General features: G+C 41.0%; 1 protein-coding gene across 3 annotated transcripts; it reads right to left on the bottom strand.

Moving 5' to 3' along the window:
* Window positions 1-47,554: 47,554 nt before the first annotated feature.
* LOC147304766 (chemokine-like protein TAFA-2) lies at window positions 47,555-143,510 on the bottom strand. 3 transcript variants are annotated; one of them, XM_086278053.1, is made up of 5 exons: window positions 143,011-143,510; window positions 95,457-95,557; window positions 61,543-61,692; window positions 53,082-53,206; window positions 47,555-48,459 (listed from the first exon to the last, which is right to left on the bottom strand). In XM_086278053.1, exons 2-5 carry the CDS (start codon window positions 95,554-95,556, stop codon window positions 48,448-48,450), a joined length of 387 nt encoding a protein of 128 aa, XP_086134179.1. In that variant the 5' UTR covers window position 95,557; window positions 143,011-143,510; the 3' UTR covers window positions 47,555-48,447. The 3 variants fall into 3 exon arrangements, with proteins under 3 accessions (XP_086134179.1, XP_086134178.1, XP_086134180.1); XM_086278052.1 differs by lacking the exon at window positions 143,011-143,510 and adding an exon at window positions 128,064-128,102; XM_086278054.1 differs by lacking the exons at window positions 95,457-95,557; window positions 143,011-143,510 and adding an exon at window positions 87,720-87,975.
* Window positions 143,511-144,179: the final 669 nt, after the last annotated feature.

Genomic DNA, 144,179 nt, shown 5'->3' with positions numbered 1-144,179 from the left:
GACCTATTGACGGCTGATGAAGGGCCAATGAAAGCATTGATGATCTTAAAAATTTTGTGAATCATACGCTATGGCCTCTATGGCCACTGGATCTCGTCCCACTTGAACACTTATCATCAAAACACCTCTTCTTCTTCTTCTTCTTCTTGTAGCTGTTCCCTTTAGGAGTAGCCACAATAGATCATCAACCTTCATCTCATCCTATCTCCAGCATCCTCCTCTGTCACACCAACCCTCTGCATGTCCACTTTCACAACATTCAGGAAACTTCCCTGTGGTCTTCTTCTTTTCCTCCTTTTCGTCTCCATATTCAGCATCCTCTGTCCGGTATATCCACTATCCCTCCTCAGCACATATTCCAACCATGTCAGCCTTGTCTCTATAACTTTGTCACAAATCACCTCAGACACCCTCACTATGCCCAAACTTGAATCTTTACTGTTAGACCTGTCTTTTTCTCATTCATTCATGCACACCAAATGAGGAAAAAACTTTTGTTTCATCCCTCTGGGAACCTTCAAGCTGTCTTCTCGCACACTCAATGACTACTAGTCAGGTGGCAGTACAGTAAAACTTGAAAAACAGAAAACATAACAATTTTTGCCTTCGAACAAAGGTTGGGCCTTATTGCTGAAGCTATTATATTTCAAAAGGCGCAGCTGGTTTTGGTTTCCAGTTTGTGTTGCAGTTCTTGCCTTTGCAGACTAGTCGGTGCTATCCACGAAGGATGAGCCCAGCAATCTAATGGCAACCACAAGAATTGAGGTTTGCAATGCAACACGCTCCTTGCAATCAATTTTACACAATATCCTTCAGCAACCTCCAGGAACCATTTGTTAACCTGTTAAGGAAAACTAATTTTTACCAGTTTGTAGCTGCTAGAGAGTTAGTGACAAGTCTCTAAGGCTGTGTGAATGGAGCTTTAGCAATCAGTTTCAGATCAACCGCCTCAAGCAACCAGTTGCCAACTGGTCTGGGAATACACATTTTCTCCTCACAATTGATGGTTGTCAGATGGTTGCTAACCGGTCTCTAATCTTGCTTGACTGTGGCCTTGATTTATCATCTTTCTGGATTCATTATAGTTAACTTTTTTAGATTATTTGTCTGTGGTTGCTTTATTATTCAAATGCATACCTGTTCTTTCTTTCTTTCTTTCTTTCTTTTTTTAGTTCAAAATACAAATTTAGTCATTCATCACAGTATAAGTTTTTACTGGCCTTACAGAAAACTAGCTTGTCATTTTTAACACAAATACTATCCTTACAGTGCTCAGCATAAATGAGTACACCCCACTACATGTCAGAAAACCTTTAGTTTCCTTTCAGAATCAACATTTTCTATGAGATACTTTACTACAAAATACTCCCACAAATGTGGGCCATTGATTGCAAACAAGATTTGTTAATTTGCAGAAAAAAAGTGATTTTCCTAACAAATTCATTCAAGCCCATGTCGCAAAAATGAGTACACCCTAATTATGGTCTTAGGAGAAAAGCCATACTTAAGACTACAAAATTCGAATTAACAGGCATTCAACCAGAGGTGAGTCTAATGATTCATTTAAGAGGTGGCCAGCAGGCTTAACAAAGAAAAGCCCTTCCCATTTCATGCTGCCAGCAAGGGCTCCATGTGGAAGAGAAATGTGACAAAATCTGAGAAAGGACACCATTTTGTTACACAAAAAAGGTGAGGATTACAAGAAGCTTAGCAAAGCTTTACATATCAGTCAAAATACTGTAAAATGTAAGTGCAACCATCTTACAGAGACGTCCAGGCTGTGAAGTTAAGATCTCGACAGGAGCGTCTTCTGATGAGAAGGGTTGAAGAAAATTGCCATGCAAGTTCACTGCAGTTAGCTAAAGCAGTAGAAAGCCAAACTGGAGTGACCGTTTCCCGTGACACCATATGGCGCACACTGCAGAGGAATGGCATGCGTGGGTATCGTCCACGAAGGAAGCCGTTCCTAAAGCCCGTGCACAAAAAAGCACATCTAGAATTTGCTAGGGCCCATGCTGAAAAAGATGAAGACTACTGGGACTCTATACTCTGGAGTGATGAGACGAAGATCACTGTTTTTGGAATTAATGGTTTCAAAACTGTATGGCGTTGTAAAGGTGAGGATTTCAACGAGAAACGCATGGTGCCTACAGTGAAACGTGGTGGTGGCAGTTAGTGATGTGCGATACCACTGATTTCCTTTCGGATCCGATACCAAGTAAAATTCAGGGTGGTATCGATCTGATACTGATACTCTGTACAAAAACTTCATGTTTCATTGTATTTCATAATACAATATATAATTGTATTATGTAATTGTAATGATAATATAATAATATAGCTTCATAATGATTACAGGACATCAGACTACTTGTTCTTATTGCTTAATAATGCAGAGTTCATCATATAGAAATAAAAAACCTGAAGTTGTGCGCTATGTGAACACGTTGCCTGCCTGCAGCACTAAAGGACTCCATTAGAGACGTCTGTCTCGCCCTAGCAGCGCCTGTCCCTCTCCTCCTCTTCAGTTTGCCTCAACATAAGCTCATCATATTCTGTGATATGATTTACTCTGAGGTGTTTGATGAGGTTAGTGCTGTTGCCACAACACCTCACTGTCTTGACACATGTATCGCAAACCGCGTCTTGGCTGTTTGTTGGAGGTAAAATGCGTCCACACATTTGCGCTCAGCCATTGTTGTGAGTGCGTACACCAGGGGCTGCCGCACTTTTATACAGCCATATATCGCATATAACTATGAAAGGCGTAAGAGGAAGTAGTTCCTTCCAATTTAGACGATCCGAATGATGTAGTTTCTATCCACTGTTTTCCTGTTAATGAAAAACTACAAATTTACCCCAAAGTACTAAAATATTGATATTTTAATATGAGAATCAATTCTAGAACATAAATTACTGGTATCGGAAGAATCGATATTTCAATTTCGATCCGCACACCAATAGTGGCAGTGTCCATATGTGGGGCTGCAAGAGTGCTGCTGGTGTTGGGGAGCTGCATTTCATTGATGGTATCATGAACTCAACAATGTACTGCTCTATACTGAAGGAGAAGATGCTGCCATCACTCCGTGCACTTGGTCGGCGTGCAATTTTTCCAATACGACAATGATCCAAAACACACATCTAAAGCTACTGCTGCATTCCTGAAGAAGAACAGGGTGAAGGGGATTGAACGGCCAAGTATGTCTCTTGATATGAACCCAATCGAACACCTGTGGGCAATTCTGAAGCGACGAGTTGAGCATCACTCTGCATCCAGCATCCAGGCTCTAAAAGAGGTTGTTCTTGAAGAATGGAAAACGATAGATGTTGCAATATGTTGCCAACGTGTGCATTCCATGCCTAGAAGACTTGGTGCTGTCCTTGAAAATCATGGTGGTGATACAAAATACTAGATGCAGTAGTTTTTGTTGCAGGGTGTATTCATTTTTGCTTCAATCATTTTGAGTAAAACTGAAATTTTGTGATCCAAGTTATATTATTAACTTTATTTTCATGTTATGCAGTTAAACAAGTGTTCGATAAAACTTAGCCTGGTGACAATTTTGGAAATTGTTGTTTTGTTCGTTGAGCTACTGATTAAATTCATACTTTTTAAAGGGGGTGTACTCATTTATGCTGAGCACTGTATTTCTCTCCTGTGCTTAGTTCAGATTAATATATGGGTAGGTGAAGATCTTCTCACACAGAGTGGAGAACATGTTGAGGAACATGTACACATGGTAATCAACTAGATAAGCCAGTACAATTGTAAAAGGACAACCAACCTCCTTAGAATTTATCACATTACATGTAAAATCAATGGGTCTTCATTACTTACAGTGGGGCAAAAAAGTATTTAGTCAGCCACCGATTGTGCAAGTTCCCTCACCTAAAATGATGACAGAGGTCAGTAATTTGCACCAGAGGTACACTTCAACTGTGAGAGACAGAATGTGAAAAAAAAATCCATGAATCCACATGGTAGGATTTGTAAAGAATTTATTCGTAAATCAGGGTGGAAAATAAGTATTTGGTCACCTCAAACAAGGAAAATCTCTGGCTCTCACAGACCTGTAACGTCTTCTGTAAGAAGCTTTTCTGTCCCCCACTCGTTACCTGTATGAATGGCACCTGTTTGAACTCATCGTCTGTATAAAAGACACCTGTCCACAGCCTCAAACAGTCAGACTCCAAACTCCGCCATGGCCAAGACCAAAGAGCTTTCGAAGGACACCAGGAAAAGTATTGTAGACCTGCACCAGACTGGGAAGAGTGAATCTACAATAGGCAAGCAGCTTGGTGTGAAAAAAATCAACTGTGGGAGCAATCATCAGAAAATGGAAGACATACAAGACCACTGATAATCTCCCTGGATCTGGGGCTCCACGCAAGATCTCATCCCGTGGGGTCAAAATGATCATGAGAACGGTGAGCAAAGATCCCAGAACCACACGGGGGGACCTGGTGAATGACCTGCAGAGAGCTGGGACCAAAGTAACAAAGGTCACCATCAGTAACACACTACAACGGCAGGGAATCAAATCCCGCAGTGCCAGACGTGTTCCGCTGCTGAAGCCAGTGCATGTCCAGGCCCGTCTGAAGTTTGCCAGAGAGCACATGGATGATACAGCAGAGGATTGGGAGAATGTCATGTGGTCAGATGAAACCAAAGTAGAACTTTTTGGTATAAACTCAACTCGTCGTGTTTGGAGGAAGAAGAATACTGAGTTGCATACCAAGAACACCATACCTACTGTGAAGCATGGGGGTGGAAACATCATGCTATGGGGCTGTTTTTCTGCCAAGGGGACAGGACGACTGATCCGTGTTAAGGACAGAATGAATGGGGCCATGTATCGTGAGATTTTGAGCCAAAACCTCCTTCCATCAGTGAGAACTTTGAAGATGAGTTAAATAACACAAATATGGAGTATTACCTACCACAAAACACCCTCCCCCTTCTGTCAATTGCTAGTTAAATCCCATGCTAATATATGCTTATACACACCCCCTTTAAACCAGTGTGCTCAGGTAGAACAAAAACAAAACAAAACTGGAGGTAACTTTACTCTCATCACTCCCTGACAAAATCTTTTCAGAGAAGATGATGTGCAGAGACACACAGCCAGCCTTCAAAACAGATCCCGCTGTGCACACTTGATTTTTCCTGCATAACCACTAAATGTATAAAAGTAAGAAAATCCTCAGTGAGATTTCAAAGCAGGCAAAAAGTGAGTAAAATCCACTTTCATATCTGTGCGCATTATGATGGCGCTTGAGCTAACGAGACAATCTTCATTCTTTCTCAGTTGAAAAACACCCAGAAAAGGTCTTTTTCCAAAGCACTTGCAATTCTTGATACTCACCAAAGCATTTGTTCTTGCACCACTATTCTTTTCTTTTACCCCTTTGTGTGAGTGGAAAGCTGAGTGTGAAAAGCCTGGTTAACCTTACTCTGGGCCTTCGGGGATACTAGAGTGTTGTGTGCTACATGTCAGAGGCTTAATGATGGCTCACAGTCAACCCAGCTTTCACTTTGCGGATGTGCGTGGACTGTCTGTGCACCTGTGTGGGTGTGTGGGTGATTATACATCTGAATGTGGCTCTGTGTTTCTTAGATCAAGGGTTAACTACACAGGGCATGATGTCAAAGGCAGGTCTTTGGTCGGTGAAAACACTGTCGAATTCACTCAGCAGTTACCATGGAGACAGCGCTGCTAATTCTTGACAGCTCTGCCTCTGTTATCAGTGTTATCTACATTGATTTGGTCCCTGCTGCAAATTACCATTCAAGTGAAAGGCATTTTAAATTTAAAGACTATTATTCAACAAGTCAATTTTAAAGTCAGTTTTAAGCTATAAATAAAATTGATTCAAAAATATCTGAGGAGGCTATTTCAGAGAAAGGGTTGCAGTAGGAAAACTGTGGGGATAGACAGGACCCACAGAGTGTGAGATGGAAATCAAGGTTTGAGATTTGAAATCAGACTGGTGTGAACAGGAATGCTCATGTAGAAATTTGTATGTCATTACAGGCATGTGATGTGGCTAAGGAGCCGATGAAGAGAGGTTGAAACTTATGTAATCTCGTTAAAATTGTCTAGTCTTGGGTATTTTTACTAGTTTTAGCTGCAGGATTCACAAGATAGCCCATTTCAGGCCTTACACTAAAGTGTTGCTGCGCAAAAATCAAAAATCTTTCTTGTTGACAACTAACTTTTAATGTTATACAGGGAATCCGATAATCCAACATATTTCAGAGTTTGGGCTATTAGCCTTTAAAATAAAATGTTTCTAAAAAATCCTAAAATTAAGTACAGGGTGGGCCATTTATGTGGATACACCGTAATAACATGGGAATGATTGGGGATGTTAAAGTCCTGTTTGTGGCACATTAGTATATGTGAGGGGGCAAACTCCTCAAGATGGGCGGTGACCATGGTGGCCATTTAGAAGTCGGCCATCTTGGATGCTACTTTTGTTTTTTCAATAGGAAGAGGGCCATGTGACACATCAAACTTATTGGTAATGTCACAAGAAAAACAATGGTGTGCTTGGTTCCAACGTAACTTTATTCTTTCACCCTGTACTCCTAGGGCAGTTGGATTGTTGTAGTTGGCATTACTATGCATCTTTTTATTTATGATTGATTTGAATGGTTTACTCACAGAAAGTCTGGTGTTTATGCTCTGACTGTGTTTCAGAGAATGTGAATTTTAACATTTTGGTGCAAGGATGAAGTCAGACAAAGCCACAGGGACATGTCCACAGGAGCTGAAAATATCTTATCACTGAGCATGATGAATCTGCTTCATAAACGTACAGAAAGGAGGGAAAGTGGAGAGCTAAGCTGAGCACAAACACACTTCTGCCCATAAAGCTTCAGTCTGTAACTAACTAGCTGTGCTTCTCCGAGAGTTTATATCCATGTTTTCTTGGTAAATTTCTGTGCTGTACTTACTGTTAAGGTTGTCACATGTTCTGTCTGACATGTTGTAAAACATAAGTGTAAGTATACAATTTATTTCGCTAGTGGAAAAAAAAGTTTTTAGATTGTCTCAGCTAGTGCTAAACATTCAGTGACTGTGTTTTTGTTGCAGATCAAATCAACCTGGCAATGTGAGCTCGTTGCTCAAAGACATTTCTCAGCTTCAGTCTTTGACTTTAAGAACAACAGTTTTTACAGATTGGCAGGACTGATAATGTTTGCCGCATAGCTCCAACATTAATGTCATGGTTTATCATTAGCCGCAGCTGCTAGCAGCTACCCTAATGATAACTTCACAGATGGCTAATGTGGCTGGTGGATAATTGCTAATACTTAAACGGCTAACGTTAATGTATGCACCAGCCAAGGTAAGATTCATGGTAATTCGATTAGCGCCAAATCACAACACTGGTTGCCTCGAGATGCTTTATATTGTAAGGTGAAAATGTTACAAAAATACAAAGAAAATTGAGAAAAATTCCAACAATGACCCCCTATAAGCAAGTGCTTGGCGAAAGTGGGAAGGAAAAACTCCCTTTTAACAGGAGGAAACCTCCAGCACAACTGCCATGACTGATTGGGGTGAGGGGAGGAAGACAAATGTTTAATACTTACTAGTAAAATAGGAGTTTTTCTGACTTCTTGAAATTCCTCGTAAAGTTTTGTTTATTGTTGTGAACTCACCTCTTCAGTCTGCAACGGTGCTCTGTGAAATTATGGGTCAACTGGAGGAGTGTTAGCATCAGGGCTGCACCTGATTGTTTAACGGACACCAGAGGTTTTAAGTTTTAATTGGTACTTTTTTTACTACCTTATGTCTTTACCATTGCGCACCACAAAGTAAGGGTGAAATATGGTCACCAGATGGCAGTGAGAGGGGAGTCTTTCCAGACATTAGCAAGAACCATGACTGACAGAGGGCTGTAGTGGCTGCAAATGGCAGGTGTGTCTGTTCCTTCCTTTGAGGTAAATCATTGTCTAGGCTTTTTAGTCACTTTATTTATTTTTTGTTTACAAGTAAAATTGATGTGAGGGTTAGAGAGCTGAATGTTGAGCCCATTCCACTTTTAGTGACAGTGCACACTTGTAATTTTAAACACAGTTTAAATCATATTTTGCAGTAATCTAGTAATTAGGCTATTTAGACTTATGATTTATAGGTAGATCAACATTTAAAATAACCATCGATGGAAATAATGGCGTTAACGGTATTACTTTTTTCAGTAATCTAACGAATTGCTATTTCTATCATTACAATGCCATTACCATTACTAACAAGAAAATGCTATAGTTACTTTTCCTAGTAATTAGTTACTTTACAATATTGTAACTCAGTTACTAATTTGCTTTTTTGAAGAAGTAACTAGTAACTGTAACTCATTACTAATTGTAACTTTTTAACTGTTTTACTAGTTACTTGCCCAACACTGCAAATAACAGAAACATAAGCAGCAGACGATGATTTGCACGGTACCACATACAGAATGGATCTACTGCCATTCTGACTTTTCCTATAAGTTACAGGTTCCTATTGCATTTCTAATAGTTCGACCTTTGTAGTAATTTAAAATGTTATTAAAACTGTTCATAATCCAAACCCTACACAGAGAGTCATCAATTAAACATACATGTCTGAGCAAGAGTGAAGCGAACAAGCAGAGCAGGCTAGTAAGAGTGGCATTAGTAAGAATAATACATTAAACTGATTAGTATTTATGGCATTGACTGGCAAGGGCAGCAATGTTTAGATGTCTAGCCACACATCCCTAGGCAATAGTGTTGTAAATGAGTATCCGATCATATATTTTATTATCGATTAGTATTTGAGCATATATTTTCTTGCCATCTCGACTTCCTGTGAAATCTTAAGCTTGTTGTTTTAGGAAGAATATACTTTTTTTTCCTTTGAGGGAGATAAACACTGATTTGACAGTTACAGTGTGTTTTGGCAGGTACAAAAAGTGAATTTTAGCCTTGGCTTATTGGTGCATAAGCCCTGGCATGTGTGCAGAATGTTTAGTGGAGGCTAAACCACTTTCAACCGCATCAGTCTGTATATATAATTGTTCTGCCACTGAAAGTTGTTTTGTTTTACCTGATTGCACAATAAGTCCATACATTTATAAACCTGGTTTTCTTATTTCTTTTGGGTACTGTACATTTTGTGCAACTATTTTTAAGAGTGTTTTTTCCATCCCCATTTTTCACTGTTATTTTAGGCACTCATAGCACTTGAGCACTTGAGTCATGCAGTTTAACAGTTGCTTCAACTAAAGACATCAAAGGCAATCTGCTGTCTTCGACCTTTATTAGTAGTGCGTTCACTGCACAGCAGCATTCTTACATGCCCTGACACATGACATGAGGGATCCAATAGCATTATGAAAAAGTTTTACAGATAAACTATTCATGCACATTTGATAGTTTAAAAAGAAAGGATAGGGCCAACAGCTCACATTTTTGATTCTCTTTCTCTGTTACCAGAAGTACTGAGATTCCTACAGTTATTAGACAAGAAACTCATTAAAAGTGGACGGTGAAAGTAGCAGTCTTTTAAATTGAAGGGAATGAAAAATCTCTCAAACCCACCAAAATATTTTCTTATCTAAATTCAAGTACTCAAAGCTCAGCAAGACTGAACTGTGAAATGACAAACTCGGGACCTTTCATCTGATATTTAATTTGATTTGTTAGCTGTTTTTCACTCAGATCTTTCATTCCTATCAAAGAACTGAATGAAAGTGATAATTCTGATGCTTTGAGGACATGAGATCGCTTCTGTAGAGAAAATAAGATCTTTGGAGTGTTCTGCGGGCTTTGTGCTCTTTGTAAAATTGCCTTGTCAGATCACATTGAATTGCAAATCCAGTTTGGGGTTTTTTTGGTAGCAAGTTGCTAAATTATAAGTGGATGGTAATCCGATTGGAGTATCCAACATTTTGTGATGTACATCTTACAGTAAGCTTGTATGCATTGTAAATGCTTCTGTTATGTACACGTTGTGTGCTATGGGTCAAAATAAGTAAGTTAGTATTCTACTACTAACTACAAAACAAAAGTACTGTTCAAAACTCATGAGCCACCCCTCATTTCTTTATATTTTATTTTCAAGGTGACATACTTTCTTGTATTTTTTAAAAGTATTCTTGAATAATAGTTTTCCATGATTTCTGGAGGTTTCTCAAAGTTTTTCTTAACACATTTTCTATAATTTCATTCTTTTTCAGTCCAGTCCTTGTACCTGAGCATTTTTAGAGGAATTATTTTTTGTCTGTTAAACCTCTCAATGCTGAACAATGAATCAATCAAGCATGAAAAAGCACCTTATTCATGGGACTGAATAACCAAAGAACCAGGTTTAAAGTGCATCTTTGGCCACTTTGTTTCTAGCAGTCACATTATTTGTTCACATTTCCTTAGCTGACTGTATGAAAAAAATGACACAGTTTGACAGGATTAAAATAATATTTTTGCACCAACAAGGTGATTCCCAAAGAGCTGTTAGCCAAAAACTCAGCATATCTCAGCATGGTGTGCAGTGTGTCCTTGAAAAACTTTACAAGTGGAGGAAAAAGCAGATGTGGCAGGTCTCAAACACAACAGACAAACCCTAACTGACCCCAAGAAATCAAGCAAGGAATGAAATTATAAGAAATCTTGTCAAATAAAGGCTGTGCTAAAGAATAAAGGTGTTCATATGTCTGTGAAGGTTCTCAGTCATCCAGGTCATCGTAGTCAAAGGAGCTTGCAAAGAAAAGTGTCTGGACTTCTTTAAGTTGAAGACGTTTCACCTCTCATCCGAGAAGCTTCTTCAGTTCTAAGGTCAAATGGTGGAGAGTCCCAGATTTAAACCTAGTGGGAGTGACCCCCCAAAGAGGGACAAAGGACCCCCTGATGATCCTCTAATCGCCTGAGCCAAGGTGTGAAACTGGGTGTGGGTCCTGATCAGCCAGAGTTTCGGGTGAGCTCATTGTGAAACCTGGCATTAAGGCGTCTGGTGTTCGTACCAAATATTGTCTTCCAAGCTTGTTTTTGCCTTATGTACTGTATTTCCATGTATGTTTGCACATGTTTAAATAAATTGCAGAATCTATTTTCCACTTTCCTAGAAAATATAAAGAAATTAGGTATGGTTTAAAACTTTTGCACAGTAGTGTGGTTAAAGCTATCAGAAATGCCATTAGCTTTGTAATGATTTGGTGAAAAACCCAAAGTGCTACACAAAATTGAAATAGCTTTTTAATTGTAGGTAAAAAAAAAAAAAAAAAAATAGAGAACTGCCAAAGTCAGTAGACATCATCCACCTGGGACCATAAATGCTTTTGCAGAATTTTTGGGCAGTTCATCTGTTGAGATATTTTAGCTTGGATCAAAGTTGTAAACTAACCACTCTGCAGGCTGAGGCTGACTCCTTACAGCCATTAATGAAAGATACCGTCTGCATAAATCCAAAGAATGAATCCTCTAAGTGTTTTACAACCAATAAAGTGTACCATTGCCCCATAATGAACACAAAGAATTATTTGTGTGTTTTAATTTAAGTATACACCAATCGTCCAGCCAACTTCTGGTGTGAGAATCTCCAGGGCAAAATATCTGTAAAACCCTCTGGAGCCCCACCATTTCATCCACAAACACACCTACACGTTCACCCAAGCATCACAACAGCCAACAAACGATTCTATTTTCTTTCCCCCAGACGCAGCCTCCTTCGTTGCAGCATTAAAGGATGAGAGATTATTCCCTCTATTTCCAGGGAAATGAATTTTATATCAGTTGTGTGTTTGTGAATCAGACCTCCATTTCCAAGAAAGTAGGAGGTATTACTCTTATCTCCTTGACTGTATTTGTAAAAGCACGACTATATAGATTACAGCTGCTCAGATTTCCTACCTGGCTGCCTTGGGAACATACGTTTCCTGTTAGACCTGGTATATCTCCAGTGGAATAAATCAATTAGAGTGCAAAGAAACTGAAAAAAGAAACATGAACATGTCCTGCTTCCTGACACTGATGAAAATAAAAATGTTGTCAGCCTTGTTCACAGATCTGTCCTGATTAGTTATCAGTCTCTTTGAACCCGCCACCCAGCACTAAATTAAAGCAATATATAATCTGCATTCAGTCAGATAAATTTCTGCGGGAAATACAGATCAGCCCATTGGCTCAATTTTACATGCCTTCATTTGTCACAGAAAGTTTTGCACAGTGGATCTCTGCTGGCTGATAGTATGGAAGCTGTGGGGTGAAATGTCCCAAACCGCTCAGACAGTACTTGGCAGTCCTGCAGCAACACACCCACTATACTACGTAAAGTTTCCCCGACAAGAGATGAGAGGTAAAGGCAGAGAGAGAGCAATCAGAAATAGAAATCAATGATGATGATGATGATGATGATGAAGAGTAGTGGTAGTCTGATTGAAATCTGCAGGGCTTAAGTCATTTATGAGATCTGCACAACCAAATGTGATTACTCGTACCTCCCTGGACCTCCCTTCCCATCCCCCCTACTTCGTCTCTCTTTTCATTCTTCACTGGATCTGTCACTCAGCCCTGAAATATTCATGCCGGCTCTGAAAAATGAATGCATCTGCCGAAAGGAGCAGAAGTTGAAAAGAGAGAAGTTAGTCGTTTTGATACATATTCTCTCATGATGAAAGTGACAGAGGGCTTTGAGTCAAGCCTTGCTCGGGGAAACGTGGATGACGTGACGGCTTGCCGTGGCAGAGGTGTCACATTACGTGTGGCATGTGTACAGCAAACATATACATGGGATGCTTATACGTGTCATTTTTTTCATCATGATGTATGCCATTTAAGTGAAGCAGGCTCCAAGAACATTAAACTTGATGCAGTTCGTCAGTCGCTTGCTGAGTGAATGTGCAAGTGTATTAAAACTACATAAATAATTGAGAGACGTGTTCTGCAATATTTGACCTCGGATTTCTACAGGTTGATGCTCCTGACAGGTTCAGTACACGCAGCACACACAAACAGCAGTAACAGGATGACAGTGGGCGTGCTTGAATCAATGCACTGTACATAGTGAAAATAATGGACCTTCATCAGAGGGTCTCTACTATTACACACTCTCTCTCAATCTCTCTCTCTCACTCTCTCTGTCTGATCTTTGTATTTAATTGGTTGCAGAGTTTCTCGGCTCTCAGTCTCCACAAAGTACATTTTGTATTGATCCTCTTTCCTTGGCTTCACAGACTCTGCTTCCCATAGTTATCCCATCTACTGCTTGTGTCTCTATCATTTGCCATCACACGCACCCCTATGCGTGCTCGCACACACACACACATGCACCCTGGAGAACACAAACGCTTAAAGAGTGCCTCTTTATGAAGTCTTATGCAAAGCCATGGGAAATTAAATTGGACAGAATTTGTCACAGACAATTCTGTAGGTCTGTTTATCTTAGTCTTTAGTTTTTCCTAATCACTCTGCTTTGCAATTAGCTTTGGTGTGACTTTACTGTGAAAAAAAATCACACTCATTACTTTATGAGAATCGCAAAGAAAATCCTTTATATTTTATAAAACCTCCATAAATGTAATTCCACAGTATAATTTTGACAGCAGGCAATGATGTCAAATCTAAAAGTCACTATTCCAATATTTAGGATAAAACATGAGTATGACTAATGCATGTTATAGGAAAAAAAACTACAAGCTGTTCTTTCATGAAGTGACGACTCGGGAATAATGAAATCATATTAAATACAAAAAACAAACTGGCACTTTTAAACAAACATTTGAAATAAAATTACAGTTTGGAAAATGTAATGTAAAAAATATTGTTTCCTTATCAAAGCTCAACCTCTCAGCAGGTAAGGTAAAGTAATAAACTCACCAGCCACTTTGTAATATACACCTGTTCAACTACTTGTTAATACAAAAAATCTAATCAGCCAATCACATGGCTTTGCACTCAGTACATTTAGGTATATAGCACAACCTGCTGAAGTTCAAACTGCACGGAAGAAAGTCAAAGAAAGGTGACTTAAGTGTCACTGAACACGGCATTGTTGTTATTACCTGATGGGCTGATCTCAGTATTTCACAAACTGGTGATCTGTTGGGATTTTCCCACACGGCCGTCTCTAGGGTTTACAGATAATGGTCCGAACAGATCCAGCAAGTTCTCTGTTTATGCCAGAGATCAGAGATCAGAAGAGAATGGCTAGACTGCTCTGAGCTGATAGGAAGACAATGGTAACTTTTTACCGCCAAGGTATGCAAAAAAGCATCTGTGAATGCACAGCACTATAAACTTTCAAGCAGGTGGGTGACAGCAGCAACAGATCACTATGACAACAGGATGTTGCTTGGTCTGATACGTCCCGATTCCTGCTGAAACATTCAGCTGACAGGGTCAGAATTGGGTGTAAACAAAAGCATGGATGCATACTGCCTTGTATCAACTGTTCCAGCTGATGGTGGTGATTTGATGGTGTGGGGGATATTTTTTGGAATACTTTGGGCCTCTTAGTACCTGCTGAGCATCATTTAAATGCCAGAGCCTGCCTGAATATTGTTACTGGCCATGTCTAGCCTCCCCCGTTTTTTCTTGCAGAGATATAGAAAAGATATGCTAACCTAAGAACCTGACAACTATTCTCTGAAAGACTGTGTTCACATCCCTAAAAAGAATTGAGTGGAGCTTCTGTCTTATATATTCCAAATCACTTAACCCCTACTACCCACTGAGGCCACCAGTGGAAACCTTTGATGCCATTTTCTAAGAGGTTTGTCGGGTCTGTCAGAGTCACATATCTGAACGGACTTACTCATGAATAATACACACATGCACGTCTGTACACAACACACTGTGGTATCGACACATAGTTTACTGATGTACCAACAGACATACAACATCAGTGCGTCTGGAAGAAGATTTGGGGCTCGATATTCATGGTGCATCGCACACGTGCACTGAAACACACATCCAGCTGTACAACGTGTCCCACAGGTAGATAATGCAGAATAACATTGTTTCCAACATGCTGGCCTATTAATCATGGATGAACTCCTGCATCACTGACAAATTAGCCTAATCTCACAGGGAAGGGCGTGAGTGGATTCACACAAGCACATTCACCCACACCACTACACACACACACACACACACATGGAGAGACACATAGGTGTGCACAAAGCAAGAAGAGTGTGAGCGTGCGGACATGCGCAAGCTTATACACACACACATGCATTGTATCAGTCTAATCTCATAGGAAAGAGCATGCTCTGACTGGCAAACAGAGAATTAATGCAGAGCAGGGGACTCTCCTCCCCTCTCCCTCCTCCTGTCTCAATCTTTACTTATCTGTCTCTCTCATGTCCTTCTCCTCTCCTCTCATCTCCTCTCTGTCCTTTTCTCCCTTGTTTCTTCTTCTGTGGGCAACAACAAAACAACACAAGCACAAGGTCTACAAGCAAGCTGGTGAATCACGGCCGACAGACTGGCTCAGTGACAATCCTTTGATTTCTGCTGAACTTTTATCAATTAGCACAGCTTTTCTATATCTACACAAGCAACTGCGAGGACACGGGGGCTCCTTTATTCAGAACTTTCGTTAATATGCACACTGTACACAGATTTATTGACTGTATAAGCAGACTAAAGTCCCGATGAACATGCTGGAGGAAAGACTGCACTGCAGCAGTAGTGTTAGGCTTTAGGTGTGTGTGTGTATTTATGAACCTAAGGTGTGCACAGTAATAAATAAAATGCTGCTGGCTGAAATCTGTTCAGAATGAAGAGGGATTAATTTGGAGTTTGGGTTCAGCAGAGGGGGTTGATGCAAAGCACGATTATAACCTTATTTGCATCGATTGTTGCATGTGTGGCTGTGCGCTGTGCCACAATATGTGCACATATTCTAAAATACTACGGCATGCATTCCTGAATCAGAAGCAGCTATTTGACTTCCAAAGCTGCATTCGGCAGTGTCGTGCGTTTCTCCAAAACCTGTTGAAACAAACAATGACATCTTGTCCCCTTAACGCCCACCTCTGTTCAAGTGCCTTTTCCCTCAGCCCTGTGACTGCCTGCTTTGTACCCTGACAAATATACAGCTCCTGGCTGCCCTGCAGGGCTCTGGGGAAATGAGATACAAATGCCTGAGTATCTGTGGTATCACTGCCCAAAACCATTGCCATAGCCCGTGGCAATAAAACAGCTGCTAGGACACAAACGCTACAACTGTCGAGATAAAACAAGACAATACATTGAAAAAAAAGATTCTCGACATGCTGCAGAACTAGGAGTCAGACATGACCGCCTTGATTGTAATTCTCTCATTTAGCCTGGTACAACGTGCTTAACTTCCCCTGCCCTCAAGGCTAATCTTTGAGTTTATGTTGTATTACTTTGGTGCAATTAAGGGGTTAAGCTTCAAAGAAAAGCAGAAATTGTTCTGAATGCAGAGCATGTCTCCTTTTCACTGCTCGTCATATAACCTAAATAGGCTTTTAATCTCTGATCCAAACATGGAAGATACACAAATGCTCTTACATCACTGTATATCTAACACAGTGTCCCATAATTTGCCTGGCTAATGCAGCACTCTAGCACAGTGATAAGAGAGTGTAATCTTCTTAGGTGTGGCGAAAGCTTAATCAATATTAACATATTCCTCAGCTCCCTCTCCATTGAATAATTGATATCCCCACACAGTCTTGCTGAGAATGAAATAAGATGTAGGAGTATTAAAATAACTTCCCCGAGATAAAAGAAAATTGATTAAAAAAAGATGGCTGAAAATTAAAGAGAAGGAAAGGGAGCCTAAGGGATTGGACTTTGCATACAAATGAAGAAAAGGGGATGGGGGGAGGGTGGAGAAAAAGGGAACTTTAGGGAAGTTATGAGCCCATTTATCCAACTCTAGTCATTGCACACTCGGCCGGCTGGGTTTTTACCGAACCAATCAAAGCGGTTAATCTGAGAGATCCACTGTAGCTTCACCAATCCCTGACCTCCTTGTAAAACATGTAGTTATTAATCAATGATTGCTCATCTGTAATTTCCGCATGATTACCTCTTCATTAAAACTTGCAGCGGCGACATCTCAGAGTTCACCTGACAGGCTACCTCTCTGTTCCCAACTCTAACATCCAAAGCATTTTTCAGACCTAACAGACCGTGCCTGCAGGCTCTGGCCGACCTGGGCAATAATTTCTCAGCTAGAATAATAATTAGAATTAATTGAAGTTTTTAAAACTTATTTCAGCAAGGTCCTGTAGTTCAGTCTGTAGTTGAAGTTTTAAGTATGCATGTTAGCTGTGAATTACAAATTAAGCACACACACGCATACACAACATGTTTAAGTCCCTGGCCTGGAGACTTGTAATGAGTTCATCTTCCATAGCTGCAGGGACAACACAAGGAAGCATTTTCAAGGTGGATGCAGTGAGAGGATCAGGGTTAAGAGGAATCATGCATTTGGACCACCTCAGCGCTATCAGATCACTGCTGACACCTCACCTACCACCCCCAGGGCTTTAGCAGGCAGACAAATGCTTGTGAGTTTAAGTGTGCGTGTGTGTGTTTGTGTGTTTTGACAGTTTATATGTGAATGTCAGTGTGAGAGGACGTCAGTAGGAAAAAAAATCCAGCTCGCCTCAAATGTCGAGGTTGCTGCAGTCACACGGAGAACACGTGAAGGACAAATTTTTGTGAGGTGTTGGGAGGCATGTCAGGCCGTCAGACAGCTACGTTCAATCAGTGAGGGACAAACTGATGGGTGAAAATGAGATGTCAACAAGATAAGAATGAGGCCAGCGTGGAACAAAGATATAGGCAGCAACACACATGCAGTACCGCGTGAATTTAAATATGCTGGAGGTAAACAGCGGCGCTCTCTGTGTCCTCTGCAGGAGACATTTACAAATGAGTGAGGCTGATTTTAAAGGGACAGGTGTGTTACAGCGTGAGTGACGTACTCATGTTCATGACTGTTTGTGTTCCTGCAAATGATCGTGTGTGTGTGTGTGTATACTTTGTCTGTGTTAGACTCTCATTCATTCAGCACTGTATCAGCTACCCTCCATCTCTGTTTGACAGGCAGCCGACGTGGAGCGAGGCCAGATAGCAGCTCCGATCAATGCCTTCGATCTGCACACACTGACAGTTACTAACACACTCGCGGACGCATCTGTCACGACTGATGTTTTTTTAACATGAAAAAAGTGTGACTCTAACTCACATTGTCTCTGTCTTAAAGGACCGTCTGTCACGATAAATGATCGGAGGATTCAATCTAAAAGCCCTTCTAATTCTCCAAAAGCTATGGTAGGTAATGATAAATGACAACGCAATTAAGAAGGCCCACAATCTTTTTTTCATAGTCTGTTTTAGTATTATTCTTTTATTAGCAGACATTAAGATGTAGATTTCACAAGGAGAATTGGAAAATTACAGCCATTTGTGCCTCCATCTTACACCTCTGCCTAATCAAACTGCAGCCTGTTAACTGCCTGTTCTAATTACACTGCATCAATACACAGACTGACTTTACTATCTGCCAGTCTGAGGGGCTCCCTGTGCTCAGTTTGGAGAAAACAGCAGTTCTTCACTGCTGGTGCACACTGTTATTTATTTTTAAGGTGCCAGCTGATGAAATTTGATTTCTAATTTTTCGGTCAGCCTCCCGTTGCACGAATTACCGACAAATGTGTGAATTTTGTGTCTGACGTTAGCGAACTCATCTCTCTCTCTCTCTCTGTCCTCTCACTTTCTGTTCTATTTCCTTTATTTTTTTTCTCCGTGTCTCTGCTGCCCTGAGCTCCTGTCAGCTGAAACAAATAGCCTTGTCTCAAACAACTAGAGCACAGGGCCGGTGTCACTCAGTCTTCGGAGCGCAAAAATTGATCATGCTCGGGCACAAAGTTAATACAAATCAAAATAATACACTCTTTATTTTTCTTCTTCTTTTTTTAACATGCATGCAGTGTTCATGCAGTAAATTGACTGAACAATCTTTTATTCCTTGGTTTATTCATCCAGTATGAATTCAGTTATTCGGGGTTCTGTATATCTCTCAACCCTTCACCCTGTCCACTGAATATGGAATTACTTTTGCTGTATTTGTGCAGTTTATTCTTTGTGATGGTTTAGCAGTGAAGATTTTTAATGAAGGTTTTGCTAGCTGTGGGTTACTAAAAGGAAGAACATCGCTGGCCTCTCTATATATTTAACGGTACTAAGCGATAAAGCAAATTATTTATCTGAGGTAGTGGAAAGGAAAAGCAAGGAAGTATAAATCATTATTTGTATTAGTCATTTAATGAAATATCCTGCAGGAATAAATGTACAGATACCTTTAAATGAGATAAAGCTGTATATTATGACTATGCAGATAACTACTTGTTGGATTAGATAGTCCACTCGCTCACTTGCAAACTTCAGAAAACTTCTACTTGTGAGGTTCCTATAGCTACAGCTGATCAGACAAGAATGGTGTCGGTGAACGTTGTTCCTGTCAATGCGTGAATCGGACCCCGTTTACAGCCAAGCCCCGTCTGACTTGCTCTGCCTTCTGGCCTAATAACTAGAGCAGCATTCAGTCAGCCATCTTGGCTTCACAGTTTCAGTTCTCAGCACCTCATAGTCCCCTTTCACTGAAGAATACAGCACTGAAAAGGAGATATTTTGTCTTCCTTCAACCTAGGGCTTTGACTTGTGATCGTTTTAATTAGTTTTTAACTTGTAGATAAGTTATCAGTATTATTTTAATCTATTTTCGCCATGTGAAAGAGCATTTTTGCAGAATAAGAAATAAAACAGTTTGCACAGCCTGCAGAAAAAAACATTGACTGGGGGATGACGCTCCCAGGCTTACACATACACTTGTTTGATAAATTACCTAAATGGTGATGAAATATGTACCACTGAAGTAACACACTTTATTTTTCACAAGCTACAGGTTTGTGGGTCTTAAAGCTGTTGCATTTATAAACTTAGAAACAAAAAAATCTAAACTGAGACATTTGACTTGAATTTATCCAAGAAACTGGGAGTCCTGAAAGTGATGTGAAACAATGAATCACAGAGAGAAAATACAGTTCTGCAAATGAATGCTTCTTTTGCCTCGTAAACAATCTTTGGCAGAGTACAGAGAGCACAAAGCTCCCATTTTCGGATGCCAAAATCTGGGGGGGTTGGACTTTTTGGGGGGAGTTTTATTTTTGGATGTCTTTAAGTTACTCATGGGAATACTGTTAATTAGCATTAGCTAAAATGATCTACTAGATGAGACATTTGTCATCTCTGGCTAAAAACAGAAGCTGCTTCCTGATTTTATTTATTTATTTATTTATAGTTTTTATATTTTTGGTGGAAGACAAAAGAAAAGTTCTGCTACAAAAAAATCATAGCTTTTGGTTCCCTTCAAGGGATGCAGCGAATGAACACCAGCTGGTTAAGAGGTCGTCGGCACACAGGATACAGTAAATAACATATCATAAAAAAAGAAAAGCAAAGAAGGCCCAGATCAATACTAAAGATTGCTCTGGGACATGTCTTTGATATACATTAAAATAATAAAAAAGGCCCATGTTTAACATTAATGCATGACAGTGACTTAAAAAGGGGGATTTTAAAGTTCCAATCAAACTTCTTTTCTATTTGTCGTCATCATTTCTTTCTTAAATTCAATAGTTTTAATATTGAATCAATTTTAAGGCCAAAAGTAATAGTATTTGTAACGCCCTCTAAATGGTGTTTGGTTCAGGAAACCTGTGTCCGTACAGGAAGTGACAGTATGTCAATGACTTAACTAAAGGCTGGAAGGTAAAACTCTACGCTAGCAAAGTTGGAAAACAATAGCAGCTAAAGTGCTGGAGCCAGAGAGGCTATAGAAAAGGACTTTAGTCTGGCCCTAGAGCCTGAAGGAAGTTCAGCTGAACCATCTGACAAATCCAAAAGGGATGGAAGGTCTTGGCCCAGGCTGTGTTCAGCAGTAAGAAAGTACTACTAACATCATCCGGCGGTGAATGATGCAAACCAATCTGTGTTGTTTAGAAGAAAAACTCTGAAGACTCAGGGGAAGCCTTGCTCGGTGGACCAGCACTTTGGCCTAGCAAAGTTACTGGAGGGAACGTGCAAGTTTGACCAGTCTGCATCAATCAGTAATCTCTAGAGCAAACAGTTGCTTTAGTGGCTACTTGAGGCTGGCTCCAAAAGCACTTCACTCCCCACAGACTTCCATATTAAAATCATCAACAGCATTAAAAAAAAAAACCCAACATTTAAATCCTGGTACAAAACAAAATGGTTTTATTCCTCTGTGAATAACTTTGCCCTTCATAACAACTGAAATGAGGATGTTTTAGATTCACCAGTATCCCAACACAGGGAGCTGGAGCCAATTCTCTGCTAGGCCTCACCTCCACTAATTAGACTCATAGAACGACACTTATCTGCTATGTCTGCTATGCTTGTGTTGTTGGTGCCTTTTAGAGTTATCTGGCAAATGATATAGCCTTCTGTATTGTACAACACTTTGTGCTTCAGGTTTGCTGACTGAAATTCAACTGTTTTATTTAGCGCTAGTTATCAGGTGTGTGTGTTCATTTGCTGCGGTTAATGAATATAACACATCACCAGAGCTGGCTAGCAATAGCTGCTAACTTAGCAGACCACCCTGTCATCCACGTTTGGTGAAAATAAACACAATGGCAGCAAAAATAGTAATATGAAATCTTCAGAATATGAAGTTGAAACCACTGGGTGAAATCATGGTGCCTTTATTAAAATCAGTCTACATGTGTTTTTCAAATGTAAAAAGGTCCCTCAGGAAGATGACGCAGGACGAGAAAATATTAAGGTCGTTTGTGCCATCTGGTCCTACAAGCAGATTGAGAGCTGGGTCTGTATTCTCAACATTAACCGCCTGGTTGCCTTGACTCAGTTTGTAGTTTTATTGCACAGAATTTCAAGGCACGACAGGGGGGCTCATGAACGTGTCTTATTTTGGAACCTCAAAATTGCCTCATTTCTCTACAGACGATGGGCTTCTGTGGCTTCATCAGAGAATGACCTTCAGTGTGCACTGGGGCCGTTTGCAGCTGAGAGTGAAGCTCAAGTTTGAGGTTTTTCTGGCATGTCCAACTGGGATGAGAACCTGCTGTATATGAAGAACATGCTGAAGAGATTACATATGTCATCTGGCCCGAGAGGACCTCAGGATATCACATTAGGTGCAGGAAATGTTACTGGGGAGAGGGACAGCTGGACAGCCTGGTGACACTGTAACCCAGAAAGGAATATGTTTGTGCTTTTTAAGCAAGAGTTTATAAAGCTTTGGATTAGATCCATATCACAATCCTGATGCATCTGATGAGTCATGAATTTAGTTTGAAACAAAAAATAGTTTTTAGCCACAAAATAGATGGTACGGCCTTCGCAGAGACCCAGTCTCAAGATTGACTGAAGGGAAAGGAGACACCTAGAGGAATGAAGAATAAATATGGAAAATACCCCAAGATCCTTTTACCTACCTGCCGACCAAGTACCTAAAAAATGGGCACAAGTGTCTGTAGATAAATTGGTGTTGTTTCAAAGACAAACGGTGGTCACATCAAATATTGATTTGCTCTTTGTATGAGGTTGATTGTATATACAGAGATGAAGCATCTTTGAGTACCTAGAAAAGTACTCTATGAATAAAATATATATAAACATTACTCACCCAAGGTATGAATTCTTTAGGCACAAACATTTCACTCCTCCGGATTCATACAGACAAAGACAGACACGATGGAAGACTTGTTTTGTTTTTGTCATTTAGTTCAGGATGTCATGTAGAAAAACATGGTATGAAAAGTAAAGCAAAGTAGATTTCTAGTTGAGTTTACATATGTGACAAAGAGGGGGAAGAAGTGCTACTTATTTAATCCCACCACTTCTCCAAAACTCATCATTGATTATTTGTCCAACTTCCTTATTATGAAGAGATATCTAATCACATCAGTACATACATGATGTAAAATACAAAATATTATCATATTATCTTTTTTATGACTCCATAATGTCACATTCATTTTGCCAACAACCTCCACATTCAAATTCTGAATATGCACGAATTAACAATTAAATAAGCATTTGTTTCTTTTTTTGCTTTCAGACTCCCAAGAGAAGCTTAACACAGTAACAAACTAAACACTTCAAAAAACTTTAATTAATTTAATGAGCTCCCCAACTTATCTCACCAATTATCTTGTACACTAATTCGTCTCTGACACACAAAATATGAATAAATAAATGCGCTTGCCATGAGCGACAACATAAAAAACACACACGAACACACACAACAATACTCTGTCTTCCAGGTTGTTTCTCATATTACAGATGTCCGACCCACATTCCCACTGTTTGTGAGTGCCTTTTTTCTGCTCTCTTTAGTTGACATGCATTGGAGCTGACTTCTTCCATTTACATTCAGGACAACATGGAAAGAGAACCTCATCTAGTCCATCAGAGGGAGAGAGAGCGAGGGAGACGGACAGGAAGACAGGCGGAGCAGGAAATGTTTGAAAGCACAGGAAACGCCTAAAAACTATTTCCATCGTTGGAACTCACACCAACCATCTCCAACATCACTCACTGCCCACCCCACGCACACACTAAAACATTTATACAGCCGTGCCCATCTGCTGATGGTTCTGCCTGTGAATTATTTACCAATGGAAATGCAGGAACAATCTAATTGAAAAGAAGGGAGCTGCATTGGAGATAAAACTCCCTCCAACCCCACCCTCCACCCCCCGCCTTGTATGATAAATGCTTTCCCGTCGATGTAGTCAGATTCTTCTGCTGTTGTCTGTTGTTTTGTATTCTCAAAGCTCCCCTTCTGCAGCTGTCTGCAATTACCACAACGTTAATGACTCTGTACCTCTGTGAGTTAAATATGGGAGTGCTGTCCTTAAATTTGTAGTTTCAGTAAGTATGTGGCTGCTGCACAGGCTGTTTGCATCACCAGTGGAGACTGAAGCAGCACAAGGCAAATGTTGCCTAACTTAACTTCTGGCCAATTAACACTAGTGTACTTTAAAAGATAAAATTGGAGATGTACTGAATGCAGTTTTCACACCTCTGTAGAAAACTTCTTGTTATCTAAAGTTAGACAGGCAGAGCCAGCGGTAACTTTTCACATTGGCCTTCATGAAAAAAATAGTACATTTCAACCACAGGTTTTTATCATGAGAGAACATAAATTAAAATGAAAGAAACATTTCAAAGTCTAATGTTTACAAATTGGGCAGGCTGGATAAAAATGATTGAATCAGCAAATCTCCATTGTGCATGGCTTCAAAGCTGAAGGAAGGCTGCTTGCAGTCATTTCACACTCCGGCTGCCGAAGTATTACAACCAGGTGATATGTGTTAATAAGTTTGGAGTCAGCTGAGACTAGGGATGGGTATTGATAAGATTTTCACGATTCCGATTCCATTTTCGATTCTGTTTAATGATTCGATTCTTTATCGATTCTTTGTAAAAAGGAGAACACTAAGGTCGATTAGCTTAGAACTGTGTTTTATATCTTCTCTTTGAACAAGATAGAAATTTAGGAGTAACATGGCCTTACAAACCCAACAGTGAGAGCTTCAGAGATCCAGCCTACGGCTCTTCAATGGGGCGTCACAGGGTCCCCAGGAAAAAAACATTGTAAATGTAAAATAATAAAATAAATATTCTTCTGTAGCAATAACAAAGTATAACATAAATTATTCTGTAGCAATTACACAAGAATATCCAGTAATGTCCCTGCCTACAATTAAACACATTCACTTACTGAAAATCATCTGCTGTGGCAAACGGGTGCAAACCTTTGACCACAAACATTCGTCTATCCTGGCCTGAAAGGAGACGCTACCGGTAGACTGCAGCGAGAACTGCCAGCATCTGAGCCAGACTCTGTCTCATCACGGTCACTAAATGCACAGTAATGGCAGGTTTGTAATAAGGCAGATCGCGCTAACATAATATGCACTGTTAGTTGATTATTTACCTGCCGCATTAACGGGAGAGGACGTGCAAACGTTACCGCTGCTGCTGGGTTGAGATTCACGAGTCCGGAGCAAATTAAAAACACGACATTCATTTAAGGTCATCGCGTGTTTTGTGAGCAAATGCTTTTGCATATTCGTAGTGTTTCCTCCCTTAAATGAAACATCTACTTTGCAAGTGTTGCAAGTTGCCCTGTTGTCATCCGTTCTCGTAAAGTACAACCAAACTTTTGAGCGTTTGAGCCGCCATGTTTCCTATCAAGTAAATGACGCTCTGCAACGTGGTGACGTCATTCGGGGCGACTGGAATCGATAAGGGAATCGTTTGCAAAAATGGCAAATTGAAACAGTGGGAACCGGTTCTCAACAAGAACCGGTTTTCGATACCCATCCCTAGCTGAGACTGAAGAAGTCACTTGAATGAATGACGAAACGTTTCTCGCTGGTAATACTACCTCTAGGTGAACAGAATCTACTTCCTGCGATTTGCTTCCCTGAATGAAGCACATGAAGTTTATCTTTGTTTGGGGTTTTTTACCTGTAGTTACTTGAAGTCACAGACTGTCAGTCACTTTCTAAGGTCTGTAGCCGCCACACTTGCTTCCAATGTGAATGCAGCTTTAAAATAAGATACAAATATTATTTATGTATTCATTATTGTTGCACTCGCTCAAGTTGGAGAACTTTTTTTTTTCGTTTGTTGCTCCACCATACTGTTGCCAGATTGCATTTCTGCTCCATTAGAAAGTCAAAACAATGGAAATAAAACAGAAAAAAAGATATATAGTCAAAAGTATTTTTGACAAAATATATATGGAGGAAAAAAACAATGTCACACTGGGGATATGCAAAGTACAGGCAATTTGGTCATGCTGCCATTGAGTATTGTGGATGCATTCTTTTGGATATGTGATGTCATTTGTTTAAAGATAGCAAAGATGGTGGTTTGCTAGCTTTGCTTCTTGGTTGCTCAATAGATGATGTTAATTCCTTTCTGTGTCCAGTTGAGTTGCTAACTGTCCCATTTTAGCTGGGACATCCCGTATAATAAGCAAAATCAGTTCGTCCTATATTCTACCTTAGATGTCCTGCATATTGACTTTTACCTGCAATATCACATACAGCGCATATTTACACAATACCCAGCTGGTTGTGCATTGTGCTTCTGGTACACCAGAGTGTCCCTTATTTGATAGTTAGAAATGTTGTAACCCTGATGTCCAGTCTGCCAAAGTCTAGTCTCCGTGTTTTGCCTTTAGCATCTCCTGTGGAAGTCAGTCTTGTCTCCATGTTTGTTTACCTTTCTGTCTGCTTAGTTCTCTTAGTTCATATGTCCTAGTCCATGTCAACAGTGTTTGTTACTTCCTGTTTTGTTCTGATAGCCCTGTGTCTTGCACGTGTTGTGTTCAGTTTGCGTTCCCACGTCTCATCAGTTAGATTCTGTTCCGCCGTGTCGCCAGGAGTCTCCAATGTGAGAAATCGTGCTTCTTAGCCAAAACTCGAGTCACTTACAGCATGTGCCAGATCAAGGAAAAAATGCAAAAACACAGCTTGCACACAGTACCCCATAAATATTGTCTGGGGACATCAGTGTTGTGTGTCTGCGGATGACTTTTGCTGTACATAGCAAAAAATAAATAGATGTCTCTCACTTACACTGTATTGCGCATGTACTCGTGCCCAGAGTACTGCACACACTCGTGCAGCGCTGCTTCTTTTGAAATGCTGCATCACTTGGCTGTAATGGAATTCTATAGCTGACTGCTGACTGGAGGCTTTGGAGGGGGGTGGATGGAGAAATAGGTGGATGCAGAGAGAAATGACTGGAGCTGTAGGTGGAAAGGTGGGAAAACTGATTGAAAGAAACAGCTGGACTGTTTTTGTGTTGATGTGAAGAATTGTGCCATTTGTTTTCAGGGGTTTTGCATATTTGGATGTGCGTCTGCGTAATTGTGTGTTTGAAAAGTCAATGTGTGAGACACTGATATTATATGTGTGACCTGCAGAGAGATAAGGGTCTTTTTTGTTTTTCTAATGGCTGTTAAAAACAAACAAACAAACAAAGAAACAAAAACCTCAACCTTGCTCACAACTTCAAAAAGGCTCTCTGGAGTAAGGATGTAAGTGCATGCATCACCCTTCATCCTCTTTCCTTCCTTCTTTTCGGCCTACATTTTAGCAGGGGACAAGAGGGTACTGTAAAATTACCTTTTGATTCATCCCCTTTCATTATGCAAATAGACTTCATTATCTGCGCTGACTCTAAAGTGTTGTTATAATGTATTCATTAGTCTACATGTAGAGAGAGTGTTCACTGAAGGGTACTCAAGTGTGTACAATTTTGCACGCTCCCTATTTTTTTATAGGCACTTGTATACACTATATTCAATAAAGTGTGCGTGTGTGTGTGTGTGTGTGTGTGTGTGTGTGTGTGTGTGTGTGTGTGTGCACCTGTCTGAACATTGCATTCCTGTTCATAGCTAATGCTTAAAATTACAGTAAAAACTGAGGTTGAAGCTTCTTCAATACAGAGACAAATTTACAAGTGAAATAGATTATGTGGGTGTAACGTAATTAAAAACACAATTAAATCAAAATACAAGCAGTGGGGAGAAATGCACTTGTAGAGCATCATTGGCCTACACCTGTTGTTAGATTATAAAAGGGAGGAGAGGAGGGACAAGTTAATATACTAGACTTCAGTTAGATTTTTCATATATTTTGCAGCTACTGTTCTCAGAAAAGATGTCTCCCTGAACGTTAACATCATATTTCTATAAAATACTTGTTATGGGTGTTATCTTGAGGGTAACTATAGAACATAATACTAGTCTGTAATGATGTAGTTGTAAGCTGAGTCTCAAAAGAAGTTATAATAATGGACCTTTTTCAGTGTAGTTGTCAAGGATAAAAAAGGTAATTTTCTAGATTTTTTTTGTCTTTGTTGTCAATAAATTTACTAAAAAAAAAAGACCAAAACAATTGATCTCAATAACAAGTACATTGTGTTTTCCCAACCCTGACGTATCTTCCCTCTGTACTGTAAAGCCCTATTGTTCTCCAAACATTCATTTAAAGTTTTTAGTAATATTAACTGTGTGAATAAGGTTGTGAGATAAAGGCCACTCAGAAGCTCAGGTGCTTTGTCTTTTCTGCTCATAAACAATTGCATCAGAAAATAAAGAGCTCTGAATGTATAGAGTATAAAGTTTGTATTTAACTCACTGGCCTCTTGGTACAGTGTGACTGTTCAACTGCTCATTAAAACAATGGTCTACTCAGCTAAACACAGGCAGCAACTCGGTGCATTTAGACATCTAGAATTGGTCATTGGAAAAATGTTGCCTGAAATGATGAGTCTGGATTTGTGCTGCAACATTCAGATGATAGAGTAAGAATTTGTCATAAATAACGTAAAAGCTTGGGTCCGTGCTGCCTTGAACTGAGATTGCTGTAGACAGTGAAATGTTGCAGGTGATATATTTTGGCACATTTTGGGCCTTTTAGCATCAGTTGCCCAACTGAGCTTTTTTAAATGCCACAGCATACTTGGAGTAGCCTACCTGAATAGTGTTGCTGACCTTGTCCATCCCACACTGTACCTGTCTTCTGATGGCTGCTTCCTGCAGAATAATATGCCATGCCACCAAGCTCTAACCATTTCAAAGTGGTTTCTTTGACATAATAATAACTGAATTAAAACAGACTCCACGGACACCAGATGTGATTCTAATAAAGCACCTTTGGGATGTGGTGGAATGGGAGATTTGTATCATGGATTTTGAGATAACTGTATGATCCAGACATTCCAATATAGACCCCAAAAAGTCTCCAAGGAACATTTCCAGCACATTGTTCAAGAATTAAGGAATTATTAAAGTGTCCGGCCAGTGTGTATGACTTCTTTTCATTCACAGAGTTTGAGTCCAGTTTGAGCCAGTGCACTTTTTGGTCACCTCCATACTCTAATGCACAGGTCATCCAAATTATTCTGGCTATGGATAATAAATGGGACACCCTCAGCACCACTTACTGCTCAGTGGAACAGTTTCTCTAAAGTCGCTTTCCTCTTTGCTTCTGAGGACAGAGAAAATATTTTCTGCCTCAATCATTTTTTTTAACTTTGTGCTTTGTGATATTGTATTTATCATCAACGTGGTAGTTTAAAAATAATGTTTTCAGTTGCTATAACAAAGATAAATAAAATATGTCTTATTAACCTTGACTAGGTTTTTTGTAGTTTTTTGTTCTCACTCACCCAGCTACACCCACACAAGGCCCAGGAGAAAACTTGGGGTTAGTATCCAAGGATGCTTCAGCAAGTGGGGTTCAAACGGGTAACCCTGAGATTACTCCAGCAACTTGTTTATTTTCCCATCTCAGTCATCAGCTCCTGCAGTGCAGGCAGCATAATGCCTTATTCGCCTTTTCACTTCATTATGAGTCTTCTGTACTTCTGTTTTAGTGAATAAGTGTCATGCGCCGTGGTGCGCGGGCACGAAAGGATCCAGGCGCAGACTCCGAGCTAACAAAAAGACACTTTAATAAAACAACGAAAGGCGACCCGGGGAAAGTAGAGAGCAAAACAGAAACTAAAAATCCGGGGAAACAATGACACGAGGAAGCTGGGATCGGGACGGCGGGGGGCTGCAATAGAAAGGGGAGATGATTACTAGAGAGCCAGGAAGCGGGGAGAACATATCAGGACTGAGTTAGAGTAGGGGCTTACGATAGAACGGAACCGTGGGAGCTCGGGAGGGAAGTGTGGCAGTCCGTGGGGGCAGGAAGTCCGTGGAATGGCGAGTGGGCCAGGTGAGCACCGCGAGATCCAGTTGAGCCGGAGGACAGGCAGGTAGCAGACGCCGAGTAGAAACCTGGACAGAAGTAGGCAGGTTAAACAAAGTTCCAAGCAGAAGAGAATGCACACTTTTCGTGGAAGTCTGGTTACCACTGTGGGGATGACTACGGACTGGCGTGGAGCATCCGTCAGCGCCGGATTAAGTGGATCTCCGTGTAATCACCGGGATGGAGAGCAGGTGTGCTGGTGATGGCCCAGCCCGGGGGTGTGGCTACCCGAGCATCACGCATTCCACAGACACAGGACCACGGACCATGACAATAAGTGTCTCACTATCAGCTGATGGGGTGATGTTAGCGTCTTCTGTTGCCCCCCACTCCCCCTCCAGACCGTCTTTGTTGCACTTTGTCTATTTCCCACAACAAAAGGAGCCAGCTGAGGTGGTTCAGGCATCTAACTCTGATGCCTCCTGGTTATCTGAGGTGTTTCACGCATGTCCTACCAGGATTAGGCAAACCCAAGACAGACTGGAAAAATTGCATCTCTCTGCTGGAGGAGCTGGAGTAGGTAGGTGGAGAGAGAAAGTTTCTCTGCTTAGACTGCTACCCAAACCTGACAGAGAATGGATGAATAGAAATATTCTTTAATATTGTTTTTCAGATGAATTCATGGTTGGTTTTATTCAACAAGACTTATGTAATCACCAGAATAATATCTTTTAGCATTAAATTGTTTTCATCAGCATGTTAGGATATTAGTTTTGTCTCCAGCATAGTTACAGTAATAACCTTCTGACACACACATATAAATTCAGCTTGTTAGTGACAGAAACAGACATCTTTTTTGGTTAAGCCTGTGTTTGGAACTGAAACTCTCCTGAGTTTCCAGCACACACTGTCTGTGACTGTAATTATGCAAAATAGGTCATTAACTTAATAAACAGCATCTGTAAACAACAGCACAACAACACAGTGCTTTCTTTCTTTTCCCTCTTTCTCTGTGTCAGTTCACTCCCTCCATCTCTCCATCTATTAATTCTTCCCCTTCATCCCTCTCCAAGTTTAACACTGTGGTCTTTCAGCGTTGGCGTCTGAAGTTGAGAGAAGAAAACATCCGTGCTATCTCTCAATAGCTAAATAAACAGCTGATGGCGCAGCGAGGGAGCTGAATGGGTTTAATGAGTAGACTGTGGTAGTGTGGCCCAGATCTAGTTTCTAGACTGTCACTAAGCTGCTCGCAAAAACCAAACTGACAATAACAATCATCAACAACAAGTCTCATTAATTACAGCAGCGACACTCGTGGTCTCCATCTTCCAGCAGACCCAGACAAACTCCCAGTGTGTGCTGAGTGAGTGTGTGAGAGGTATCTTTTTCAATCGTTGTCCCCTTCTCCCCCTAATCCTCCTCTACTTCTCCTCATCCCCATATCTCTTCCATGTTCTGTAATGCTCTTACTCGAACTTGGCATCATCCCACCCTCACATCCTCAGTGCTCCACACTAAATGTCAACAACTGAATATTCATCACAGCACTGACACCCCTCCCCACCGTCTCTCTAAATCTCATCCCAGACAGGGGATGCTTTGTGTGTGTGTGTGTCTCCCTTCACAGACTGATTAGCAGCAGATTTGAATATTACCAATTACCAATATTAGAATTGTAATTTCCACAATATTCTGCTTCTCCACCCTCAAGGAGAGCAGAGCTTTCCCCCCGTTTAGTAGCTGCAAAGGCATGCAACTATATTCTATAGTAATATTTTACTATATTCAAAGAAGATGAGCTGGGGAAAGGGAGTGGTGAGTGAATGGTGAAGATAAATGATGATTTATATCCTAAAGTACTTCTTGTTTGTTTTTTCTTTCCCCGTGTATTATAATTTTTTTCTTCAACATAGCAGATCTGACAAGTTGAAAAGCTCAGAGTCCTAAAAGGCATCTAAAGGATGCTAAAGTGAATTCTCCAGCCGAAAACAACCAAACCGTCTAAAACGTTTCTTTTGTAGTCTAAGGTTTTATCAATGACTTTTCCACAGTGCTGTATTTTTTTGTATATTTGTTACAGTTACATCATCCAAATGTATTATTACACATAGATAACCCAATTAAAAACATTTTTCTTTTAAAAATTATGATTTTTTTTTAAGAGAAAAAAACATATGCAAACATATCTGCTCCTATGTGGATATAGTAATTATCCCTTAAACATAATCTGATCATTGCCCCACTGTAGAACTCAAGTAAGCTCCAGGGTTTGAACTGAGAGAGCAGAATTCATAGCTCAATTATGGAAAGTTGTTTAGGTCTTCAAGCAGCAAAGAAGCAGCAGCCAAAGACTGTTGGTGTGATGTTTTTTTCATGAAATGCTCTGATCTTTGTTCCAGATGTGCTGGGATGCAAGTCTTCCAGAAAGTTCAACTTTTGTCTTGCCAGTCCAACGAACATTTGGCTTTGTGTTCTTTTTGGTCAGTGGTGGTTTTCACACGAATACTAACTTTAACGGATGCAAGTGAGGCCTGCAGCTCTTTAAATGTTGTTTTGGGTTCTTTCGTGACCTCCTGATTGAGTCATCAATGTGCTACAAAGCTACAAACCTTAGAAATGGCTTTGTAATCCTCACCAGACAGATGTTACTAGCTTTGCTTCTCAGCTCTTTTTTTAGATCTTGGCATGATCTTCACATGAAAAGCTTTTCCAAATGCACCGTACATCACTGTGTGACACAATTGTATGATACCTTTTTTTTTTTTTTTTTTTTTTTTTTTTTTCCTGCCTGTCCCGTTTGGCTCTTTTGCATCAGAATTGTTGTCTAAAGGCAAAGAAAGATGCCCAACGGATTTACTTTACCAAACTGACCATCCCAGCCTTGCCATAATGGTCCATTTGATTCACCTTTTATTGTTTATTTTATTTTCACTTACTGAATACGGGACAGACTTGACTGGGGGAAAGAAGGGGAGAAAGAAAGAGGGAAAGAGAAACAGCTGAGAAGAGGGACGGGGGAGAAGGGCAAAAGACAAAAACCAACAGAACGGGCAGAGAAAAAAAATGCATATATCAATCACCTGGATCACCTGCTGAGAAAGAAAAAAGAAAGCAAGCAGAAGAGAACAAGAGTAATAGAATAAACAACATCACAATGATATATGGGAATATGACAGTAAATACTAAATGTTAAACATTATTGTGCAGCACATAAGATCAACAGAACACAGTGTGCTTTGAGGTAGGAGCCAAAAAGGGTGTAGTTTGTGGGTGTGATCACCCGTGTGTACACCTGTGAGCATGGACGCGCTTGTTTTTTGTTTTTTTTAAAAGGTTCCTTCATGTAATGATCTGCTAGAGGGTGTGGGGGGGCCACAGCCCCGTCCTCCAGGGCGTGAAGCAGGTGTGGAGGAGATCAAAACTCCAGACATCCAGAGGCCCCCAGAACACAAGAGACCATGGAAGACCAACAGAGGGGCAGCCGCGCCACTGTCCCGGAAAGAGCTGAGGAGAGTCCCAGATGAGGGCTCACTCAGCAGCCGCGGAGCAGAAGCCAGGGGGAGTTGCAGTGACGCGCCCGTGAGCTCCGCCGGCAGCCAGCTGCGCCTGAGTGACCGAGCCCCAGGCCGAGAGGCCGGGGGCACCCCACCTCCGAAGTGGCCCGAGCGAGCCCCAGGCTCCAGGCCCCGATAAGCGGCCGCCAAGGAGTGAGCCGGTGTGTACCTGGACGCCCATCCCCGGACACAAAGAACCACCAACGCACCGATGTCTGAGGGAGTCCGCCACTGGCAGGGGAAGTGGTGGTAGGGGGAGATAGGCCTCCAAACCTTGGAGGGCCTGAGATGTCCCCAGAGAGGTGGCGCCTGACACCCAACCTGACATATAGACACAGACATACAGGCACACACAGATACAAACATCCATTCCCACCCTCATGCTCTCATATGCACTTACTCCACACTCAACCAACGTGGAGACAGACATAAAGAGACGCTGTACACACGATCACACTCCCCAAGCGTACTCTACAAACCGGGTCTAGGTGCCCCCGCCCCTGGAGGGGGGAACTGCACCCAGACCCAGGTGGTGTTTCCCTTTTCCCTGCGGTGGGGGGAGGCAGACCGCCCCGACTCCGCAGCAGCAGGAAGGCTCCACACTCCAGACCGCAGTCGGACGGCCAACTCCTCCTCCTAGCCCCCCCGCTCCAGCAGGTCGCAGAGAACGGGGGTGAGAGAAGACTCCGAACCTCCCTCCACCCGCTCATTGTAATGTTGATGCATGTGTGTTCTAAGGTGCATTTAAAACCCAGGAGGGCATGGAGCTACCTGCCAGAGAGCAGCAGGTAAGCGCATGGTCCCTCCTGCTAGCCCTCAATGTCTACGTGTATTTAAAATTGAGAGGTGGGCAACGATGCCAGGGGTGGGGTGTACACCCTGATGGTACTTTGGACTCCGTGTATCGTGCCCACCCCCAAGATCCTATATGTATGTGTAATGAGAGTGTGAGTAATGTGAATGTCTAAGTTGTGGGATAAAATTGAGGCAGAGGCAGCCAGAAGGGGACAGAGGGGGGGGTAGCCTCCTCTGCACCCTGGTGACATACCCCTACTCCAAGGCCCTGCATGTGTGGGTGGTTGTGGTGGAGCGGGAAGAGGGAGGCAGCTGGAGATGGGGAGGGAAGGAAGGGAGGGGCAAGTGACCCCTCCCTGGGGCCAGCTCCCCCGCTGACCCCAGTAGGCACCCCCATACTCCGCGACCCGCCAGGGAAAGGGGGCCCAGGCCCATCCAGACCGGGCCCAGTGCAGCAGCGCCGCCCGGCCCCACAGAGCCCGGGACAGTCCACCCAACCCCACCACAGAGAAAACTGCACCCACCCCACCATCCACTCATCTTCCAGACTACACAAGACAATAAACACCCAGGCTGAGATCTTCCTCCACCTCTCCTGTATCTCCCCCTCCTGCAGAGGGAGCTCCTGAGGAGAGGAAAGCTCCTGCAAGATGTGACAATTGTATGATACCTACACAGCAGCTAGTTTTGCGTGGCCTCAAACTAAGAATTTGCAGCCAGCTCCCTTGTAGTATGTTATTTTATTTACTTGCTATTACTTCTTCTCACCCTAAAGTGTTTCAGGCACAATCAAAGCATGCCAGGTGTTCTGCTGTTGGCTGCAAACACAAGCGTCTTCTTCCACTCCAGACATCTGCAGAACTGAAGATTCAGTCTATTACCTTTTCAGAGCTATGTTCCCACAACAACAGGGCAGTCACCAGTGTTACCATGCTGCATGAATAATTTGGCTCCGGTGCCAGTCGGACAGTCCTAGAGATCGGTAGGTAAGTGCCTGGTATCTATCAGTAAAAGGAAAAAGTGTGCTGTTTCTGACTGATTGTGAGTGGTTGCTGGAGGTTGCTGGCTGTCAGTGGCATGGAACTGATTGTAAAGACGTAAACTGTACTGCACTGAAAACCTATTTGTAACTGGTTTGGTCACTAGCGGGTTTCTCCGGGTTACATGGAAGATATTGACCTATCTGCAAACTCTTGCAAACTACCCACCACCAGAGATGGGCAGTAATGCGTTACTTCAAGTAACGAGTAAAGTAAGGGATTACTATTGCAAAAACGGTAATTAGATTACCGTTACTTTCCCGTAGGAACGCTGCGTTACTGCGTTACTAAAACCGTGATTTTTTTGCGAGAATGTCTCATGACAGTGACGTAAGCGAGTGCACCGTTAGTGACAACAGCTGTGTGCAGATCAACAGTGGTATGAGCGTGCAGTGTTTAAAGCGTGGAAGTACTGACCTTACTTTGAGTTTGATTCCATAAAAAGTGACAAAAACATTAGTGTCCGCTGTGCGTGGGAAGAAAACTTCTTTTTACAGCGAAAAAACCCCTAAACTTCCAACAAGCACCGAGTAGCTACAACGTAATGGGAAACTCACAGAGAAACTCGCGGATTCTTCCACTGACCGCGGCACACCTGCACCAGGGTAAACCTCCGCCTACCCCCAGTCCTGCTTTACAGGTGAAAATAGAGCAACAGGACCGCTGAGTCTTTGACTTTATTTATTTTCTGCTGTGTTTTACTTGCATCTATTTGAAAGACTGAGTGTAAACACAAAAAATATTTTACTAACTAATTTCTTCCAGTCAGAGAATGTTGTATATAATTAAATTTTTGCTTGATGCTTAAAGTTAAAAGATTAAAACTAATAAAACAAGTTAAAAAAAAAGAGACTTTTCCATTTGATTACATTTTGTATGATGGATTATGTAGAAAATGTAGAATTGGGCTGAAAGATCTATCGCTTTATCACCTCTTCAGGTTGTAAATCGTGTTTTTAAAAAGTAACTAAGTAACTAAGTAACTAAGTAATTAATTACATTTGAAAATAAGTAATCAGTAAAGTAACGGGATTACTTTTTTGGGGAAGTAATCAGTAATTAGTTACTGATTACTTTTTTCAAGTAACTTAACCAACACCACCCACCACACAGCTATGAAAAGTGTGACACAAAACAGAAACTGATGAAATTCATGATAACAGTAAAAGGTGCACTTATGTGTTGGTTTCAGCTTAAGGTACAGCTGTCACTTGGGTGAATGGCCTCAGTTTCTGGTCTGTGTTTTCAAGTTTTATGGGTGTAAATGAAAATGAAATAAAAGAGTTTGTGGCCCAACGCTCACCAACCAGTTGGGGAATAAACGTTTTCCCATTGCAGAGGTTGCCTGTGTGACCAAGGCCATCATCTGTGCCTTTCTTTGCACATGTCACAATTCGTAGACATTTTAAAACCCACCTGACCAGTAGACAGTGCCTTTTGTGCCATTCAGCAGTCTTTATTGTCACTGATGGAGCGCATATGGAAAAACTAGAAAGTGACTCAGCCTAGAGGACCCCACCAAGTACCACCAAGCAATTTCCCTATTTCTCAAGAAAATGTAACATAATTCTGCCTGTTCATGATCTGGCTCACAGGCAACCAGTGCCTCCCAGCATCTGAGCCTTTACCTTCACTCTAGTTTGACTCTTGACATGTTATTTAAACAAACAAACAAACAAACAGTGCATGACAGCAGCAGAACAACCTCTACAGAAGTCTCTTCTTCTTTTAAGGATTATGGTTCAAATGTGCACAGTGGGACTCAGCTCTTAGGGGGCTGAGATTATGTAACTCACAGAGTTGCAGCACACAGCCAGCATCTCATTTCTGCCTGGCCAGCTGATCAATCAGAAGCAAAGGAGGCTTTTCTGAGGGGAAGCTGTGCAGCAACAGGGCTGAATACAGAGTGCTACAGAGAGATTCTGCAGCAGTGTACAGTATGAAAAAGATAATGTGCTCTTAACCATTAAAGCATGTAGCCCCATTTTATTAGACCCCTAAAATAAAATTATGAACCTGTAAATGAGCACATTATGGGCATTTTCAAGGTGATAAATTACTGAACAGGGAAAAGGTATTATGAAAGAATACATAAATCTTCTTTTCCCACTTAGGGTTTACAGCATGGCCAGTGACCCTTCTCTGCTAAGCCTATCATAGTGGGCATATCCTAATTTAATGCATAAGCTTATAGAGCAAAGCAATACCCAGAGCGAGTTTAGTACTGTACTCACAAACTCTTCTGAGGTAGATTGTCTGAGTGATTCAATCTAAGAAAGCAACTTTAGAAATATGTTTGAAGGAGGCCACCTGTGACCCAGCATCCTTATTGAAACATTTGCGTTATGGCTCATGGCAATGTATTTTTTCCCCCAGTAACCTGTTTTGTGTTTTATTTTATGTAGTCGTAAGCCCACATGTGGGTCTAACTCTTCTTTTTCTGGGTACTAAAGACACCCTATCATCCTCAAAGAAAAGACATGGATGTGGCAAGACAATAAAAATGGTCTGCTTTATTCTTTTCGAGAGTCGGTCTTTGTGCAGAACAAATGTAAATTCTGAAGGCATTTTGAAAGCAGTCACAAATGCGAGGCAGAAGAAATCACACAGTTTTCAGTTATCTGTTGAACATGTGAGTTTCAAATATGAACTACACGGCTTAAACCTGACATCCATTTCCAAACAGTGAGTGCTATTAATCACCGGGTGTCAAGTACGCATTGCTCACTCACTGAAAAAAAAGCAGGAGGATGATATTTCCTATCTGGTTCCAAGGCATGAAAGGTTTAGATATTTCTATCTTCAATAATAGATGATTATTAACAAGGCTTTGCGGAGATGAGAGATAAATGGAGGTTGTATAGAGCCATTAGTTTCACAGCCTATTATGATAAAAAGATATTAATCTGGGACGGTGTGACTGTGAATTACTGAACTCTGCAGGAGGAAGCATACTAACCTGGTCGCCATGCAACAAAGTCAAACATGTGAATTTTCCCTGAATGAGTTGCTGGTTTATCATCTCGGGGGATAATCTACTGGAAACTTTAGCAACAATCGCCAGGCTGACTAATGGCATGCAGTGAGAGGTGCTTTCTGCAGGTGTAGGTGGTGTTTGGTCATGTGTTGCACAGTACAGGTGCCAATTGCCTGTCTCTCAGAAAAGCCTCTTGAGGTCGAGCACAATGAATAAAATTTGTGAGTTGGCTCTGCGAGGGATGTTTTTCTGTCTGCGGACCAAATGCGTCAGTGGACTACCAATTAGCCTAGATGTCATGGAAATGAATTCCACAAGACCACACATACAGATAAGTAGACGCGCGCATTTAAGCGGGTCATCTTATCAGCGCGAATCATCAGTGCAACGTTAATCACTGTGACTCATATTCAATGCTCATTCGGGAACAAATCATAGAAGACGGGAGGCATGCAGCTCCTTTCAAACTTTCCACGGCAAGATTGCCACGGTTGGGGTTATCTCCCTCTGTATGTATGTGTGTGTGAGAGAGAGGATATCACGAAGTGTGTTTGAGGAAAGTGGCAGGTTGAGACTGCCATGTAAAGAACCCCTTAGGCTTTTACCTCTTATCAGTCCCACACACACCCTTTCTTTTCGTGATATCCACCATGCACACATAAAAGACACACGTACACACAGCAGAATTATATGTCACAGTGACCTATTGGGTTCATCTGTAACCTGCTCAGATCTGCCCTGCTCTCCAAGTCTCATAACAGAAGCCGTATTATTTTTAGGTTATCGCTTCACCCTAGCGTCACAGGACTCACCCGCCATATTGCTATCTCCAACTTCCCTGCCTCTTTCCTCCGCACCTTCTCGTGCCTTTGTCTCGGTGTCACAGCACAATCAAACTGCACAGACAACTAAACACAACTGAGCAGTGAAGATTTGTTTTTTCAGGACATATGTTTGCGGGACACCCTTTAACGTCATTACTCAGACTGGTCTAAGAAATCTTTTTTTTCCCAGTAGTTCTTTTGTGAATCATCCGTGGTGTCCTACAAATAAAAAAAGAGACGTGTGCACTCTCGGCGAGTTATTGCCATTTTTGTCTTTGACAAGCAAAGCAGAGAGATTTGTTGTGACGAATAACACCTACAGATCTGGTCTTTAAAAACACATGCTCCCTGGAAACATTTCATGTATTATTAGACATTGCTTTTTAATTGCTTTGGTTTGCCACTTCTTTGACAGCTGTAACTATTAATTAGTCTCCCCGGCACACATTTTCACAATTTATTAAATGGAAATCAACAAACTCCAAGAGACAACAACACTTCTTATTCTTTCTCATAAAAACAAGACATCAAAATACATCCACCCTTAATTTTATAAGTGGTAAATAACATTTAACATTTTGATCATTTGCCTTTACTATTGCCTTGCCACTTTTACACATGATTGATGTATCAGTTACCATAAGTCTACAGGGTCTCGTTTGTGCTAGTTCATGTAAAGACTAAATTAGATGACTGGGTAGATTCTCGATATGTAAACCAAACTAATGCTCTGACTATTTCTGCTCCATGTCTCCTTATCACCAGTGTGCGGCCAAGGTCACCTATAGCTGTGTTCGTACTTCTGCTCAGTTGAATCGGTCTGTTGTGGCGAAGCTGTCAATATGAAAAAGTATTTACCTCCTTCCTGATTTTTTTGGTTTTTTTATTTTCGCTTGTTCGTCATGCGTAAATGTTTCGGATCATTAAACACATTTTACTATTAGGGAAAGATAATCTGAGTAAATACATGGTGCAGTTTTTTAATGATGGCTCCATTTATTAAGGGAAAAAAAGCTATTCAAACCTAGCTGTGCATATGTGAACGAGTAAACATAATAACTGGTTGTGCCACAGAACTGTAGTCAAGCGTTTGTGATAACTGGCAATGAGTCTTTCATATCACTTTGGAGGAATTTTGCACCATTTTTCTTTGCAGAATTGTTTTCATTCGGCCACACAGGAGAGTTTTTGAGCAAGAACAGCCTGTCTGTGGTTATGCCAAAGCATCTCCATCTGATTTAAGGCCTGACTTTGACCAGCTGACTCCAAAGCCATTGTCATGTTTTTTGGAGCCTTGCTGGTATGTTTTGAATCATTGTCCTGCACCGATGGACATTCACCCACGTGAGAGCAGAATTCATGGTTCCATCAATTATGGAAAGTTGTCCGGGTCCTAAAGCAGGAAAGGAGCCCCACACCGTTACACTACCACCACCATATTTGACCTTTGGTTTAATGTTATTTTTATGAAATGCTGTGTTAGTTTTACTAAACTCTTGTTTCATCTGTCCTCACAATATTTCATTTAAAAACTATTTTTGTCAAATGTGAGATGAACCTTTGTGTTCTACTTGGTTTGCAGTGGTTTTTAACTTGGATGCCATTTTTGCCCAGTCTATTTCTTATTGGTGAATCATGAACACTAACTTTAACTGTGGTGACTGAGGCCTGGAGTTCTTTAGGTGTATTTCTGGGTTCTTTTGTGGCCTACATGTGATGTGGATGAGCTCTTGAAGAAACTTTGATAGACCAGTCACTACTAGGAAGGTTCACCACTGTTCCATTTTTTTTAAATTCCTGGATAACAGCTCTCACAGTGAATCACTGGAGTACCAACATTTTAGAAATGGCTTTGTAACAGCTCCAGCAGTAATCAAACTGTTTGTTTGATGATCTGAAACATGCAAGTATGACAAATATGCAAAAACATAAGAGATCAGGAAAAGGATCATTTTTCAGAGCACTGTATGTTCATGCCATCACCTTTGGTGATCTGTGGATAGTGACAGAAATGATAAGATCACAGATACAAACACCAGAAATGAGCTTCCTTTGAAGGCTGGCTGGGCTCTGTCATTTGGGAGGGGCTCGGAAAAGAGCCGCCACTCAGCATCTACAGGAGCCAGTTGAGGTGGTTTGGGCAGGATGTTTCTTCTTAGCTGTGGTGTTCTGGGCATGTCCCTGGGGCAGACCTACATGTATGACAAGTTGGATTGAACACCTTGGTGTCCTCCTGGAAGAGGTGGAGGAGGTGGTTGGTAAGAGGGTGGTCCTGGAGTCTCTGCTCTTACTGTTGCTCCATGACCCAGATCCAGATATCCGGCACAGGATGGATGAATGAATGGATCAAAATTATTGGAGAAGAAGAAGGAAGAAGCCTTACTATTTACAAAAAAAAAAAAAAAAAAAAAGCAAGCACAGAGGTACAGCAGTGAATCTTTTCATCTGTCTTCTGGTGCTGTGCAGTATGGTGCATAGCAACGTGGTTTGCACACTGTTGACACATTAAACTTAAAATGAATCACATCCTACACTTATCAACCAAGTCACGCTATAGACATATTTTCATTCACTAAATGACGTGCCTGTCCTCCTAATTGTCTTAAAATGGTGATCATTTTTAATTATTTAAATTGGCCTAATTATAATAATTATATATTGAAACATTCCATAATTGTTGGTAATTATAACACAGTTTGTCAAGAAAAATGAAATTTTTCTCTCTTATAAGTCACAGCATCCCAAGATAACCTTAAAACAAACGAAAAACATTGATATTTGACCGGCATAAAACTGAGGTAATACTTTTATTAGATAAGCAAGATGAATAAATAAGAATGTTTAATTCATTGATGACGACGCCAGAGGCCAATGCCAAGATTACCCAGCAAACACTGACACTAACCGTAAGAAGTGATGTTTTTTTCTGATAACTTTTTGTGTTAATTTGCCGGCTCTGGGTCATATTGAATACAATATTAAAATCCATTTTGTTCATTCTAAGAATTACACAGTAGTACTATCCAATAAATGCTCATTGACAATCACAATACGTGAGCCACAGTCTCAAGTCATCACATCCAGTTTCAAAACAAGATGGCGACGGTCATGACGCAATGGACAGGGTGTAATCGTTGCTGTTTTGCCAGAGCTGCTGATGTCGTAGATAAGAACAAGATGTCCTTTGGATTCAGTGCCATGATGACACATCTGTGTTGGTGACACACTGGTTCATTCCCAACTCCTCACACACGGACAGGACCCCTTGGCATTGGGAAACCGGACTTGAACCGAATTCTCCAGGATGACGACACCTTACGCCACCGCCACCTGCCTACTTATTCACATGCTCTTTAGAACAGGTATTATCAGCATTTATCATAACTCCCAATAATGTTTATAGATCCACTACTCAACACCAGTGTTGGGTAAGTTACTTTAAAATAGTAACTTAGTTACATTACTAGTTACTTCTCTCAAAAGTAACTCAGTTACTTCAAGTTACTCGTTACTTTCAAAGTAACTAGTTACTAGGGAAAGTAACTTTGGTTTTACTCAGAATTCTCTTGTTAATGTGTTTCTTCCATAACTTTGCCAGTCTTCTAGCTTGCTTACTTGCCACAAGTGCACTGTGCCACCTACCAATAGAAAGAAAAAGATAATGTGCATATTTCCACGAGAGAAATCCCACGCCTGGACCGTCATTGACTGCTGCCATGATTCTAGCCTACGTCACAGTGTCATCTGCGCCTTTTACATCCAACACAAAAACTGCAGTCGTGGTGCTTTCGATTGTACTCAGAACTCGGAAATTCTGCCTTCCGAATAGGAAGATGTAGGCAACACCAGACTGCAGATGAGCTGCTTACAGGGCTGGACTGGGACAAAAAAATCATCCCGGGCATTTTGACTAGAGACTGGCCCACCATTATAGGAAAAATCATAAAGCCTTTGAATGAAAATAAACACTGTTGTGACAGTGATGTACACTGTCTGATGGTATATATGCATCAATCTATCAATCGTTTGTTGTAAGACTCAGATAATTATTTTTTAAAAGCTAGACATTTTAAATGAGAATAAGAAAGAAAAGTATTTCTTTTGCCCACCTTTCCCTGTTAATGCCCTACCTGCCCCCCTGGCAACACTTTGCTAGACCCGCCCCTGCACAGTTACCAGCTGTCAGCTACTTAGAAAAGGATCCTGGGGTTATTTGTCTCTCAGAAACAGTTCATAACTTCCCTTCAACTCATTCATGTCACCTAAAAGGTAAACCTGTTTCTCCATCACCTGTTCAGCTCTGATGATCCAGTAAGGACATCTCCTGGTTTCATCTTCATGTTTCCCTCTCACCACATAACCAAACCATATCATGACCAGCAGCTTTTTTGCAGCTGTGGCTCCAGCAAACATCAGCTGATACTAGAAATTAATATTAAATAAATTCTAACAACAGCTGATCAAGCTTAAACGTGCTGCTGTTGTTTAGCGCGACATCCGCTGGTTTCCTCTTTCGGCGCAAAGTGGGCGATAAACACACAAGAGAGAAAAGACGATCAGCTGATCACTGATCAGTTTTCATGATTGAAGTAGAAACGGGAGAGGGAGGGGGGAGAATGAAAGAAGAGGCAGCTGTGCAGCAAAGACACAGAATAACTCCAGCTTTGTGCCTTTTTCATTGTAGCTGAATTACGGGACAAACTGTTCCTTTTCACCTCAATAAGAAACGCGTAATATTTTCTCTGAATACCAGACGGGACGGTTGGCAACTCTAATAACTTATGAACAAAATAAAGTTAAACATCATTAACTTCATAGCACCCACCCAGCTGTATAGAAACTCCGTCATGCTAGCTAGCACGCAGTACGGAAAAAGTCAGAATAACGAAAATAAACTCCACCTAAACTTGGTTTATATCTGACCCAGAGAGACTGCAGGTCATAACTTCTTACCTGAAGTTCAGTTCACACTTGGACCGGCGGCCGCCTCGGGTCTCTTTTCCTTCTGCGTCCCTTTTCCTTCATCCACCTGCGGGCCTCCACCACTTGCTAATGTTACTGAATCTGTGGAAGCTCCGCGATAGCCACCACACGAAGTAACGAGTAACGACCCTATCTAAATCCCAGTAACGAGTAACGCGTTCCTGATTTTGGCATAATAACTAGTTACCGTGCTCGTTACCACAATAATAACGTAGTTACTGTAACGCGTTACTTAATAACGCGTTAGTCCCAACACTGCTCAACACTTATTGACCAAATACAAAGTTATAAACATAAGCTGATGGTTATTATAAAGTATTACAGAAAACTCTTATATGGGGAATTGTGCAAATATTCTCCAGCCACCAAAATCTTGTAGTGCTGAGACCTAAAAGCTGAAGTACAGAGATACAAACAGTAATTTGACGTGTCAAAAAAAGCTGGGAGGACTGTCCTGTGTGCTGCCTGTGTCTTTCTGTCCTTTCTAGGTTTGGCCTCCATGATTTTCAAATAGCCTTTGTTTTAACCACTCAGTCTGCTACAAAAACAAGCTGGTCGTTATGACACTTACACAACATACAGACACAGTTCAGCATGTTTATGATTGTCATTCAATCTCTGATGCATCACCTTTCCAATCGCCATCCGTGCAGTGATGTATCAGCATAGGGTAGCTTATCTCATCGCTCGTCTGGCTGGAGCATCTGCTCCGGCATCTGTTGTTAGTGGCGGACATTTCACCGCCACCACTTACCATAAAGCACTCCGACTAATCTCAGTAATGTCTGGATATTCAGAGGATAGTCAGATGACGAGATTAATGAATTGCAGCCGTGCTGATGATCAGAACTGTCAGACAGCTATAAAGAGACTGTTAGAGCTGCACCTGATACCTCCCGTCAGCAGCAGTGTTAGTGAGAGTGGGCTGATATTAGAGGTGTAGTGGAAGACTTTCAACAAGCCTCATGCGGTTGACTCATGATTGGATTCACGTGCCATTTGAAAAACACCTCGTGAGCAGTTAGCAAGAATACAGGAAAACTGAGGCTGTCATATTCCAATGTCAAAATCTTTTTATACATTTTTCTCTCTGTAATTATAAAAGTCTGTTCCGTGCTCACTTCAGCTCTCACTTCCTGTGTGTATGTGTGAGAATCTTGTGGATTTATTCTCTATAATCTTTTAATGACATGCACTAACGACGCGTTGAGGCTCAGAGAAAGCCCAGTCCATGGAACACACACACACACACACACACACACACACACACACACACACTGTGACTAAGGCTCGGTGGAAGGCCGTGGCCCCTGAGAGGATCCACTGGGAGATTAGCCAAATCAGGAAAGAGTTTTAGAGAACGGCTGCTTTAATGCAGCACAGCACAGATTGTGTGTATATATATATATATATATATATATATATATATATATATATATGAGTGTTTGTGTGTGTGTTTGTCACAAAAGGAAAACACACAGTACATATCCTCAACCTCCAAAAATATTTCTTTGCAACTTTCCTGGACTGAGCTTCTTTGTTTCACTGCAGTCATCAGGTTTGGAACAGACGCTCAGCCCTGTTTAACATCAGCATCGACTTGCATGCTTGCAGGACACACACTTCTATCCTCTCACAGCGTACTCTACTTTTTTAAAATTGTTCTACAAACTTATATGACCATCATCTTAATATAATACTTTAAAAAGTTGTGACAGTAGAATTTCTTATTTTCCTATGAGTAAATTTTGTTATAAGATAATACAACAGTAAAATAATGACAGAAAATACACCCACACATATACAGCACACAGTGAATTTGACCAAGTATGTACACTTGTTACTGTAATCATCTGGTCGGCAATCCATTGTGATTGGAAAGTGTTGATATGTCCTAATAGTTGCATCGGTTCTCTGTGCACTGATATCAGGAAATATGTCCTGATATATTTATTTATTGAGCTGTGACCAACTTGGAGAAGTCAGGAGGATGTGCAAATCCAGGTCTTGAACATATAGGAGACTTTTATGAATGGTTCTGTGCTGTCATACAACCTGATATCTTGGCAAAAGGTGTAATAGACATGCCAGCCCACCCTTCTTTGGCTTTCCGAAACGTAAAATGGACGTGCATGCAGAAATTACATTACCAGCAGGGGGATGAAGTACACTCCAGGGTCCTTAATCAATGAAGCTATGTCGCGAATATGTATTTACATGTAATTGTGTTAATAATGTGATTATTTTCATGTTGACTTTTCATGTTTCCATGCTGACTTGAAATAAAATATCTCCCTGCTGTTATTCTGCATGGATGGTGGATTGGCATGACTATTACACGTTTCGGTGCGATAGTTGTGTCAAACTGTGTCATGTTTGATGTTTTTCATTGATTCAACCACAGAAATATGAGCTAATTATGTATTTTTGCAACAAGGTGTCCAAAGATTGTGGAAAACTACTGCTCAAGAATGTCATGCTCAAGCTCCTGTTGACATTGAATGGTGGCCTAAGAGATTTGCACAGTACCTCATATATAATCAGTAAACACGAGGCAATAATTTTAAGTAAAATGTTACTGAAGCTTATAAAATCAGTTTATTTATTCAAAAATCGTAATCATTAAGGAAACGTGGTGTGTAAAAACTGAATGGATGTGATTCAAGTAAATATTATTTAACCAGATTCCAATAAATTTAATGTTGTACTTGCATAAATCCAAGTCTCTGTTTCGGGCATTAACATTTCTTTTTTAATTGCATAATGTCTCGTGCTTCTGATGTATCAGAATGGTAGGTTTGTAGATAGAAGAGAAATTATACGATCATGAACTGGGTATTTGGGCTAGGATGTGCTTTCACTGCCAAAATGGAAAATACAGCAGAACAGCCAAGTTATGCTATTGTTTGAGTTGCACTCAGCTGTATCAAGATAATGTTCATAGAATAATATCACTGCCAATACTCACCTGTTGATTGAATTTCACAAAATGCCAAATAACAGAGCCACAAAATCTCAGCACTGAATTTTGTTTATGAGCACAGTTTGTTTTTTGCAGTCCGGGCTCATACGCGCTGCATACAAATATCCTTTTTCATTCCTCGCCTGCCTAAAATTTCTGCTAAACACAGCTAAATACAGAGATTTTGTGTAGACCTGATGAATAAGTTGTCAGTTACAGATCACAGATGACGCCTGCGGAGAGGAGCAGTTCTGTATTTGTTGCTCCTCTTTTCTTTTTTAGCTTTGACAAAACAATTGTTAATATAAGAAGCTGTTTGTTTGCTCCAGGAAATAAACACGATGAAAATTAATGCATTATGTGAACAGCAAAGTAATTACCAGTTATTGATGATATCTCTTCAAGCCAACTCAATTAACACCAGCAGTTACAAAGCCACGGTTTTGCGTTTCCTGTTATTTCAGGGTTTCAGGGGGAGCTAACTTCATGCTGATGTTATCAGCACTGCTAGCAGGTCCGTGCAGCCATTGAGAAACAATTCAGAGCTTTGGTATTGTGAGCTGTATTGTGAGGGTCCTGACAAGAAGCACTTGAATAATCTTCCCCCTGAGGGCTGAAGCAAACGACTGAGATTTCTCTTTTCTTTTGAAAGGTTTTATTCATTTAATATAATACTGACACATGTACTCAATAGCGGTTAACAGGCGTTTAAAAACACAGATATTAAAACCATTAGAGCATCGATTTATTTTTAGCCCCTTTGATTCCATGGACTGCTTTTTTTTTTCTTTTGTTTAAACACGTTTACATTTTTCAATATACCGTAACATCTACTTGGTATTAGTCTAACCTCACCCCTGAAAGGATTTTGTCCTCTGTCAAAAAACAAAAGCAAAGAGAAGACTGACAAACTGTCTCTGCATTTTAAAAAATGGCATGTGTGGTAAGCAACAAACTATTTAAGGTAAAATATTCGTATGGAGGTGAAATCTGAATAAAGAAGAGGTTCAGTTTCAGAAACATTTTGACAGCATCAAATGTGTCATGTGTGGCACAGTTAAATTTAAATGTGTCATCCAGACTACATGAGGCAAGCATTCTGGATCCACTCCCTCTTTTTAGCTAGTTTTGTAATACAGAATAGCTGTCTAGAGTCAAGTTTCTGCAATTCCCAGTATGCATATGGAACACAACTTAGCCATAGAAGAGAGATAAAGAATATAGTTTGTTGTAAAGATGTTTTTTTCATCATCTAATCAAGTGCCATTTAGGTTGGAGTTCACTTTGTTTTCAGAAGCAGTAAAGAATTGTGGGTGACTGAGTCTTTCGCAGTGAAGGCCCGAGGACACTCAGCTCTGCTTAAGATGGCGAGCAGTCATCGTTTTTTGAATATCCACAGGAAAAATCACTGGTTCCTCACTGATGTCCATCAGAGTCCATTTCCTTACGATTTTATAAGTCCGTTGTGCTGTGTAAGTACTTCCACCGCCGTTCTCTAACGCTCCTCTAGACATGGGCGGGACTATCGGGTCACCTGTAAAAGAAAGGGAAGAAGTGAGTCAAAGGTCACCATTTTAACAGAACCCAAAAAGTTTGAAAACAGCGTGAAACAGCAAAGAGAACAGAGAACAGAGCCAGCGCTGGTTTTACATGTCAGTGAAAGGCTTTAAATAATGCAGTGCTGGCTTCTATGTGGAAAAATACAGGAAGAGTCTCTTATTGGTGGAAAACATGACCAACACGGTTTCTGTCTCTTCTGGAACGTAAACAAGACAAGCTTGAATCGTGGCAGGCAGCCCTCAGCACTTGGCCCTCTGCCATGTCATTTCGTCTATTTGTCGAGACGGCTGCACTAATCACATGGCCTCCTTATCTCGGCGATCCATCTTCGCTTTTTCTTTGCTCATACGCTCACTTCTGGTTTATTTCAAGCTATTAGAAGACATTTTCTACCAGCCAGTGATCAAACAGGCACAAACTGCTGTATAACTGCCAGTGCCGGGCATATAATAGACCAGCTTCTCCAAGACGGTTCTTCTGTTTTCCTGCATGCCTTTCCCTCCTATTGAGTTTCCCAGTGGTTTCCCCTCTTAGCCCCAACACATGCTGTCTCTCTGTTATTTCCTCATGGGGCAGACACTCTTTTGTCTGACCTGGGTCCCAGCTAACAAAGTGTAAATACCAGCCATCACTAAGAGAGCTCAGAGCAGTGTTTCTTCCAAGCTGGCAATTGAAACTACTGCATCTACTCTTGATGGCTCCAGGCCACCCTTCCTGGGTTTGCTCCCATTGCCTTCAGGCGTCTACTCCTGTGCCGGATCAAAGAGTCTGCAGGCGTTTGTTGTCACGCCAGTTCACTATGCACGCACACCGCGGCATCTCTCTGCCTGCTATACTTGAAGGTGCAAAGTCAAAGTCCCTTTAGGTGTTCATCCAGTTGCCTGTTCAAATATGCCTGTAGGTTGCAGTTTCTGTGCCCAATTAAAGGGCGGATTTAGATAGTTAGATCTCAATTTAGAAAGCACACAAGAAGTGCTAGGGTGTCATTTCTACAAGCCTTTTTAGACCCACGAGTGCCTTTTTTGTACTTAGTCCAAAGATTTAGCTGCCTACCGTAGTCGCATGGCCACAAGGCAGATGTCTCCTTCAGCGGTACATTTATTTACATTTGACACAAGTCACAGAAGCTGTGTAACATGTGATTTAGTTTGTGTGCGAATTGAACAAAATCAACTTCAAATCAAACTGAAACAAATTTAATTAAAATATTCTGGTTTTTCTTTCATTAATGTCTCCTTGTACATAACAAAACCAACAGTCGGGTGTTACAAGGCAGTGTCACCCACACTTGGGACAGACAGAAAAGCAAAAGCTTACATTTTCTGAATTATATTACAAGGTAAAAGTCTTCTTTCGTTTCTAAGGTTATTATTTTTAAACACAAATAACCATTGTTAAGGTTACTTCCGTCAAGGAGGTTATATTTGTGTGTTTGTGTGTGTACTGTGTGGGTGCCATTCTGTCTGCAAACACAATTGTCTGAAAAGTTTTGAATGAAATCTAATAAAAATTTGTAGGGGAGTAGAGTGGGGTCATGTTAACAATCAATTTAAATTCGGCTTACATCGACCAAGGTCTTCAAGGTCAGCTCAATGATTTATAGGTCAAAAACTGACGAAAGCCGTATAACCTAGAAGCTATTATATAAATATTTAAACTATTACTTTTCTACAACTTTCTTTTATGGTAAATATCTTGTTCGTAATATTGTTATACAGAGCTACTAAAAAATATGCTTGTTTGCACTGACAACATATGCAGGAAATGAAATACGGGGTTTATAAATATCACATTACTCTGCCTCTAACTCAAGGTCGCATAAGGTCAAACTTTCATAAAATATATTTTATTTTTAAAACTGTGATTAAAATTCTTCTGCCTTTGTTCATTGTATTACATTACAGATGCATCCAAATATAATTTTACATTTCAAATCTGCCTTTCTTCCAAGTTGACCCCCAAGATGTGTTATATCTTTAAATAAAGTATTGTCAAGATAATGAGCTGCCTAGTGAGTCAGATTTATCCTGCACAATATTCTTTTATATAATAAGTTCAAGTTATCCATGTCCAATTATTTACAAATCAATACCTATTATCAATTACCTACTCCCACATAATGTTCGTGTATTCAGAGTAAACATCTGATTTTTGCTTCACTGCAAACTTCCTGAAGAACTTTTTAAAAATAACAAAGAAAAGAAAACAAATATATACAAAATACAAAGTAAATACTGCCCTTGCTTAAATATAAGTTAGCATGCAAGCTTTAGTTAGCTTGCAGACAGTTAACGTACCATTACTAATATTTATGTTTCAGTTTTGTTTTGTGACATCTTGACTGCCACACTTCAGGGATTTACAGTTTTTTTTCCATTCTGGTCACTTATCAAAGTTTAAAGTGACTGAATGTCTTTTTTAAAGAACACCACATCTACTCGGTATGATGTACACTCACTGCAGTATATAGGTAGGTAAACCCTATACTCCTTGCTAAATTGTTGTCCTTGTTTGTTCACGATTGCACGAGCAGTTACACAAAGACGAACACACCTTCCTTGCTTTCTATGGCAGCTCTGCAGCTTGGAGACTGAGCCATGCGCATGTATTCATACATATGATATTATTTGGCATTGATCTAGCTGTCTTCTCACCCCTCCTCCTCTCCTCCCTCTTCCCTCCTTCGCTCCTCCTTCCCCCTGTCTCCAGGTAGGAGGAATGACAGAGAGTGCCAAATCCTGTTGTGTGTTCTTACCTTCTGCTGTCTGCTGACCGTTATGCTTGTTTTTTTCCCCAAGTGTTTTCGTTATTCGTTTATCTACCCATCACCTCTGCCTTTCTTTTCACTCTCCACTGATTTTTTTCTCTTTCATCCATCTCCTCCTGCCTCTTTTTTCCTTTCTCCATATCCCCCTGCCTCTCTCTCTCTCTCCCTCTCATACACACTCTATCGTCAATTTCAATTTACGAGCAGGTCTTAATGGGACCATAAGAGAACGTTCGATGCTATTGATCTGGATGCCTGCGAATCTTGACCTCAGCGTACGACACGAGAGGAGAAAAAAAAAATCACTCTTCATCATCAAGCGAACACATCAGCTAACGCTCTCAAATAGTGCAGATGCGCACACACACACACACACACACACACACACACACACACACACACACACACACACACACACAGAGAGATCATTGATCATTGATCAAAGACCTGAATGCAAGAGACAGCAAATATTTGTGCTCCTTAAAACTACAACAGAGTCACTGATGAAGCAGTGCCTGCCTGAAACTGGTTTACTTTAATTATAAATGTCCACTTTGGAGCTGGATTGGTCAGCAACATTCACACATTCACACATCTAACTGTCTTCAAATAGCATCAAACCTCATGTGCTGCTTTATCCAATCAAACCAGACGACTCTTCTTTCTATTTGTATCATTGTCTGACATAACTGAGCGAGGAAACATCAGTTACACTTATAAGAGCAGTACAACACAAATCTGTGCTTAAGATAAGAACTGAAAATGATATCAGGGAAAAAAGGTAAAAGTAAGGAGGGGCTGTTAAGGGGAAAAAAGGTCTTCAGGGGGCACGAGCCACTTAGCTAGGTGAGAGGTGAGCAGAGGAAGCAGTGCCAAAAGAATTCTTAACCATCACTGTTCACTTTCTGGGAAGGCGTGAGAAGAACATGTGTGCCTTAAGCGCTTCTCACCACTCACTTTTTTCCCCCCAACCACGGAGATGCACGCATCTCTCCTCTCTGACCACGCCTTCAATCAATTATTTAGGCAGAAAACAAAGGTCTGCACCGAGCCATGAATAATGGAAGGTGAGAAGGCAGAGAGAAGGATGGAGGTTAGAAACAGAGGCGTACAGTGACAAGAGGTGAGTCTCGCACAAATTTTTCTCCTCTGACAGACAGCTAAGAGCCTGCTCAGGTCAAGCCACTGAAGAGAAGCCAACAGGTGCAGACGTAGGCTGAGCAGGAAGATATATAGCGTGCATTCACACCTTTTCACACGCACACAAAGACACAGACAGACTGCCAGTACATGAAACTTAACAGGGGGGAAGAATGTGCACATGCACACACTGCACAAACCGTGCTGTGGAAGAATGAGAGCATAAAAATTTTTTCCAGGGCATTTACCACTCCAGTGTATCAAATGTGGCGAGTTCTTTTTGCATCGAGTCAGATGGCATGCCAGTCAGACGCAGGGAAGCAGGGCAAGTGAGAGTGAAGGGAATTGTGATATTCATATTCAGGGTGCGTGTGTGTTTTATTTGCCTTGTTCTTGTTGGCCTTATTTTTCTTCAGAGAATGTTTGATGTTGGAGCCAAGATGAGTCCAGAGGAAAAGTAAAGAGAGAGAAACTGGGTAAAAAAAAAAGTGATATTGGGTGAAAGGAGAAAGAAGACGGGACGGAGACAAATAAGAGAGAAAAGCAGGGAGAAGAGAAGGATATAGTCTAACGTGATAGAGGTGAAAATGGATCACTCTGTGGTTGGTCTGGCTAGGTGTGTGCATGCATGTATGTGTTGAATGGATGGCACGGCAGGGAGAGAGGACGCGTAAAGTGTGCACACAAACCTTTGTGGTCTTGACTTTGTTGCCTGTGCTGCAGCTCCATCCTGTCAGATCTGGGAGCACCTTGCACTCCTCACCTTCCATGCATGGCTGCATCTGACACCACCACTTCTGAGCTACAATGGAGGCTACAAGAAGAAGAGACAGAGTTAATTTTAACTTTGATGAAGATGCAAGTGCAATCATGTCCTTTCATGTGTTTCCAAGACTTGTGTGCGTGTGTGAATTTTGACACCAAAATTTCACATGAACAAAGAGCCTCCAGAAAATAAATGTGGGTTTCTATCCGGTACAGTTATAATAACACGACTTTGGTGCTTTGAGATAAACAGTTGAAAGCACTAATTCTCAAATCAGCGCCCATTGAAGCACCATACAGAACAAGCCACAGCGAGATTATGCAATCAAAAGAGCGCCAGTCAAACCTCAACAAACAAAAACCAATGTGGAAAACATGATATGGAAAATATAAAATTATATTTCAGCTTGTTTCATTTATTAATTCTGCAAAGGCCTCTCATCGCTCGACTCAGATCTAGATGCTTTTTGCGACCACATCGTCCCAGTTCACTGAAAAACTGGTGTGGATGTTTAAATTACTCAATTCATGTAAGTCATTATCAGTGATGGGAAGTAAGTAACGCCGTTAGTAACGGCGAGTAATCTAACTAATTACTATTCCTATCGTTACAACGCCATTACAGTTACTAACAGTTACTAACAAGGAAACGCGGTCCGTTACTATTTTTCAACAAACAGATGGTTGAAGCTGTGTTCAGCTCACAGCACCTTATATCAGCTGCACGGAAGTAGCTGTAAGTAATCTGGACGCTACAGCTTTAAGCAGCTGCGCGCTCCCGCGGACGGTGATCACCATCACTGTCTAGCACAACACCTGGAGCTCAGGGGGCAAACGTTTCAAGTGGGTGGGGGGGTCAGCTTCACTCTGCTCAATCACATGAGTGCTGCTGTTTGACTGAGGAAGAATAAAGTATATTTATTATTATATTTATTAAGTATGTTTATATTTAGATGTTTTATATCGGGATATGAGATTTTGGTCATATCGCACAGCCCTAACGGAAGGAGCTGTAAGTAATCTGGGCGCTACAGCGTTTAGCAGCTGCGCTCCCCCAGGCAGCAATCACTTTTTGGCACAACACCTGGAGCTAAGGGGGCAAAACAATGATATGAGTGCTGCTGGTTGACTGAGGAAGAATAAAGTAGTCGTGGTAAGCCAATCACATGACCACTTAAAGACAAAGCAACAAGGTGACATATACCAGTTTATAAATTGTGTTGATGGGCCAGTAAAACCAGTCATGATAAACAAGATATATGCTGTTTATTCCTCAATAGTTTCCTCACTTTTACTGTCTAAGGACAGCGCAGCGAGACCTCTCTGCTTATGAGCAAAAAACAAAACAAAAAACAGAGGACGTTTTAGGAGTGATGGCGAGAGAGAGAGAGAGCGAGCGAGAGACAGCAGAAAAAGAGAGAGCGAGTTTTGAGACGTGAGAGATTTGTGACGTTTAGCGTGTTTGCAGTGTGTAGTTAATGTGTTGTCTTGTGTAGTTAGTGTGTAGTGTTGTGGATAGTTTTGTGTTGAGGCGACTGCTGTATCCAGGTAGAAACAGCAGTGATACACCTGCTGCTGTCAGAGCTGCAGGTATCAGGCTGTGATGTTTCCTTTATAGTGGACAGAAATGATGTTTTTGCAGTGGCACAAATAATTTGTGGCATCTTATTGAAGAACAGCTGATTGTTCTGTAAATAGTTTGAAATGGTTATTTAAAAAAATCAAGGTAAAAGGTAAATGGATGCAAATAACTTTGTTGTTTGCAAAACTTGTGCATATGATTTTAAAATTGACAATTTATATTTGCATTTAACATTATGAAATATGATTCATTAAACATGTTTGTGGTTGTTACAGTAAAAAATATAACCTTTTCTCCTCGGATTTAGTTTTTTTTGTCTGATTTTAGATCAATTGTGTTAATACAGTCTGTAAAAAATGAAAACATGACTGTAGATTCAGACACGTGAGGTTGTGCTGAAAAGGATGAGACCAAACAAGTAAACAGTTTTTAAAGGTGAGATGTGGAGGAAACATCAAAAGTAGTTAAAAATGGACAATTATACCCTGGACCCCAGAGGGTTAAACATCTTTTTTAAAGTAACGCAATAGTTACTTTTCAAGTAATTAATTACTTTTAGAATATTGTAACTCAGTTACTTTTTTTGAAGAAGTAACTAGTAACTATAATTAACTTCTTTTTCAAAGTAAATTGCCCAACACTGGTCATTATTAATTAATTTGAAAAGTCTGCCTCTATTGCACTTTGCTGCATTTTGCCTCAACACACCAACAATAAATGATTCATGAATCTGAAAACAAAGCAAGCTGCAGACCATTGTGAGCCTCAGAGCATCGCTGTTAAAACATCTCTTATGTAGTAGAACATTCTTTGTTCACTCAACCAGAATCAGGCGGCATCAAAGGCTGTTTTCTGTTTTTTTAAAGTTAATCTGTCATGTGGTTGACCACACAGATCCTCACATCTACTAGATATACAAATGAGGACAGATCTATTAGCCACCCTAGAAAATTAAAGTTGTTTTTTTTCCAAGAGCAAGGGATTTTCACTATATAATTTCTAAACATTATAGCATTTAGAATAAATAACCATTAAAAAAAACCTCTAAAAATAGCAACTTTAGAATTTACAGGGTTTGCAAAGGTGTGCAAGGTTGCTCTGAAGTATTGCAGAAAAAGCAAAAAAGACCATGGTCAATATTATTACCACCCTGACACAATATTATTACCACCCACCACAGCACAAACCCCTGCTGTACAATGATGTGCTTTAACTTTGTGATGCTCAAAGCTTGTAAAATCAAGTTAAAATTGAAGATTATGTTCTATTTAAGAACTTCAGCCAGAGCTGTCACTTGATAAGGCATCATGGCAATAACTAAATAAATCAGTTTAGACTTAGAAAAATAATTGTTGGTGTTCACAAAGCAGGACATGGATATATAAATCTATTACAGTGTTTCCAAGTGTCAAAAACTGGATTCGGAAGTATCATCAAGAAATTCAAAGAGAGGCACACAGCACAGAACAAGCCTGGCAGAGGTAAGAAGTGAAAGATTTCACACAATCTGGAAAGAAAACTAGTGAGAGACATCGGAAGGCACCAGAAAAACTGCCAAGACACTCGTGAATGACTTAATTAGGAATATGAGTCTCAAAGAAGAAATATGGTATCTAAGCAGATTCTTACTCTGGATGGCATTACCTTGGCCTCCAGTAACACTGTGAGGAACCTTGGAGTCATTTTTGACCAGGACATGTCCTTCAACGCACATATTAAACAAATATGTCAGACTGCGTTCTTCCATTTGCGCAACATCTCTAAAATTAGAAATATCCTGTCTCAGAGTGACGCTGAAAAACTAGTTCATGCATTTATTACTTCCAGGCTGGACGACTGTAATTCATTATTATCAGGAAGTCCTAAAAACTCCCTGAAAAGCCTTCAGCTGATCCAAAATGCTGCAGCAAGAGTCCTGACAGGGACTAGAAAGAGAGAGCAGATTTCTCCTGTTTTGGCTTCCTGTTAAATCCAGAATTCATACAAGGTCTTAAATAATCAGGCCCCATCTTATCTTAATGACCTTGTAGTACCATATCACCCTATTAGAGCACTTCGCTCTCGCTCTGCAGGCCTACTTGTTGTTCCTAGAGTATTTAAAAGTAGAATGGGAGGCAGAGCCTTCAGTTTTCAGGCCCCTCTTCTGTGGAACCAGCTTCCAGTTTGGATTCAGGAGACAGACACTATCTCTACTTTCAAGATTAGGCTTCAAACTTTCCTTTTTGCTAAAGCATATAGTTAGGGCTGGACCAGGTGACCCTGAATCCTCCCTTAGTTATGCTGCAATAGACGTAGGCTGCCGGGGGATTCCCATGATGCATTGAGTTTTTCCTTTCCAGTCACCTTTCTCACTCACTATGTGTTCACAGACCTCTCTGCATTGATTCATATCTGTTATTAACCTCTGTCTCTCTTCCACAGCATGTCTTTTATCCTGTCTTCCTTCTCTCACCCCAACCGGTCGCAGCAGATGGCCCCGCCCCTCCCTGAGCCTGGTTCTGCTGGAGGTTTCTTCCTGTTAAAAGGGAGTTTTTCCTTCCCACTGTTGCCAAAGTGCTGCTCATAGGGGGTCATATGATGGTTGGGTTTTTCTCTGTATCCATGAAGCTCCTTGAGGCGACTTTTGTTGTGATTTGGCGCTATATAAATAAAATTGAATTGAATTGAATTGAATCACTAGAACTCTGCACAGGAATGGAGTGTGAGGCTGCAAAAAATCACTTCTGTAGAAGAGACACCTTCACGCCACACTGAAGTATACTAAGGACAACTTGGAGAAAGATTATGCATACTCAAGTGTCCTTTGATTAGATGACATGAAACTAGAGCTCTCTGACTACAGTGAAACACGGTGGTGGGAGTATTATGGTGGATGGAATCAGGAAGAAAAAAAGAGATGTGAATATATTGAAAGAAAACTTCAAACAATCGCTCTTTCTTCCAATATGACATTGACCCAAAACACAAGTCGCTTCTGGTAAAAAACTACCTGCACAAAGCTCTGACTGATCCCACTGAAAATCTGTGCGGTGAACTGAACATCAGGGTCCATGCCAGACCACCAAAGATCAAATCTGGAGGAGCTTGAGAGATTTGCAGAGAAGAATTGGCTGGGATTGCTCAGGAGATGTATGTAAGACTTTCTGAAAACTGCAACAGCAAGCGACAGCAGGCTGTTCTCTATAAAAAAGGATACATAAATGATGTGCTAATAATTCTGACCCTGGTAGTTTTTGGCTTTTGGAAAATAAATTTGTTTCTGTGTGCAAAGTGAAATAACGCCTGGATCCAAAATACAAACTAAGATGTTTGGAAAAGCTGTGTTAAAAATGTCTTCCTCTGTTTAACAGTAATTAGGAAATAATTCATTTTCCTGGAGGGGCTAATGATTTGGTGATGTTATGCAAGACAACATCACCATCGTTCTTTAAAACCGATTTTGCAAGTGCAGCATTTTTTTCAACATTTTACACAGTTTTGAACAAATAAAAACTCACGAGATAATTAGTGAGATACTGTTAACGACAACTGATCCCATTAACCTTCAGGCTAATGTGAAATAAAACTTTTAGCAATAGAAAAAAGATTTTTAAAATGCTGATAGTTACCCGAGGCATGGGTTTCATGGGCAAAGGAATCATGTGAATTTAATTAGCCACAACCAGCTGAGATTGTTGAGATTCTTCAGGTTAAAAACAAATAATGAAACACCATCAGAAAATATAACACATATCAGAAACAAAACATGATTAAATGTCAAAGGAAAAAACAGCTGACTGACTGGATGTGTGAATACATAAAAGCTGTTGTCATGAATCCTTTTTCTTTAACTGTCACTCTAAAGACTCTAAAGACTGTCATCATTGTTAAAGAACTCTGAGAGCTAATATGAGTATTTTGTTTAGCAGGACAAAAATAACTCAATTAAATACAAAATCCAGTTTTTCATGATTGAATTTATTGGCCAAACCTACCTGTTGTTAAATCATGAATTAACTGTTTTTTGCCGTAGACCAGGCCAGGCCTTTTGAAAGAATAGAACCAGTTTGACACAGTGAAACAGAAGAGCTCTAAAAGAAACACAATGTGCCACACACTAATGAAACAGCTGACACACATGTATCAGTCTAAAAAGAGTTACAAAACCATTTTTAAGGCTTTGTGACTCCAGCAAACGAGACTCATTATCCACAAATGGAGAAAACTTGAAACAGTAGTGAATCTTCTCAGGAGGGTCTAGCCTACCAAAAAAAAATCCAAGAGCCTGCTGGGAACTGATCTAGGAGGTCACAAAAGAAATCAGAACAGAATCTAAAGAACTGCAGGGCTCATTTACCGCAGTTCAGGTCAGTGTCCATGACTCAACAATAGGAAAGAGACTGGGAGAAACTGGTAACCATGGAAGCAAAAATCTGCTGATCCAGAAGAACACAAAAGCTTATCTCACATTTGCTACAAAACATTCTGACCATTAAAAATGAAAAGAAACCCAGCATTTCATAAAAAGAACATCATACCAACAGTCAAACACGGTGGTGGTAGTGTGATGGTCTAAGGCTGTTTGGCTGATTCAGGACCTGGGTGTACGTACAGTGGAGTTCTGCTCTCTACCAAAAATCCTGCCCATCCATCATTTCATGCCCTGAAGCTCAAACTCACTTGGTTTATGGAGCAAGACAACGATCTGAAACACACAGAAAGTCTACCTTTGAACAATTCAGTAATAAAAACAAAATGAAGGTTTTTCTGCAAAAATTCTGCTAAGAAGAGTGGGCCACAGTTCCTTATTGCTGTTTATCCCAAACAGGTTTCAGTTCTTTCTGCCAAGTGAAGCACAACTAGTTGTCAGGTTTAGGGTGTAATGACTTTTTCCCTTAAACTCAAAGATTAAAAACGGTGCTTTGTATTTACTCAGGTTCAGGTTTAATATTCAAATTTGTTTGATGATCTGAAACAATTAAGTGTGATAAATATGCAAAAAAATAAATAAAATAAAATAAGAAAGGATAGGGGTAAATAGTTTTTTCACGGTACTGTATATCTGTGGTGCCATAAGTAAGTAAGATGTACTCCACCATTCCAGCCCTTCATCTTACTGTGCCATGTTGTATTGTAAGTGAATCTTTCATCATGTTTGAGCGCTCACCCGAAACCCAGAAACAACTGAGAAATGGAGACTGGGTCAGTTATTTCATCAAGTGCCACCCTGCGAGGCTGGAGGGCCTGCTGGATACTGATGTTGTAAACACAGAGGCATTAGTGGATGACGGGTTTCCAGGCATACGGGAATATTTTATAGCTTCGAATGTTCATCACTAAACACTAATCTCATTTATGGGTAAAATGCCCAAATACATTTGTGTCTAAAAAATCAACTTCTCATTTGCAGTGAACAAAAGAGCTTCGTAAAGATAATACTTCCTGCAGATTAATATCTTTTGCTATCAAGATTCTTGTTGGGAGTCCTCTGATGTTTACATAACGCTGACTACTGATAAATTCGGTGTAATAACAAAAACACAAGATTTCCTCTTCATGGTGCATTTTTCCTGAGCTGCTTCATTATAATCCATTTTAGAATTTGTCCAACCCCATCTCCTACAAATTAAGTTTCTTCACAGTTAAATTGTTAAATTTAGCTGCAAGATAATCACTTGCTGGATTACCTTTGGAAATTAAGCAGCACATTTATGAAATATATCGGAGTCAGCAGGAGGTGGTTGGGTTTGATTGTGGATGTGCCGAATATGTATGCTCACATCTCACACCAAGACTGGGGTTTGTGCAGCAGGAGCACCTAAAGTTAGGGAGCAGCGTGGACTTCTTTCTGTGATAAAACCCTAATATTTGTCCAAACTTTAGTTGATTGGTGTGAGTGCATACATAAATAATGCAAATAATGCATGCATAAATAGGTTGAATGAAAGCAGTTTAACATATGTCTGGTACATTCAGTATCAACATTACATTAATAGACAATAATTCAGGACCATGGCGCTGTAGTATAGTTGTGGAACAACACAAGATTCCATTTTTTATCTACTGCGATGAAGACGTTCCCTTTTCTGTCTGGAATAGTTCAGATTTTTGTTTCTTGCACCTTTAAGGTTTACCTGAGAAGCAAACATTTAATTACTTTTGAATTGATTGTGTTCAGAATATAACCCCACGCAATCCATCATATTCAGAATGTTTCTGAATTCATCACAAAAATATAACAGACAGAGGCAGTGTATGTAATAAATTAGTCTGCTGAAACAGCACAGAAAACGGGCAGTGGGAGAAAGGCTTCACTTTGCTTCCATGCATTTCTAGTCAGTATTCTGGCTACCAGTACACAGAAACGCTGCCAAGAGAATACTGATGGCTTCTATGCCTTGGCCCGTAAATCAGGGTTTACCTGGTCGTGTATCAATTCTTAGATTTTTCAGTTTACTGCAGCACACAGGGGGCTTGGTCATATGTAGCACCTGCATTGAACAAAGTCTCTTTCAAATAACCTCTTGCTAACTCTAGCATCTCTTCTCCTGATACTGACTGCTCCTCCGTGTGGCCTGACTGTCAGCACTCATCTTCATAAATGTGCTCATCTGCTAATGCAGTGTTCACTTTTTTCTTTCAGAGTCGATTAAAGCAATCTGAACTTTAGTGCTCTGCCTGAGATGCATGACAAAGAAAACATATGATGAGTTCAAATCCATACTAAGGCATTTTAGCCAACATTCAAAACAGGTGCACATCAGGCAGCGGCACTACGCAAGCGCACGCAAAAGATACCCGAACACCAATAAAGTGACACCTACCGTCGACGCAGGACGGCATGGCCCGAGTAGTGCCGGCGACCTGTCCAGGGAAGCAGGAACATTTGACAGTCTGAGATCTCTCCTCGATCTTGTTCTTGTTGCAGCAGCGATGGGCAGCAATCACCTCACACGTCCCCGCCTTCACATGCACTGAGAATGAAAAACAAAGATTTTGCTTTATGTTTGCTAACTTTAACGCATAAGCAACCATAGAAAAAGACAAGGAAATACAACTGGCCATCACAATTGGTCTGCCCTTCCCCTTAATGACCTCTTTGTAAACTATGTTGGGGAACAAGGACATCATTCTCTGACCCAGACAAACACAGACCATTACAAGATATTAAAAAAATATCAGCACTGAGAATACCTTCTTGGATCTCTGACCTTGTAGGACAAGTTAAGTATTTGATCCGTCCATCCATTTAAAAATTAAGCAAAACATATTTAAAGATGAGCCATAAAATATGCAGTTTATGCTTAGATTTATGACCATCTCTCTATCCATCTATCTATCTATTAAAATAGTAACTTAGGAAGGAATAATAATGAGTGTTTCTCCATATACTGTTTGGTTGCACTTCCAGTTTGCTGCAGTACTAATGAAGGGTACATTTGGAAAGTCCCTTCACATCTCCTGTAACTACCACTTTGTGTGCAAATTTCTATACACACATTTGAATCAGTCAGCCATGTGGTTAATTAACAAGTCAACCCCGAGCACAGAAGTCCCTTGAGTCAGCTAAGAGAGAGGGAACAAAGAAATCACTCCACATTTGAAGATTTGTGATGCCAACACATGGCCCTTTCATACCAGCCTTTCATCAAATACATGAAAATGTCAAGGACAAACAATAAGCCTTGTCAGGAGCACTGTGTGCAACTATGCAGTGCGACTGTTTGTGTGCAAGTTTGACAGCTTACACGCAATATGTAATTACAGTGAATCTGCTCATGTGTTCAGATGCGTTCGACTTTGTTTTTCACGTGTGCGTGATGTGCAGCAAATGCACATACATGTTCAGTCTTTCAGCTGTGAACTTTGGTGTGTGTGTGTGTGTTTTGGCTTTTCAAACAGTTGTTGCAAGTTGCAGTTATTTCCATTACAAAGAGTCAGCCCAGGGTGCAACAAAGGGTGCGCACTGCATGGCAATGAAAACTAAAGCAGAAAACAATGACTTTGTTTAAAGAGCATTTAAAAATGAGGCAAGTTGCAGTGAACGACCCAGTGAATATGTTAAGCAGGCTAACAAATATTTGAAAAGTTCTTAATTTGCTCTGTTGATGAGAAAAAGACAAAGCAGCAGTCCTGCAAAGCCCAGTCCAATTAATATCTCTGTGAAAAGCACTCTGTCTCTCTCCCATCTCTCTCTCATCTTTCTTTCAGATTTCTCTTTTTGTAGCACTAGGAGTTAGGCCAAAGGGTAAAGATAATTGTTGACTGATCTGTCCATCTGGCTGTCCATCAGTCCAACACTTTGATGTGCAAAACCAGCCACCGAACAGATTGCACTGATATTTCGATTCCTATAGAAGAAATATCTGCATGCATTTGGAGATTTTTCAAAAAAAAAAATTCTTCTGTAGAAATTAATTATAATTCAGTCTCAAGTCAAATATTAAACTACTGTAGTTACTGGTTGGAATGCTGAGTAACAGATGGACATTCAGGCACCTCGAAGGACAATTCGCTTGACCTTCCCTCTGTTGACTCACACAGTGTGCGCATAAGCCCACTGGGTCTTGGTGTATTTTGGGTATAACATGACCCCTCATCAGCAACCGACTTTGGATTGTGTTAGACTGCATGTAAGACAATTAATGGTGTGTTTGCTTTAAACCTTTTCTTCACAGTCTTGAGCAGTAACATTTTAGAGATTCTTTTTATTTAGTTTAAAATGCTGTATTTCCATTTACGCTTGCACATTTCACTAAATCGCTTCGACTGTTTCCCATTTTCCTTGCAAAATATAAAGAAATGAGGGTTGACAAAAGACATTTGCACAATGCAGTCAAGTTCTCCAGAACACAAATTATATGGACTTTCATGATGATGTGCATTCTCCTCATCAAATATGAACTATTTTATAATTATACATCCTAAAATGTTACATTATATATCCTATAACAACTGCATAATGTTCATAATCATTTCATCATCTTTCCTCACAGTTCCTTCCCCTAACTCAGAATACATGGAGTGTGTATAGATTGCACGTGGGCTTTAGAGCTTTCTTTGAATAACTCTTATTTTCCATTTTCCCTTCTCCTTCTTGTAGAACTAATTGTTTTTTCTTCTTCTTAGAAGCTTGACAGATACAAAGCCAAGGAAAATGAACACATACAGAGTAAACACCTTAACTGAACCCCCCACAGGCGCACACAACCCTTGGCCCATTTTTAGGCTCGGCACCTGCAGTAGTAATTGACTCAGCAATAGTAAGAGCAGCCGCACACAGAGCTCAGCAGGAGGGGAGTAAAAGGTGGTCGGGATGTGGATTCTACCGAAGGAATGTAAAGGTTCACTGGGTCTTGAACACACATATTAATGTTAATTAATTCAATTAATTTGGTTATTATTATAATTTGAGACACATGGTAAAATAAAGATTGACGTAAAACCTACGACAGAAGTGATTTTTTCTTTTTCTGGCAGGCCATTTCTTTATTTTCTTCATTCTTTGCCTTGTAGCTAAACTGCTGTGTTTTATGTGTTACTTTATTTGAGTCATGTTTTCATTAATGTTTTTATAGTTTTAAAATTACTGATTATTTATTGAACACACAGAAAGCGTCAAAGGTGAAAACATATGAAGTGACTCTCCCTGATCGAATAGTTTGGTTATTAGAACTGTTTTGATTGAAGTTATTTGTGGTTTAAACAGAAACGGTGGTAGTAACACTGCTGAAAAAAAGTTAAAGATCTTCTGGGAATAACTTGTTTATTTGACATAATTTTGAGGATGCTTTATTGTAAGTCCTGATTTCATATTTAATAACATGGGCAGCATTCGTCTTTATTTATCTCGCACTGTGAAATCCTAAAATAGGATTTTGATCCCAGTCACACAGGGCTTGAGACTGATTGGTGACCATCTGCCAACCGCCATTTAGAGGAGCAGCTGGTGAGTGATTGCTAGAGGTTGCTGGCAGTTGCTGTGAGATCAATTGCTAAACCACAGAAAAGCCACAAGGAAAAAGCAGTAATCCTGGAAGGTACTGACTCGTCTGCAAACAGTCGCTTACTAACCACCAAGTTCGGGAGGTAGAGTGGGTCGTCCAATCATTCTCAACTCCAGTCTGCATGGTGAAGTAGCCTGTTGCATGAATATGTGAGTAAACGAGGATTGTAATAAAAAGCACTTTGAGTGCTCAGTTGGAGTAGAAGAATAATATACGAGTACCAGTCTATTTAGCATAACTGAAACTTGGAGAAAGAATGATAATGTTGCCCTTCCAAGTAAAAGATTAAACTAATATTTTAAAAAGGCACCACATCTACTTTAAAAGCAAACAGTCACCGTGTTAGGTTTGTGTTGTACTTTTCATAGTTCCACTGCTGCTCAGAGAGTTCTGGGCAAGTGTTTGGAGACGGGTTTTTGTCTTTCCTGCAGCCTTCGGGCAACTGTGGCATTCTTCAAGTGACTAGTTGCAAGGAGGATCAATCACTTGCCAACTGCTTGGAGAATGTGCATTTTCCCTAGCCAAGGTGGGGCCTTACCTTATACTAAAACTTTTTGTTTCAATTCAGTTCAATTTAAATTCAAATTTATGTTAATAGCGACAAATCACCTCAAGACCCTTTATATTGTAAGGTAAAGACTCTGCAATATTACAGAGAAACCCCAAACAATCATACAAACACCCAATGAGCAAGCACTTGGCGACAGTGGGAAGGAAAAACTCCTTCTTTACAGGAATAAACCTCCAGCAGAACCAGGCTAAGGGAGGGGCAGCAAAAAGACTTTTATGCTTCAGGAAAAAGGAACGTTTTAAGCCTAATCATAAAAGTAGAGCACTTCATTTTTTCTCTGTATGTATTATTGTAGGGTCTAAAGCACCTTGATGCAACTGTTGTTGCGATTTGGTGCTGTATAAATAAAACTGAATTGGATTGAATTGAATGGAGCCTGATTATTTAAAAAATTATTTAAAACCTTGCATGCAAGAAGAAGGACTTTAAATTAAATTCTGGATTTAACAGTGACTATCAACATATGCTGCTGAATACTTTTAAGGATTGTTTTAGGTAGTTGAATGTATTTGTTTCATAGCAGTCTGCTTTGCAGTAGAGAAAGAATGTGCATTTAATTAGCCGTTGTGGTTTGGTAATTCCCTTCAGTAGCCTGAGATATTGAACTTGGTGGGGTGTTTGGTTTGGGTGTTGAAAAGTAAAGTGGACAAAGACAGGAAGCATGCACTCCGTGTTTGCTTGGGACTCTTCTGTGGGGGACCACACACACAAATTTCTTTCAGTGCACACAGCTGCTGTTGATGGTGGATATGTTGTTGGCAGAACTGCTCTTTTTGGTTAGCTTGCTGCACTTGCAGGCTTTACAGTGTTGAGAACTTTTTTTCTCAAATAAAAAGAGGGCACACTTCATAGAACTGGATTTCATAGGGATTTAGTACTCGCATGTGGAAACAGCTCTGGAAAACCATATGTGGGTGGGGGTGGGGTGGGGGTCCTTAGCTCAGTAATACAACTGAAGGTGTCAACAGTTTGAGGCTGTGTTATGCCAAGATTTTAATAATTACCAGTTTGGCAGATATTGAGTCAGGCAGGGGGCCACAGCCTCCAATAAACTCTGATAAACATTCATCTAAATGACTCAGAACACGACACACTGCAGTGTATGTGTTTAAATATACACACACAAAATACATATCCACGTAGAAGCTGTGCTCAGTTGTGCATTTAGTGCTAAAATAAAAACATGTAAATGGAAATGTTGCCGTCTTTAGTGTATATGTGTGTGCACCATAATGTGTGTGTATTTACTAGAACTGAAAATTCCCATTCTATTTCAAAAATGGCACCTACTTTCATCACGATCTCTTTCTCACACACCCCTCCGCCTTTTACTCCTTCTTCTCCTCCTCCTCATTTGTTTCATCTGCTTTACCTCGCCCTACTGCTATTTCACAAATGACCCCTCCTTTTCTCAGCCTCTCTTAGCCACTTCAGCGTCCCATTTTTCCTCTGCTCCCTCTTGCTCGTAGCTCACCACAGCAAACTCAGCAGGGTAGGAAACTATTATCCTCAATCACAGGCTCTAAATCAGAGAATTTTTTACACTTTCTACAATGCGTCCTCTCTCTCTCCTGCTTTTTCATCTTCGTGGCCATTTCACTCCCTCTCTAACCCCCCCCCCCCCCCAACCCCCACCCGTATTTTTCTCCTTGGCATGAGGACTTGTTATCCCTGCCTCTCTTAATACAGCAGTGGCTGTTAACCCCATTTACTAAGGATGACGTGCAACTGACAGACTAACAGATGGACAGATTGCCCCGACTCAGAACAACCAGGCACTGTGTGTGGGTGTCTGTGTGTGTCTGTGTAAGTACTGAGATAGCTGTCTTGGTCCCAGTGGGGTGCCTCTTTCAAATGTCATTCCTGCCACTGGGGACCTCTCCCGCTTTCTCTCTCACAGACACTCACACACAAACAGAGTTAAATACACAAGCACAGACACAAATGTACGTGCACATCTAGTATGAGGAACCTGTCAAAATGGAAACACAAATCTTTCTAGTTAGCGCTGTAAATATTTAAACAGTTCAAGCCCTTGTGTTTCAGGATCTGTCAAATGTTAACACAATACTTGTAAAGAAGTAGAAAGAAAAAGTCACTGGTTACCCTTTTATATGACACTGTATGATTTAGGTGACTGAATCTGCTACTTTTAAGGTCCCAGCTGGCACTGGGCAACATTTTGTGAATGCTGGAGCTGTAACTAGAGAGCCACAGGAAAACGAGCAGTGTAGTGAAAAAGTATTTGCACCCTTCCTGATTTTATATAAATTATTATTTCATTTATTAAGGGAAGAAAAACCTACCTGAACCTGTGTGCAAAAGTAAATTACATAATAAGTGAGTCATTCGGGTCCTGAAGCATCAAAGGAACTTCAGAGCATCACATTACCACCACCATGTTTGACCTTTTTTAGGATGTCAGACTAAAGAGACAAAAGGTAAACACAACACGTCCGAGACAGAGGACTATGAAAATAAAACAGGAAGTGACACACACAGACTCAGACTAAGACACATGAACTTGGGGATAAACATACATAGAAACATGACAGACCGGAGACAAGACCTGGGAGAATGGACACAGAAATGAACTAATATCATGAGGAACCAATGGCTATAAGAAAAGATAAATTCAGTAGCCCAAAGTAGTAATATTATACTTTTATATTATATTATATATATACTGAAAACACTATCTAGGCTACTTACATTTGATTTATGCTGTGTCACTGCTACAGTGCTGCTCCTAGCACCTCATGGCAATGGATTCATCCTTTGAATGAGGCAACCTCTAATCAATGCCATAGGCTCATCGGAAAAGGAGGATGGAAAATACCCTTGATGTACTTACACTTAGAAATGCTGCTGGCTGCAAGCTGTAACCGCTATTTGTCTTTTTTTTCCCATCATCAGAGCACTATTGCAAGGCTCACCCCTTGTAAACCCAACTGCCCAGAGCCAGTTGGGATTGGCTGCTACCCCCAGGAGACCCTAGTTCAGTAAGAGGTTAACAACATGTGTGCACTGATAGACCTGTTAATGGATAGACTAAAGTAAATAACAACCAACCAAACCAAAGAATTGGGGAAAAGTCCAAAACTCAGCAAACATGCAAGATTTCATCATAGGTCTTATGTTTCTATAGCAACACTTTATGCAATTAATTCATGTTTTGATGTCTTCGGGCTGTACTCTCCAACCCCAGCAGTAACCTTCATCTCTACAACCTACAAGTAGTCATAAGTCATCAAGCTTCCTCTGAATCCTCGGTTCTCAGCTGCATCTCAGTCTCCTCCCTGTTATTCTTTGTTTGTGTTTTCACAGCAGGAGACGGCTTTGACTCTGATACAGTGAGGCATACCGAAACTGACACCTGCTGTATGTCAAGCCCTCAGCAACCGTGCAGGGCTGCAAACATGATGACGGTGGTAAAGTGGTAACAGTCAAATTTACAGCGCTGGTAACATCACGAGTAAAGAAAATAGCTGCAAAACTAATCAATTAACAATTTAAAGAGCTATATTAAGAAACTGCTTCCATGTGAGAGCCAGAGTCAGGCTAATGTGACTGTCAGTATGTGTTGTGTGCATAGCCTCTCTTGGAATGAACGGGATATCTGGACTCATCAACATCTGGTGCCTCATGTTAAACACTGAGATGGTTTGCTGGCAAAACAGCAACAGGAGTTGACAGTCCCTCATCAGGTATAGTTAATGTACTGGCGTGATGAACAGAAATACCAGCGAGGTAAACGTCCCCTCTGGTTTTGTTTGCTTTTAGGTGCGGGCTTCACGATATTCTAATTGCATCCAGAGCTTTTCATGCTGTTAAAGTTTGACCAGCACAAAAACAATTTAGTAAATCAGATGTTTGTTATCATTATTATTTTGTTCTTCAGGTGTTTTCATTTTCCCTCTGCTCTGACCCTTCTGGCACAGCTCCAGCCAAGAAATTAGCATGAAACTACTTTCAGCATCCATAGCACACTCTAGATGTTCTCTATACATCACATATTAAGTATGTATAAATATTTAAGGTTTTCCTTTAGGCTCGTATTATTCTATTCACAAAGAGCATATTTTGAAATGGAAAATTAGTCCTGAAAGCTTGCCAAGTTAATTAGACATACAAAATACATTTCTTAGTGCATGTGTGTGCCCATCAGCGCATGTACGTCCATGCATTTGTATTAATAATTAGATTATATTGGCCTCTGAGATGGCAGCGTTTGTTCTGAATCATAAACACAGAGCAAATTAAAATTCTGTTTAAGAGCCTGCCAAGAAAATTAGCATGGAGAGAAAGGAGGCACGCACACTCGACCACTAGTGTCTTCTCCCCTCAACCCTGTTTTCTATTCACTTCTGTGTCGACGACTCCAGCACACGTCTCTCCTCATCTTCTGCCACAGCATCTCTGTGCGATGGTAATTCATAGAAGTTGTAAGTGCTGGAGGGAAGTGGCTTTTTTTCCTGACAGGAGACGGTGCCCCAGTGTAGATACACAAGAACTATATCAGCACTGCACTTTCTGCGCTGTGCTCATATTGTGTTTGCTGATCACAAATAGACTGATCAATGGCAGCCCCCTAAAGAGCCTGACTCCTCCCATGCACTAATGTCCCTCTCTGTTATGATAAACACTGAGTCCTGTGGGGGGGAAACCTGAGAGGAGGAAAGAAGAGAAGCTGTCAATAGAGGACATGCTTGATCTTAAGCACTTATTTAGAATTCTAAATATGTTTGCATATTTATGGATAAGAAACATTCCTGGAAATAACATTTTGTGAAGGAAAGATTTTTATTTGATCCTTTTTCTTCAGCGTTGGTATAATGGATTTACGGAGGGACTAGATTTAAAAACATCTCACAGAGCGCAGTTTTTCTAGGACTTGTGCAACATCCAAGGTATCAGTAAAATGAAAAAACAAGTAGCTAAGCTTTGGGAGATACACATCTTATTCTGCTTTTTTTCCTCGTGGCTATTCTGAGAGGAAATAAATCTTTCCCACTAACCAGAATTTAATAAATACAATTTTTTAAGGCAGAATGGAATAAAGCACAAATTTAGAAACAAAATAAGTTGGGTTTTATTTTCCACATGGGTAGCTTGGAGAACACGTTCTGACTAATTGCCATACAGCATTTTTAACAACTGTAACAACAAATGACCATCAAAACATGCATTCAATTATCAGAATATGGAGCAGCGGTTGATACTTTTTTCTCATTTATGGAGAATATTCCTCGTTCCCAAAGCTCAACAGAAATGCATTAACTATTAGACAACAGAACAATAATCTCATAATTGCTCATTTCCCTTTCTGCCCCGCTCTCAATCTCTCTGCTCATACACGGTAGCTGGAGTCATAATTCCTTCAGCAGCTAGAGGGCTGAGTCGCTTCCACGTATGTCACTAATGACCCTTTGCTAAAAATGACTGATGCGGTTATTTTTCTTGGGAAAGCTCAACACAAAGTGAACAAATGGAAGTGATCAGAATTAAAACATCAGCCAGAAAACTTGCTTCCTCTTGGAAAAAGTGCAGGCTAAATGCAGCCTGCAGATTGATTTTTTTTTTCTCGACACAGCATCCACTCTGTCCCTAGTTCCCCCCACACCCCACCCCACTTAGCATCCCTGAACAAGCGAGCGGGTGAGTGAGTGAGTGACCACAATTGGAAAGTGTTTGCTCGCAGCAGGATTTCCTGCATGCACGATGTGATAAAAATAACAAGTGTAAAAGAGAGGGAAAAACACTGGCATCTGGCTCGTCGGGATTTAAATGTGAAAGGAAAATACCGTGGGCGTCCACACAGAGGGGCTCATCCCTGTCAGAAAATAAATAAATAAAAAATACCTTGCCATAAATCATCCAACCGTTTTAGATCAATCAGCATGAAAACAAGCACGCAGAAAACATACCCTCAACATCACCTAAATACTCATGGCTCTCTGATTGGATTAAGCTCTCTCTTCACTTCTGTCATGCAACTCGCTCTCTTACACCTCAACAAAGTGATTTATGCTTTTTATTGTCAAACTACTCCCATCTGCCTCCACCACATACCTATCCAGCACCCGCCTCTCCTCCATCTCTGTACTAATCACCCTCACTGCTTGTGCCAGATTGTCTCTTAGTCACCCACACCACATCCCTGGTTCTCCATCATTGATTTTCATGCAGTTTTAATGCAGTTCAAACAAGGGAATTATCTCTCCACACCACAAGCACAACTACTGTCTTGCTAAATCACACAGGATATTAGTTCATGTGACAGGGGGAGCCTGGTGACACATGGCATGTCCTGACATATTAGCAAGCGCACCGCCACCGTTGCCGCCACCCCGCAGCAGACAATTTGTACTAATTTGTGCTCCAGGCAAGATATTAGGATGGTGAATTTGATATAAATTCTTAATATGTTCGGATGTATTAACACACCATTACCACTCAAGCATTAAGATGAGGCAGCATGTGTGTGTACGTGTGCATGAGACACTCGAGTTTTAAACCTTTTTGGTTAATTGTTCACTGCTGACTGATGGCGACTTTTCAAGAGCCCTCCAGGAATGTCCGGGTTTCCATACTTATCTGTATAATTTGCTTCCCTTTTTCTGCTACCCACTCTGTCTCGGAGGTTGGAAAGCTACCTATGTCAGTATTTGCATCTTTTTGTCCTCTCCTACAGCTGTTTCAAATGTGTATTGTGGGGGAGCTCAAATCAAACATCTTTTCATTTCTTTGGCCTAAGCTGTCGTCTCTCTTTCTCCTTCTCTGTGTCTTCCTGGCAGACCACTACAGAGGCAGAAACACAATGACTGTGTTCAGTCCAACCCCCCCCTTCCTCCAGTTTTCTCTTTGTCAGTCAGCAAACGAGAGGTTTATAGCACAGCAGCCATGTTGATGAGGATTTCATTCTGTCTGAATTCTCTCCCTGTCAGAGGAATAAGGACGGACACTCATAAATGTCAGACATATTTTACTTTAACACGTAGCCGTGCGTTTGTGTGTGTGCATGTGTGTGAGTTATGGTTGGTGTTTATATCAATGCTGTAGCTACGTCGTTTCACAGATCTAGATAAATGGTCTGTTATCGGCCTGTTTACTCTCTGTGAGAGACCGGACAGTCCCATATGTTACACCAGGCTCCACCAGCCAGTTCACAGCATGCCGACGCTGCCGTCATCTGCAAACCTTGAAAATTAGACAGATACAGACTGTCGCAGCTTTTTTGGAACAGTGGAGGGACGAGTGAAAATCCCCCAAAACACATTTTGAAATAAGCTTTCTTGAGAATGAAACAGTGTCTTTGCACGGTCATACTTTGTGGAAAAACAAACATGAACATGAAATATTATCAAAGAAATGGAGCTATATTCACGGTGCTGTTGACTTTCACAGGCATTTTACAGGCTCACATTGCAGTATAATCTGTAACTCAGTATTACAGTTATGCTACCGTTACAGAGATATTCCAGCACGGAGCACAGGAAAGAAATTTTAGCACGTGTTCAATTTAGCTGTGACAAACTATGCCACTGTATTTTTTCCAGTGATATCAAGAGCAAAGCAACACTGATGAGCTTTGTTTTCACCCCATTTCATCCTCAGAGAACTGGTTTCAACTTTTGAACACACTACTTCATTTGTCAGCTACTTAAAGGGAGGTGCACCACAAACCTCCTTGTGAATGCTTTGGTCATAAGAATATTAGCATTCATTCATTTGCATGGAAAACACAAACACTCAGCAACTAATCGCTAAACAAAAAGTGCAACACAAACCGGAGACAGAGACTGAATTCAAAGTAAAAGTTTTGCCTTTCACTATCACTTCTCAATTAGCTGGTGAGTGTTAGCAGATAAGCAGCCATCTTCCATGCAGGCAACCTGTTCTGTTTTCAGTGCCGTCATTTTATCATAATCACCCTCCTGCAACCACCAGCCAACTTGTTGGGAAATACACATTTTTCCCTAATACACATTCACAACATTTGTCCCATCTTTAGACTTGAATCAGTTTCACACCGACTGTCAGGAACCTCTTTTAACCACCTTCAACCAGCTGGCTCATTTTCCCCCAGTAACATAGTTGTTGCCAGCTGGTTACAAGGTAGTCACTGAGGCTTATGCAGATTGAAAGATTAAGTATATCCAAGCCACCACAACACTTTAGACTTTACTGAATAATGTAATTTCCTACAGAAAGAAAATTGTTTACTTCCATCAGCAGAGATGAATCCACAACATGAACAGCATGTTCAGCTTTCCTTCAGTCTTGTTTTAATCACTTTGCTGTTTCAGTAACTTTTTAATTCCAGCTCTGTATTCTTCAGCTTTTCTGAAACCCTATTTGTCCCTCATTAAATTTGTTTTGCATCTTTCTTCAGTTTGTCCTCCATGGTTGGATTTCTGTAGACTCATGCTTTTGTTGGCCTTCGTACAGATGAATTATTTGCTGTATCAGGTTTTTTTTGTTAATAAAGCTTGACTTTTGCAACTGCTCTCTGTGTCCACAACATGGGTACTCTTTTAAATCAACCTTAACTCTTTATCCTTGAAAATAAGCAGTTCTGCAGAGCAGTTTTTGTATGAATGTTACTGCAAAATACGAAAACGGAAAGATGGCACACTCAAAATATCTGAAACAGCCTTGAGGTTGCTCATGGACGTGCACCTTACAAACTAAAAATGTACATGTTAGCTATTCCACTTAAACACACACACACACACACGCGTAGTACTTACTTCCAGTTATAAGCCAGTGATACTTCTATATGTGAGTATAGGGCAGAGGTTCCCAAAGTGTGGGGCCCGCCCCCTAGGGGGGCGCGGTATGAAAAGAAAAAAAAGAAGAACGCTTGGACACTGCTAGCATAACAGACAGGTTTTTGACGGGGCTCCCACACAAACGCAAAGCAGGAGATGAAGCATCGCCAAATATGTTTCCAAACCAACCTTTCAAGCCAAAGACTAGAAAATATGGTGAAGCATATCTGCCCTTTGGCTTCACCTGTAATAAAGTTAAAGCCACACATTTAAACCAGTTGCTCTACATATAGAATTTGCACCTTAAGAGTCAATAGCATCTTTGGAGATATTTAACAGTAACGACACACTAAACTTCCCACTCTTGCAGATACTTAGGCATCACTGTTCCAAGCATCCACACATGAACGTCATTAAAAATGTATCATCCTCTATAATGCTGGAACATAATCACTCGATTTATTTCTATGATAGACATGCTTACTTCATATTTTACTTCAGACAGGTTATCTGATGGTCTCTATGACTGCTGCGTGAAACTTGTTGTTTCTTCTAATTCTTCTAGCTTCTAATTCCTTTGCGTCAGCACTTTCTCTCTAACTACATTCATCAGGACAGCTCATCATCTTTCCACCCCTTCCCTCACTAGTCTCTCATCCCATCTCACACTACCAAATGAAAGGGAAACCCTGGTGTGTCTGAGGCTGGCTGGCAGCAAAGCCAGAGGTGGAAAGATGAGAAGAGAGAGAGAGTGTGAGAGAGAGACATAAAGGCAAACAAAAGGAAAAAGAAAAGAAAGGAAGGGGAGTAAAAGCGCAGCCTGCTCTGACTGTAAATGCTATATGAAAACAGGAGAGTTTAAGCGTTAAGAGATGATTAGACTTTGTGGAATGAGCAACGTTGGGCAATTAATAAAATACAACCGAAGTTTCAAGTCTGTGTTATGCACCTAGGAAACCGTGAGAATAGAGAGGCAGTTATTGCATTTGTACAGATCTGTATTCACTCGCTCACACGCTCATCTTTTGTTGACATCCCACAACATGAAACTGCTAATCTACAGGCACCATTTCCTTACAGTAACAGAGATATTTTGCCTTTATTGTCGGAATGTCACTTAGAAAATGAAAAACATGTTGGTATTTTCTACTCGTTATCTACTTCAGCTCTTCTGAATGTTAACTAATGTACATCATTGTTTTTATACGAATTCATTCAATTCAATTTTATTTATATAGCACCAAATCACAACAACAGTTGCCTCAAGGTGCTTTATATTGTAAGGTAAAGACTCTAAAATAATACGAACAAAGAAACAGAGAAAACCCCAACAATCATGTGACCCCCCTGTGAGCAAGCGCTTTGGCGAGAGCGGGAAGGAGAAACTCCCTTTTAACAGGAAGAAACCTCCAGCAGAACCAGGCTCAGGGAGGGGCGGGGCCATCTGCTGCCACCTGTTTGGGGCGAGGGGATGAAGACAGGAAAAAGATGCTGTGGAAGAGAGCCAGAGATGCAAAATAACATTACAATGGAAATAGACGTAGGTTGCCTTCCACCTACATGGATATAATCTTAATTTGACTTCTGTTTTATTTCTTTTCTACTTAAAACTGACCTTCAACACTCAGTAGTAAAGTGCTACAAACATTTAATATAAGGGGAAGCTAATTCAGCACTGCCATAGATCAGCAAAGTTGCAGTTTGTTTTGTTTTGTTGCATTTTTTTTTCACTTTAATTTTTCACTTGGTTTGTTTAGGAAATGTTTTGGTTTGGGATAAAACAGTTCTTCACAATACAAGCCTAAATGTTGCAAAATGATTGGTTGAAAGGCTATTTTAGGCTATTTGTCTGAAGTGGCTACAAAGCTAGCACAGGGCTCACACTGTCTTGGAATAACGGCAATAACTGTCACGAAACGCTGTGCGGCAGGCAGGAGTAGGACCCAAAATGCAGGACTCACAGGCACGAGGGAATGAACTCAAAACTCAGCTTTATTTGCTGGCAGAACAAACATATAAACTAAACTAAACTGGGAAACCACAAACTAAGCACTCACAGAGAGACACACAGGGAGATCCACACAGCAAGAGGGACGACGTCACACTGAACAGAGGGAGACGCAGACAGAAATACACAGAGGGTTAACGAGGGAAGTGGGAACACACGGGGAACACAGGTGACACTGATAATCATAACGAGACAGGGCGGGGTGAACTGAACACTGACGGGAGAGGTGGAACAGGAAGTACAGGAGGAGAGAGAGCACGAGGAGAACTTAGACATAATGGGCAGGGGAAGCATGGAATAAAATACAAACATACAAGGAAACTAAGAACACTGGGCCAACATGGCCCAGGACCATGACAGTACCCCCCCCCTCAAGGGCTGGCTCCAGACAGCCCAAACACAGAAAAACAAAACCAAACAGAAAACAACCCAGGGCGGGCGGCGGGGGCCCAGGACGGAGGGCCCGGAACAGAAAACAAAAGAAGAGTACAGCAAACACCGGAGCCCAAGAAAACAACCCAAACACAGAGCAGTTCAGGGGGCCGACCATGCGGAAGGCAACGGCGGAGACGTGGAAACAGTTCAGGAGGCCGGCCGTGCGCAAGGCAACGGCGGCGGTGAAGGAGACGACGGAGCAGTTCAGGAGGCCGACCGCGCGAGAGGCGGCGGCGACGACGACAGCGCTGGTCCGGGGGCCGACCGCGCGGAAGGCGACGGCGGCCACCCAGGAGAAGAGGGTCCGGGGGCCGGCCGTGCGGAAGGCGACGGCGGCCACTCAGGCGAAGGCGGTCCGGGGGCCGGCCGTGCGGAAGGCGACGGCGGCCACTCAGGCGATGACGGTGCAGTTCAGGGGGCCGGCCGCGCGGAAGGCAGCGGCGGCGGCTCTCCAGTGTCAGGCGTACTGGCCGAGGCCCGGTGGGCACAGGACCAGTCGAGACAGGACCAGTCAAGGCGGGACCAGGCGAAGCACAGGCTGAGGCTGCAGCAGACGAAGACTCTGAGGAGGCCGGGCCAGACGAGGACGAAGACTCTGAGGAGGCCGGGCCAGACGAGGACGAAGACTCTGAGGAGGCCGGGCCAGACGAGGACGAAGACTCTGAGGAGGCCGAATGTCCGGCTGTGGGGTGGCGCGTCGGCGGCGTGAATGCCGTTTCTTTTTTGATGATGGCTCTGACGGGCCGAGCGGCTCCACATCCGGCCCTTCAGGCAGGTGGGTAGTAGCAGCTGGGGGATGAAGGTGGAGCTCGTTGCGGATTAAATCCTGTTCGAGTGGGTGGAGCGCACTGAGTAGCCAGGGAAGACCAGAGATTAAACGCTGTAGTTTGGTTTCCACAGCACGGCGAAATTCCTTTCCCTCATGTTCGAGCCACAGATGCAGGAGTCTTTCCACGGAGTAGATAATGTCCAGACGCAGTTCTTCTGGTGGGTTGAGTGCTGCTGGGTCCATATCTGGTGACGTCGTACTGTCACGAAACGCTGTGCGGCAGGCAGGAGTAGGACCCAAAATGCAGGACTCACAGGCACGAGGGAATGAACTCAAAACTCAGCTTTATTTGCTGGCAGGACAAACATATAAACTAAACTAAACTGGGAAACCACAAACTAAGCACTCACAGAGAGACACACAGGGAGATCCACACAGCAAGAGGGACGACGTCACACTGAACAGAGGGAGACGCAGACAGAAATACACAGAGGGTTAACGAGGGAAGTGGGAACACACGGGGAACACAGGTGACACTGATAATCATAACGAGACAGGGCGGGGTGAACTGAACACTGACGGGAGAGGTGGAACAGGAAGTACAGGAGGAGAGAGAGCACGAGGAGAACTTAGACATAATGGGCAGGGGAAGCATGGAATAAAATACAAACATACAAGGAAACTAAGAACACTGGGCCAACATGGCCCAGGACCATGACAATAACATTGCAAAATGTGAATAAACAGTTTTTTGCAGAACTAAAGCTCAGTCATATCCACAGTCCACACACAAACACTTGTTTTCACTGAGCCTGCCTGATTGGACATATTGGAAGTTTGCAGGAACGTACAAACAGAGCTTGAGTGACACTCCCCTCATCTTCTATGTGGGTGTTTTGCTGTAATAGACCTCTCTCACAGCAGATGTTTTGCCATGGCATAGCAGGAATGACATTTACAACAACTGTCTTCCATTAAGGTGAGTTCGCCTTAGCATCTGGTACTGTTCCCGCTGGTTTACTGTCACAGTGTTGTGACTTACTGGGGCACTTGATGGAATATAACCATCATTAACGAAACAGGTTTCACTTGTGCTTTTCCTTATATAACAAGTTAACGGCATGCCATGAACACATTCCAGTAGTAAAGGACAACGTGCACCTTTGTCATTACTATAACAAGAGTCTGCTAACATGTAATTTCCATCACAGCTCCATCGAGCTTTTACTGGAGGTGTAATTAGGCTGAAAACACCTGTTTGATAGAACGGGGCTTTTAAAGGCCTCAAATGCCTACCGTACACCCACGCAGGTGTTTCCACTTATCTTTCCAGATTAGATTTCTCCTCAGGACAGTGCCCACTGCAACTGCCTATGAATAACCCGTTGCACCTTAAACTTTACAATCCGTGCACAGCTCTGCACTGTGTGAATCTGAACAAAGGTCTGACCAGCACAATAACTTCAAACAGCAGGACACTGCTTAAATTGCTTTTCTTTTTGCATATCTCTTTGGCTCTCAAAGCCCCACATTTTCTATTTATTTTTTTATTGGTAAAGGAAATAACAGCAAAGTGTTTGCAGCATGGCAAATATTCTGCATTTGCTTTAGGCAGCTGGTGTAACTCACTTCAGACCCACCAGGGGACATATTAAAGAACTCAGTTGAAAAGTTTCATTTTGAGAAAAAAAAAGAGAAGAAGAAGTAAAAACGTGATACACATTTCACAGTTTCTTCAGTTTTCTTAAAAGCATTTGTATTTTTTGTAATTCAGGAAGCTTCAAGGAAAGGCTGTGTTGTGTGCACATTTATATGTTTGCACACACGAAACTGTATTTTTATTGCTTCTCCTGTTCCCATGGCCGGGGCTCGGAAACACTCAGAAGTAGGTTGTTTGTTCTTTCTTTTTTCTATTTGCATGTAGTAATGAAGTGTGCATCGTAGCTCTTTATAATTTGTGTTTTATTTAAATTCCACACAAACAATTAAGTTATTGAAATATAAAGAACTCTTTTCTCCAGCTGTCAGAGATGTTTTACAAGCCATTTGTTTACCTTTAAATTGACCCAGCTGATGTTTCAATTTCAACTGAGTTTAGATAAAAACCACACAAGTCATCTCAGGGCATGTTCCACAGATATGGCATCATAACCTCTTTGTAAAGACTTAACTCGGATCCATTTCTGCGACCGCTGTGTAGCTCAAGCATGCAGTCTCGTATTGATTTTCACACTGAATACTGTATGTGCTTCAGTACAAAGACAGACAGACACACAAAAAATATCAGAAGTCCAGCAGGAGGCCGTGTTGATTCTGTATATCTCCCTCACAGATGAAAAATTGAAGCATTTCTATTAATCTGAACCAAAATAAGCATAAAACACTCAGTGAGGGATTGAGTGATTTGGGCTTTAATGCAGCCCACAGAGTATTTACAGTGGTGTTCTGCAAGGATTAGTTGCATGAGAGGATTAGTCAAGCTGCATTACTGCTGTTTTATTTAACTCACAACAGCAAAAGACTAAAAGTAAAAGCCTCTTAAACACATTTAGGCTACATGAGAGGCCAGCCTGGACACTTTGACAAACATGATGTTTGTGTCCTCTTTAAAGACATGTACCGGAAAGAGATGTGCAAAACACACCCACGCACAGACACACACAGACACACACTTTCTCACATACTCAACTCTCTGCACTTAATCTATAATCTAGTAATCTGCTGAAAGTTGCCCTGTTCAGCATATGCTGTGCTTGGAGACACTGTGTCATATTAGTTAAGGCGATGATGCTGGTGAGAATAAAGCATATGCAGATACTGACAGAATCAACAGAGTGGGAAACTCTCCGAGAGAGGAGAGGATTAATGCAGACAGACTGGAAAAGAAGGAAGCACCGTGAAAGAGAAAGAATGAAATTTGCAGAGGCAGCACAACTCAGCCATCTCTCCCTCTCTTTCAGTCTCGTTCTCTTTCCTTGCATCAGCACTGATCACATACATCAGTAAAGTAAAGAGCACCCCATCCATCAATGTATGACTCTGGAGCTGCTGTCAGGAATACTGAAGCTGTTCCTCACAGCCGCGCAAACACACAAAAGCACAATCATATGCATACTGCGCAATATATCAACATCGGCATTATAGCAACCAGAATAGACACCCTGTCAATGCGGTAAAGTTTGCTTCACTTGAAAATACACAAAATGTGCCTTTTACAAAATCACACTTATATTGAAGCAAACGCAACTGGAAGAAAATATATACTTGCTCTGTGCTCGGCTCCCTTCAGCTTGTTCCTATTTGCTTAATTTATTCTTCATGTCAAAACATGTTCTAGTCTTGGTCCAGGATGACCCTTTAATTTCTTCTTCATTTGGAGACTTGATTCTAATAGCGGCGGTCCATTATCTGCATCATTCTAACACAAACACTACTGGAAATCTGCTTCTGCGGCTGCCTTGTTAAATGAAGGTTTAAACTCATTTATTCTTTTTCATGTCAACGTATGCGAAGCTCCAATATAGGAGAAGTGTGTTTCATACAAGCTCTGCTGGGAAAACAGAAAAAAAAGGGCCAGTCAATGCTACTTTACATCCAGCCAGCAGAAGACAAGCCACACTCGGGGAGTGTGCATATGTACCCAAGCTAAACAGGAATTAGGTTTATGATTTGCTGTTTAGTAGCATTAATCCATTCAGATCTTTCTTGGTACACATGGCTGAGAAAACAAAAGCTTTGGATGGAGTCCTGCATTTCCTGACAGACACAAATATGTAAATGGTTCAAAAGGTAACATCCAGCCGTTTGTTTGCTTTCCAAACACCTGGTCATTTGCTGAATCTCCTGAGATCAAACACAGAAACTGTGTACACGGGGAAAAGAAAAGGGAGCGATATGAGAGCAAATGGACCCCAAGGAGGTAAAGCAAAAGGCTTTGATGTGCTCTGAGCATGCCTGTTTACAAATTATACAATAAGATTCAGAGGTGCATTTTTCAATGGCAATTCATAACTATGCAAATAATAAACACCCACTGACTCAATGAAATACATCCTGTTTTTGAAGGGCTCAGCTTTCTGGTTACAGTCCAAACATGAGGTGTAACGGGAAGTTTTTAATTTGACTATAACGTGAGCATTATGTGCAGTACGTGTTGCTCTTGTGCTCTAGACCAGAGAAAAGCTCCAAAAACTCAAAGCTGGACGGGACAAACATACAAAACAATGAATGAGTACAGACTAAGACAAGATAATGGTAACAGCAAGCCAGAGAAAGTAGCTGTTATGAGCTTTGTTTTAACACAAAAGAAATTCAATCTGAGAACAACAGAACCAAATCTCATAGAAAATAAACTGCAAATAATCAGTAGACTAGTCAATAGTCTCACACAGATACACTGTAAAACCTAATAATGTGCCTTATTAAAAATATTAAGTAGAGTGAACTCGGTAATTATCAACTTGTTATTAGCACTAAAAGCTGATCAACTCAGTTTAGTTCAACTAAGTAAGCTGGAGATGCTGCTTTTCAGTGGTGGAATGTATCTAAGCACACTTACTCTATTCTGTACTTAAATAGGTTCCAACGTGCTGCTTTGCCTCATTTCATATTTGACTTCATTATCTGACAGTTTATATTTGTATGCGATCGACTTTCTGTGCTGTACGCTTGGTTTGAGGCTCTGGACCAGCACTCCTCCCAGTAAGCTGTTGGACAGAAAGATGTCAATTGAGTGTTTTTTTTAGTTTTCGTATATATTAGTAATTTTCAGAGTCATTTATATTAATCATGCTAAAGTTTAATCGTACTTTAGACCAACCTGTTTTACTTCTCGCTTGTGCTTTGTGAGAGTGTTTACTGATCTTTTCCTGTCTTCTGTTATTAGACGTGAGATATGACTGCACTATGCTGTTGTCCTCAAAGGAATTCCAGCAGTTCTTGTTGTTGACTCCAGTAAATTCTACAAGACATGCTGCGCAAGTAAACGCAAACAACAACAGTTTGGTCTGCATTTCTTGAAAGATCATATCTCACAAACCTAGTTTAGAGGTACCAAACTATCTGCACAGTATATAGTGAAGTCCGCAAATCTTTGAACAATTTTTTTTGCACCCACATTATTCTGCAGATCATCTGAAAGGTATATCGACACTTTGTCATTAAAATGAAATAATGAATTGATTTTACATCTAGATAGAAGGCATTCAGAATGAAAAGTTAGTGACCATGGTTGCATAGCCCTTTTTAAAAATATGCTGTTATGGTGTTATTGTTTGTCGGGCGGCGGTCAGGACTATCGAGGCACTGAATATCACCTGTGGGGACATTTGGGAGGTTGAGGGATGCTGACCTCAATAAACAGCTTGGGTATCTGCGGCTGTATGTTCTGCACACTGAGAGAGGAGCTGAACTATCAACTATCACCACATGATGGTGAGTTGGATCAGGTGGCGGGGGAGGATGCCGGACACACCTGGCACACTCAAACATATAGTGTAGACTGGGGACGCCTGGTAGAGGTTCAGGAGATCTTCAACTCCCAGTTCAACAGTAGCAGGCTGGGGACAATGTTCTGCACCTCCATAGCTGAGGCTGCTGCAAGGAGCACTGGCTGCAGAACCAACCACCTTGCTGGATATGCTGGACACTGCAGAACAGTGTAAATAAAAAGTTGGGCGGATTTTAACTGCATTACGAGATGTGTTTTTAATTATTATTTTTTATTTATAGTTACATACTGTAACTAATTAGATTGTACAGGGTGCTCATAATGAATAAGTTGCCCTACCTTCATTATTTTCAGTATGCTTTACATATTTTTCTTTGAGGCAAAGAGTCTGCATTTTTTTTTTTTTTTGTTGGAGGGACACCAAAGCTTTCCCAAACCAGCTGAGAGCAGTAATCTCTGCAGTGTGTCCTGGGTCTGCCTTGGAGTTTTGTCCAAGTGGGACATGCAAAGAAATCCTGGTCACATAGCAAAGCTACCTAAACTTTCACGAAGCGGTATGAAGTCATAGTTGTGTTAGCAGTCTGTGGATATGAACGTGGCTTTGAAAGTGATATAATCAGGATGCGGATTTAGATTTTCTGGGCCAGGTCATATGACTTTGTCATTACAACTAGCAGATATACTGTTCAAAGCATTTTCCTATCTAGTATCAGTATTCAACAGAAGACTGTGAAGCATCACTGCAGTAAGTCACAAAATTGTTTTGTGGTGCTAGTTTATAGTTTAGTTAGTTGTTTAAAAGATTTGTATATGATACCTTTCACCATCTTTATTATTTACACCTTTCACCTGGAAATCTACTTGAATTCCTTGCTAGATTTCCATTATATAACATAAAAAGTTTGTCTGCTAGGTGTCTTTAATCAAGAACACCCAAGCCTCTTCGAAGCTACTCTGGTCATCCTTGACTCTAATAAAAGGAAATTGTATATATTGGTTATACATATTTCAGCCCGACTCTTAGTTAAAAGGATGATTCCTGTCTCAATGTGACTCATGTAAAACAGAGCCAAAAGTTCTGCTGACGCAGAATTGGAAATTCAAATGCATGTGTCTGTAAGACGGTGTTCCCATGAATACCAAAGGCGAGCATTGTACAAACACATAAGTACAAAAGCGCTGCGCCACCCACCAGGTAAATACCTCTGGAGGACAAATTGGAAATTGAATCATAAACTATAAAGAGCCAAGGTTGAGTTCAGCTGCGGAAGAAAAGAGAGACGAGATGGAGGTGGAGAGGAGAAAAGAAAAGAAAGAACGGCTACATTAAATAAAAGTTCACCCGTTCTCTCCTGCCCCGGCAAAAATTCACGCTGTGCTACCTGATTGAAATTTCCTGGTTTAATAGCTGTGAAATAAAGTAAAAGTTGGGAAGAGGAGGAAAGAGAGAATATGAAACAGAGGGCAAAAGAGAGGAAAGCAGCAGCGGCGGAACAACACGGGAGAGAGAAGGAGACTTGAAAACCAAAGACCAGAGGACACAAGGACATGATGGAAAGCGAAGTCTAAAAAATTCAATCAAAGCTACTCTTTGCCTTTTTTATAGTATTTCCTTAACAAACTGCTAATTCATATTGATATTGTATTGTCCTGTGCGCATATGCAAGACGTCCTTGGGTGTCTTTTGCAAAGGGAAACTGGATTTCCTCAAATAAGTAAAACAGGTAACTATCCTAGTTCCAGTCAGTGGCTAAAACAAAGTCAATAGAGGCTTTATGCTTTTACTTAAGAAAGCAAACTGTACCAAGGTGGGTCTAGGCAGGGTTAGCTAGAGAGCTAAAAGGTAACGATTTCCTCTAATGAATGCAATGAGAGGACCCCAGTGAGGAAATCTCACTGTGCAGGGAAAGGAAACTTTCTATTTACACCAATTAGTCCAAACACGTAATCAGCACAGCACAAAGAGACACACCAGTGCATCCATCTAACATTACCTCGGAAGGGTTGATGGAGAAGGGGGGAAATCAATTCTATCTTCATTTTATTTCAAATTTAGCATCTAGATCTACAGATCTATTTAGATGTAACTGAATTTTAAATTATGAAATTATAACAACAGAGGGAGTTTATTATTTTAGGCTCCACAGTACTTGTTTTTGGAGAAATGCATCGACTATCACACACTGTCCTGTTTCATTCAAGACGTGAGAACATAACATAAAGTTCTCATAAAGTCACAATGATTTCAATAGATTTTAAAGAAAGTCAAATTTGTAACTGTTGAGATTTATTACATAACCATGTGTAACCAATACAACACTTCAATACTGTCATAAATTCCTCATATTTGCCACCTGGTGAACTTCTATCGCTGCACCATCGAGAGCATCCTGACCAACTGTATAACAGTCTGGTACGGGAACTGCTCTGCCTCGGACCGGAAGGCGTTGCAGAGGGTCGTGAAAACTGCCCAGCGCATCGCCGGAGCACCACTTCCTGCCATAAAAGACATCTACAGGAAGCGGTGTCTGAAAAGGGCTGGGAAAATCATCAAAGACCCCAGTCACCCATCACATGGACTCTTCACCCTCCTGCCCTCTGGGAGGCGCCACAGGAGCCTCCGGACTAAGACCACCAGGTACCGGAACAGCTTCTTCCCCACAGCTGTCAGACTCCTGAACTCTGCCTCCTGACATCTGACCCACGTTAAACTCATGGACTGAACATACACACACCCACAATGGACAACTGTACCCTCAAACACAATAATAACATGGACTGAACCACCACTCACAACCACTAGCACTTTATATAGCCTCTGTAGAAACTATCTACACCCTCACTTATCTTAACTGCACTACTGTATAGCTCTGTGTAAATAATCATTCTGTACATTCAATAATCTTTAATCCTACAACTGTTTACAACTTGCATAGTTCCCATTTCTGTATAGCTGTATATCCCAGATTCTGTAAAGTTATTTATTTCATATTCTGTATAGTTTTTCATATTTATATCCTGTTCATATCCTGTACATAGCTTGTACTCACTACAGCCTGTACATACTTATAGTTATAGAATATTCACAACATACTTCATACCGTGTACATTATAACATACCATAATAGACCCATTTCTGTAATATACTTACATATCTATATTATTGCTAATATATATTGTAATATATCTATATCACTAAAGCACTTCTGGATGGATGCAAACTGCATTTCGTTGCCCTGTACCTGTGCATGTGCAATGACAATAAAGTTGAATTCTATTCTATTCTATTCTATTCTAACATTAATTCAACATTAATTAGTAGTAGAAAAATTAATACTTTTATTTTTGTGTATTTTGGTTCACTTTAGGAAAACAAAACCTTAAATTCCAAACTAAAAGAACGAGATTTAGGCAATTTTTACTCCTTTCAAACGTTGAAACATTTTACACGTTCACCTAACAAGATAAAGATCCCACAAACTCGGCTGAATCAAACATGAGGAAGTACCTGCTTCGGCAACCCTTCGTTAAAATCCAAAAATGGAACTGACAACACCAACAACAACATCAGCATTAGCAGCTCTTTAGCTCAGGTACAGCTGAACGGTGTGACTTTAACCCAAACTTAATTAATTTTTAGTGTTTTTCTCATAATCATCTGAGCTCTTTTGCAGTTTTTTGGAAATTTTTAAAAAAGATCTCGTTTTGCCAGCGTTGCAAGGCACCATAAAGTAGGAGATCATACGTGGGTAATGATAGAGCACAGTGTGTTTTATGTGTGTTTGCAGGAGCATTTAATCTGATAACACTGCATTCATAGAAACGCAGCAGGAACTGGCAGCGTGAGTCAGTTCCTGACTTTGTCATTTCATCAGCTATTTGAACAATCATCAGTGATTTTTGAAACATTGAAGCTGACCTGTAAGATTTGTGAATAATTCTTTAGCACCACTCTATCGTTTACAATTTGTTCCAATCAAGCTGAAGAACAGTATCCTTGAATTTGAGGTAGCACTAGTCATTGGTAAGAAACTTGGTTGGCCTCAGTTTTACCTTCAGAACTGCTGAAATTCGTTCTGACATAAATTCAAGAAGGTGCTACTAACGTTGTTCAGAGAAGCTGGTCTAAAAACAACACACACCTTTTGCAGATTTGTAAAAGCAGTTTTTATGAGGTGATTCTTCAAACATCTAAAAGGTGCTCTAGCTGTACTGATACTTTTTTTAATAGTAAATTTATTGTCAGAAAAACACTTCTGAGATGATGTGTGCTGTGGTTATAAAAGCAAAGCAACTACATTCAAGGAGAGTATTTAAATGTTGCTCAACAGGCTCAATGTGTGCCAGAACAAACAAACACTTCCATCACACCTAGGGATGGGTACTGATAAGATTTTCACGATTTCGGTTCCATTTTTGATTCTGTTTAATGATTCGATTCTTTATCGATTCTTTTTAAAAAGGAGAACACTAAGGTCGATTAGCTTAGAACTTTGTTTTATATCTTCTCTTTGAACAAGATAGAAATTTAGGAGTAACATGGCCTTACAAACCCAACACTGAGAGCTTCAGAGATCCAGCCTACGGCTCTTCAATGGGGCGTCACAGGGTCCCCAGGAAAAACATTGTAAATGTAAAATAATAAAATAAATATTCTTCTGTAGCAATAACAAAGTATAACATAAATTATTCTGTAACAATTACACAAGAATATCCAGTAATGTCCCTGCCTACAATTAAACACATTCACTTACTGAAAATCATCTGCTGTGGCAAATGGGTCAAGCCTTTTACCACAAACTTAGTCACTGCTCGGTGACGTTCGTCTATCCTGGCCTGAAAGGAGACGCTACCGGCAGACTGCAGCGAGAACTGCCAGCATCTGAGCCAGACTCTGTCTCATCATGGTCACTAAATGCACAGTAATGGCAGGTTTGTAATAAGGCAGATCGCGCTAACATAATATGCACTGTTAGTTGATTATTTACCTGCCGCATTAACGGGAGAGGACGTGCAAACGTTACCGCTGCTGCTGGGTTGAGATTCACGAGTCCGGAGCGGAATTAAAAACACGACATTCATTTAAGGTCATCGCGTGTTTTGTGAGCTTTTGCATATTCGTAGTGTTTCCTCCCTTAAATGAAATATCTACTTAGCAAGTATTGCAAGTTGCCCTGTTTTCATCCGTTCTCGTAAAGTATAACCAAACTTTTGAGCGTTTGAGCCGCCATGTTTCCTGCCAGGTAAATGACGCTCTGCAACGTGGTGACGTCATTCGGGGCGACTGGAATCGATAAGGGAATCGTTTGCAAAAATGGCAAACACTTCCAAGGAATTGAAACAGTGGGAACGTTTTCGATTCCCATCCCTAATCACCACAAGACTGAACTTTTGATACTTTCCATTTGGGAATTTAAATATGTGCTTCTGCATAACTGGCTGTGGCAAGTAGTTATTAGATTTCCTCTCACTTTTTTTGTTTGTTTGTTTTGGGCTTCTTCTTCTTCTTTACTATTCCCCATATGTCAGAAGGATTGAGATGGTTTTATATAAATCAGCATTTTTCCAAAATCTAGCATGTCTGGCACCAAACCCTGTGCCACATCCAGTCCCTTAAACCACTTTTTGTCCCCATTCTGATGCTTTGTTTGAACTCCAGTGACTCTTCTTAACCATGTCTACATGCCTAAAAACATTTAGTTTTCTCTATATATGTCCTTTAACAAGCCTCTGGAAGGGTTTCAGTTACCAGACAGAATATTTTCATATATACATACACTATAAAGAGCATGGTGCTAGTCCTTAGTAACACAATCACAGCCTCACAATCCATTTTTGTTTATGTGCTACTCTGGTTCTTTAGGCAGAGGCCATGAATCACGCTGCCTCTAAGCAGAGTTCATCTTGCTGTCTGGCATCACCTTTCTGCTTTTATAGATATTCATTTGCTACACTTGGTAAAAAAAAAAAAGAAAAAACCCCAGCTATAAACACACTGTCCTCCAGTAGAAAAACCATTTTGATCTTCTTGTTCAATATTTCAGCAAACAGGCAGCCTGCCTGACAGACATTAGAAACACATTTCTCCAGAATATCGGTGGAATCTTGTTTGAGCAGGAATAAGTACAGAAGATGATCCTGTGACAAACTCCAAAAGTCTAGAAGGCCTGTACCCAATCATCAGATACACTCCTGGCACGTTAATGGCTTAAAACAATACGCGCATTACCAAGGACACAGTGATTGGTGAAGGAGAGTATATGCTAATTCAGTTATTCAGTCATGAAATTTGTCAACTGTAACCGCTGATATAGAGCGAGGGAGAAAAAGAAGCCAGAGGCTACGTAAAACCCATACTGCCGAACAAATGGGCAGATCATAAATAACGTGTCTCTCTTGCTGTGAGGCAGCAGGACAGTCGGTGTTCAGTGGAAACCAGAGTGACAAAATACGATGTAACTGAAACTTAATAATTGTGTGAAATCATAAATACTGCTCTAACAAACAGTATTCATTGCTATGCAGCTTCCTGCTCATAAAATAATTATTTTATGATTACCGCACTGACTGATGTTAATGTCAGCAGCTATTTGTGAGACAGTGATATTTAAAATGGGTAATTAAAAGTGATTTTCTCCCTGTCTGCCACTCGCCACCACCGATGACTCCACGTCTGTCATCAGTCAGATGTTGCAATGTAATTATATGGGAACACACACATGCACAACCTCAGTTTCAAGCAATGTGCAATCTTTTGTTTCATTTCCCAACAAAAATGATATTCATTCAACAGGTGAAGCAGGTGTGGATGATGGAGTAAGAGGGCTTTAAAGATGGAAAGTACGATCCAGCCAAGTTCCTGGCAGTGTGATCCCTCTATGGTGCCTCGTACACATGCGTATTCCACCCCCACTGTTATTTTAGCTTATAACTGTAGACGAAAGTCTTGGCTTTGTTGTTGCTCTCATCCTGTAGAGTTGTGTCACAGTTAGTGAAGGAAGATTCTGGTGTTTATTATATTTATTATTCTCGTGTGTTTATTGTTCAATGATAATTTTTAATTGCCCTGGGTCAGCACGTCTCAATTTCAATAAAGTTGTATTTACAGAGGGGAAGGGACGGAAAGCGTCTGCTACATTTGCATTTATTTATTGGATTTCAAAGAGATTTAGAATGTGCTGAGTTTATTATTATTCTCATCAGAGATGAAACGATGTGCAAAGCACCGTGCTCACGTTTATCTAGCGCTGTCTGGTCCTACTGACTGCTCAAAGCACTTTTTAACCACACAGTCATGCAGCGCTTTTTATTCTGCACATTTCCAAGCACTTTATCTACCTCACATCCGTGGCCAATTTACAATCACCTATTAACCTAACATGCGGGTGTTTGGACTGTGGGAAGAAACCAGAGTACCCAGAGGAAACCCACGCAGGGAGAGTGAGAACATGCACACTCCACACAGAGGTGCTGAACCAGGAACCTTCTGGCTGGGAGGTAACATTGCTAACCGCTGCACAACTGTGCGGCTGCACGAAAATGCACAGTCTGGGCCACATGCTTAATTTAAAACATTTAGGAAGAAGAAGATTTTAAAAGAAGGAAATATTCTTTCCCAGTATGAGCAGAGCATGCCACATTAAAAGTATAATAAGTGACAGTATAATGTTCTTCTGATCGTCTGTCTCACTGTCAGTAATTACTGATTTCATTAATTTGGTCTCTTTCTCTCTCATGCATGAATTCTTTAACTCGTGACCTGTGATTTAAAAGTGGAAGGAAGTGCTGGGATGTTTGTCAGCATGAAAAAATTCACATTTGTAATTTTCAGCTTGAATTTTTCACAAGCCATATGGAACCGTGTTGTAGACCAAGAATGGAGTGCAGCTTTACTGTGGAGCAGCCACTAAGGAGGGCAGACAGCCTGTCTCTGCACATCACATTAGAGAGCCTCCTTGGCCATGTATGCATATAGATGTGTGTGCACGTGGGTTTTTTATTTGTGTGTGTCCTTCCATGTGGATCTACAGAGGGTCTGTCGGCGTGCCTGACTGAATGCACATGTCCCTCTGAGCATGTGCGAGAGTAGTTTAGCACATGTGACTTCGCCTTCTATGTCTTTCTCCTTACATCTGTATTTTCCTGTCTTGGCAGTCACAATGCCTTTCAGAGTAACTTAAGTTCTTAGTAGTCTCTAATGAGTGACGATGTATAGAGATTGCAGCCTATAGACTGAGAATCAATGACTCGACAGTGTGTGGTGAAGTGATCAGCATAATCGCTGTTCCGCTTTACTTCAAAGTCCAAGCCAAGCTGTTTCTTCAAGACTATCGGCAGAACCACTGAGTCATTTAACCAAGGCCTAGACTGCAAATAAGATCTCTTCATTGTAGGAGATCTATAGTCTACTAAGTGTAAGCGCTCTGTGGTCTAGGTGTTACACATTTCGGTATAATAAAATGTGGGAATAAGGCAGAATAAACAGAAGGATTGGTGGTTTAACAGATGGAGAGGCACTAATGGCATAGAAAAGGCATCATTTTCTATTTTTCTACTCTGGCTTGAGAGATACAAAAAAGAACAGAAACTACAAAGACACACACACACACACACACTCTCCTGCAGACACACACTTATATCCTGAGACTTCTTCAACCACTTCTCAGTTCCATCAGCTCTTCTCCTGAGGTTGCTGTTCCTGTCTTGTCTCTACATGCCTTGTGAAATGAATTCAAGAATGCGCATGCACACATATTCACACAAACGTGTTAATGCTGGCTGAAGTAAAACCTAGCCGGGAGACATTTGATGTATTGCCATCATGGCTGGCTGGTGTTAGGTAAGGTGGAATCCACTCACTGCAAGAAGTGAATCGGATTCACTTCTTGCAACAAGAGAACCGCTGATCGAAGCACACAAACCGAGCTCCTTGCTTTGTCTCTCAGGTAAACGGACCGCCGTTTTGAACATATAACCGCTTTAAAATAGGTCAATCATTACCTAAATTCAGACAATTTTCAGAAAGAACAATAAAAAATAGAAGCTAAAAAAAACTGAATAAATAAATCAGTTTTTTTACTCCTTTCACTGTACCTGCATGATGGATATGAATAAAGTACTCGATAACCAGGTTTCACTCACGGTGCACTTTAGAAACATACCTGCCCAAGAGGTTAACGTACCATTTGTCCAGTATGTTCATCATTTTCCTGAAGCCTTCATCACTCGTGTTTACTCAACACATATCTTTAAATGTAATGTAATTTCAATGTGCCTATGCATTTGACAGATACACTCGTTTGCTGTACAGTTTTATGGATGATTCACGTTAGCCTCCAATGTATCATTTCTCCTGGTTTTCATGCATTAATTAACTGCAGCTTTTGGTGTTTTTTCAGGCAGTTAAATAAAATATTTGTGCTGCTATTCTGCACAGATAAAACTACAACTCTACAGCACTCTTGGCAAATTATTTTGTCTTGGTTCAATTCAATTCAGTTTTATTTATATAGTGCAAAATCACAACCAAAGTCACCACAAGGCCCCCTATATTAAAAAGACCCACAGTAATAAAGAGAAAACGCCCCATGCAACCAAGCAATTGGTGACACAGGGAAGGAAAAACTCCCTTCTAAAGAAACCTGTTCAGGGAGGGGCAGCCATCTGGTGACTGACAGACCCAGTATGACTGTGTAGCGTGCTCGAACTCTGAATCTGAACTACCGTATTTACAGAAAAAAATGGCAATAGCCAATATTCAAGTCAAAGCTTCAAAATGGCCCAAATCAATTGGTGATGTCATAGTAGCTACATCGCCCAATTATAAATAGTCTGTGCTGACAACACTTTACATAGTCAGCATGAATCTACATTAGCTTTTGATTATCCCAAATTCTCACTGTAGAGATTGTCCAAAAAAATGTAAATCATTGCTTCAGAAATGAAACCGGCAGCCACGAATTGATTTGACTTGAACGTTTAAAGAGAGAACGGGGAGCTGTAATGGTAGTGACCACAGCCGCTCACTGGGGTACTCTTATAATGAAAGCAAAACCGAATAGCTTTAGTGACTCCCAATATTGTAATCAAATTTACTTTACATGCCCGTGTGTGTGTGTGTGTGTGTGTGTGTGTGTGTGTGTGTGTGTGTGTGTGTGTGTGTGTGTGTGTGTGTGTGTGTGTGTACCTCTGTGAATGCATGTGCGAAAGAGAAAGAGACAGCGGGTGTGTTTTGAATTAGTGAGAGCGACAACCTTGAGGTGACCTAAAGGATTGTATTCAGTAATTATCTGATTACTCGTCTGTTTTTCCTCACTCAGACACCCTGCAACTGGATAATGCTGTAACTCACTGATCACAACCTACTTTACAATCAATTACCCATTAACAGAAGAACGGTCACAATGCACACGGGCAGACAAACGCCGCCTTTGCTGCCACCGTTTCAGAGCAAAATGTGACAAAAGAAAAACACAAAAGTGCAAATTCTAAACTTTTCCTCATCTTGTGACTTTTCTATTTATCTGCCTCACTCGCTGTTTTTCTCGTAGCTTTGTGCAGACCTCAGCACTTCGCTGAAAGCATGGTGAAGCACCACAGTGAGAAGGTGTCTCCGTCCCCTCTCAATGTCTTTTCACGATCCTTCCATTTATGAAAATGTTTGCCCTTGCCTTGTCAAAAATGTCTCTTTGAGAGGAGATGATGCCTGGCAGCCAGAGAACAGGAGAGTCAATCTTACACACAAACAGCCACAAAACACACACGCAAAGCCATGGATATAGGTACTCACATTTCAACAAGGACACACATTTACTACACACACACACAATCTCACAAAAAAAACCCTTCTTGTCTCCAAGAAGCGATAACATTATGAGAAATTTTCAGTTTGTACAAGGAAGGCCAAAGGAGGGGCGCACGTCCACCTAAGATGCCAGATTAAAGAAAAGATTCAGACTCATCAATCATTCTCCCTTTCAGTCATCCCTTAATGGAACATCTGCACGAGGCAGATGTTAAGACGTAAATACACTGGCTGCAATATAAATATCCTTCACGTCGCTCACGTTAGATACGCAGCACCAAAAACGACAAAGACAGCCAGTTCAGATGAAGGGCAGCTGGTGCACAACACTTATCACAACATGAAAGCCGAAGGCACAGCGTAACATTTTCAAGCCATCACAGCATATTATATGAAGTCAAACCGAACACGCGACACTAAAATCACTTCCTGCTTTTATCCTTAGGTGATTTTGTCATTTTCAATTATTGAGTTTGGTTGGGTAAGGTTTTTGCTTGTTTTTTTCATTTTATTAGTTACATCCAAATCTGCCCCACAAATCTTGAAATGGATTTTTCTGGGTAATACTTGTGGTTCCTGGAATATTTAAAAGTAGATCCTTTAGCTCGGGAGACAGACAGCCTTTCCGCTTTTAGGATTAGGCTTAAAACTTTCCTTTTTTAGAAATCATATAGATAAGTCTAGATCCGGTGGCCCAGAGTCCTTCCTTAGTTACACTGAACAACACTTGGGCAGGGGCTCCTGGGGGGTTCCCATCTTTTTCACTCATTATCCATTTAATAATTAGTTACTATTTACTTTGGCTTCCACAGGGTGTCTTTTGTCCCGTCTACCTCCCCTGATCCGGTCATCCAACCACAGCAGATTCCAGAGGTTTCTTCCTGCTAAAAGGGAGTTTTTATTTCCCACTGTCACCAAGTGCTTACACATTTGTAGGGTCATATTGTCGGGTCTTTACCTTATGATATAAAATGCCTTGAGGTGGCTGTTGTCGTAAGTTAGTGCTACATAAATAAAATAGACTTGTACTGAACTGACTTGGATTGAGAGGCACCAGCCTTTCAAACTTACTTATGCTGCTTGAGAATTAAAAGTGATTAAGAACAGCTTACATTATAATGACCTTCACTGCAAGCCTACAGCCAATAAAGCCTGTAAGTCCAGCACTCTGACATACCCCTAATAAAAATCGTAACTGTAAAAGCTTCACGACGACACACAGAATGAATTCACATTCCTGCCTGTATGTGCATGTAACTGAACAGCATGACCTCAGGAACATAAAAAGCTCTTATTCCAGCACAGGTAGCAGCTATAACGTGTTCCGCCTTAAATCTTTGTTGCCTAGAGGTATGGGATTTTCAGTGTCACACACATGTGATCTTTGTGAACCAGGGAGGCGAGTACCCAACCTTAACATGAGAAATGAACTGAAAAGTAGTACGAGGCCTTTGGGCTCAATCACGGTAGTGACTCAGCCACTTGAATCACACGGGAAGGATATCACACAACCAGGGATTTCTAATCCACAAAAGCTCACTTCTCACTGTCTGTGCTGTAACCCCCAGGCATTTTTGAGAGTCATCCACCCTGATGGGACTGCGAGCACGCGAACGCCTCTGAACTGGGAAGACCTTTCTTGTTGGATTACTTGTACCCCCCTTTCTTTTATTAAAGAAGTTTTGTGTGTTCTTCCTGGCAATCTGCCTCGGTGGTCTCGTATTTCATTGTGAAGCCGACCTCGGTGTTCCCTCAGGTAGCACGCGGTGTATTCACTATAACTTTACAATATGTGAAAAGAAATTGGCTGCAGAGGTAATCTACAATAGAGCCAATATTGTGGATGTTGTAAACAGACAATGACCCACCGACAGGTGAATATACAGTACACAAGCGGACATATAGATATACAGCTACCTACCTGTGTGGCTTCTGTGTGCATGTGTGAGGGAGGCCAGACAAAGAGATAGCAGCAGACTCCACACACCTACTCCACAAATGCAAGGACCCCGTTCCCGCATTCTGTCAAAGGGAAAGTAAGCACACAAATGTTGTTAGTGGACACAAGAGAAGAGACAAATTTAGAGAATGCATTGCTTTACTTGTATATATGCAAAAAACATTCATTTGATTCTCACTGCAGAACTGTTATTAGTGACTCTCTATCCCCCTCTACCTAATTGGGCTCCACCTTTCTCATTTATGCAAGTCTGAACCTAATCAAGCACCACACACTGCTGTATATGTTCATGCATGAAGTGAAAAAAGCATCAGCTGAAGCGCAAAGGTTAGTTCAGTGTTTCCCATGAATTCACCAGAACGTTCTCGCACAATAACATGTTAGGCGTTTTGGTAGAAACACTTTAAGAAGTCAGGTGGTGTAAAGAGCAACATTCACACAGTCATACTCTAAAGCAGTGGTTCTTGACCTGGGTTCGATCGAACCCTAGGGGTTTGGCAGAGCCTCCGCCATGACATGCATGGCTCATTTTGTGCAGAGTAAAAAACATATCTATGTCTTGAATTTGAAAAACATCATATTTTATTTTTCACTAAAGAGGGGTTCAGTGAATGCGCACATGAAACTGGTGGGGTTCGGTACCTCCAACAAGGTTAAGAACCACTGCTCTAAAGGATCTATTGAGGGCAACTTGGGGTTAAGTCTCTTGCCTAAGGATACTTGACTGGCATGCGGGCTGGATGAGCAGAGGACCAATCCATACACATTCATTCTACCACCTGAACCACATAACTGACTGCAAGTACACAAAAAGCACCTAATGCAGTCCACATTAAGAGCCGGGCTTGGTGGATGTCTGAAACACGGGACTATCACTCAGAAGACTGCTGGTTAAACCATGTTCAACACAAACCTTTTTACATTTACACTTATTTTTTCCTATTTGGCAGATGATTAGGGTAAAGTCTGGTTGGGACTCGAGTCCATGGTTTTGGATTGACGTTATTACCGTTTAAACTCTGTGGTGAAAGGGTTTCCTTTTTGGCAGAAAGTCCTGAGGATAACCTAACGCCATAAAACAGCTATATTCAATCTCAGAAAACTGTCTTAAAATCACTGAAAGCTCTCTTCGAGTTCTCTCTAATGAAGCTTGGGCATAAGTTCAGTAAGGAAGATCTGTAATCACTCATCTGGCTGGTTTTCTGGGTGTCAGGTTGCTTTTCTATTCTTTAAATCACTCCCACTTTCCCACGCTGTCAGTCTCAATGCTGTCATCATTACTCTAGTCCAATCATCTTCTTTCTTGCCCTCTTTGAGCCAATCAACCTCTGCTTTATGTGATTTACATCTGTGATCTCCATCATTTTCCCTTTCAAACTCATTCGTGCAACCCACCTCCTGCCCATCTCCAACTCACAGACACCTCAGAGATGTATCCAAGCCTCAGTCTTCGTCTTCACCACCACCAGCATCTAGACTCCGGGGAGTCCTGTCCTAAATCACCGCTGGGACTCCATTCTGCCATGATGGGTCATCAGAGTCTAACCACCAAATATAATAATTTCTCAATAAACAATGTTCAGTTCTTCCAAGTGAGTTCTTCCATTTCTCTTTATTGAACTAAAGTAGAGCCTGTTGCAGAAACGAAGTTCAAATTGATTTTGTTCCTAGGTTTGAATCACACATGTATAAAGCTGTTCAGTCTTGCTTCCTAGAAATTAGAAGTATGTCTAGTGGAAAACAAATAAAACTTTCACACTGAGACCTGGAGAAAGCCATCCACATATTTATTTTCTCTACTGCAACTCTCTCCTGTCTGGCATGAATGAAAAGTTACTCTCTTGCCTGCAGCTGGTTCAGAATTCAGCAGCACAGCTTCTTACTGGTATTAGCAGACAGCAATCACATCACTCAATTCCTGGCTTTTTTCCATTGGCTCCCTGTACGATTTAGAATTGATTTTAAGATTTTAATCATCACTTTTTAATGATGTTGCAATCTGGCCCCAAGCTACTTGGATGAAATGTTGACCCTGTATGAGCTAACTTCAAGCCTTAGATCCTCACATGGGGCCCTTTTGGCTAAATCATAGTCAAGAATAAAATCTAAAAGTGATTGTGCTTCTGTTTTTGGGGCCTCTCAACTTTGGAATGACCTACCTGAGGAAATAAAATGTGCAGAATTAGTAAACCTCTAAATCACTTTTTGAGACACTTTTTATGTGATTTCATTACATGTGATGTCTTTGATATTCTTTGATCCTCTGGTTAACATCTTTCATATGTCACATTTTAAATCTTTTTTTTCAGAATCAGAATACTTTAATAAGCCAAAGGGAAATTATGTGGTTACAGTTGCTCCAATAAGAGCAGTGACAGAATGAACTCAATTAAATAATAATACAATATATTACAAAGTTACAAAACATAACAAATAGCTCTAGTATAAATATCTAAAATATTACAGAGATTAAATATTTATGATTGATTGAATTGTTTTTATTTTTTTGTTTTTGTTGTTAAGCCACTTAATAAATGATAATGGTAAATAGACTATACTACTTATATATCACCTTTCTACTTAAGTTGAGGACTCAAAACACTTTCATTCACCCAGTTCACGCACACAAGTTCATTCTCTAAAGGAGCCAGGGCAACTTGGGGTTCAGTATTTTCCCTAAGGATACTTTGATATGCGGATTGAAGGAACTGGGGATCAATCCATCCAAATCCAAGTTCCAACTGGTGGATGATCTGAACCACAAACTACTTACTGCAAACATAAAAAAGGACCTAACACAATGGAAGAACCTACACATAATAAACTACTTAAAACCTTAATTTTTCTGTCGGGCATAAAATTGAAGTTTTGTACCAACAAAGTGATTCCCAAACAACCATTAGCCAAAAACTTGGTACATGTCAGAATTGTGTGCAGTGTGTCCTTAAATTATTAATTATTAATATTAGTATCTGAAAGTCATGTCCTCAGGGTACAGGAAAATAGCCAGCAAAGATCTGACACGGGACCCAAGAGCTGCATCTGGTGCCTTAGCTGATCCATCTACTTATTTTAAAATGGTCTTGATAATTCTTCTTCTAATTCATGGATTCTAAAATAATATGTACAAAGACAGATGATGAATCCTAACAGTGTTTGTGATTTTAAAACTTTTTATGCCTGTGGCACAATTATGTCCATACTTGAGTCACGTTGAGCGTCAAATGTCATTTCTCTAATGCAGTGATGTATCATCTGTGTTACACCTTCTTAACGTAGTAACTGTGAGCATCCTGTAGAATTTAGCCAGCACAACGTCACTGCCATGCATGATTGTTGAGAAAACAGTCATGTATAACCCTTATACTCTACGACTAATGTCAAACATACACAACTGGCAATTATACCCTGCAGTGACCTTCTGTCTCCCTAATAAATACAAAAAAGGCTATTTCACTGTTCACTGCAATAAAAGCACCGGGGATGTGCCAAGAACGGTTCTGGCATTTTTGTGCCCAGACTTGCCTGGCACAGTGTGGAAACAAGATGGAAAGAAAACATCATCATCCACTTCAGGTTTGGCAGTGTTGGCTATTTGCTTTTACCACTTTCATCCCACTTAAAGACAGCACTCCCTGTCATGGCGCACTAACTGTCGGCTTTTCAGAGGAACCGCATTGCTCTTTGGGGCATACGTTTCAAAATGTGAATACAGCATCTCAAATATGCTACTGAGTGAAAAATTGTGTTCCGTCGGCAACATCCACCCATATGCTGCTGAATCTGTTGCTGCTGTTGCAAGTCACGAGGCCACAAATTTGAGAAAGAAAAGACTGCAGGATGAAGGCATAATGCACACTAAGACACGGAGCCGACTCAGGACAGGTGCACGTTTGTTTTGGGGTAAAGAAATAACGACCTATTAGAGAACAGATACTGCCAATGTCCAAGCAGCCAACAACAAAAACAAGCAAAACAACAAAGCAAAAAAAAAACCTGTAACACAAAGCTTTTATACCCTCAGGTCTGACAGGAATCTGCAAGCAAGTACAAAACAACTCACCAATAAATCTAATAAAAACAACTTTTCTGATTTAAAAAAATATATTCATCAACTATACTGATCAAATAACAGATTTTATTTATGTGTGTGTATTCAATGTGGACAAGGCCAACAATGGTGAGTAAACACTTAGAGTACTGGGTATCCAAATGCTGGCAGGTGTTTCCACTGAAGTAAAGGATGCACATAATTAAAGCACTTTACATTCTGGGCACTAAGTACACGCAAAAAGTTCTTCAACAGACAAACAAGCTGTGTGTTTTCTACCAAGGAAACTGTTTGGTCAGTAAACTTGTGTACATGTGTTTGCGCACTGGTGTGAATAAATAACTGCAGGATGCTGGTAAAGCAAAAGCAAATGCAAGAGGCAGCTGAGCTCTTTTTTATCTTTTACATATGTTGTTTAAATATCTATAGCTTTGCTCAAAACTCAACTAAGTCAACTATATACTACTACTAGTCTTGGTCGTACTCCAACTCCAACCTCCAAACACTAAACAGTAGTGAGCAAATGTCTTCAGTCATCCCTCATTTCTTTATATTTTGTTAGGAGACTGGGAATAGCTGCAGTTATTTATTGAACCATGTGCAAACATACATGGAGCTTGAACTCTTTTAAGCAAAGTTTCTTATCATTTCTTCTTGTTGTCTTCAGGAATAGTTCACCAGGTTTCTTGAAATAAATTCAAAGCTCTTCTTTTCTTCTTTCTACTTTTGTTCTATATCAAGATGATACACCACTTTGCATTTAAGCATGAACTATTATTATTATTCTTTGCCCTGCCTTCCTCCCTTTTCATCCTGTTAAAAGAGAGTTTTTCCTTCCCACTTTCACCTGGTGCTTTCTCATATGGCATCATCTGATTGATGGGGTTTTCTCTGTATTATTGTACAGTTTTTAAATATAAAGCTTCTTAAGGCAGCTACTGTTGTGATTTGGTGCTATATAAACAAAATCAAATTCAATTGAACTGAATGATCCCACACTGCTTCAATAATGTTGAGCTGTGGGCTCTGAGGAGGTCAGTCTATGACTGATAATGTTTTTCTTTCTAAGAACTGGCAGTGTGTTTGGGGTCATCGTCATGCTGAAAATGAAGGCGCTGCCAGTCAAACTCTTTCCAGATGATAATGCATAGTGAATCAAAAGCAGATGTTACTTCTCTGCTTCCATAATTTAATCAATTTTGATAAGATCCCCATGATTACAGGTTGAAATACAGCCCCAACCCGTGAAAGAGCCTCCACCTTGTTTTACAGATGGCTGTAGAACCTGGCTGTTGTACCTATATTATTCGTACATATTGACAACAAAAAATAAAATCTGAAGTTGTCACTCCATAAGATCTGTTGCCACGGATTTTCAGCCTAGCTCTTGTGTAATTTGAAACACCCTAACCTCTTATTCCTGATTCCCTTCTTTAAGATCAGCTTCTTGATGGTCATCCTTCCACTCAGAACTTTTCTAATGAAGCTTCATCAAATACTGTAGTAGTTGGGTCAACTAGGCCCAGATACATCTCTCAGATTTGGCAATGTTTCCCATTAAATACACAACTTTCAGATACTGTTCATCTGCTGCAGATAGATTTTTAGGGCTGATCATTTTTCTTTTATTCTCCGCTTTCCAGTTTTCTTATGTTGGCACGATGGCAAGTTTACAGCTAATAGTTATTTGGGAATGACCTTGTTGGGGCAGTAATATTTTATCACTGATACAGTAAGTGTGTAATTTTTGGCTCTTTTCATAGAAAAGTAAAATTTAATCACGCTAAATGATGTGCTTTTATGACAGGCTGCTAGTGGCTAAACATACAATCTAAAATTGGTTATTTTTTAAGTTGCCTGCTATGTGTCAATAAAACTCTGGTTCATCCCTTTAGTTAGGCTCCTTTTATGCTGTAATGATTCAGAGGTCAGTGTTAAGTGGTTTAACAAACAAAAAAAACCCAAACTCTCTAAAAATGGTGGTAATGAATAACTCTACTAGTAACGAAGGAAAGTCATGGCATTAAAAAAACAAAACTAAAATACTTTTGAAAAGATCTGTGATGATGTAAGTAAAACAAACCAAGCTCACCAGTTTTTGTGTGAGAGTCTGGGCAGATTAACTAAGTGCAGATGAGATTATGCACACACCTGGTTGGATCTGGGCATAATTTGATGTGTTTATTTTGTGCACATATTCTATATTCAAGGATGTATCTGCACGCACGTGTGAGACCGCTTTTGCCGTGAGGAAGTGTGTGTTAAGCTCTGGCTCGAGTTCTGAGCTTGGTGTGTGAGTCATCTGGTTATGCAGCCAGGCATTTGTAGAGCTGGGAGAAGCTGAAAAGCCAGACAGGCTGAGCCAAGGCTTTCTCTGGTTAGGGGGCATCACACACACACAGAGAGTGTGTGTGTACTTTTCATCTCTTGTTCCTTTCATCTCTTCCAGTCTTCCTATATCTTTCCTTCTCTCCCTTCTCCTCTCACCCTCTTCCTGCTGTCCTCACCTATCTTCTGCTGGTACTATATAATTAGGAAACAAAGCAGAGACAGTGCCTGCTTCCTCTCCAGCTCATTTAGATACACAGCAGTGTTTGTGATGATGCAGTGCCACTTCATTATGGCTGGTTGTTTGGTCTGTCTGCCGCAGAATGAGTGGGTGTGTGATATAGAAATGGATTCAGAAAGGGGCAGCAGAAGACAGAGAGAGAGAGAGTAGAGGAGAGGAGCACTGTGGTTGTGTGTGTGTTTGTGTACGTGTGTGTCTGACTGCTCAGGAACAAGGGGTTCTGATCAATAGCTTCTAAACAGCTCGACTCTCCATCAGTATCAAACTCATCAGAGGACGGTGACTCACACATCTGCACACACTCAAAGGCAACAGACAAATTGTCTATACTGACAAACCAAAAGTCCACGTGTGAGTTCGGAACTTTGTGAATTTCGAGATCACAGCGGCTGGTAAACAAGCGCTTCAAGCAGTGCAGACTCCAGAAATCCTAAACTCCTCTAATCACATCTTTAGCGTTAACACTGGTGAGAAAACATGCTCACAGGTGTACACACTGGTGATCACACCCACAAACTACACCCTTTTTGGCTCCTACCTCAAAGCACACTGTGTTCTGTTGATCTTATGTGCTGCACAATAATGTTTAATATTTAGTATTTACTGTCATATTCCCATATATCATTGTGATGTTGTTTATTCTATTACTCTTGTTCTCTTCTGCTTGTTTTCTTTTTTCTTTCTCAGCAGGTGATCCAGGTGATTGATATATGCATTTTTTTTTCTCTGCCCGTTCTGTTGGTTTTTGTCTTTTGCCCTTCTCCCCCGTCCCTCTTCTCAGCTGTTTCTCTTTCCCTCTTTCTTTCTCCCCTTCTTTCCCCCAGTCAAGTCTGTCCCGTATTCAGTAAGTGAAAATAAAATAAACAATAACAGGTGAATCAAATGGACCATTACGGCAAGGCTGGGATGGTCAGTTTGGTAAAGTAAATCCGTTGGGCATCTTTCTTTGCCTTTAGACAACAATTCTGATGCAAAAGAGCCAAACGGGACAGGCCAAAAAAAAAAAAAAACCAAAAAAACACTGGTGAGAAAACAGCATTAAATCTCATAACCCGGGATGATGTAGCTTTTTTAACAGAACACAGAGGAGCAAAAGAGAAAGTAAAAGCGAGTTGAGAAAGAAATAGTTGGTGAAAGAGCGGTGGTCTCCAATGACTTCAGCAGTCTGTTCCATCCCTTTAATTAGTCCCATTGGAATACCCTCCCCGCTCCACGCAGCTGATCAGTTTCCTCTCCATATCTCCAGTCTGTTTTTGTGTGTGCGAACACGTGGGCGTGTGTGTTTGTATGCATCTTAGCTAAAGCCGGACAGACATCTCACGGGCATATGAGCCCTGGATGAGCTCCCAGTGGTAATAGAGAAAAATGTAGTAGAAATACATTAATACTCCAGGAGTTTCCATTCTTTAAGATATAAGCCATTTGGAAAATGAGATCCCTGTGCGCTCTGCATCAGTCACTGCAGCAATTAACATAAAGCGATTTTGATATTAGAACACACACATTGTTACCCACGGTCACAAAAACTGACATTTTTATTTTCATGCATACTGAGAAACAGTCTTTCAGTGACATCATTTACAAGAGGGAATAAACTGTTTTAAAGTAGCAGTTGTGCCAGTACACTATAAGGGATTTTTAGGGTTGCTTTCACACCCCTGTTCAGTTTATACAGGCGCAATTGTCCCTTTAGTGTGGTTCAATTAGGCCAATGTGAAAGCTGTCACCTCAACTGTGGTACAAACCAGCCAACCTGAGAGCATCAGGTCCAGTTCTACATGAAATGTAGAGGTACATTTCATTAGTGGTGTGAAAGCGAATCAAATGCAGCATTTTAACAGCTGAGCTCACAGTTCAGCCAACAGAAACATCTGATAAGGCTTCTTTACAACATTTATTTTAAATAATAGCCATCGGGAACTTTATAGTTGGGGAATGGTGACACGTCTTTCAGCAGTAGCTCTGGTCTCTCGTGGTCAACCCACGCGTATGCAGACTCCGGTATATGTAACATCAACTAGTTGATTTTTTTAAACGAAACTACAGCTGAATCCATCTGCTCATAAAGGTCTGTAAGCAACATGAAAAGTAATATACAGTACTAGAGATGGCACGATACCACTTTTTTATGTCCGATACCGATACCGATATCATAAATTTGGATATCTGCCGATACCGATATGAATCCAATATAGTGTTTTTTAATCAACAAAACTGTTTTTTAAAATATCTTGCTGCATTTTGCAAGTCTGCAAGTTCATACTCAAGTTTAAAACAACAACTACACTAAAGCTATTCTGTTATACCTGTATACAAAAAAAATATTTCATAGTTCAGCAATACTGATCAATCTAATAAACTTAAACCTACACCATCCTCCCTATTCTGGTATTTTAAAGAGTACTTAGCGTAAATATTAAGCAACCTAACTAACAGGGTTCCAACTCCCAGCAACAACATAAATAAATAAAAAATAGGGAACCACCCCTCACGCGCCACCTCATGATGCTTAATCGACGTAATCAACCTTAATTTGATGCAGTGTGAAAAAAAATGCACAGAAATCAATTATTTTTCAAGAAATATTAAATAGATTCAACATCTTTCTTCAACAAAATTGCAGACTGCACAGATGGTACCTTCCCAAAGGAAAAAGTACTATAGCTTACTAGGGTATATATATTAGACTTAATAGTCACTATATACAGTAATTGACTTCTATTCATTTTACATCAAATTAAAACTTTGGGTGTCAGATAATTATTTATTAAAAGCTCGACATTTTAAATGAGAATAAGAAAGAAAAGTCTGTCTTTGTGCCCCCTTTTCCCTGTTCATGCCCTATCGGCCCCCCTGGCTAAACTTTGCTAGATCCGCCCCTGCACAGTTACCAGCCGTCAGCTGCGTAGAAAAAGATCCTGGTGTAGAAAGTAATATTAAATACATTCTAACAACAGCTGATCAAGCTTAAACGTTCTGCTGTTGTTCAGCCGCTGGTTTCCTCTTTCTGGTGCAAAGTGGACCAAAAACAAACAAGAGAGACGGAGTCGCGACAGAAAAGCCGATCAGCTGATCAGTTTCACCATTGAAGTAGCAGCCGGAGAGCGAGAGGCAGTCGCTTGTTAAGCTTAACGTGGGAATGCTTTACAAACATTCAGAGATGGACTTACACACTTGCTTTACTTCTCTCGGGGATAACTTTGTCGGAGATGAAATGCCAGGTTGCTAGCGAAGCTCCACATGCTATCCAGACCACCGACAGGTCCCGCATGCCACAGCCGCTCTATCACGTGATGCATACTGCTCCGACTGCTAACGTTCTGAGGTGAGTTACGGCGTATTGCAAGTTTTGTGAGGTGCTTTCGTGATATTTAATGGATCGGATTACATTTTTTATTTTTCTCCGATATCCGATCCAGTAATTTAGGTCAGTATCGGACCGATACCGATACGTAATATCGGATCGGTCCATCTCTATACAGTACACTGTATATTTATGCAGCTTGTAACTATGGTAACGGGTTTTCATGTCAGCATATGAGTGCAGGGATTTTATTATAATGAGATAGTCAAAAACATTAAAAACGTGGTGAAATTAGCTTCTCCAATTCAGTAAAAAGCTCTCGGAGATTTTTTTTACCATTTAAATCAGACAGACCTCCTCCTGCAGCTCCTCCCTCTTTTTCTGAGCACAGAACAAACAGCAAGTATGGCCATACATGCTCTAAGTGCGCCAGTTAATAAAGGCATTTGGCTTCACACAAGGTTAAAACCCTGCTCTCATATGTGAAAATCCTCAGCTCACAACGTAGCACCACTTTATTTTACTGCTTTCTCTCTCTCTCTGAGACCTATGATTGGTCAAAGTCAGTCTCCCATTACAGGCTAGATTTTATAACACCTGAAAACAGAGCCAAGAAGAGGTGTAAGAGTCGAGTTCCCTCTCACATCACTGGAATTACGATATGCTGAAAGGTTATTTATTTATTTTTTTGTTTAGCAGTGACATCAACAACATGTTGACTCCACTAGCTTAATGACAAAGAGACAAAGCCTTATTTGTCTCATCTCTTTGTCGTATTTATAATAATAATATTCACGTTAGAGTAAATTGTGCTCGTAATTAGTTAACAAATAGAAGAAAACTGTCCTGCTGACTTCAATTCACCAGTGCCGCACACCACCAAGGTTATTATTTTTCTGAGGGCCACACAAGGTGTTTATGGGCCCTAAAATTTCCCCATTGTTATATCGTCTTTTATTGCAATGAGAGTAATTTCAGCTCTAACAGTGAGAAACTCTTTGGCACCAATTAGCGGTGACATCTGTGATCCCTACAATCTGTTACCTTGTATTTTTTTTCTGTCCTTGAGCATTGAAATTAAGTAGCTATTGTATGACTGTGACTTCAGAACAATAGATATGAATCATAATCATCCTGATAATTTAAGGGAGAGCTGACTATCTCACTCGCCCGAGGAACAAAGGTCATCATGATGCTCGCAAGCTTGTTGTTCTATTTAAAGTGAAAACTACCAAGAGAAAATGGAAGCTGCTGTTTGATACCAACAAGAAGCAGCAAAAAAGAAAGGAAAGATGAAAGGTAATTAGGCAAGTGCATAGGAAGTAAGCAAAAGAGCCAAAGGGAATGGTTCAAGGATGAAAGAGAAGGAAGGAATCCAAGGTTACCAGTAACCAGGGTTCCCAAGTACTGTACCTAAACCTGACACAATGCTTTTGTCTTCCTCTTCACCATCGCCTGTCCATTAAAGGAAAAATGTACCATAAAACGTTCACAAACAGTTGATTTTTTATACTGAATTTTCCATCTAGTCTGATTTATCGTTTGTGAGATCACGGGGTCTTTCGTCGATAAGGTACACGACTCAAACAGAAATGCTGTTAAGGCCAGATCCTGGTGCAGCCTGAATTACACTGTTGTAATACCAGAACAAAAATAATAAGGTATGAAAAACTGCTGGTGTGTGTCGCCTGCACCTTGTATCTCCACTCTTACTAAACTAGCATGTAGATGCTACACACAACAGTGGACAAGAATTGGGAGATGATGATTTGCCGAATGGATTCTGGGTATTCTTGCGAGTTAATGGACGGGCTTGTTTTGTAGCCAGAGTTAGAACTGCAAGGACTTTCCAAACCTAATTGCAACCTCGGGAGATTTCAGCTTGATTAGGCCTCCCCGATCCTGCCAGAAGCATGTGTGTGTGTGTGTGTGCATTTGCATGCATGAGTGTGTGATTCATGTGTGTCTTTCATTAATCAAATCCACAGTTTGGTCCTTGTGGCTAAACTCCCTCCATGTGACCTGTAGAAAAAGCCCGTGGCTAAAATTTAAACCTCCAATTTAACTACCATTGTGGAAACATTATATCTGAAACGTGTGAGTCAATGCGCATGAAAATCAGGAGAAGGATCGGGGGAAGAAGAGGGAGTGAGTTAATGAGGAGTGGGCATTTCCTCCTCCATTCCTCAACCTCTTATCATTCGTTCACTAGTTAACAGCACACTATGACTGCAGCAGAGTGCACATCACAGACTTGACATCCCCCATCTCTCAAATCAGCTTTTGCCTGCTGCTGCTACATGTGTGTCCCCGACACATCCCCGAAGCTTGAGTCGACCCAAGGGTGTCACACTCCATCCATCTCCATCCTCTCTCCTTCTTTGGCTCTGGCTCTGTTTGTCGCATGCTGTGCTAACCTGGAGAGCCCGCTGCACCGCGAGGTACGATCCTGATGTCACTACCAATCCATCGTCCACACACAGCACAGCCACCCCAAAAACATCCTCAGGTCAAACGCACACACACATACACAGAGAGGAAAAAACAGCGCTGCAGTGTGTGGCTGCTGACAGTACAGATCCAGGTGGTTAACGCAGTTATGTTGTCTGAGCCTTTCTATCAGCCACTAGTCCAACAGCATCAAACAATAAAAGAAAAAAGGAATTGCCAGGCTTCACCTACAGGCGCGAGCTACACCAACCCTGTAAGCTGGCTTAACACTGCAAAAATAACATCAAAGTCCTTCTCTCCGTAGAATACACAGCAGACCACTTTTATATTTATCTATCACATTTTGACTACACTTCAATTTCCGGCGAGGTTCTTGGGCAATGACAGAAAAGAACACTTTGAACTAAATAAACAAATGCAAAGAGGGATCTCTTGAAGCTTTGGAATTGAGGAAATATATTAAAGCAAAATGCTAATGGCCTCCACTATGTGCTCCCTGATGTGGGAAGCCCGGAAGCGTCAGGCATGGGAGAGCACGGATGGAAAAAATAACCCAGAAGGAAAAGATTGCTTCTTTAATTCAATTTAATTGCAGTTTTTTTTTTTCCTTTTGTAGACTTTTGGCTGAAATTATTACAACACTTAATGAAACAGGTGGAAGTCCATTCAGTACTTGAAAGCTTGTAGAGCTTTGTTTCTGAAGAATAGGAGCACTTGCAAAGTTAAACTGTGACACCAATGGGATTTTGTTGTACCTGAACGAGAAATGAAAACAGGCCGATCAGTTAAAGTCTCATCAGAGAGTGAAAGCAATAAAGAACTGCAGAGCCTCAGAGGCTTTAGGATAACTTCCTCCAGCACAGTTAAGCTGTTGGATGCAAAGAAAAGGTGCAGCTCTTCGCTTATTTCGGGGCTCAGGGACACAGGAAGAACGCAGGTTCTACTTTTCCAGCTCACTTTAATGGGAGTGCGATTTCATCCGTCTGTCTCCCAGACAGACAGGTGAAAGCGACCGGCAGTAAAAGCACTTACTCTCTCTCTCCTTCTCCCTCTCTCTCTGTCTATACTTTCCTCTCTGTGCTTCCCAACTTAATTTTTCATCACACTGTGGTTTTCAGAAGACCGGGGCTTTTTCTTTTCTCCACTGCCCTCAGCTGGCATATTTAGATTCTACCCCACGTCCATTTCTATCTTCCTCTAGTTTCTGCGGACTTGTAGTAAAAATAGGTCTTTCTTCTAATTCTAATTTGTGTTGTACAGTTATTTCATTTTTAACCTTAATTTTTTATATTTTATTCCTTCCTAGTTAAATTTACCCTTTTTAATTTTTCATATTTATTTCCTATCTTATTCATAGCCTTTTCCTTTTTTTTCTTTAGGTCACGAGCAGTTGTCCAAGCATTTCACTGCATATCGTACTGTGTATGACTGTGTACGTGACAAATAAAATTTGAATTTGATTCTTCTAGCATTTTTTATAAACCTTTGAATTATTACAACAGTAATAAGGCTCTGAAGATATATATTTTTCCTAACATCAAACAACTGATGACATTTAAAAGATATAGTTTCATACATCTAAACACAAATCCTGGCTTCACTGCTCAGTCACTTTATGCCCTGTTGAAAGTAAAGACTGTAAAGATTAAAAAATGTTCAATCTGGGCGCAAAAAACCTTCATCCGGAGCTGGGTTCATTCATGTGTGTCAGTGGAGGACTGCCAACACCGCTAGTTTGAGTTGAAAACGTCAAAAAACATAGTGTTTGACAAGGGGGGGGGGGGGGGGGGGGGATGAGGCAGGATAAAAGTAAAAAAGTTCAGTGAACGATTGTGTGTGTGTGTGTGTGTGTGTGTGTGTGTGTGTGTGTGTGTACACGCATGTGACGTTTTGTGTGATGATTACTGATGTGAGCAGATGAGGGGCAGGAGGTGGCATTTAGGGTCCGAGCTTTTCTCCAGAAACTCTGCCTCGGGTTTATGAAACCCCAAAGAGAGGAAACAGCACTGGGATGACTTCCTGTTTTGTTTCCTTTTTTCTGTCTTTCACTAGATTATGTCATTTTGAAAGCACAACACAGCATTGAAAGCGGAGCGTCTCAATGATGGCTTCAGTCCTCTCTGGTCTCATTCTGTAACTCTCCTAAACTCCCCAGCTCAGACCTATTTCTCTGCCCTAAATGCATAATTCTGTAAATGAAGCATCTGCTTGGGTGGTCCCTGTAGGCCCATGTGTATCAGGCTGAGGCTGACTTAAAAATAGTTTTACTAACAGTTTCCAAAATAAGTAGCACAAGACTACGATTTTGAACTTGATAATGTATGTTAATGTCTAAGATGGCAATGGGTAAATAAGCTGTACGCAGTATAATGAATTTCAAAAATGTGATAACACTGTAACTATTTACATTCAAATCAATCACGATACTGAACAGGTAGGTAAACGAAAACTAACAGTTAAGTTAATCATTTGGAAGCTTTCACACATATAACCAGCAGCAAGAACTTGCCAATATTTATCCAAACAAAATCACAGTGTTAAGTGTTTCTGGATTAACACTAATTATTGGTATATTGGCATGAAACCAATCATTTCTCTTCAGTTTCGATGTCGTCCTTCCAAAGATCAATATTCGGCATGCTTGCCAACAAGTTTCAGCCAGTGCCACACTGATGAGGAGACGTGACAATAACAGTAATAATTCAGATCCTGTTTAATAGCTGTTCACCAAACAACTCTTGAAGGACATAAACATAAATATAAGCTGATATCAGAACAGGAAATGGTGGCAAGCACGTCAATTTACTATTCTAAAGAGGCCGCAGGTATAAATATGCTTGGTTGTCTGTCACGGTGCTAGTTCTGTAAATGATAAATGGTAAATGCACTGGTTCTTATATGGCGCTTTTCTACGCTATCTGAGCACTCGGAGCGCTTTAGCTCTGATAAATTGGTGACCATTCCAGGGTAGTGATGTCACCAGTACTGATATCTCTCAATGCCAAACTTAGTTTAGTAGCTGTATGATGTATGTGCTGAATAAGGTTTCTAAAAAATCTATACTCAAATCCTAATCAGTACTAACATTTATCAGATTACATACTCATTTGTAACAGCACTGACATCAGCAGTGCTGTTTTTCTTAACTCACAGTGAACCTGAGAAAAACCTGCCAGAAGCACAGGAAATAAACATGGCTTAGATTAATCTCTTTGCACAGACCAGTATTGTTCTTTATTTTATTTTTTGTTTATGCTTCTTACTTTTTCATTTTACACTCAAGGTTTCAAAAATTATGTTGAGTATTTTCCTGGTTATTAAGATTGAGGTTGAAGTTCTAGTATTGTGATGACCCGAATCCTGTTTTGCTTAAATCAACATGGCTTGTGCATAATATTGATTCTGATTGGCCAACATTTCTACATGTTTATATCACCACCTGTTGCTTTGGCATCCTTTTAGCTTGACATTGTTATTTAAATGGTCTGTACTTGTATAGCGCTTTACACAACCAGTCATCCACCCATTCACACACACACACTGGTGATGGCAGCTACATTGTAGCCGCCCTGGGGCGCACTGACAGAGGCGAGGCTGCCGGACACTGGCGCCACCGGGCCCTCTGACCACCACCGTGTGAAGTGTCTTGCTACCTCAAGGACACAACGACCGAGACTGTCCAAGCCGGGGCTCGAACCGGCAACCTTCCGATTACAAGGCGAACTCCCAACTCTTGAGCCACATGTTCATGTGGACACAAATATTTTTCAAAGCAGACATGGAAAAATCTTCATTTAAAAAAGAGACCATGTGGATTTATGTCTCTACTTGAGATATTCTACTAATGCACAATGCCTTCTTTGCACTTCTGGTCTTTTCTAACGCTTTTAGTTATGCTTGCAATTCATCACTACAGGGCATTGTGTTATTTAGAGTTTTGTGTGATCTGTGTTCTTACAGTCAGAAATAACCAAGTTAACATAGACTCATTGCTGTTACATGTGCTGATCATGCTTAATGAGACCCCATTCTAGGTCTGGAAAAATATAATAAAGGATGAACTGAGTAATTCAATGTGATGGTGTGAGGTAATAGACGTATACATCTGTTTGACTTACTAATCTTAAATAAAATTATTTCACTTACTTGCTAACCATGTTGGAGGACACTGCTGGCAGAGCTGAGGAGTCATTCCGATAAACACAAAGACAGCGGGATACCTTCTATACCTTCTAAAAGGCCAATGCTTTCTCAACCTCTCACATATAAATTTCTCTTTGAAGTAGACCACCAAACCAAGAAGCTATGCATTTTATGACCCCAGAGAGGCAGGAGATGGGGCATCTATCAGAGGTAGTAATGATTTAAGCACAGCATGGGGGGAACCTGCAGTCCTGCAATGCTAAGCATTTCACCTCAAGGACCTTCTGTTCCCAAAATACATAAAACTCTATATAGTTCAGTTGAATATTCCCCATCTAGGGAATTATCACACTCCCAAGAAAAAAAAAGCCAAAAAAGACCGTCTGCTTTCACCTGAACAGTGTCTGGATGAACACTGAGCAGATAAGAAAATGAAGTTCTCAGACTCGGGGAAAGCCCATGCTGTGAGCATCAATTCAATGGCTAAGACACGAAACCACATAAATGGGAATTAGACTCTCTGAATGTGGATGGCAAAGAGAGACAGGAGAAGAAATTTTCAAACTCTTTCAGTATGAAACAAATTTCAGTCTGTTTAAAGTAATAAAAATACTTAATGATCTTTGTTCCATCTTCATTTAATTCAACCTTCTGCTTCGATTCACAGTTTTTAAAAGTAAAGAAGTTTGCTTTTTTTTCTTTTTTTGCTTTGCTGTATTTAAAGTAGCTTTAAAGGTTTTTTTCTGTTAAAATACTTCATAGAATATTATCTCAATACCATGATGTCATCCTTGTGAATCACCAAATCCCAGGGATTATTACTTAAATCATAGTTCCATTTATTTTTCAGTTGCTTTAAAAGTCGCCTCCAAAGCCACCATTTCCCTGAGCATTCTCTGACACCTCGATGGGCGTGTCTAGGGAGGGAAGTCAGCACCGACGATGCCCTCTGCTGACAAGCACGCTCATCTCCTGGTCAGGATGTCCCTTGAAAATTTTGCCTATAAAAAGCAGCTGCTGGAACGCAACTTTATGGATTCTTTGTTGTCGCCAATAAAAAGCTCTCTCATCGTATTTCTCCATTGCCAGGCAACTTCCGAAAGCTCTTCACTGCCACACGCTGCCGCTGCTGCTGCTGCTGCTGCTGCTGCTGCCCTTTCTCTCTCCATAATTCGTCTCACTGACTCAGCGGCTATGGACATGCAAACAAACACCACACTTTCTTTCTTCTTACCAAGAGACTATAGAAATGACAACTGGGTCCTTTATTCCAAACACTGCTTCCAATAAGAATGACAATCACTCACCTGCATCATACTTTCACTGCCAAGTCTTTCACTAAATTCCTCATTCGTTTGTTTTTATAGAGGTAGTTAGTGTTACTGTGAAATTTCTTATTTAATTTCTGCCTAAGTTAATGTGTGTGGGCTTTATAGAGATTTTTGCCATATTTCCAAAATGAAGCTAATTTCCCTACAGCGTGTGGATGATGGAATTTATTCTTACAGGGGTGTTAATTTCATTCTCTATGGCAAATAGCAGGAAATTAATGAAAACTTGTTGTTTTTCTCCCCAGAAAACTCATCATATTGTTCCTATTTCACCTCCCAGCCTGGTGCATATAACTTATGCATGCATTTGATGTGTTATCTGTGCGCACACTCACTGTGTGTCTGTACACGTGTGTGCATTTGCAGCCAACAGCTGTAGATGGCAACAAATATAAGCCATCCTAATAATGCAACGGTGAAGCAGCCAGTAAGGTCAACATAAGAGACTGAACGGAAAGCGAAATGTCTGGATACACCAAACACTCACACACACACACACACACACACACGTACACACTGTCTGAATCTATCCCCACCTCCAGGCACATAAACATGGACCCTCCCAATCTGTATATCACTCCCCATCCACACTCTCCCCGTATTTTCTCACAAACCATTACTTTTTTCACCTCTCTGATTTCTTCTTCTATCCACCCCCGCTCTTTCTCCTCTCCCCCCTCTGTCCTTCCTCTCTTACATCCATCTTATGCTGATATCGTTGGAGGTCAGACGACACCCTGAGAAAGAGGGCTGAAGAATGGATCCATGATCCTTGGCCTTAATTACAGTGTCAAATGAGCTGTTAGCTATCTACATGCAGGTTTGTGTGTGTGTGTGTGTGTGTGTGTGTGTGTGTGTGTGTGTGTGTGTGTGTGTGTGTGTGTTTGTTCTTTCTCTAATATGCTAGTCAGCTCCCCACAGGTGCAGTTGCCATATCAGCATCCACAACAACAGATGGACTCCAGTTACACACACGCATGCAAATCCACCATATCACATAATATTTATCACAGTCTGCAATAACACAAAATCAGAAATAAACAAAACACGACAACAACAACAAAACATGTAGCATGTAACACAAACTCTTCTGTGTTCGTATTTGAGAAAGAGGAGCGTGGTCCACAGTCCATCCTGTCATTGCAAATTCCACCCAGCAGGAACCGCTTTCTGCTGCCAGTAACCGGCAGATGAGGGATTTGGCGCACATGTACCAAAACTCCCATCAGAAGTTATTGCCAACAGATCAGGGTGAGCTATTGACTTCTACACACAACCGTCTATCAGACATGATAATGGAGAACTGGAGCCACTGGGGCAGGCAGATTGGCAGCTGGGCTGGCAATTATCTGAAGCAGACAGAGGGACAAACGGAGTTTCGCTTTTCTGGAGGGTTAAATTGTTACCATTTATATTCACCCTCACTCGGGGAGGGAAAACAAAACAAGAACTTGAACTTAATTTACTTTACCTTTTTTTTTTAACCTTAATGTAAACGAGTCAGAGATATTAGCTTGATGGCTACCATTACCGTGGCCTTTTGAAATAACCATAGCCCGTTTAGATAGAGGGCAAAATCACAACAGCAGTTGGCTCGAGTTGCTTTGTTTTGTAAAGAGCCTACAGTAACTGTAGTAACTGTGGCTTACAGCACATTAAAATGAGAAATCGAGTATCTCAAATTATTAAAATCTTCATTCTGAGTTTAATATTTGACTATGTATTTTTCAGTCTAGTTCACTACATACAACCGTAATCATGGGGAAGACTGCTGACTTGATAGTTAGTGTCATCAAGACCTCCACAAGGAGTGTAAGCCAAGAGGGTCACTGCTGAAAAGGCTTAGCGTTCATGGAGTGCAGTATCACAGCATGTTAATAGAACGTGGTATGAAGGGAAAGGAACATGTGCACAAGCAAGAGGATGACTGCAGCCTTGAGAGAATTGTCAAGAAAATTTGATTCAAGAACTTCGCAAGGAGTGGACCATGTCAGTGTATCGACCCTCTGCTTTCCTGTTATTAAGCCACACCTGAACCGGAAGGAACATCGGAAGCGTTTTAACTGGACTAAGGAGAAAAAGGAGAAAAAGAACTGGACTGTTGCTCAGTGATCATAAGTCCTCTTGACACATGAAAGTGAATTTTCATTTAAGGTACAGAATCCAAGGTGATTGAACTCCAGTGGGAAGTTCTAACAGTCTGTAATGATTAAGGTTGCCATGTCCTCTACTGGTGTTGGTAGTTAAACTATGATGCAGTCACCTATCAGGAGATTTTAAAGGACTTCATGTTTCCATCTGCTGATAAGCTTTATGAAGATGCTGATTTCCTTTTCCTTAACGCCTGTCCAGAGGCCCAAAACTAACACCAAGCACGTTGGTGACTGCATTATCACTGAGCTTGATGGGCCTTTCAACCTGAAGATGAGAAACACCCAAAGCAAAAATACAGATGACCTGAAGACTCCTATCAAAGGAACCTAAACTAATTCGTGTTAAATGAGACCCCAAAAAGTGCTGTGTGGTAATTAATATAATTTTCAGCAGTTTGACATTTCTGAAGGAAATATTTTAGGATTTTCAGATGCTTGATTTCTATTTTTTTTAGAAGCAAATAGTCTTAATCATTCAAATCAAAATAAAAAAGCTAGAAATATTCCAGTTTATGTATAATAAATATAGAATATGTGAAAGTTTCCCTTTCAGAATTAAATTGCCAAAAAAAAGTCACAGTGATGCACTAGTATTCCTGCAAGTTTGAGAATGATGCGGTTCTCTATATCCGCTTAATCAGGGCAGATGTCCCTGTACGATCACAGTAAATCATTAATAATGCTTCACCTCATGCACTCATATGCCTGCAGGACACGCACTTCTCTTTTTCCGTGGAAAACTCACCCAAGTCAAGATGCTTAATCAGATTCAGAGCAACATCCAGCAGAAACGTAAACATGGAACACATCAGATGTTTATATATAGATATAGATATATATAGAGATAGATATATATGACTTGAATGTCTGTCGTAATAAGCTTGCATTTGTGTGTGTGTGTGTGTGTGTGTGTGTGTCAGAAGGAAAGATAGTGTGTGTGTGTGTGTGTGTGTGTGTGTGTGTGTGTGTGTGTGTGTGTGTGTGTGACTAGTTGATATTCCAGGGTGGCTTGTTGTGAGTGTGGTTTCCCACAATTCTTATCAGAGCTGTGATCACAGAAAACTGGTCTCCCCAAATGGAGCACATCCCTCCCTGACACTATCAGCGATGTAGCCACACACACACACACACACACACACACACACACACACACACACACACACACACACACACACACATAGAAAGCCATCCATTATGTTTCTCTGCTGGCGATTCCCCTTCCTTGAGTCTAATTCAATCTTCAACTTATAACGCAACACCAAAACACGCGCAGCCAAGAACATGAATGCAATTTGGAACAATCTGAGGTGAGTATGTCTGTCTTATGAATAAATAAGAGTTTTTCCTTTACTCAAAACCAGCAGAGGAAATCTGCCTCGGGACGGATAAAACAATTGCTGGCTTAGAAAAATTGAAAACAAAGGAGAAGGGAAAAAAGCCGCAGCAAATACAAAGCGCCAGGGAGGAAAAAGACATGTAATATTCAGTGGGGAAAGCAAGGAGGTCGACATTTTGAGGATTTGTAGTGGGGTAAGAGGGGTGAAAAAAGCAAATGGCTGCAAGGGTGTGTTTGAGTTTGTCTATTTCAGCCCACAGATCCGTTTCAGAGAAGGAAACACACAGATTCTCTCAAGCAGTGATCTAATTGACAAGCCAGAGATGCAGCATAGTGAATTAAAGTACATGAGGTACAAAGCAGTGCAGCACTTCTGCAGCAGTGAGGTAGATCTGCATGCTGATATGCTGAGGAAAGCATCACACAGAGCAGTTCATGCAGAGGTAAAAAAGTGATGAGAAAAAGACTTAGATAAGATGCGTCCTGCTCAAAATCTGCCTTTGCTTCATTCTGGGGAAACGTGTCCTAGTTAATACCCAGCTGCTCAGCGCACAAACATACACTGCCTGCACGCTCGCACAAACACATGCACACACATTCCTGTGCTGCTAATGAACAGCCTGCTTTCTCACTTGGGATTTCTCACCCTATAAGTTTGTTTCCTTCTTTACCTTTACCACATCCATCTATCCTTCCTTCCCTTCCTCTTGCATTCTGGTGACAGCTTCTCCTCTCCGGGGTTTAGCGGTTTGACGTGTGCCCCTCATGCATGCGCAGGATGGCATGGTGTGACACACGCAAGCACTCAAACACACACGCACACTGGAATTCAAATGTCACACAAAAACACTAACACCCTTTCCCAAAACCAAGCCAACAAAAGTGTAATGAAATACTAATGGAATAAACTTCGAGTTCACATACACACGCCCACCCCTGTGATCTCAGGCAGCCTTTAGTCAGTGGAAAAAATTAGCAGGTATGACACCTCTTGTGAGAGACTGTGCTGTCACCTATGCACCTATAAATTAGATGAACACTTAAATCCATAATTCTCAAACATCACAGGCAAAAATGCGTCAGTCCCCTGATCCGTAATGTATTCATGTTATTCATCTTCACGCTTGCCATGCACAGCTCTTCTTGTTCAAATACTTGTTTTCACATCCCTTTAATCAAATTTGCACGGATTAATTTTCAGAAAGCATTGAGAGTGTCTTGCCTATAGATAGCGCAGAAATCCCTCAGAAGGCCGAGGGATACACTTGCATCATAGTTTAACATTGTGTCATGTGATATGTGTGGTAATTGAAGCAACTAGTTATTTCTTCTCTTTTGTCGCAGGTCACGGTTTTGTTTCATCAAGCGGTTATAGCTGCGAGCGTCAGTGTCAAACGCCTCGACATTCTGATGCAGACTTCAAACACCTCCTTTTTTTTTCAGACGTATAAGCTGTTTCACTCGGAGGCGGGAGATGATGGTTTGTTCAAGCCAGGTCAAAAACCATTTAAAAATTTATCTGTTACATGCAGATGTGTGCTACTAAAATAGAGAAAGCACCAAAAGAGAAGGGGTGAAGAGAGAATGGATAATTATCACTGAAAACAAAGTGAAAAAATAGTGCCAGCGGAGCTGTTTGAAATCCATGCCTGAAATGGGGAGGCATATAAGGGAGTGTGAGTGTAGCCTGAAAGCAACCACCCACAGTTTAATAGGATGCTAGCACTAAAAATACAGTATTTATAATAAGCATCCTTAAAGTTACGGTTTCCCTACACAGCTGACTTTTTACACTTTTTCAGGCATTTCTTACTATTAGGCATTCTGCTCCTTTTAAGGCTACAAGATTATGAGACTCACTAAAAAGATGTGCTGGTAAATACTGTAGTTATTTTTTTATAAAATGATCCAAAATATATATTCTGGGTTACATGGTGCATATACTGTATCTTGCCTGAAATAAAATGCAAACAAGTCATTGCACTGTTTAATATTGAAATGACTGTATTTCAGTCACTGGCAGTGGCACTGACTAGACTGTATAAGGTGGGAGCCTTTGCTAGCAATAGCCTCAGAAAAGTGTCTTCAAAAACTCAGTGAATGCATCCCTCCTACTCATCATATATAGGAGGAGGGATGGTGTGGGCTGCTAAAGAATCAGAACCGTGGATAGATATCCGTATGTCACGTATATGGATTTTATATCTTCACGTACTATGGCAGACAACTTTGGAAAATATCTAAAACAAATGATGAAATCAGTTGGTGGTGTCCAATCACAATGCTATATATCAAATATAAAAGTCCAAGGAAGTCAACGTAACGTTACCTGACTAGGTTTAACTCCGACTCTAATTTCATAAAGTAGCACTGAAAAGAAGAAATACCAAATGTAAATAAAATGTCAAAAGAACATTTAAATTATCTCAAACCTAAAAAGAAGCAAATTAAATGATTCAGAACAGAAAACAACAAGAAGTGCCCTTACAAAAGTGGGATTCAAGTGACTTGTTTTTTTCTGTATATTCCCACTGACTTTTGGCCATTATTTGAGTAACGTGGTGGCGCTTTCCTCCAGTGAAAGAAACAAGCTCTTTTTACTAAGCTTTGCACATCAAGGGATAGAACATTTAAGACCAGCTTTGTGATTTCCCACAAAATTGCAAAAAACAGTAAGCCATTTCCGGATGGGGAGTTTATCAAAGAGTGTTTGGTGTACTCTGCCCATATGCCCTGAGAAAAAAGAAGCATTTAGATTCCCCCAAGGTCTTCAATCATTCAGGATTGAGGACCTTGCAGGAAATCTGAAACGTCAGTTGAAAAAGAAAGCAGATAGTTCTGACTATTTCCTCTTGGCTTTGTAAGAGAGCTGTGACATCCACGACACAGCTCAGTTACTCATCTTTGTACGTGGGATAAAGAAAAAGTTTGAGATTATGGAGGAGTTGGAAGCATTGTGCTGAATGAAAGGTGATGCAACTGTGATGGATTTGTTAACCAAAGTACCGACATGCTCTAATAGGACAAAACTAGCAGGTGCTGCAACCGATGGCTGTCCAAATCTGAAAAATGTCACACTTCTGAAGAGGATGCAAGACAATGTCACAGAAATAATCCCTGAACTGAAATTGGTATTTTGTATTATAAAACAGGAGGCGCTGTGCTGAAAATGAACCGAACTTCATTAGGGCAGAAGAATTAAATTACGCACAGTTTGTTGCACTTTTGGAGGAGCATGAGGGTAAACAGGGTGACATGAGCTACCACGCAGCTGTCAGGTGGCTCAGCCTGACAGCTGCACTTAGTGCTGAAAAGGTACCTGAGAGCAGAACATTGAAAGTTTTGTGAGAAGAAAAGCAAAACAGATCACACGTTTACTGTTGATGTGACTGCACTAATGAATGAACTGCAAACTGAACTACAAGCCAAGAGCCTATTTGCGCATGAAATGTTCAGCTTGCTGGAGACTTTCACGAGAAAGTTGCTGTTTCTTTTGAGCCAACTGGAGTGCATTATTTAGCCCATACCATCAGCTGATCGCGTCACCTGACGCCCTGCCTGGTGAGTTTTCAGGGGCATTTGAAGACTTCCAAACAGCTGAGAGTGAAATACACACGATTGAATCTTTCTTCACTTGCAGTGTGGATAATGCATCCAGTGATGTTGGATGACTCACTACATGCAGAGCAATTCAAGCCATCATCATCGCTGGATTTAAACTTGCATACAGAGACATGCTCAGAGGATGTTGGTTCTCTTTGGATCTACCTTCATATCTGAACAAACATTCTCAACTTGTCATTCAAACTAAGTCAGGAGAACCACCATCGCATTTCTACCTCTGGAACTAAACCTCAGTGTAATGGACAGAAAACCTGCAGAGGACATTAGTATGCTTTTTCTATGCCTATTTCACATTTTCACTGCCTACTTGTACCAGCTTCTTGTACCAATGTCAGTTTATAAAGAGAGATTTCCACTGAATTGAGTTCAACTTATTGGTGCAAACCTCAACAGCAGACTTAGCTTTTTATGTAGCCCCTTGGGAAACTTAATTGCTGAGCCCTGAATAATAAGAGGGTCTGACACAATAAACTTCACTTCAATTCAAGTTCAATTACAATATATAGCTCCAAATCCAACAACACTTATCTCATGGGACTTTATACAGCAAGGTAAAGACCCTACAGTATTACGGAGAAAACAACATTAATCAGACAATCCCTATGAAAAGGAATTAGGCGTCAGTGAGAAGGAAAAACTCCCCTTTAACAGGAAGAAACCTCCAGCAGAACCAGGCTCAAGGAGAGGCAGAAATCTACTGAGACCAGTTGTTGGGGGATGAGGGGAAAAAGACAGAACAAGGAGAGCTTAGAGAGGCAGGACTATGAGAGCAAAAACCATGTGTGCTGTGTTTGTGTACTTGTGCTAAAGGACACCCATAAAACAACAGACACCTTAAGGAATTCCCTGTGGTACCAATAAATGCTAGTGTTACATTTGCCTCCTCACTGGTTTTACTATCTAGCAGCTGTAGTTTGCTCTAGGGTGCTGTCACAGACATACAGGACTACATCAAAAACACCAGCGGACAAACAATTAAGCGATCACAGAGATTTAAGAAGTACAAGAACAATCTGTTAGTCAGCCAGTGGAAAAAATCCCCACAAATGTAGTTCGAGGCAGCTGAACAAAAACTTTTCTTTGTGTGTGTGTGTGTGTGTGTGTGTGTGTGTGTGTGTGTGTGTGTGTGTGTGTGTGTGTGTGTGTGTGTGTGTGTCAGCATAGGCGGGTCCACAATTAAAGCTGATTCCTGTTGAGTTTTTCAAGAACAACACTCACACTCAAACACACCCATTCACGTCACCTGATTGTGCCTGATTACAGACTGTTTTCTGTACGTGACAGCAGTTCACATGTCCAACTTAACACACACATGCACACACATACACACACTTTCACACCAGCAATACAAACCCTGCTGTATACCCACACACACACACAGCACTGGTGTCCCAGCATCCCTGATAGCATATTGCCAAAATAAACAGCATCAGCGCTGTCAACACAGAAATCTCTCACTGCCAGCGAGAGACTCAGGCACACACCTGGTTGTCACACCTACACACGCGTACTCTCTATAAACACATCTGGCAATCAGAGATGTGTAGAGACTCACAGCAGGGAGAAGAGGATCAGCGGGGTATTGATATTACAAACACACATACAGTACCCCTCTCTCTTTTCTCTTTCACACACACATGCACACACACTCCACCTCTGACAGAGACACAGACTGTTAGTGACAGGATGGAGGACAAGTGATTTCCTGGCAGCCATTGTCTCCTTGCCTCTTAATCCAAGCTGCAGGGGGGCGGGGGCGGGGGGGGGGGGGTGTTGACATCTGAGACCGGTATATGAGATCCTCTCATAGCTGACCTTTAACACAGCCAGACCAGAGCAGGTAAAGGTCTACAGCTCCCCAGTGACTTGCATAGACTTGATACTGCAAGCGAAGAACGAGAGTGAAAAAGAGAGAGAGGAAGGGGATAGAGCCGTGGCAAAAATGGAGAGTCCTTGAATAAAAACCTATTTACCGCAAAGAAGAGTAAGTTTCTCACCCAGCTTTCAGGATTCATTCAGATACCCATCTTTTTCTAAAGAGCTTTGTGTCCATGACACTACCTGAGCAAAAGCTTGAAATGGTATGACGCTCTGGGAGTATCAGCATTGGACTATTCTGCGTATCACAGTTTTCAATATATTATATTCATAAATACACAAAAGGCTCATCAACAGGATAAAAACGCTGCCCTAACCTAGACACCATTTAACACGCATTCACAATGTGAGCAGCCATCAAAAAGGTCTGAGAAGAGGCCCTCAACAATAAAAAGCCGAACCTAATTCAATTTTATTTTTCAGATCTCTCAGTGGAATTTCTGTGATGCCCCCGTCTACTTGTGCTTCTGGGAAGGAACTCCTCCCATTCGTCAAAACTAGCGTCTGATAGATTTCAGCAGTATTGCCCGATATACCAGCCAATATTAGCTATCAGCTGATATATAGTTAAAAGTTTAAAAGGTAAAGCAGGGACGGGAGAAATAACCTTCAACCACGTTATGAGTTTTGACCGATGATGACCGGCGATGAGCAAATTCACTGCTGGCAACACTGTTTTGAACACCACAAACACTTATAACCACCTGATGTAAGGGGAGGCGGGCAGAGTAAACTGTGACTTGTTGTAACAAAAGCACAATATTTTTTTTTAAACTGCATTTTCTCTGTATCTATGAAGCGCCTTGAGGCGACTTTTGTTGTGAATTGGCGCTATATAAATAAAATTGAATTGAATTAATATTATCTTAGTAAGAACTCATAAATATCACAAATCTGTTGATATTTTTCTGTGTCTGGAAGAAAAGGGCATTGCCCAATGTATTTGATGTTTACATTCCCAAATATCTGCATCTATATCAGTACTATAATCCCGTATGCATTAGGCTGGGTGTTGAGAATAAGTGCTGCTGTTAGCTGGAGTTAGTGAAACTTATTTTGACGTTGGGCTCACTCTGCACTTGTGCACTTAGCAAACTCTCATATGATGCGAGACTGTAATTAAGGTGTTTATCAGAGGGAGAGTGTGATTCTTCCTTCAGATAAACACTCGAGCCTAAGCAGGCATAAAGCTAGCTTATAGTACTGTTAATGTTTAGCCAGCTCTTGTCATCTGTCCTGAGATGTAGGGTTGCATGTCTAATCTACTGAAATAAGTAACTGCGACAATACTGGGAGTGAATATTCATGTTTAGGCATATCTCCGTGTGTTAGAGCCCTGACTTCAGTTCAGGAAATGAGGCTTGAGGTAAGGAGAGGATGGGCTTGAAATCAGGGAGGAGAGAGAGCAGTGGTGGAGAAGGTAAATGAAGAGGAGAAGTCGTGCAGATGTTAAATGGTCATACACAGTTTGAAAGATCTATTTGAGGCCTTTTTCAAATAAAACTTCAAATAAAAGGCATACTGTGTGCTAAATACATAAAACAAAGTTAAGTGGAATGGCAATGTCCAACTCAGCCACTGTGTTCACGACGGTGGGAAGCTGTGGTGGCTTACACAAACTGCCGCCCACTCCAGTGTAGTTTTAATGGATTCATTCTACATTTATGAGAACACATCAGTCTGTTGCGAGATGCAATTACACACTAATAAATGTGTGTTTATTAGTACACGATCTTTTTTCTATTAAAGTTTAATAACATAGTTACTGTAGGTTTAGCACATACTACATCCCAGCTTCATAGAGTATATTTACTTTAGTGGCACTACACTTAAGTTCAAAGTATCCTGCCACATTACTGTAGAAGCTAATCAGAAAAAAATAGTCCACAGCATTAATGCTATTTTACATCAAGAATCTATTGCTGAATAGTGTAATTAACAAATGACCTCATTATTTTAATGTGTAATTAAAATGGAGGAAGTAGTAGAGCCCTTCTTGTAACAAGCCACATGTGCAGACTTAGATTATGGATGTTGAGGAGTAGTCACGTGATACGGACCAAATTAAATAATCGCATGGAAAAAATAATCCTCTGTTTGTGCAGCTTGTCTGTCAGTCATATACACACAGTCTCCTGTCAGGTCATTGGAAGCAGCTGAAATGATTTTCTCTTGCAGTCTTTTTGTCTCTCTGCGCTCGTCATCATCTGTGAAAGCAATGATTCTGGGCTGCTTGACAGATGATTCAGTCGACAGTGTTTGTCTTCAGTAAAGTCAGTATAACGGGACCACCTGTAGCTTACCCTGTAAAGCGTGCGCTTCAAGCACCAAAGCTGGGTTCCAATTGGAGCAACCCAGGAATGACTCCATCCCACGCCCAAGCCCAAGCTTGGGCATCTATTTTTGCCTTTTTCTAACTCTCTCACTCCAGTAAAGTGACAGTAGAATACATCACCTTCTCCATCTTCTTTAGCTTGAACTGCATATCTACACAGATGCACAACAGTAAATTTCCAGTGTCCAAATGACAGCAAAGTTTTATGTTTAGAAATTCCCTTTTCCAAAAGTTGAGAACTCTTCTTCCAATTAAAAAAGCATTACATTTGGGCAGCTGAGTGGAGCTCCAGCTTGGATATTTTCAATTGTGGTCTCAAAATGTCCAAAAAAAGAACTCTTCTTTTGAAACTTGTTATTCGTGTTCTAAGAAATGAAGGTTATTTCATGTGGAAAATTGAAGATTTCATACAAAGGTGAGTACTACTTCCTTCACAGAACTGCACTAATATGTTCTAACTAGGATAGAAAGAGATTAAGGAGGCTCATACCTGGCAAACAAATACATCGGAGACTCTAGTTTAAAAGTCCACAACTGGCACCTTCGTCACATGAAACCTGTAAACTGGGAGATCGCCATGATCTAGGTGAGTTTGCAAAAAAAAAGCATCAAGTATGGGCATAAACATTTAAGGATGAGCAAATGAACCCTTAGGACATGAGGAGATCAGGGATTGAATGTCAGCAACAATATGACTGTAATAACACTCGTTTTAGTCTAGTCTTTAGAAGGTAGGTTTGATGTGGCATTACAGATGGATGCCAAAGTTTTCCCCTGAACAGGAGAAAAGGCCAAGCTCTGGCCTGCCACCCATACCCATGACACCTGCCACAGAGGTCAATCAGCTAGGGGTGCCACGTCTGTCAGAGCCAGGGTGAGCTGGTTAGCTGGTCACCAAGCACTTTAATCTGCAACAGATTCCCACCACCTGGCTCTGCTGGCGTGACACCAAGGCCAGCAGCCCCAGCAATCTGCCAACCCACTGTCACATTGTGAAGGGTTCAACATGAACTTAACTGGGGATAGATACATGGATGGATGGATGGATGGATGGATGGATGAAGCATTCACATTGAACCTCCATCTCTTAAAACCTTTTGAACACATATACTGCATTCCCTATGATCAGCCCAGCTGTGTGCTGGGAACAGTTAGTGCCGTGGGTGACCCACAAGCTATACTGCTGCATGTGAATACATGAATATTTGCCTCGGGGGAGGATTTGCTCTCGGGTCTTTGATTATCAGTTCACAGTCAGGCTTTTCAAAATGACACAACTGTTAGATTCCCCTTCAGTAATATAACATGTAGCTTGTAGTCAAATCCCCCCATCTGTTGGATGAGGGCTCAGCACTTTGGCACGGCTGTCCTTGTTGTTAATGCATGCTGCCAAGTTGTTTTATGCCTCTGAATGGAGTGTAAGGTTAATCATTTATGACTCAGCTCCAAAGAGAGGCTAATGACAAGGAAAGAAATGTTTTGCCTTTTTCAGTTTCGTAGTGTAGCAGTGATGATTGTACTCTCCATAGCCAGCTGACAGAGGTGTAACTGGATGCACTTGAAGGTATTGCAAACGAGCTGAGTCTGTGACAAATTCTGGATACAGCAGCTTTGTTTCCCGATCCTCCAAATCTTTTGTTAAGCACACGATTGGCCTTTGTAAGTACACAAAAATCAAAATATGCACACAGAATCACTGAGCTTCATTCCCCAGCACAAATACATGTGTGTGCTCATCTATGTATGTAAACTGTGTACAGTTCTGATTGGCTGCACATCAGGAAAAACGCTGCACCCAGTCAAGCAAAAAGAATAAATGAATAAATCAAAAAGGCTACAGATGTTGGGTTGATGTGAGTGCTCAGGTCATGTATGTGAATAAACTTAACCACACGAACCACACGAATCATAACTTTAACTAGGACAACCAGTAAATGTTAGCGTGATTATTTATTAATTAAAATATATTTGCTCACTGAAATATCTTTTTAGCAAAACAAAATAACAGCTATTAAAGCTCTCTCTAAATGAACATGTCACATTTCACAGAATAACAACCAATTATCCAATCTAGACATTTAAGAGAATAAAATCGGTGAAATAAAAAAAAAATCTAATTGGAAGTACTTTTGTTAAAGAGAGAAAAAGCTATAATTCAATATTTAACGCTGCCAGAGATATTTTAAACATTTATTAAAATAAAGATACATTACTTGATAGTATAAAACAAGTAGAAAAATGTTCAAAATTGATGTGACATCCCTTTTTTCTGTTCATCCTTTGTGATTTACCAGATTATAAAAAAATGCTGAGTGGTTCTGAAAAAATCTGACCTTCGAACAAAAACCCAGATGTATTTAACAGCCCAATTTTCACTAGATAACCACCGATCGACCAGCCAAGGACCAGAATCAGATTTTTTGCAGTGTTCTGACCAATAACCAGCTGGTCAGCCTGCTGTGTGGTGAGTGACAACAAGCCGCTTCATGAATGTAAAGATGAGAAGGCAAACAGTTGCACGCACGCTTGCGGCCATTCGCTAATATGTTGGTAGCGTGAAAGCTTTTCATTGTGAGTGAAGGCACAAAGTAAACCATGATGCAATCAACTGTGAAAACATAACAACAAACCTATTCACACACATTCACGTACAAATCCCCATTACCTAGCTAGTTAGCGATATTTAAAAGATGCTAACAAAGACAAAGTGGCTAAAGCTAAAGCTAGCCAGAGGTCAGAGGGAGCCACAAGCTAGCAGCCTTGGTATTAGAAAAAGATCAAAGCAGTTACAAGGAAAATTATGGCAATAACAGAAAAGAGAGAGAATGTCCTGTTATAAGATGATGTTTTGAACATACTGGAAAATGATTAAGTAACCTTTTTTTTATTATCTAAATCTGTTGCTTTTGCTTTTGTTTGCTAATGTAAAGTTAGGTAAAGGTTAATGCACAGCTTGTAATTGTATTTGTAACTCGCACCAGCAACATATAACTTTGTTTTCAGAAGTAAACTACACACTTTAATATAAAATTTTTATTATGAAAATTATATATATTTATATATGTCACTTCCAGTTTAAAAAAAACCCTAATATCAGTAGATTACAAAAAATCTTAATCAGAATTAGTAAGGAAAATCTTTGAAAAAAGGCTTTTCTTGGAAACCAACCCTGATGATTAATAGAAAACCAATTTAAAAAACTGCCATGACTCAGTACATCTCGTGGATAACTGCTATGTTATTTTGAAACTTGGGAACCTGTCTCCACTAGCATTTATGCCACTAATTCACACTGAGCCAAAATGGACTGAATTAACGTAATTTAAATTGGAGCAGAAACAGGAGAGACAGACACACCTTTCAACACTCAGACCCTGGAATGATAGCACATACCTCACCGCCTGATTAAGTCCCTCTTCGGTTCCTCTCATTTGAGTGACTAATAATAGTCCACGCTGTTCCATGAATCATGGTTATTAAGCAGCGTGAGAGAAAATGTTTTCCCCTAAATCTCATAGCTGCTTATTTTTCACAGTCTCATTGACAGGAGAAAGTTAGGAGACACAGGCATGCTGCACTCAGTCACAACACTTTCAAAACAGGATCTTCATGACTCGCTTTTATTACACAGAGAAGCAAACGAAGCGCTTGTGTTTGTGCTGCTCAGCCAACATTTGAAAACAGAAGGGCAAAGTGAGACAAAGCCAGATTAGAATAGATGAGTGTAAGACAAGAAAAGAAGTCAAGAAGCACCGAGTCATAGGGAGACAGACAGAGAGACGGAGGAACGGTTAGTAGGTGGGGGACCTTGAAAAGCTTTTGTTCTCTGAACACGGAGTGTTAGTGAGGCAGCACTTGGCAGTTGGTTCAAAGCAACAAACTCTAAATCAATCTTTTACAGCTTGTCCAAACAGACTCAAAGAGACACACACACACACATGGACACAACAAAAGGACTAGAAGAGTCTTCAAACAAGCAGAGAATACCAGCTGTGAAAAAAACAAAACTTCCTCCTCCGATACACGAACGGTACCTGAAATAGAGTCTGGCTGGATACTAAGAAGTGTTTGTGTTTGACCGTGTTTATGAAAGTGTGTGTGTCCAATGTTGTGTTTCTTTAATGAGCTCGGTTTACACACTTCGTTAATTGGCTGGCACAGCGCTGTCCACGATCTGTGTGCCACGCACACATTCCCAAACACACACACACACACATCTCCATTTCACTGTGCTTATTTATTCATGTATTAGTTAGTTTGTTCCACTAGGTTCACTTGCAGGCTGCTGTAGTAATTTCCACTATATTCTCTGCATTGATTTGTGCTTTTGACTGCAACGCTCTGCGCCGTGTATCAGTAACTCCCTGGAAGCGCCGTTTCCTTGCAAATACGCCTTTGCAAAATAAAGAAATGGGTGCAAATTGTATTCTCAGTTAAACGTATCTATCCATTTATCCAGTTACTTCTTTCTCCCTAACATGTATTATTTCCCATAACAAAGAGACAGGTGAGAGTGGAAGAAGTGCGAGCTTTCTAATTAAAGCATCTAGCGGGGGAAGCGAGCCAAGCTTTCTTTCAGCACATCTCTCATCACGCTGGCTGTAAAAATAGCATCAACCCCACAATCCCAGGCTATGTTCTGTCTGCTTGCAGCTCAGGGCTTGTTTCTGGTGAGCAATAGGAGGTACAGTGGAGAGATTTTGCTGTTGCTGCACAACAAATACAGAGCAGCCAACTCAGTAAGCATAGGCATTCTTTTCTAGCTGGATGTGATCGTCCATTCACACAAGACTGTGTATGTGTGTGAGAGAGCTGTGCTAAACATGATTACAGATGGGACTGGTATACATATATTTGTGTGTACTGTATGTGCGTGTGTGTGTTTGTGTGTGGACGTGTAGGCATGCAGGACAGGAGGTCTGCAGGGAGAGATAAATGCTCAAATCTGTCTTCCCCTTCTCACTCACACCCTTCTGCTCAGACCTCTAAAAGCTTACCCCTAGGCTTACCCCGCACACACACACAAGCACACACCCACACATGTGTGAGCAAACGCACACACACAGGAGCCTCATATCAACCCTATCCCCAACTCCCATTTCAGTCTTCACAGTTATTCCAAATCCAAAGCAGAGACACACATGGAGACAAAAGAGCGAGAAGGATGGACAGCCAGTGCCATAGCACAGCTCTCTGTAGGATTTATTAATAAGGTGCAGGACACAAGTTTGCACATACAGAGTCCTCGCAGTATAGGTAACATATGCTCACTTGAACTCACAAGCAGATTCTGAAAGAGAGCAAGTCGGAGAGGAGTTGTTCAATTTTTAAACAGGATGCTTTAAAGCGGAAATGGAATTAGGATGACACTTGAAGATGTTGAATTCCCATTTAAAGGAAAGGTCCAAAAGTCATGCCTTCTGCAGATTATTTATACTTCATGAATCGCCAAGAGAACACGCAAAAAGTGTCCATCCATCCAATGTCGTTCTTCCTTTTCAAGAATGTTTTTTTCCACAGCTGTTCCCCCTTAGCACTGACCCCCCCTCCCATGAACGTCAGGTGGATTTTTCCTCCAGCTTGCCTCGCTGCATTAGCTCTCTTTTCCAAACACCTTAGGGGGTAAGAAGGACCATGCTGCGTCAAAGAGATTCTTAAGATGTCTCCACATTAAAGTCGTAACTGTGGAAAAATATCTCTTCTTTAAGCAGCTCAGCACTACTGCTGCCATCATCTTGTGGGTGGCCATGCAGCTAAGAGGGAAAATAAATTTAATCTGATAAAACATCGCAATCAAATGGATGGTTAGCAGTGACCACTTCAAACGTCTTTGGCTTCTGCTATTTGTTCCCAGCAGCATGTCATCCCTTGCAACACCATGGAGAGCTCCATCAGTGGTCGCCAATGCAGTGTTCAGCACCACAGACAGCTCCACACTGGAAACATAATAATAACTTTTTTATACAGCATTAATCTAGAATCCCATCAGCTCAATACACAACTAATGCCTTCAGTACACAACATGGATGGTTACATGATCACATGATGTTTCCTTTTAAGGGTACATCAAGAAAAACAGGTTGCATTCTGCCAGCGATGGTTAAAGTACACAAATTATTGCAGAACTGGAGGACACTTAATTCTTATCCTCACAATCACAATCCGATTATTAAGTGATGACGTGACGAATCCTACTTCCGGGTCTAAAGTAGTCTGCGTTTAATATGGCTTTTGTGTTGTTAACATGTTTAATGTTTTGTATTTTCTTCTATTTAATCTCAAAAAGCTCCTAAAACAGTCAGTGATCCCTGTTGACCTCCCTCGGCTTTTATTACCGCTAACCATTTATTTAAGCTCAGTTTTTAAAACCTTAGGATGTAACTACAGCCCAGCCCATGCCAGAGCGTTCTCACTCCCGAGGCGTAACATGTCGACGTTTTGTCACGTCCCGCGGCGTTCCTGAGGAACGCGAAAGGAGACCTTCGGCGTTCTTATGGTACGCGGCGGGTTATGGCTGGAATCCAGTGCAATGACGCTCCCGCGGTAGTAGACGTTCCAGCCCTGTATTCCAGCCCTAAACCTAACCTTATCCCTAGCCCTGACCATAACCTTATTCCTGACCTTAACCAGGACTTTAATGATGTTAAATAGCGTGTTTCTAAGCGATTTGAAGAAAAAGAGCGAACATGTGTAGGTTCAGTCCAGACGGTTCTCATATTTCCTCTTTTTCCGAGGTCGTCATTTAGGAACGTGGTGGGTAGCCGGAAACGTAATATGGTGACGATTTGTCACCTAGCGTAAAATGTTACGCTTTGGGAGTGAGAACGGGTTGCCCATGCAGCAGTATATGAATGACTAACCTCGTATTGTTCTCCTGACTGAAGTTTGGTCCTTTTACAGCATCCTGCCATGCGATTACATTTGTTCCTGACCACCGAGAACACTCACGTTAACTTTTATCGAGTGGAAAAAAAGTTAGCTTGTTTATATTATGCTAACATAGCTGTGTCGCTAGCGGTCACGTAGCACATCATTATATACCAGCTAGCCCAACTTCAGTAACCCTACAAACGTCACTGCTGTTTAGTTTTCTGTCTTCATTTATACTGGAAGTGATAACAGAGCTGTACGTTTGAATTTGTTTCCAAAACCCCGCAGTCAGGACATGCTATATTGTATTTAGATAGAAGCTAGCGAGCTAACTCCCTGCTAACTTCTAACTCCGTTAAATGTCATAAATTCCGTTTTCATGGATGCCTGGATGTTAAACTCAGTTGTTACACCTGGCAGAGCAGAATGCTGATCATTTTATTAAAGATGAAAGACTTTAGACAGTTTTTCAACTCTCAGTAATGCCACAGTGATCGTTTGATATATGGACCTGCAGCGGAGTTTAGACCCAGACACGGCTAGTGACGTCAGACTGAACGATCGGATAGCACAATCAAATTCATGGGTCAACTGCTATTGATAGAATTTGATAATAACTAGTGAAAGTACATCCACACAAGACGTGTACTATTTAGTCCATTGCATTTGTCAGATTTAGATTACAAACGATTCAAATCATGAGGAAGAAGTATGAGGAAGGACTGTGTACACTCATATCATCCTTATATTCTTATATCTGCCAGATGTTTCTGAATTAATGCTCATCGTATTTAATGCAAGACATCTGGCTTTTGTTTTCTGTGTTTCTTAACTACACAAACTTCATCAAAAAATTAAAAATCATCCTTGCACCGCTATTTTACATCTAACAATGTCATATATACTAATAGAACCAGAACATGAACCATTTAATTTAGAGTCATATAGCACAGTTTGCTCACTACATCTGTACTTCTTCATATTAAACCGAGAACCTGCTGCATACCATCTAAATTTCACACACTACGACAGACATGTTCAATCGATCATATCAAAAGCTGTGTGTGCAATAAGAGTAGACAAGATGTAGAAAACATATTGGCAAAAATAATTGACAACGTAATTCTTTCTCACCGAAAGCCCTAAAGCCATCAGCATCCCAAATTAAGCTCCTCTTTGTGCCCTTCACTGCCACAGCTGCAGCCCTGGAGAGGACACAAGGCCAGCTCAGCCTCATCACAAATAGGCAAGCGGAATGCTAATAAAGTTGGATTCAATCAAATTGAAAGCAGCCTTTTGGTAATTCATGGCTTTAAAATTAGAATTCTTGTTCTGCATTCAGAGCCTCTCTCAGTCTCTCCCACACAGCCTGAGTCTTATCCTGGCTCGACCTGAAAGAATGTTGTGTTATACACTGACAGACGTGTGTGTGAAGCATTATTTGATTTTAATCGTACAAAAACACTTCAAAATAATGGCACTTTAAAATATGTTAATAGGTTTATGAGCAGAAAAGCTTTATTATGTAACTTCACCTTGATATTACATTTGAAAACAGATATCATCTTTTTGCTTCTGCTGTTGCTGCTGCCATTCTCTGTTGCTTGTTCACTATTGACACTTATCCTGGTCTCCCCAGACTCTGGCAACATCAATAAATCCAACTAAGCAACAAGTTTCTTCAACAAACAACTGTGGCTGCTGGCAGAAAATATAAAGGGCATCGGCATCGCCCACCCCCCAAACCCTCTGACCACCACTTGATTTTTTAGATGAAAAAAACAGTGAATCTAAAGTTCAGATCACTCTCGTATTGTTTCATTAATAACATTAATAACTATATTTATAAAGTGCCTCCGATTAAGCTTTCTCAAGCACCATGTGTATATATGCACTCGCTCGCTACTGTAGTTGTCCTCCTGCGTGTGCCCTCAGAGGGCTCTAGCTAATGGCAGTGTCATAATATTAGTCATATTAGGAGGGGATTAGTAAAAGAAACCGTCTTAAGGATGTGATCCCTGGGAGGGGGTGCCAGATACTGCTTGTATTACTGTCAGCCCGTCTCACACACATATTGGGAGCCGAGCAGCCGTGCCTGCTTTCCTCAATAGGATCTGTGGAGAAACATGACACACTGAAGCGCACCACCTACCGTAGCTCATTCCCCTCTTCCAGATTTTTTTTTTTCTTTATCTCATCTATTGAAGTGCTGGTGTGAAATGTGTCTGGTAGAAAAACAGAAATGCTGCAGCAGTGTAGGAAGGCTGAAGCGTGCAAATTAGAAGAAGCAGACCTCTGCTTTCAAGCTTCTTAACAAAGCGTTCCCTCTGACCGCGCAGACTGTGGCGTTTTTGGTTGAAGCCAAAAGTGGCAGATTTATCGGAGACCGGAATCTATGATTTTCAGAACATAATGCATCTGAAAATACAGTAGTGCAGTCATCACCATTGTTGCCTCATAGCAAGAAGATCCTAGGTTTGACACCGTCAGCTGATGGAGGGGGTACTGAGCAGCCCAATCACGGTAGTTATGGCAGCATCAGTGGGACATGTAATTACAGTGCACATCAGGTTACAACATAGGTTGTGACATAGAAAACAACTAGTTTATAATGCAGGATTTCACAAGCATGAATCCCCAGGCAGACCATTCAGGTAGGGCTACAGCTGTTGCCAGTAGTTTGCATGGAAGACGCCAGCTTGTCTGCAGACGTTCTCAAACTACTCGCCAAGTTGCTAGTTTCCATGCAAACTAGCAATCTGCTAGCAACCAAAGCAATAGCTATGAGGTTTTTAGTGCAGCAATATATGTAACTACTTTCACCTGGTGACTAATGGTCGCTAAGTCGCTACCTGGTCAGGGAACACACATTTTTGCTAACAGGTGGCCCACCAGTCTGTAGGTCTGTGTGACTGAGTCCTAACTCAGGTCTAATATTTGTGTTATTGATAAAACAAAAACTCATTGCAGTATTTAGAGCTCCAACGTTATTCAGATTTATGGCAGCCTGCATAGCACTAACCTATCCATCGCCACTTTACCCATTAGCAGCTCCACAGGTCCCAGCAGAAGGAGTTGCTTTTAGCAGAATGGCCAGTATGCTACACTGTAGGCTGCAGGGTTTACTTTGTATTGCACAAAATAATCCTTATATCTATATATCAATATATCATTTTTTCTTGTGTTATATCGACACTGCTTGTTAAAACACGCAGACACTTTTTTGGCTTTTAAGCATTAAGCAGAAAAGGAAGCTAAAGATGGAGGTGGAAATGTCCGCACATTCAGCTTAAGTTAACGTTAAAGTTTAAATATAAACTTTTTTTAACTTTAAGTTATTGTTTTTTTATTACTAGCGAATCCTTCTGCTTTATAAGCAACGAGACTGAGCTGAACAGTCAAAGGAAGTGTTGTTGTTTAGTTACAGCCTCTAAATGTTACTGTGCCGGGACCCTGACCCACAGTGTGCCCTACACTGACAAATATGCTAAGACTAAACACACAGTGTGTAAAAAGAAGTCCTCAAAGGTAATAGAAAGTATTTAAACGTGCACGCTCATCCATGTCTGTTTCGTTATTATAGCCTTTATTGGTGTCACACACACACAAACACACATACCCATATAGTGCACAAATACCCACAAAACTGAACTAATTACTGCTGTGTGTGTGCTCCAGCTCAAACATTGCAGTCTACAGTATATAAAGCTTCATTCTGAATTCATAATTGCATAATTAGATATAATTGCATGTGCTGTGGGCTTGCCTGACAACCTAATGAGGCAGCTGTAAAATAGCTAGTGGTTCTACTTATAAGAACATAATCAAAGACTACAAGATAAAAGGGCACACACAGATAAACACGGACAGACAGTAGGACGAGCCCAGAGCTACACCCAGACAAAAAAAAAAGAAAAGAATTATTAAAACAAGAAGACAAAGTGAGTTTTCAACGCTCATTATAATCTATCAACAGCGGCTCAGTTCATCAGTGACTCGAAGTGTCTCTGTGGTTTCCATTTCTCAGCTTTGGGGACGTGATTTTCCACCTACCTTGCTCCTCATCATCGCCGTAAGACTGACCAAGACAAGACTCACAAATATACATCTAGAGAGCAGGGACAGCAGACCCACACACACACACAAACAGTCACACAAGGTAAGGCCTAATTTGCTGGCCTAATGACCGCAGTGATTGCTGTCTAGTTGTTGATGAAGAAAGCTGCCAGAGGGCTGCATGTGTGGTGTAGTTCAGACTTCTGGCTAACAGCTCCTCTTCGCCATCAGCCGTAATGAGTCAGCTCTGACACCGCCAAAGCTAGAGTGTCTGTGTCGGTTCGTTTATAATGGCTGCTGAAAGTAATACCACCTCCCAGCCCACACACTGGCTGAGAGTTCTGTCACTGCAAACTCATTAGCAGAAGCTATAGTGGCGCCAAAATCAACAAATCAAACGGCTTCCTTAATAAGATGCAACATGTCACAGCGAGTTGGCTACCACAAATAGTAACAATGGTTCACCTGCACCGTCTGGATTTGCCTACAATGGTGCAAGAGCATCCACTATATTTCACTATGTTTCAATTAATCACAATTATCTGTTAATGAGCCTTGAAGTTTCAGGAACAGCCTGTTATTACTTAGTAAGACATGATTCAGAACTTTTATATGTACAAACACAAGATCAGGAGCGCTCTGTGTTTTTCGTCTTTGGTACATGTTTTGCAGACAAGCCAGCTTCTTTCTCCCAGCATGCCGGGAAGTTTCTGCTTTAACAGGTGGAGAGCACAACCTGCCTTCTTTTGTGCTGCGTTCTGACTCACTGAATCTGTATGTCATCACTGCTGTCTGTGGTTTTCAGTCATCTGTGGAGATACCAGACTAATATGTAGCTGCGTTTTAGAGCCCAATTAGAAATGATCACATTTTCCACTAAAGAAAGACTGGTGAGGTCAAAAAGGTGGCTAAGACTAAAAATGACTCACAAGTGCAGTATGCAATACTTTCTTCCTTTAGAAATTCCTTAAATTTTAACCACATAAGACTGCGTCTATCATACAGTTTTTAAACCTGTGAAATGCAGCCTGGCGGCACCAAGGCAAAACCAGCGATGTGTTGTTGGAAACCAGATAAGAGTGAGAGATTATAAAAGGGCTCCATACAATGCCCTTTGTGGCGTTTACTATAATATCATTATATTGCATAACCAGCTCTGACTTCTTCGTATTTTCACATGTAAATTCAGCACATTTAAAACCAAAGTGTTTGATTATGCATCAAGGCTTTAACACAACATCTCGATTGAACGGAGCTCCCCTCGCTGGCCACTGGGAGCATCGACATTATTTCCCATTTAAAGGCTCATTATTTTTCAAAAGCAACAGAAACATTACTTAAATAATGGTTTGGATATTGCCCTTGTAATATGAGTAATCTGACTTTGATACTTGCTTCGAATATTTCCTGACTGTCAGAGCATTATAAATATCAGTGCATTCACTTACTGGTGTACTACATCTGTTGATGGCATTGCCTTGTGCTGGAAAAGAAAGAAACATTTGAGAGGCTGACAGAAAGACAGCAGAGTCTGGTCAAGAGAGATGCTATTAACAGTGTAACTGAAGGGAAACGTGTAATGACAGGACTCAAGAGCCACTGATGAGGGTGATGGATGGCTTTCAGCTCAAATACATGGCAGTTCATCACTCACCTCAGACATGCACACATACTTATAGTGTATTTTCACACAGAATCACACACTTGCTTTTCTCCCTTATTAACCTTCTGCTCATCCACTTATGCTGTTTTGCAAAAGCCATTCAGCTTTGTATTGATGGCCCTGCAATCACGTAAGCAGCCTTGGAAAAGCTCTCATGTACACGCACAAACACACAGGAACGCTCTGATCTCATACCCCGATCATTGCCACAATATTCCTTCGTCATCGCCGTGCTGTCTGACTGTCTCTATCTGCTGCTTGTTATTTTCAGTGAATTCATCAGCCTGCTAGCGCACAAAATGTAAGAAATGATGAGGAATGGCCTTCACTGAAAAGCCGAGTTCAACACATTGTCTTAAAATTGATAATTTTTTTTGACCAAGAGTTGAACGATTTTTTTTATACAGATTCAGATGAAAAATAAGAACAGGCAGAAGTTGGATATTTTGACAAATTGTCCTAAAAGCGTAATCCACATAAAAGAGCACCTTTGAAAAGCTGGAAGCTGACATTTTCATTTCATACAGCTTTATTTTTTTAAAAAGTAATCATAACACGGCAGAAACATTTTTGAGAACGTCGAAAAAATTTTAATTTTTGTCCGACAACAAGGCCAAAATGTAGACACAGTCAATAAACAGTGACAGTAAATACAAAAAGAAACATTGTAAACGTTGTAAATGAAATATTATAAAATATGCTGGCACTGATACAGATTCTTTTTCCTAATGACTGACTAGCAAAAAGATTAATAATGATTTTTTTCCTCTTGTGTATACTGAATCCGCCCTCCACATTAACCTGAGTTAGACGCACACAGCCGGAGAAAAGATGCACCTCATGCTTTCCCCCCATGAAACCCACCCCCTTCCCCCGCTCTTCACCCTTTCCTTGCTCTGTAGTCGAAGGAAGCAGCGTGGGGGCGAGAGGTGGTGGGTAAACAGTGGTTCTGCAAAGTGCTTTTTCCCGGCCTGTGTATACCTGCGTAATAGAGGCAGTAATGGAGTTTGTTCAGGCTAAGGTAATCCTGGAGCTGTGAGCTCAGCATCTGGTGCTGTTTCTCTCTGACGCTGTTTTGTTCCACAGCAGGTCCTGATGTTGTTGTAGCTGTCACTGTAACTGTCCCACACAAGCCATTTGGGAGTAAAGCAATGGGTGTCTGCATTTCTGTGAATGTGTATTTTCTGTTGAAAAAAAATGTGCTTATCAAAAGTGGATGTGTGTGTACAGTATATCTGTGTGCACCCCCCCCCCCCTCCTCCCCAAAAAGAAGGAAATAAAAAAATGCATAGAGATAAAGTGAGGTTCTGCTGACGGATGTGTGCATCTGGATCTGTGCTGAAAAATACATGTGTGTGTCTGAGTGTAGCGACAGAGCGGGAAAAGAATCTAAAGAATATGTGTTTGGATGTTATAGCTCACCTTTGGGAGGTGGGATAAGAACAGGGCTGACGGCTAGGAATGAATTTACGAGGCTCGATCTCCCAGAAACAATTTCTTTATGTGGGTTACACACATTTAGAGTGGCTACTTGTCCCCCCCCCTGGGCCTCAGCTCACCACACACAGCTACTGGAGATGGCCAATGAAATACAGAACACTCTTTTATAGGACACATGCTTTTTATTTATTTTTATTTAGCCCCTGTAGCTTTCTTTTCTCTCTCGCTCTGTCTAGGTCTCTGTCTTACTCCTTCCTGTTTCTCAGTCTTGTTCACCCCCCCTCCCATCTCTCCTATTCTCTTCTCATCGCACGCAGCTACGAATGAAAACGAGATCACCTTTTATAGGCCGCATAGTGTATTTTTTGTTTCCTCTGGTTGATCTCTTTGTCTTTATTAGAACTATCTCTCTTTTCCAATCTCTCTCTCTCTCTCCGGATAACAGCTCTGACATTATTCCCATGGCCCAGAGGATTTATTGGTAGAAGTCAGAAAACTACAGGAAAGGGTAGAGTGTGTGTTAAAGGTGCAGAGGGAGACATAAAATTGTGGGATGTAGAAACATGAAAGCATCTGTATGTATCTGCTTTTGGTCATGAGGCTGCAGGAAGTCGGGGTGAAAATGGTCCAATCTGACCAAGTCCTGCAGTCTGCAATCACCTCAGGCACGTCTGTGACAGGAGTCTGCTGGAGCACTGTGTTCATGTCCGATACCATGAGTCATATTCTAGCAACATTCAGTTATGAATTTATAAAATACTAAAAAAGGAGTAAAATCAGGACACCGATTTTTTGTTTTTTTGGTAAAGCAGTGCATTATTCCCTACATTAATCTTCATACTGAGCCATTCATTTTTCCTGAAGCACATATACACTGGGGTTCTGCTGTGGTGTAGGAGTTAAGATGGCAACCATGACCTTTGTTGCATCTCTGGCCCACTAATTAAGACATAAAATGCAAAACACGCAAACATACACATTTTTATATTTGCATATGCACACACAAACAAGCGAGGTCAGTCTAAACAGTGTGACTGTGAAAACGCATTTGTTTTCCCAACCAATGAATAATCAAGTGCACGGAGACTAAACTTAATATAACCTTGAACCCAGAACCAAACCATTTAACTCACCAGGAACGATATTCTCAGGGCAAACATCTGGTACTTTGTAACGTCATGGAAGAGACCCTCTCTCTCCCTCTCTCTCTGTCTCTCCCTCCCTCACATTAAATGGATATAATGTGATTCATCCAAGATGGAAATTCATATTAAGTAATTTGAGCATGCTCTGCAGCCTGTAGCAGGATGTAGGCTGTAGTAACTAAATGTTTCCTAAATGACTAAGCAAAACATATCTGCACTTACATTGTTTTGGGGGGTTTCTGTGCAAAGACTGTATAGAAAAGTTGCACATAGCCCCTGTGGCAGGGGTGGGCAATTCCTTTTTCCAAGAGGCTGGATGCCAAACTGGGACAGTTATGAAGACACGCACCAATAAGCTTATAGAGAGTTCAAATTATTAGTGAGCAGAACCGAGTTTAGTTTATTGGTGTGTCCCTCCACAATAGCTCCAGTTTTTCATGTGACCCTTTGGGAAAATGAATTGTCCACATCTGCTCTGTAGCATCAGCCATTTGTTTGTAGTCTTACGTGATCTAAATAAACACTGGAGAGTTAGATTAGCAGCTTTCATTATTTCATTAGAAAGGTCCATCTATAGATTACATATTTACATCAGACAGACACCTAAACTGAAGCACAGACTCTTTTTACTCCGGGTTGGTGATCCATGATGCATCAACACCAGAAAATTGGTCAAGAGGTCCAGTCCAGCGACTTAGATTATCTAAAATGAGACCCAGCAGGCAGCCAGTGGCTACAGATGCCTTTGTCAGCATCTTCCTGCCAGTCAGAGCTGCCATACATCTAAGTTTAAGCCTTGATTGAGTATCTGGAGAAGGAAATTAGTCGGGGAGACCAAAATCATGCTCTAAAATCGAAAGTCTGTTGGGATGGGCTTACATCTGTAGCTAGTCTCATGTGCCATTTTTGGGACTTATGTAGCCCTGAAGGTACTTGGTTACAGTTCTTCTATTTTAGATTCATAAATCCAAACAAAATGCATTCCTTGAAGTGACAACCAGAACAAAAATCCCACCTCTTTTAACTTCATTCTGCTCTGTCTTCATTTTTCTTTAGTTTTCCTCATTTCTATCTTTCATTTCTCTGCAGTTAGTAAAGTGAGTAGAAGCCCAGAATATTTTGTGACTAAACTTTTCATGTTAACAAAGTTCACTAGTGCCTAAAGTTTTGGGGTCACTTAGAAATGTCTTTGCTTTTGAAAGAGGAACACATTTGTTTTTGATTAAAACTGATTATGAATTTGCAAATAACAAGCAAATAATGATGATTAATGAGAGATTTTTTTCTAAATTGTTTATTTTTAAGGCATGTAGGTGTGCAGAGGCCCCTTTTCAGCAACCATCACACCTGTGACGGCGTTATCTAATACAAGAAAAACTCATCAATATGGGAAAAAAGGGTTTTTTCCAAATATGTAAGCGTCGCTGAATTGCTGATTTAAAGAAGGAAGAAATCTGACTGAGTGTCTGGAGCATTAGCCTTTATGGGTTTAATTAGCCTCATAAAGAGACTGCACATGTTGTGTACTACTCCCGTCACCGAAGAGCACTCACTGAGATCCGAGTGTACACAGCTGAGCCAGAGAACAAGTACATCAAAGTCTCCATCTCACCATTTCTCGACTGGGAGCTACATCAACCCACAAAACACTGGGTCTTATAGGCAACGGTGAAGAGGCAACTTCGCAATGACAGGCTTTAAGGTCCAAAGCCAAGTCTGCCAAATCTGTCAGTGGTCAATAAAATGGAAAGCATACTATAAATGCAGATAGCATTTGCGGCCACATTAAGGCCCATCGTTGCCCACAAATTATAGAGCATTCTTGTATCGCTCCATAAACCCCAACAATCCAACCAATCTCCCTTGTTGCTCTTGCTCACCATCACCTCTGTGCAATCTTTCTCCTCCTACCATCAAGTCTTGCTGGCAGTTCTCTTCCTTCTTGTTTTCTAACTCCCTCAGTTCCCCTCGGCTCGCCTCCCCTGTGCTCTTCACGGAGGCTTGTGAAAACGGAAGCAGAGAAAGAGACAGCGACAGATGGAGCAGTAACATGTCGAAAATATTCACAGTCGGGATGGCCAGCTTTGTTTAAATTAAACAAGCCTGTGTGCACACAACACTTTATAACCAGGTCTAGGTCATGAAGAGGCTTGAAACCGGCACTACCTTCTTCTTTTTAACAGTGAAGGAAAGAAAAGTAGAGCCTGGAACACCTAACTCACAGTTCTGTTAGACTGATGATTTATGCTGCCATGGTCAATGTAAAGTTTTCATATTCACACATCAGGTGCAGAAGACACCCACCCCTGCATAGCCTCTCAATGTTTAACATGCAAAAGCAGTGGCCTGCATTTCAGTCATGTTAAGCCTACAAACACTCCACACTGAGTGCAACTGTTAAACCAGGAGACATGTAATAGAGAATAATGGGGGATAGAGAATAAGGAAAGCATAAAGGTTCCTTATCAGCTCTTTTTCTTTAAGAATGCCACCTCTTACTTTAATTTATCAATTATTTGGCACATGTGGATCCAGCTAATAGGATCAATCACAAAAAAATAATCATCGTGAAGTGACAACCACCACACGGCAGGTCTGCCTAAAATAGCGCACAGAATCCGTCAATGCCCGCATACGCACAGCTTTACCTGAGCGCCCTTGTGCGTGCGTGCGCATACGTATGCGTGCGTGTGCGTGTGTGTGTGTGTGTGTGTGAGAGAGAGAGAGAGAGAGAGAGAGAGAGAGAGAGAGAGGTTCTATAGGCTGTGCAATATCTGAAACAACCGCAATCATTTGTCTTTGCTATAAAATCACAACCGCGTGAATAAAACTGACACCAAAGCAGACCAGGCTGACGGGTGGCGCCACTAGAAATCATTTTCACAACTCTAATGCCTTCCTAAAATCCAATCCCTTTCTATTTCTTTACAAATGGAGCGGATGAAGTGTAATCCATTTCGTGCGTAAATGGTTTTCTAAGGCGTGCTAACCAGTAGACTGACACGGCTGCATCCGTGCATGTCAGGTGGGTTAGTAATTGACTTTTTTTGTTTTTTGTCTTTTTTTATCACGCTCACTTCTCCTGCTGTTAACTAAAGGCGCGTTAAAACCGTGAGGGACACCGAGCAGCTCCGCCCAGGTGTAAAGGCTACCCTGTGACCCATACCTGTTGGTGCGGTGTGGTCTTGTTCTGTTAGCCCAGCAGGTGAACCTCTCTCCTCATAGCCGCTCCGCTATCCGAGACAGAGAAGAGACTCGCATCCCCACTCCACTAGCGGAAAACAGCTCCTCTGTGACACCGGCCGCTCAGTTCGACTGGAGCGGAAAAGTTATACCATACCATCCACCTCCGAAGCCGGGTAGCAGACACACACAAAAAAGGAGCCGGTTGCAGATGTGACCTTCTGGGGTGGTGCTCCTGCTACTACTCCTGTGCAAGGAAAGGTCTCCTGAAAGTTCCGCTCCTGTCCTCCGCTTTTGCACAGAAACTTAGTTATTAAGCCATGTCACGAAGGAAGAAACAGCCAGTTTGGAAACCTGGCTTCTGTTTTGCAGCAGCAGTCTCCTTCTTTTTCTCCTCTTTAAACCATGTAGTGTGAAAGCAGCCCAGTGGCGGGACAGAGATGCGTTGCGGCCGGGGAGTCACGCAGACTGTTACTGCGCTCCTGCTTGTCCGCCAGGAAGATGGAGAGGATTGCCTTCAGAGTGTAAAACTCTGAAGCGGAGCAGCGCCCCCTAGCGGTTTAGTTTGGGAAGAACCGCTCACCAATGTGCGGGCAACAAATGTAAATGATACTGTACAGTAATGTGGAGAAGGGCCATATGGGCTGCGCCAAGACATGTTGGATATGTGATATTAGTGGTTTATTGCTGGCAGTGAAACAGAAAGAAGCATCAGCCAGCGTCCTGACACAAAACACATGCACACAATGCACACGTGCAGTCAGACAACATCAGATGTATCAGCAAAAATGTTTGTGTCACTTCATGAAGGACAAAACAATATTATTGTCTCAGTGTGTGTGTCTATGTTTCTGTCTGTATCTGTGTGTGCACACGCGCCCCTCTCTCAACGGTGAGAGGTTCAAATTAAATTGAACTCACTTTAGCTGAGCTACGGGCATTTCCCAGTAGACTACACCAAAAGGAGCGAAGGGGTGATCGACACCGTACCGTCCAAATTGACCGGCCTCTCTGCCTGAGCGAGTGTGTGTCTGTGTGCGTCTTTATGTGTGTTCCGTTGCCCGAAATGACCTGAACTGCCCAAAGAAGTTTACTAACAACAAATGACTTTGTCCAGACTCAGTCACTCTGACCAGTGCAGTTCATTTGAGG

The sequence above is a fragment of the Aulonocara sp. 'chitande type north' Nkhata Bay genome, linkage group LG20 (assembly GCF_057382095.1).
Source record: "Aulonocara sp. 'chitande type north' Nkhata Bay isolate Kocher_YH1m ecotype deep benthic linkage group LG20, A_spYH_male_GT1.1, whole genome shotgun sequence".
In the NCBI taxonomy this organism is placed as follows: Eukaryota; Metazoa; Chordata; class Actinopteri; order Cichliformes; family Cichlidae; genus Aulonocara; species Aulonocara sp. 'chitande type north' Nkhata Bay.
Note: the sequence above shows the minus strand (reverse complement) of the source record. Positions and strands in the feature narration are given on the sequence as shown.

Bases quoted from the DNA above. Each gene is read 5' to 3' on its own strand.
- LOC147304766 (XM_086278052.1), bottom strand. From the start codon at position 128,101: ATGAGAGGAACCGAAGAGGGACTTAATCAGGCGGTGAG. The intron at 95,558-128,063 runs GTATGTGCTATC...TCCCTTTGACAG, and splicing joins GGACTTAATCAGGCGGTGAG to AATGCGGGAACGGGGTCCTT. The intron at 53,207-61,542 runs GTAGGTGTCACT...TTCTTCTTGTAG, and splicing joins CATGCCGTCCTGCGTCGACG to CCTCCATTGTAGCTCAGAAG.